This window comes from Oryctolagus cuniculus, chromosome 13 (assembly GCF_051225735.1).
Source record: "Oryctolagus cuniculus isolate XC-2025 breed Fujian yellow rabbit chromosome 13, ASM5122573v1, whole genome shotgun sequence".
Lineage (NCBI taxonomy): Eukaryota > Metazoa > Chordata > Mammalia > Lagomorpha > Leporidae > Oryctolagus > Oryctolagus cuniculus.
The window spans coordinates 18,989,161-19,127,912 of record NC_142879.1 but is presented as its reverse complement, the minus strand read 5'-3'; the positions used below and the strand labels follow the sequence as shown (position 1 = coordinate 19,127,912).

Here is a 138,752-nt window from a genome sequence, read left to right as displayed (position 1 = left end):
GGGCCCCAGGAACAGGAGGCTAAAGTCCCCGCCCCGGGGTGGGGGGCTGCGCATTCTGTCTGGTGGGTAGCATGCTCTGGGAGGGTTAGGGACGTCTTGGTCCACAGTCTCAGCTTCTGGTGTGAGATGGAGTCCCGGTCATCACTGGGTGGCACCGAGGCAGCCGGGCCAGGCCAGGAGGCAGCTGCCCCCACCTGAGAGGCCCGACTCCCACCACAGGGGTGGGGGCAGTGATGGCGGTGGGGGGTCCGCCTGCAAACAGAGAAGCAGGGCCTGGGCCTGCCGTGCACTGTACACCAGACGCCACTCTGTGGCAGGGCCGCCGGCTGCCTGTCTGCTGGCCCAATCGACTGGGAAGGCAGAATGAAATTTTAATTTCTTAAAGAAAATAAAAGAAAGGCGCATCTCTTGAATATGTCAGTTTGTGAGGCAGGAGTCAGGCGCTAGGAATTCTATGTTTATGAAGGGACCTCACAAACCTGGTGGAAATGGAATTAAAAGATAAGTTTATTTTGGTGTAAAAAAATGGAAATCCATGCATCAGAGGAGTCTTTGCAAAGTTCATGAAAAATACATATTATGAAAAAACTGCACAGAGTTCAATTTTTTTTGCACCAAAATAAACTTACCTTTTAATTCCATTTCCACCAACTTTCTGAAGTCTCTTCATATGTGTAATAGATTTAACAAACAGATTGTTTTAAAAACATAAGGGCTTTTTAGAAAATATTAGACAGGTGGCCACTGTGCTATAAGCCCGAGTCTTTAGGTGTCTTTCAAAAGATGAAAAAAATTGTTCCAACCCCTTCTCCCTTCAAAACCAACCAAACAAACCGGGAGCAAAGGAGTCATTGTGGAGGTAGCCGTCATTTTCCAAACATTTCACTGGAAAAAAATTCCCTTGAATCCAGTCATTCATTCATCCCGGGCAAATGGAAAAATTAGAAGCATGAGCAATGAAGAGAGAAGTTACCAGAACAGGGGCTGGGGTGGAAAATGTTTTGCAATGTCCTAGCTGCTGTCACCTCTGCTGTCGTACTGGGTCGTGGCTGGGGAACCCTAAGGACACCCGACACAGGCCCCCTTGACTGTGCGTGTCTAGCGCCGTGCTGTCCAGCATACCTGCCTTGCCCCGGCTCCTCTGTGGGGAGCCCTGGGCACCCCTCCCCCCAGCCAGTTTGTGAGGTGGAGCCGTGAGCCTTGTGCCATGAGATGATGCCCGTGGGAACAGGCTGAGAGCCTCGTGCCCCGGGAAGAGGTGCCGCTGCTGTGGGAGTTTCGTCTCGACACATCAGACAGAGAAATGGGCTCGGGCTGCAGACGTGGGTGGAGGGAGCGTTTCCAGAGCCTTGGGACCATAAAGCATTGGTTCATGTCCCAAAAGGAAACTGGCCATGGCCTGACCCTTGCTGGATGGAGGGAGTCAGGTCAGGCTTCCTGGAAGCAGGGGTGGCTGGCTTGGTCACAGCCCTGCCTTTTCTCCAGGGCCGTTCACTTGCAGACACACCCCTGGCTTATTTGAAAGGCAGAGAGAGAGAGAGAGAGAGAGAGAGAGAGAGAGAGAAGTCTTCCATCTCTGGCTCACTGCCGCCCTCCCCCACCCCCACCCCCACCCCCCATGCCTGCAATGGCTGGAGCTGAGCTGGACTGAAGCCAAGAGCCAAGAACCCCATCCAGGTCTCCCACGTGGGAGACAGAGACCAGGTACGTGAGCCGTTACTTGGGCTGCTCAGAGCGCACGGGAGCAGGAAGCTGTGTGGGCAGTGGAGCCAGGACTTGAACGAGGCTCTCAGATGCGGTGTCCCAGGCAGCAAGCTCCCCGCTGCTCCGCACGCCTGCCCCTGTTCTGCTAGACGGCGTGTCGTGTGGGCACCTCCGCTCTCTCAGCCTTGAAGGGTAGTCTCCAAGTCGGGGGCAGGGACGGAGGTGGGAAGGCCTCTCTCAAGAGTGGAGGAGGGGACAGGACAGAGAGGAGACAGCTCTCCCCAGGCTCAGGAACATTTCTGAACTTGTCAGCCCGCCCCCACTGACCCTGTGGGAACAGAGAACCGAAAGGCCATGGTCACGGCCCTCTGACCCCACTCCCCAGCTTCTTGTTTTCTAGATAAAGGAGCAGAGGTCTCAGCTGTGTCACGGCCAAGCCGTAGACATCTCGGTGACCGTTTGTGACACTTCCCAGCATGCATTGTCCTCCACGGTGTGGTCTGCCTTCCCTAATTCCCCCAACAGCCCTGTGAGATTGGGGTGCAGACGGGCTCCATCTTTCAAAAAAGGCTGAGTGACTCACCTCAGGCGTGGAGCTGTGGAGTGCAGGCTGGGTTTGGACTGAGCCCCACGCCCACCGGGCCCCAGAGTCTCCAGTGTTAACTCACACCCCAGCACTTCCCAGTGAGCGTGCAGGCAGGCATGCAACACGCATGAAGCTGAGCAGATGCTAGACCAGTGCATGAGAGGGGCGTGGTAGCAGTTACGGGTGAAGCTGCTGCCTGCAGCACCAGCATCCCATGTGGGCACCGGTTCGTGTCCCGGCTGCTCCACTTCAGATCCAGCTCCCTGCTAATGTGCCTGAGAGGGCAGCGGAAGATGGCCCAAGTGCTTGGGCTCCCGCACCCACACGAGAGACCTGGAGGAAAGCTCCTGCTCCTATTACGACCATTGGGGAGTGAATCAGCAGATGGAAGCCCTCACTCTTTCTCTGTGTCTTCCTCTTTCTCTCTCTCTCTGTAACTCTGCCTTTTAATTTTTTTTTTGACAGGCAGAGTGGACAGTGAGAGAGAGAGACAGAGAGAAAGGTCCTCCCCTTGCTGTTGGTTCACCCTCCAATGACCGCCACGGTCGGTGTGCTATGGCCGGCGCACCGCGCTGATCCAATGGCAGGAGCCAGGTGCTTCTCCTGGTCTCCCATGGGGTGCAGGGCCCAAGGACTTGGGCCATCCTCCACTGCACTCCCAGGCCACAGCAGAGAGCTGGCCTGGAAGAGGGGCAACCGGGACAGAATCTGGTGCCCTGACTGGGACTAGAACCCGGTGTGCCGGTGCCGCAAGGCGGAGGATTAGCCTAGTGAGCCGGGTGCCGGCCTAACTCTGCCTTTTAGATAGACTAAATATTTAAGAAAAAGTTATGAATGTGATCTTTGGGGAAAGGCTGGCAATTCCATTGTTGGAAACAGCACAGCTGTTGCTATGTTTGACAAAGACAGACATGGAGACCGTGGCTGCAAAGAGCTCATGGAAAAAAAGAGAAGTTGGGTACATGCGTTGGAAGACTGGGGCAGCACCAGCAGCTTCCTGAATAAAGGGAGCTCACTCACTTCCTTCTCTTCATCCCCATCCAACTCGGATTCCACTCTGATCCCTGGACCTCCAGCCGAACCTGCCCCCAACCCTCCCCAAACTGCAGGCCAGACCCAGCGGCTTCCAGGGGAAGGGCAGGGTGGGACAGAGCCTGGAGACAGCGCCAGGGGCCTTGCCAAGGCTGCCCTGTCTCGGAAGCCAGTGGCAGGACTGACGGAGGAGAGGACAGTCAAGCTGCCGCCGGGGTGGGGCGCCGGGCGCCCTGCGCAGCCCCTCTGTGGGCGTTTGTCCAACGAGTGCTCCTGGGACCTCTTAGAGGGCTCTGCGGGGACCACGAGGGGTCCAGCGACTCTGGGCAAGTGAAGGGTGGGATAGAAATTCTGATGGACGACTGAGGGATGGTAACCAGCTGGCTTCCTGCAGATGGCGCTCACCTGCCCATGGGATACCCAGAGGACAGGGGGCGGGCAGAAGAGCAAGTCAGTAGTAAGGTGAAGTGCCCGCCCCAAGTCCACCGTGTGCTCACGTTGTGTGTGTGTGTGTGTGTATGTGTGTGTGTGTGTGGGTGTGGGTGTAGCAGGAGAGAGATTGCCCCTCTCTGCAGCCACCAGTCCCGTTGGATTGGATTCTACCCTCATGACATCATTTAGCATTTGTTACCTCCTACAAGCTGTGTCTCCCAATGCAGTCACACCGGGAGTTAGGGATCGATCATGTGAATTCGGAGGACACAGCTGAGTTCAGAGCTCGCCCCTACTGAGCCTCAGGTTCCCCGTGTCCTGTCCTCAGCACCCCCTAGTCAGGGGCTCTGCCTCCCTCCTTCATGGTGGCTGTTCTGCGTGTTGTGCTCTTCATTTAATTTCTCCCTCTCAGAAGCTGTTTCATTAGACTTCGTGACCACCCTAAGGCAGGAGGAAGGTGTTCGTGTGCGACTCTGGTTAGCTATCGCCACATTTTTTTTTTTATTTTTTTGACAGGCAGAGTAGACAGTGAGAGAGAGAGACAGAGAGAAAGGTCTTCCTTTGCCGTTGGTTCACCCTCCAATGGCCGCCGTGGCTGGCGCGCTGGGGCAGGCGCACCGCGCTGATCTGATGGCAGGAGCCAGGAGCCAGGTGCTTCTCCTGGTCTCCCATGGGGTGCAGGGCCCAAGCACCTGGGCCATCCTCCACTGCACTCCCTGGCCACAGCAGAGAGCTGGCCTGGAAGAGGGGCAACCGGGACAGAATCCAGCGCCCCGACCGGGACTAGAACCCGGTGTGCCGGCGCCGCAAGGCGGAGGATTAGCCTAGTGAGCCGCGGCGCCGGCCAGCTATCGCCACATAACAACTGCAAGATGCTGTCTCAGCAGTGTGTGGGTCAGAAGTGGGGGAGGGCTTGGCCAGGGATTCTTCTCTTTCATCTGCATTTGCCTGAGGTCACCCCAGCGTCCGGCCAGTGACAGACTGATGGGGGCTTCACCCTGCTGTCTGGTCCCTTGGCAGGGGTGGTAGAAAGGGCGGGCTCAATGGAGACTGGTGCCCAGAGTGCCCACTCCGGCATGGCCACCTTAGCGTGGTCAGAGTTCTCACGTGGAGGCCCAGAGCCCTCCGAGTGTTTATAGACACCCGGCAGGAAGCTGCAGGCTTTCTCATTGCTGGCCTTGAACGTCCAGAACATCATGTCTGCCTCATTCCCCTCAAGGCAGCCACCAAGGTCAACCTTTTAGGATCTCCATCTTCAAACATCCACAAATCGCTGTTTGCCTGGAGGAGCCAGGGAGTAGGGCACAGAGGGAACTGTGCCTGGGTCACAGAGCTGTTAGATAATGTATTAACTTCTCGTGCTGCTGTAGCGACACACCACACATTTACAGGCTTAAACAGCACAAAAGCATTTTGTGCAGGTGGTCGGAGGTCTGAGATGGGTCTCACAGGGGAGACCAAGCTGTCAACGGAGCTGCGTCTTCTCTGGGGGCTCTAGGAGAGCCTTTGTCCATCCTCAGAGCCGTCACTCCAACCTCTGGCTTCCCTCTGACTCTGGCCCGGTCTCCTCCCGCCCCCGCAGACCCTGTGATGACTCTGGGCCCGGCAGGATCACCCAGCATAATGGCTCCATCTCAGAACCCTTCACCTACCACACTGGTGGCGTCCCCTTTGTCACAGAAGGCGGCACACGCACAGGTTCCGGGCATGGGGACGTGGTCCCTTTGAAGGACGTAGACACCGAGGCAGAGCTGGAGCGCAGGGCCCCGGCTCCCTGCCCCGGAGTGCTTTCTCCGCTAGCACAGCTTCAAAGGCACAGCGTAGGTGATCCGTCCCCAGACGCAGGGCTGTCAAGGCACCAGCAGTTACCTAGTTCACAGCTCGGCAGGTTTCTGGCTGTTTCAGGCCCAGGTGACAGACGGTACTAAGTTCACCAAAGAGCATTTGTGATGGGCTCACAAGACAGAGACCCTGTGCACTGGGTTTCCCAAAGGTGACCCCCACCTATGTATTTATCCCACCTCACTAGCTCCTTTCTGGGGAACTGATACTCCTGCTGAGAGGTGGGGCTTATGCTGGTTGGTTGACTGGGAGAAGGGGGCGGGGCTTGGGTCGCTCTGACCAATGGTGCAAGGCAGGAGTGAGACCATGTGACTTCTAGCCGCCATGTTGCAAGGGACCCCACGGCACACGGGGAGGCCCACTTGAACCAAGGCCCACCCCCCACCTCCTCCCAACAGCCAGCACCACTTGCCAGCCCTGGAAGTAGATGCTGTGGCCCCAGCCAAGGCTCCAGACACTTGGAAGATCTTGTGCCCACAGCATCCTGAGAGACCCGAGCCATGAGGACCAGCCGAGCCTCTCCCACACTTGTGACCCACAGAAGCAAGGAGACACAAGTGATTGTTTTGGTTTTAAGTCTCTGCATTTGGGGCAATTCGTTATGCAGCGTTAGCTAAGCTCGACAGACCTATTCATGAGCTTTAGCACAAGACAAAAATAGGTAGAGTTTAGAACCTTCTGGAACCTGCACGCTCTAGGTGACCAAGCAGGTACAAGTGGAGTGAACAGTGCAGCAAGTGTTGACCACGGTCAGAACACAGCAAGGCTGCCAAGAGGAAGGGTATGTCAGAGACACAGCAGCCTTGTTTGTCCAACTCTAAATTGGGGCAGTTGGTGGGTGGTAGTCCATTGTAGCTCGGAACTGGAACGGAACTTCTAGAACCCGCAGCCTGGGAACTACGGTCGTTTTGTCTGGAAATTGTCCTGCCCACCTGGGGCTTGGGGAGAGGGGCTCCCTGGAGTGACAGCTGTTGTGATGGGCAAAACATTATTACTCTATGAATGTCCAGGCTCTCCCCTCTCCTCTGCCTAGGAAAGAGGATGCTGTCTCCTATTCTTTTAAAAAAAAACTTTAAATATTTTGTTTTATTTGAAAGATAGAGAAAGACAGGGAGCTCCTATCTTCTGGTTTACTCCCCAGATGCTTGCAACGGCCAGGGCTGAGCTTGGTGGAAGCCAAGAGCCAGGAACACAACCCAGGTCGCGCATTTGGAGGCAGGGACCCAGCTTCCTGAGCCATCACCGTTGCCTCCTAGGGTGTGCTTGAGAGGAGGCTGGAATCGGGAAGGGTCAGGTATTGAACCCAGGTTCTCCAACCCGGGCACCAGGGTCCCATCCGTGGGCTTCACTGCTAGGCCACAAGGCTACTTCCTCTTCATCTTTCTGCCTCCAGGGAGCATTTGATGTTTTCTGGCCTGCGTGTCCGAGGTTTTGTGTTGCAGAAGCAAGAGGAAAGAGTGCAGAAGAGGAAGGAGAAAAAGTATGTAGACAGAGGCCAGTGCTGTGGCATAGCGGATAAAGCCGCCGCCTGCAGTGCCAGCATCCCATATGGGCACCGGTTTGAGACCCAGCTGCTCCACTTCCGATCCAGCTCTCTGCTGTGGCCTGGGAAGGCAGTAGAAGATGGCCCAAGTCCTTGGGCCCCTGCACCCACATGGGAGACCCAGAAGAAGCTCTTGGCTCCTGACTTTGGATCGGCACAGCTTTGGCCATTGTGGCCAATTGGGGAGTGAACCAGCAGGTGGAAGACCACCCCCCTCTCTCTCTGCCTCTCCTTCTCTCTCTGTGTAACTCTTTCAAGTAAATAAATAAATCTTTAAAAAGAAAGGAAGGAAGGAAGGAAGATATGCAGGCAGGCCGGAAGAGGACGGTAGGGGTAGGTGTGTGGAGGATCGGACGCGGCAGTGGGCAAGATTTCACTGTTCTGGTAGCCCCACCCTCTTTACAGAACTGGAGGAAGCACACAGAGAGCTCGGGACACTTTGCAGACAGATGGCTTCCGTGATTTTGCTGGACTGAGCTTCTTTGATGGCAATGGCTTTGAGACTGGAGCCCAGAGCCTCTGCCCTCTGCATGTTGCTCTGCAAGACCCAGTGCAGGGGACTGCAGAGTGGACAGTCGTCCTGGGCCTCTGAGACAGTCAGGTCAGCGGCTGGAAGCCAAGGAATTGTCCGTTTGTTCCAGGGCTGGAGGTCAGTGTGACTTATGACCTGGGGAATTTGGGCTGCCCCTGCCCTGCTGTGTCCAGATGCAGACAGGAGCCCCATGCCTCGGGGCTCTTAGAGACCTGTGTGTCTGTCACTGTCTGCTTCTGTGCTTGGCAGGAGAGAGCAGGGGCTGGTGGGAGAAGCGGGTTTGCTGGGCCTGGCAATGAATTTCGGAGTGAGGAGCAGAGACAGGAAGGGAGAAGCTGAGCTGAGAGAGAAGGGTGTGTAACGAGCTGCCTCAGTTTCCTGGAATTTCCCAAGGGGCTGCGAGTTCCTGGAGGCCAGGGACCGGCTCCGGCTGGTGCTCGCTCTTCAGGGTTAGCCCATTTCTGATGGTGTAATTGCTCCGTGACTCAGTTGGGGGAGGGAGGGGGCAGGGAGGCTGGGTGGTGGTCTGACTTCCTCTCTGAATTCACTGGCTGCCTGCTTAAGACATGACATTGTTCTGGCTGCAGCCCAGTTTCCTCCAGAGGCAGAGTTGGTGTGCCGGCGCCTGATGTTAGTCCCGTTTCTAGAATGCTGGAGCTGTCTCTCGAATCCTGTAGATGGAGGGTTAGGGCACCCTCACTGCCCTGCTGCACTTCTCTCCTAGCCCCCTTAGCCAAGAGCCCACAGTGAGCCCTAAGGGACGGCGCGTCCCTCCCCAGGGGTTTCCCGAGTGTTCCGCGCGTCTCCTTCCAGCAGCTGTGCGCAGGCTGTTATGTGGGAAAAAATAAAATAAAAATAAAAGTAAACAGATGCTCCTCCATTGCACAGTACTCCAGGGCTCTGCCCCAGCTCTGTGTGGGGCCTCGGTCTTCATGCCCTGTGCTGGGGCCCAGACCCTGGGTCTGGGGACCGGGAGCTGGGGGTGGGCTCAGGCCTTGGCTCCTGTTGGCATGCTCCCTTTTGAAGGGGGCCCAGATCCACCCTGGACATTTAGACTGGGCTCAGAAGAGCCCATGTGTCTCCTCAAGATCGCACTGGGATGTGCCCCCCAGGAGGAGGGCAGGAGGAGGACACAGGAGACCAGGGCTGACATGGCTTGGGGGTCCATGTCCCCTGACGAGGAGGGCACTGCGCCAGCAGGCGGGACCCCAGAAGGCCAAGCAGCCCGAGGCCCCACAGAGAACAACGGCTCCAGCAAGGGGTCTCGGAGCACACCCAGGGCCCACCCTGCCCCGCGCAAAGGGCAAGGAACACACACGGGGGTGCTGCTTCTGAGCCCTCGCAGTGAGCGGGACGGGAGCCTCGGAGCTCCGTCCACCGTGGGGCACCCGTGCACCGTGAGGAAGGCCCAGGAGGAGCTGCCAGCGTGGCTCTGTCCAGGGTGAGGAGTGAGCGGCTTGGGGAGGAGCCGCTCCAAGACGCCCTGGCAAGCCCCTGCCACATTCCAGAACACAGAGGACCACGAGCCCCAGCCCGGCCCCAGGCATCCGGGGCTGGCGACCAGCCCGGGTGCTTCCTCCCCTCCCAGTCCCTCTCTCTCCGTCCTCTTTCTGCATCCTGGGGCCAAAGGTTCAGCCGGAGCTGCCCTCTCTCTTCTCTACCGAGGAGCTGCACTGGGACTGGGGAGAGTTAGGGGAAGCGATAGGTGTCGGCCGGGGCTTGGGGGCCAGGGGTTTAGCATTGCTGGGGCTGAATGAGTTTGTCCAGGAAGGCTTAAGGGAGTCTGAGCAGGGCACTGGAGGAGCAGCAGGAAGTTTGCCCCAGGCAGCCGGGAGCCCTGTAAAGCTGGGTGAGAGGGGGAAGGTCCCCTGAAGGGCTGTTGGGGACAAGGGCGGGAGGCACAGCTCCTCCCTTAGTCTCTGAATAAAGCCAGCAGCCCTAGCGTCGCCCACAAGACCTTCTCACCACGTCGGGACAGGCTCGCACCTCCGGCTCGGGTGCCTGGCAGCCCCCGCAGCGAGCCCCTGCGCCCTCTCCTCCCGGCCCGTGGACACCCTCATCCCCTCCGCCTGTCGCTCCCGCTCCTGGGAGCAGCATGTCTTCCTCCCAGGGTCCTTCTTCCTGCAGCTGGCTAGCCTGCCTCTTCTCAGTGCGGCCACACCCCGGTCTGCATCAGCACCATGAACACCACTCCTGACCCACCTCCCCTGTCACACCAGGCACACGCAAGCCCCACCAGATCTCACACACACACACACACACACACACACACACCAAGACTGGCCAACCGCAGTCAGAGACGACCTCAGCAACGTGTCCGAGGCAGCCAGCTTCCAGTAAAGCAGACACCACACAGAGCACCTCAACCTCCCGTTGCGTCCTCTTTGGGGAGGAGGCCGGGCTGCAGCGGGCATGGCCACACAGCTCTTCCAGGAAGCACTAGTGATTTTGGATCGCGCGTGGCAAGCACCCTGTGCGAGTGCGCAAGCTCCCGGCGACTGGGATCGGTCATGTTCTCTTTCGCACTGTCAGTCAAACACCACTGCAGGCTTCATAAGTAATTACTTCTTCGTTTGGTTAATGAAATATTAATTGATCAGGCTCTTTGGAGACAATGTCAACGTTAAGACCTGGTCCCTGGCCTCAGTCTTGAACGGGCTGCAGGCAGGGGGTACTCACCGTGGAGTTCCTGCCCAGGCTACATAGCAGTAGCAAACACGAATGAACTTTCTGTGCTTAGGGGTGGAAAGGCTCCTGGCCCCTAGCCCACACCCTCGCTTTGTGACATGGAAGGCTGAGGCTTCCATGTGGAGATTAACTGTCAAGGTCACGGACGGCTTTGACCTTGGTCTTGGAGGTTTGGCGTTCCCTCCACCCTGCCACAGCCTCGTCCTCCTCCCACTGCTGTTCCCCAAGCTGTGGCCTGGTGGGAAGCTCTCAGGCGTTTGTTTCAGAACGGAGTTCAAGTCCTGATGTGGCTGCTTCATGGCCGTTCAGTCGAGAGGGTCTCGAGCGGCTCTCAAGTGACTCGCTTGTGCCAGAAACTCGGCCGGGGGTGAGGGTTCCCGGGTGCTCGGAGCCCGTGTGTGCAGGGTGCGTGGTGCTGACTCCTGCAGGCCTTGACACCTGCCCCCTTCCTCCCAGGCCTGAGGACTCGGTCTTGCTTCTCTGTCCTCCCCCTGGTGCCTTCCAGGCAGCCGATCGTCCACTCAGAAAGGCCTCACAGGGGCCCCTCCGTTCCGCCCCCCGTGTTCATTCAGGTCCTATCCCGCCTCCTCGTGTTCATTCAGGTCCTATCCCGCCTCCTCTCCAGAGCTCCCTCTGCGCTCCATGAGCTCCGAAGTGCAGGTGCACAGGAGGAGAGCAGGGTCTCCCTTCCTCCCCCATCCGCCCAGCACATCCCACTGCGCTTCAGCGACGGAGCATTTCCTCCGCTTTGCCTTCCAGGATGCAAACTTCCCCTTCTCCCTTCCTTTTCCTTCTTTTGTGTTTCCTTTTCTTTTTTCTTTTTTTTTTGACAGGCAGAGTAGACAGTGAGAGAGAGAGACAGAGAGAAAGGTCTTCCTTTGCCGTTGGTTCACCCTTCAATGGCCGCCGCGGCTGGCGCGCTGCGGCCGGTGCACCGCGGCCGGCGCACCGCGCTGATCCGATGGCAGAAGCCAGGTGCTTCTCCTGGTCTCCCATGTGGGTGCAGGGCCCAAGCACCTGGGCCATCCTCCACTGCACTCCTGGGCTACAGCAGAGAGCTGGCCTGGAAGAGGGGCAACCGGGACAGAATCCGGCGCCCCAACCGGGACTAGAACCTGGTGTGCCGGCGCCGCAAGGCGGAGGATTAGCCTGTTGAGCCGTGGCGCCGGCTCTGTGTTTCCTTTTCCCATGTGTCTATTTTTCCTTCTAGGATCCTAATTCCTCCCCCTTTTCTCCTTCCCCAGGGCTTTCATAACCACCTCCACCCTTCCTCCTGTTACCATTTTTGTCTCTTTTTAAAATAGATTTTTATTTATTTATTTCCATTTTATTTCAAAGGGAGAAAGAGAGAGCCAGAGGGAAAGAGAGATTTTCCATCCACTGGTCCGCGCCCCAAATGCCAGGCATCAGGAACTTCGCCCAGGTCCTCCACCTGAGTGATAGGGACCTGGGTACTTGAGCCTCACCAGCCTCCCAGGAGGTATGTTAGCAGGGAGCTGAGATCAGGAGCAGAGCTGGGGCTTGAACTCATGCACTCCGGTATGGGACGCGGGCATCCCAGTGTCTTAACCGCCGCAGCAAATGTCCACCCGTCTTCCATCTTTAGAGGGGCAGGTGGTTGATGTTGTCCACACACAGCCCCTCCCACAGCCGTCTCACCTGCACCCAGGCATCTCTGCCCGGCTCAGTGCTGCTCTGGGGGCCGCTGACCTCTGCCCTCCACCCCATTGTCCTGCCGCGGTCTTGGGTGGACTGGAGACCAACCGGGAGTGCTCCCACCTGCCACCTGACCCAGCTGCCTGCAGAGGCGGGAGGAAGCAGAGTTCAGGTGGCCTCTTAGCTCCTCTGACAAGTGCCCTCCCTGCTTCCCGTGGAGAGGCGCTCCAGCCCCCCTCGCCCCAGGCCCCTCTCCCTGGGCTGCGCTGGCCCCTGCCAGAAGAATTCCTGAGCAGGCCGCAGCAATCTATCTGGAAAACAAACCCGGTGCGCAGCCACCGCAGGCTGGGCCAGAGGATTCCGGGTGAATCCACAGACGCCCGGCACGGCTGGAATCTCGTAAATCAGGAAAGGGTTTGGTTGTTGTTTCAAGCCTTCATCCTTTCTGGTGCCGCTGGCTCCTTGCTCCCTCTTAGCCCTGCTGGCTCCCCTCTCTCACCCCTGGAGCTGGGGAGGAATTTCCAAGTGGGGGAGGCAGGGCTGCAAGAGAGGCAGCCGGTTGGTCTGGAGTGAACCATCCTCCTGCCTGCCGTGGCCTTGACCTTCAGCTCGTCTAGGGGACCTCGTTGGTATTCTAGTCCCTGCCAGCCGGGGGATCAGCAAGGAGACTGCGGGCAGGGAGCAGGATAAGACCCTGCCAAGCCGCTTCATTTCCATTCATCCTGTTTATGCCCCAGCAGTCCCAGACAGGGCTTACCGTGAGGGACGGGCCATAGGGACCATGGAGTCAGCTGTGTCCAGTCTTGAACCCTTCCCATCACCTTGGCTCCCCAGGCCGCCACAGTCTGCCCTTGGCCTAGCAGGACGCTCCCCAAAGCTTCCAGCATTGGCCTTGGGCAAATGACCGCAGCTCTCTGGGCCTCAGCTTCCCGTTCAGAAAGCAGAGGTAACAGCAGAACAATGTCTCCAGCATCCAGGGGGCAGGGTTCCAGGACCCCCTCAGATCCCGCAATCTGTGCAGTATTTGCAGATAAGCTGTGCACATCCACCTGCAGAGTACTTGCAGCACCGACCCCGTGTGATGCTGTGTAAATAGTGTTGTGTTGTACTGTTTAGGGAACACAGATGAGAAAAATAAGTCTGTACATGTTCAGGGCAGACAATTTTTTAAAAAAGATTTATTTGAAAGGCAGTTATATATATACAGAGAGAAATCGTCCATCCACTGGTTCACTCCCCACATGGCTGCAACAGCTGGGGCCAGGCTGAAGCCAGGAGTCAGGAGCTTCATCCTGGTCTCCCACATGCGTGCAGGGGCCCAAACATTTGAGCCATCTTCCACTGCTGCTTTCCCAGGCCATTAGCAGGGAGCTGGATCGGAAGTGGAGCAGCCGGGACATGAAGGGGTGCCTGAATGGGTAATGGCACCGCAGACAACTGATGGACCAACTGTGCCACAGCGCCGGCCCCCAGACTGAGTTTTTTTTTCCTGATTATTTTCCACTGTGGTGGGTTGGATTGGAAGCCACAGCTCCGGCAGTCCCAGAAGGGCTTACAGCAGTGCCGGTGCATAGTGAGAGTCATGTTGGTGCTTGTGTACTAAATTCCTCCCAGCTCTGACGCCACCCGGCATCACGCAGGCAACAGCTCATCTCTCAGGTGCCAGGGCCGTCCTGGGCTCTGCATCCTCTTCTGCTCCCGGACTTTCATTTGCTCAACAAACGTTTGCTAAATACGTAGCATGTGCTGAGCGCTTGGCCTTGGGTTTCCCTGTGAATAAAACAGAACGGCTCCTGTGCACACGGAATCGCAGTGAATGTAGAAATGCATTCATGATTTCTAATGTGCTGGGTGCTGTAAAGGAATAAAATATGTGGACGCTGTGTGAGAACAGGACAGACGACAGAGGAGCTACGGGGGGACCCACAGCTGGTGACTGGGGATGACCATTCCAGACATGGGACCACCTGTCTCAGAGCCCCCAGGTCGGCAGGAACATGACAGGTGGCTGGCACCGGAGGAGGTTGGGGCCCAGACAGGGGCTCTGAGGGAGGGGGCCAGGGAGGAGTGGAGGGCCAGATTTAGGGCCTGGGGCGAATTCCCAGCACAGTGTAGGGATGGAGGGCTTTGAGAAGCAGTGTGGCACAAGCCATTTGGTTGAGAGGGACTTCCCGGGCCGTCAGGGGCAGGGTGACTTGGTAAGAGAGTAGTCAGGAGCAGCTGCAGGGGTTGGGGGGAGACGCTGGTGCCTTAGAGCAGAGGTGAGGCCATGGGGTGCGGGAAGGCGGGGCAAGCTAAGATGTGCATTGGAGGTGGCGGGAAGGGCCTGGGAGCGCCACCTGCAGGAGAGCTCTCCACCGTGGAGCGTGGTGGGACAGTGACGGTGGCTGTGGGTGATGAAGCTGCGGGTGGCACCGAGGGTGGCTCTCTCCACGTTGGAGAACCCGAGTCTGTGAGGATGGACAAGGAGGAGCTGCCTTACCTCGACCTCCCAAAGCGCCCGCTTTTGAGTACGCTCCATTTGGCCTCTCACAAAGACCTGGCACACAACGGGAGACCCCTGAGGAGGGAGTCTTCAGAGCACAGGGCGGGGAGCGGCCGTTGCCCCCCTGTCCTAAATCCCACACTCCCCTTCCTAAGCCTTCAGGGTCTCTGGGTCCAGGTTACTTCCGGCTCCGCCGCTCCCTAGCCACGGGATCTTGGGTGTGCTACCTACACGACTCAGAGCCTCACTTTCTTCTGCGAAATGGGGACGGCAGGTTGGCATCCACCTGCACCCCGCAGCCTCATCATTCAGACAGCCAGGGGGCGAAGGGCACTTCCACCACCTCCTGGGGTCCCACCGTCCCCTGAGACCCCACAGCCACTCTAAGCCCTGCCTTCATCAGTCTGCTCAAGCCGTTGGGTTTTTGAATTCAAGTTCAAGGAGTGACATTTACCCATGTTAGATGCAGCCGCCTGCCAGTTTCCTTTGATTTTGATGAGGGAGGGGAGGGGTCAGGTGATGTCACAGACACAGCATGCCGGTGCCTCTGTCATTCATTTGCCTCCTGGTGGGGAGGGGGGCGGAGGCAGGGGTGGGCTTGGGGCGAGGTGGGGCCAGGGACACAGCGTGACCCTGCCTAGACCGAACGGCATTTGTCACAACCAACCTGGCCCCTTCTCCCAAGTCCAGTGCTGACTGAGCCTGAGACCCGGGACGGGAGAAGCCCATTCAAAGTCCCTTCGGGGACTGGCTAGCACCAGTCCTGTCTCTTTACCATCTGACTTCTTTCCAAACCACTGTCACATCCCCTGACCCCCAGTCACAGGAGAACGTGGCTTGCCCTGTGGCTCTGCATAGCCCTCTGCGTGCCGACTCCGGCCCTCGGCACACCCCTCCACTGCTTCTGTGCCAGGGAAACAGCCGCCCCCTTCATCCCCTCCTCTGACCTTTCCACGGTCCCTGTCCCCAGCCCAGCCACTGCGATGGCAACCTTGGACAGCACACGTGACGGAGCCGCCTTCCTGCGGGTGGCTCTCCCCAGCTCTCTGTGACCCCCCAGTTCTCCTGCCCTCCAGTACCTGCCTCTGTCCATGGCCAGAGCTTGACTTGAAGGTGACCCTGGCATTTAGCTAAGACCTGCAGGGACAGTCAAACCCAGAAGCCCCTGGGCCCATTGATTCTGAAGTCCCTGACTCAAGAGGATGGGAGTGGAGGGACACACTCGAGGCCAGGCACAACCACCGCCCACGGTGGGCACCCCCCTAGGCCTGACACTGACTGCCTTCTCCTGTGAAAGCACTCCTGGTTCACTGCGCATGGAGGGGAGATTTTTCCAGGGGATAATTTCTGAGAAAATCCAGATTTCCCTAACAAGCAGCTTTGCAGATGAGTAGGGGGGCAGCTCACAAATTAACCCTCACGGGAGCCAGCTGCCCAGCCGGGGGGGGGGTCTGGAAGGCTCCCCCTTCCTCCTGTCCCCCTGCCTCTCATCAATCTTGGTTCTTTTAGTCAGCCAGTTTTCTGATGTGGCTTGGGGAAGACTCGGGGGTGGGGGAGAGGAGGCCAAAACTGAGACAGAGGAGGAATAAAAGCCGGCCTTTGCATTTGTGCAATGGTTTATGACGGTTTATGACTTTCCAAGCACTTTTGCCTCTGTAAACCTTATGTTGTGCTATTCCGTTTTTTGTTTTAAAATGTATTGATTTGGAAGTCAGAGCTACAGAGAAGGACAAGAGAGCTCTTCCATTCGCTGGTTCACTCCCTGAATGGCCACAATGGCCGGGGCTGTGCCGGTCCCAAACCAAGAGGCAAGAGCTTCATCCTGGACTTCCACATGGGTAACAGGGGCCTAAACACTTGGGCCACCCCCCACTGCTTTTCCCAGGCCATTAGCCAAAAGCTGGATCAGAAGTGGAGCCGACGCCTGTATGTGCGACGCCACCGGCTTCACCCACTCTGCCACAGTGCCTGCCCTGTTGTTATTCTTACCTGTCAATTCACTCATCAGGCTTCAGTCCATGTGAGGGAGGTCATCTTTGGGGCGGGGCGGGGCGGGGTCTGTCCGAGGGCCCAGCCCAGCAGGTGCCTGTCCCAGAGTGGTCACGGCCAGGCTTCCCCTCTCTGAAGTGCAGTCGCCGTCTCCTTTCTCAGCTGCACTGAGCTTCCCCCAGGCCGTGTATTTCTGCCCTGGCACTGGCTGCAGGGCGTGTGTTTGCACAAGGGGGTCAGTTCCCCAGCCCCCGGCCCCGCAACAGTCCCATCTGCCCTCCGAAGCCCCTGCAGAAGGGGACTGCGTGGGGCTGCCCAGACACACATGGCCCAGGCGCCCTGGAGGCTCCGCGCCTGCGTGGCACCGAGCCTATCCTGCTGGCTCTGCAGGGCCCCGCCACGCCGCGTGCTGCCCGCCCTTCGTCCAGTCCCGCTTCCTCGTTTGCAGAACCTGATGTTGTCTGGGAGGTGGAGACCAAGGCATCCTCCAAAGCTGTTGGTTTTCCAGGCTCCCGATTGCTCCAACGATGATGTGACAGTCCTGGCCAATGACACTGGAAAATTATTAAATTTTTAAACAAGAAAGAAGGAGACAGAGCTGGCGCGTGTGTCTGGCTTCTCCCCTCCCTGCGTGTGAGATGTCTGGGAGAGGAGTGGCCACTCACCCGGTGGAGGATGCGGGCCTGGGAGCCGGAGGGCACCTTCCAGACACCCTGCAGCCCCTGACCTCCTCGTCACAAGAGGCAGACGCAGCCCCCGTGGGGCCCAGAGGTCAGGATTCTGTGACCTCCACGCTGGCCGCCCCTCTCTGATCTCCCTGGCTCCTGCCCACTTCTGGGCTCTGCTGGCCCCCGTCCGCTCCCCAGGGCGGTTACCTCTCTCATGAGTCTTCCGTCCCCTGCCAGCTCCCCACAGGAGCACCAGGCCCCCCTGGGGGACTCTCAGTAAAAGCTGTCGATCAGAGCTGACCTGCCCCGGCCTGTGTCCCCCAAGCACGGCTGTGACTCCACGGATTCTACCTCGGGCTTCTCTGTGAACCGCCCAGCCCCTGCGTGTGTCCTCCGAAGGGGACCTGCCCTGTCACCTCTTCTAAGGAGCAGGAGAGCAGGTGCAGCTCGGCTGCCTGGGGGTCCTCTTCCTCTGTCCTCCCTGAGGCTGCCGGAGGGGCGAAGGGCCTGTGCAGGGGCTTACTCGGGTGCCTCTCCCCGCTCTGGATTTACAGGGCAGACGAGGTGAGCAGGTGCCGTCTCCAGCCTTCAGGCAGATAATTCTCCAGCTTCCAGGGCACAGAGGACTCAGAGGCCCTCTTCAAGCCTTAAGATGAGACAGACGCCGGACTGCAAGACGGGCCCGGGGCTTGGTGCTGTGTGGCCTGGGGCGAGCAGGATGCTGGCCTGGGGTCTAGGGAATGTCTCCTGAAGACACTTCCCCTACTGTGGGACCAGGGCCTACAGGAAGCTGTGGTTTATCTGCTCACCAACCTGTGAGCTCCTTCGAGGCAAGAAGGGTTCAGGGTTGTTTCTACCACCTAACAGGATGCCTGGCACAAAAAGGGTGCTCAGAGCCATTTGTGGGGAGGAGGGAGCAAGGCCTTAGATGAACTTATGCAAATGAGCTGCCCCTCCCCTCTCCCTGCAGCCCAGCCCTGCTGGGTGGGTCTGAGGGTGTCACCCCCAAGTCTCCCTTAACCCGCCAGGCCCAGACGATGCCTCCTCTCACTTCCCCTTGACCTTTTGCAAACCCGAGCAGAGCCCATCACTCAGGGCCCCAGCATCGTGCTGGAGATCCCATTACCGCGTCCATTGAGCTGCACAGAGGCTCGGCCCCTCTCCCCACCAGGACATGGAGTCCTTGAGGGACAGGGTCAGAGCGTGTCCCCAAGTGCATGAGGGTCTCAGGTCCCCTGCGGCTGGAGGTGGCACAGAGCAGGGACTGAGATGCAGGCTGAGGCGACACAGCTGCTTCCTGGGGTGGGGGCGGGGAGGCAGACAGAGCCCACCGGTGACTTGAGCCCGACCACCGGCGCATGCTGCGTCTGGCCAGGCTTGTCCTGCACGAGGACACACGCAGCTCTGGGCACCAGACGTCAGGACACAGTCTCGGAGCAGGATGGAAGACGCTCAGTGCTGCTGGCCCCTCCAGCCCCGGCTCCTGCATTGCCGGAGGAGCAGCTGGACCTCAGGGATCTCCTAGGCCAGGGACCCCTGTGTGCACCCTGGGTCACTCTGGGTCCCCGGGGACCACCCTGGGGACCTGGCAGACAGTTTCAATCCCTCCATAGAGCGAGTAGAATTTTCATCCTACGGGGAGACAGAGCTGACTAAACTGAAAGATGGGCTTTCTTTGCTTTGGGCTGGAATTCTATCAACACGGTGTCCTCCGGGGACAATGAATTATTTGACAAATGCAGTTTGGCTGATAAAATCTTTCAAAATACAGAATCCTTCTTTCTGATGTTTAAAACGTTGGGAGTCACTGACCCAACTCAACCACTTCTCTCCAGAGCTGAGAAGGCAGCGGCCCCCAGGGGACACACAGCTGAGCGTGGCGCCTCCAGCCAGGACCCAGCAACCGACCCCGGCAGCGGCTCCTTCCGCGGTGCCAGGTGCCTCTGTCGGGTCTGTTACTCCTCCCGCAGGAAGGCTCCTTGAGTCGGCCAGCCCACAGCCCACTGCTCTCCTGGTGAACTTGTCTCTAGGGTGCCCCACTGGGCCCTGGCATTTATCACCATCTGTTCATGTCGACAGCTGTGTTGGGAAGTCCCGGGGAGTGGGGCAATTTTGCCATTCAATTCAGGTCTAGTATGAGCAGCATGATGGCTAAGGAAGACACCCCTCCCTTCCCCCTCCCTCCTTCCCCCCTTCCTCCCTCCTTCCTCTCTCTCCCCTCCTTCTCCCCCCCCCCCTTCCTTCTTTCCTATGCAACAGGAAGTCTGGAGGTAGGCAGGCCAGGGCAGGTGCAGCAGCTCAAGGAGGTGATGGAGGGCCAGGCTCATCTCATCTTTCTATCTCATCATCCTAGTGGCCTTTCTCCTCATGTTCCAAGACCCCTGCTGCACCTGCAGACATCAAAGTCCATGTCCAGGTGAGAGAAGGGGAAATGCGGAGGGGGAAAGAGAAAGGCCCCCTGCCGGGCTCTGCCTGGTTTATTCAGGAAGGGAAGGCCTCCCCTGGGACAGCTCCTACTCCCGTCCACCACCGCGCATCCTATGGCCACTTCTGGCTGCAAAAGACTAGGCGTTTAAGAGTTTCTCCTCCAGCCTCTGTAACTTGAAGGTGTGCAGTAGGGGATTGGATGGGTGGAGAGAGCCAACACAGAAACGCCCGCCCACCCTGCCTCCCTATTACGAGGGAAGGTGCCGCTGTGAGCCTGTCTTCCCGCCGGTTCTGTGGCTCCATGCCTGGCCTCCATCTCACTTCCAGCTCCTGCATCCCCAGGCTTTTCTGCTCAGTTATTCTGCATGCGTGCTTGTCAGTGCTACAACCAAGTGCCCGACACTGACTGGTTATGAAGGAAGAAGATATTTTGGCTCGCAGTCCAAGGTTGGTCACTCTATGTTGGTTCAGCTTCTGGTGAAGACATTCTTGCCGTTGGAGTCCTGAGGCAGCACAGGAAGTGCAGGTGTCTATGTCCCTGTGGTCTCTTACAAAGCCGCCAGGCTGACCTAATCCATTCACCTCCCGAAGAGTCCACCTTCAAAGCTATAATTGGATTGAGTTCCTACCATCTTAGTGTTGTTAACACAAGAGAGTCCTTGAGTTTGAGGGGACAAATATTCAAACCACAGCACCTGTCACTCCCAGTCTACAAAAGTCAGGGGCAAGCATTTGGTCTAGCAGTTGAGTAGGAAGGAAGCCTGCATGCCAGGTGCCTAAGGCCGGGTCCTGGCTGCACTCCCGATGCCAACCTCCCAGCAGTGCGGGCTCTGGGAGGCAGTGATGGCTCAGGTGTTGGTGCCTTGGCACCCACGTGGGAGATGTGGGTTGAGTTCAAGGCTCCCAGGTTTGGCCCAACCCAGTCCTAGCCATTGTAGGCATTTTGGCAGTGAACCAGCAGGCGGAAGTTCTCTGCTTCTCTCTCTCTCTGCCCTTTGAATGGAAAAGTTAAAAATTGAGAAAACATACCAAAAAGCCCTGTGGGAGGAGTGACCCAGGGGATTCGGTAGTGCAACCCTGGGTGATGCAATCATGGTGGTCGGTTTTTGCTGCCAGAGGCCAGCGATCCTCAGCTGTGCTTGTCCACAGAGCAGGAAGGAAACAGCTCAGAGCCTCATTGCGAGGCCCCTTCTGCCCACGGCTGAGATCCCGGGTCCCTCGGGGTCAGGGATCCCTGTCCCAAGTCCGAGCTGTTGCTGCCTGCGTGTGGACAGCCCGCGTCGTCTCTCAGACTGGGGACAGTGCACTCACCCAGAGGATGGTCATGAGGCCACGCTGGAACAATGCGCCCGGAATGGCTCTTAGTAGGAGGCAAGCAAGAGGAGGAACCGGGAGGAAGAGAGCCACGCAGCCTCCACATCTGACGACTGCACGCTTGGGCCATAATCTGACGCCATTGCTCGCGTCTCCTCCTGCGAGTGTGAAGACGTGCCTTTTCTGCCCTGCACCTCCAGTTAGGTGTCCTTCTGCACCACCCGAGCGTCCTCATGGCTTCCCGTGGCCGTCCAGTCTCCAGGCACAGCTCAGGCCCTCCTCCCGCACGCCAGGGCCAACTTCCCGTCGGCGTGCACACACCTCCCCTCGCTATGTCTGACGGTGGACTCCTCACCTGCCCCCTCCTGCGTTTCTCCCTCAGTCAGTCCGCTGTCTCGGAAAGGACGTCACGGTCCACTGGCTGCCCAAGCCGGGACCTGGAGATCCTCTGTGACCCACCCTTCCGTCCCCACATCCCACCACTGAGCTCTGGTACTTCCACCTCTGGACTTTCTCTGCTCCAACGCTGCCCTCTTGGTCTGGAAGTGGGAGGAGCCATCCCCAGGGGCTTCTGGGCTTTCTGCTGCCCTGAGAAAAGGCACAGAGGCTGCTGGGACTCTCTCCTTCTCCCTGCCTTGGTAGGATTGTCGTGTCCGCAGCCGAGACAGCTGTCTCGCAACCACGGGGGAACAAGCGAGAGAATAAATACCCAGCACTGGGGGGGGGGGGGACGTGGAGCAGAGGAGCAGGACGAGCCGCCCCGCCCCGCCCCGCCCCGCCAGCCCTGAAGATGCCGTTTTCTGACTTCCTGTGGGCAGACAACAAATGTCACTTCGGTTTGTAAGCTGCGTTGGGTGCTCTCTGACTTGAAGCTGAACGCTTTCTAGCTAATATCATTTCCTCATCAGTCTCCCTGGCCTTGTTCCCCTACTCTCGTTTCACGCATTCTTTGCACGGTGTTTGAAGCAGATGGCTCCGCTGTCTCGTTTTCTTGCTGACACGTTTCCGATGGCTTCCCGTCCTTTGGTTGAGTGTGGCTTGCACGACCAGTCTCCACGCCTTTCTTTCATTCACACTAACCGCTTGAATTCCATTCAAATGAGCTCCATTCCAAAGGAGCAGGTGTCCGGTGCCCCTTTTAGACCTGTGTCCCACAGTGTTGCTCAATGCAAAGGAGGCAACCGGCATTAATGTGCTCAATGCAAAGGAGGCAACCCGGCATTAATGCGCCAGGAGACTCAGGCATCGCAAGAGCGCCAGGCTCCGTCAGGTCCTTTCTCTGGGCTGTCACTGACTGTCTCGTGGAGTCTCATTTGTAGGCTGGCCACAGGGCACTGACACATCTCTGTCTGACACTGAAGTGACGCCCTTATTGATCCACATCTCTGCACTGGCTGTGAGTCTAGAAGGGAGAATTCCGCACTGTCCGTGGGACACTTGGCTGCAGTACAGCCCCTGGTGATAGTTCTGTGACTCATCCTCACGCTCGTGCTAACCCAGAGCTCCCGCACCAGGGTGCCTGGAGGCAGAGGGGCTTCCAGAGTCAGCCATAGGCTGGTCACATCAGCCGCTCCCCAAAGCTCATTAAGCTCATGAGGTTGAATCCAGATAACCTGTCCAGGCTCCACTCCTTAAAGTTCCCCTAACTTCACACCCCACTGTATAAGGATAAAGTGTGTGTGTGTGTGTGTGTGTGCGTGTGCGTGTGTTTGGGGGGTGTTGCAGAGCAGAGAGAGCAGCGAGGCTGCAGCTGGCTCCTGCCCCCACAGCCACTGCAGTACAATGAGTACAGAGACGGCGCTGGACGGGAACCCGGCAACTCTGTGCCTCGCTAAACGTGGGCAAAGACCAGCCGGGGAAGCCGAGGGGCAAAGTGTCACCGTATGCATTCTCTGTGCCGCAAAAGCAGCAGCGCCCGGATGCTGCCGTCCACTGCTCAGTTCCCTAAGACGCGCTCAGACAGTGGGAGACCTGGTCTGCGAAGGAGAAGGGAAATGTGCAGACGTGGCAGAGCCGGCAAGGCCCGCTATGAGCAGAAACAGAGACCTAGATCCCTCCCGAGGCGAGACAAAAAGAAACTCCAGGACCCCAGTGCACCCAAGAGGCCTCCTTCAGCCCTTTTCTTGCTCTGTCTGGACATTGCCCAAAATTCAAAGGAGGACATCCCGGCCTGTCTGTCCATCCGCAGTGCTGCAAAGAAAGCGCAAGCGATGTGGGCACAAGCAGCCTTGGGGGGGTGGGTGGGGAAGGGGCTGCTGAGCTGAGGGGACAATGGGAACACCGCATTGCTGCACACCGAGCCACAGGAAAACCTGATGCAGCAAACAAGGGGGTCATGCAGGCGGGAAAGAGCAAGAACGAGAAGGAAGAGGAGGAAGATGATGACGAGGAGGAGGAAGATGAAGACGATTGTGAATGAGTCGGTTCAGCAGTGTTTTGTTGTCTATAAAGCATTCACTCCCCATATTCAACTCACTCCTTTTGAAGAAAAAATGTGGAAGGTTTGCTGTTTTTTTTTTTTTTTTTTTTTTTTTTACAGAGTGGACAGTGAGAGAGAGAGACAGAGAGAAAGGTCTTCCTTTTGCCGTTGGTTCACCCCCCAAATGACTGCTACGGCTGGCGCGCTGCACTGATCCAAAGTCAGGAGCCAGGTGCTTCCTCCTGGTCTCCCACGGGGTGCAGGGCCCAAGCACTTGAGCCATCCTCCACTGCACTCCCTGGCCACAGCAGAGAGCTGGCCTGGAAGGGGGCAACCGGGACAGAATCCGGCGCCCCAACCGGGACTAGAACCCGGTGTGCCGGCGCCGCTAGGTGGAGGATTAGCCTAGTGAGCCGCAGTGCCAGCAGATTTGCTTTTAAACTATACAATGTCTTTTTTTTTTTTTTTTGCATAGTTCACGTGCTACCATGTGCGTCTTTAGCTAGCCCTGTCCTGGCGGGATTTTCAGGAGCCACTGGCTTGCCTGGCACAGTGCGGGGCTGTAAACAGTGGCAGCGACATGAAGGCAGGCTTGGGTTGGTGCACAGCACAGCCAGGTGGATATGGGGACGGGCGCTTCTCCATTTTCTGCTGTCTCTGATGCCGCTTATATGAAATATTGTTGTGCTGTTAACTGAATACCACTGCGTAATTGAAAAAAAAACTTGTAGCTGTTTTGTTGGCAGTCTGAATGCTTCTAAGTAAATACAAGGTTTTTATTTTAAAAAGTGTGTGTGTGTGTGTGTGCGCGCGGGGGACACGGCTGCACCCGCTGACTTGCGAAGCCTCATTCTGTGCCACTCTGCTCTGCGTCTCTCAGCACCAGTGGCGTCAACCTCCTCGTTTTCCCATGAACCATAAACTCTTGCTTTAGGGTTCAGACACGCTCCTTGCTCTGCTGAGCATTGCCCTGCTAGCTGTCACCAGGGGACGCTCGGCTCCCTTTCAGCCTCAGGTCAAGTATCTCCTCCTAGAGCAGACGTCCCTGACTTTGAATGTCACCTTCCAGAACATTCACACCTTTTTTAAGGTTTATTTATTTATTTATTTGAAAGGCAGAGGTAGAGAGAGAGGGAGAGACAGAGCGATCTTTCATCTGCTGCATCATTCTCCAAATGGCCATAATGACTGGGGCTGGGCCAGGCCAAAGCCAGGAGCCAGGAGCTTCTTGCAGGCCTCCCACGAGGGTGCAGGGGCCCGAGCACTTGGGCCATCTTCTGCAGCTTTCCCAGGTGCGTTAGCAGGGAGCTGGATCTGAAGAGGAGCAGCAGGGACTTGAACCAGTGTCCGTGTGGGATGCCGGCACTGCAGGCGGCGGCTCAGCCAGTCCCAGCACCCCTCATTGTTAAGTCAGGAGCTTCCACTTGCCTTACACAGCCTCTTCACACCCCCTCCCCACCCTGGTTCACTGCGCTCCCTGGGGGCACATTTCACTTCCCCACCAGACTTGACACCCGTCCCGTTACCATGGTTGCACATGGACTCACCTGCCACTCATGTCTGATGTGGCTCCTTGAAGTCACTGTAGCCCCCGAGAAGAGTGCGTGGCCAGCAGCAGGCTCTCCATGCACTGTAGATGAGTACGTCCATGGCAAGAGGAGCACGGGCACTCCGGAAGTGGGGAGTGGGGAGCGGGACGGGCAGCAGGGTTAGACTGAGCTGCTTGGCCGGTACAATGTGGGCAAACGGTGCCCTGGCTCATCTGTTTTGGGGCAGTGGACAGAGAGTGTGGTGTTTCTGTGTCCCAACGAGGATTTGCATATTTCTGTTTTACTGGAAAAACAGAAGCTACCCCAGTGGAGGGAGGTGGGGAAGGCAGAGGGCCTCGGCTCTAGAGCCTCATCCGCAAGCCACAGGGCTATTTGCAGAACTCCCCGTGGGTCTGGGCCACGTTCAGGGAGTTCCCAAGCCAAGGCTGGCTGCAGAGCTCAATCGCCCGTGTAAGACGTGAGACGAAGCTGGATTTTGCTCCCCGAGAAGAAAGCAGAAGCGAGGGAAGGGGATTCACTGAATGAGACCGAGGGTCTGGGCTCAAGCTCAGAAAGCCAAGTGTAGGTTTACAAAATGGAAACAGCAGTCTCTTGTTGAATGCCATTGGCACTGTTAGGATGTCCATCTTCTCCTTCATTCGATCTTCCTCCTCCCAGGTCCCCATCTGGATGGAGGTGGCTGGGACAGGGCAGTCACCAGGAATGTCCCAACGACCCTGCTCTGAATGAATGACTCAGCCAACGCAGGGCTGTCCCCTGGGAGCTGTGGCAAACCTGGTGTGCACGGCCTGCTTTGTGTGAGTCAAGTCGTGATGATGGCTCAGGTCGGCATGGACACATCTTGTGTAGGAAGCGTGTGCTCTCATTGTGTAGCTGACGGATGTGTGTGTGTGCATGTGCACGTGTGTGCACACACACACTCACGAACCCTTCTCATACAATGATGGACGACCTATCGACAGGGTCCTGGTGGTGTCCTTGTGGTGTCCTTGCTGGGGGTGCTGTAAACGGTCACGTGACCAGACTTCCCTTCCTCACGTAGGGACGCTGAGCCCCCTCCTGCCTTCCCAGGGTCTGGCCAGCTCTCTCCCTCTGAGCCTAGCCAGGAAACTGCCCAGCCCACCCCACCTTCCCTCTCCTGCGCCTGCCTATTCCCCCGTCTTCCTCCTCCAGCCCCAAGAAGAGCCAAGGCCCTTAACCAAGAACAGGAAAACAAAAAAATCAGGTCACCAGATGTGTTCCATCCCCTCCCCTCCCTCCGCAGCCGCCCTCCCCAGAAGCTGATGAGTTCTGAGCGTATAGACGGCGAGTACCTGGCTTCCCCCCAGGCCCGCCGAGGCGGAGCCTCGGTGCCACACCGGCCTCCCACATGGCCCACCGCAACTCTCGCTCTGTGGCCTGGCCCATCTGCTCTGTCTAGACGGCTCCAGGAGACCCTGCGTGGTTTTTCCTACCCTGAATGAGAAGCGATTCAGGGGCCCCCGACTGCCCTGCCAGGTCTCCCTCTCTCTCTGTGTGTGGACACCGCCTGTCTGGGGATGGGAGGACGCTGGGGTCTGGGGTCCGCGTCCCTCGTAAGATGCCGGAGGGCCATGGGCGGCCCTGCCTCTGCTCCTGCACTGCGTCCCGCAATGCATGTCGGGTGCCCGGGGACAAGCAGCATCTGGGATTCTCATTGGAAACTGTTTACAGTGGACGTGCATGGCAGGCTCAGTGCCCACAGCAGCCTGCCTCCTGCCAGGGACCTTCAGGAACACTCTCTCCAAGCCAGCGTGGCCTGCTCTGGGCACAAGCCCCCTCTCATTCCCTGCACCCTCCCCAGCCACGTGGATGTGACTCACGCAGGCTCTCTGAGCCCCTGCCAAGTGTGGCCAGAGCACTGCCCGGATGAAGCCGAGATGGGTCAGCTCAGGAGCAGGGGACAGGCCAGGGTCCCTCCCTGCTGGACTCCTGGGGCCCCTGCACCCTCCTCCCCAGGTCGCCGGCCACCTAGCCCAGAGGCAGCGGCACAGCCCTACCGCCGGGCAGAAAGGGGCTCTGCCTGCCCGCGCTGCTCCCCCCTCCCAGAGCACGGCACGCCACGCCGCTCCTGGCTTCCTAGGGAGCTCAGCCCACCAGGCAGTGCTTACTTCTCTTACTTCCAAGAAGAAACTCGGGCTCTGAAGCCTAAGTGAGGCAGAGCCCACAGGATTCTGAAGCTCCCTGTGGCGCTGCAGTAGTGGGGCCCACTGCCGTGCGTTTGCCCAAACCCACACACTGAGCCCCAGTGGCAACACCGGACGTCGGTAAGAGCGATGTGTCCAACAGTTGGCTCACGGCTGGCACGAGGGGGTCTCTCTGGCGGGGGGAGTCTGTGTGGGTTGGGATCAAGGACATTCAGGGACCTCTCTAACTTTCCACTCACTTCTGCTGTGACCCTCAAACTGCTCTAAAAATGAAGTCGACTGAAGCATTTTTTATAGATTTATTTATTTGACAGGTAGAGTTACAGACACAGAGAGAAAGGTCTTCCTTCTGTTGGTTCACCCCCTAAATGGCCGCTACGGCTGGCGTGCTGCTCCGATCCGAAGCCAGGAGCCAGGTGCTTCTCCTGGTTTCCCATGCGGGTGCAGGGGCCCAAGCACTTGGGCCATCTTCCACTGCACTCCCGGGCCACAGCAGAGAGCTGGCCTGGAAGAGGGGCAACCGGGACAGAATCCGGCACCCATATGGGATGCTGGCGCCGCAGGCAGAGAATTAACCAAGTGAGCCACCGCGCTGGGCCCTAAACATTTTAAATTATGAAAAACTTGTGACTTCGTTCTGGTCACACAGGAAGCAATTAACCTGGGATTTGGCCACAGGGCAGGCTGCTCTTGGGACCCTTGCTCCTCCCACTCAGGTGCCAGGCCCCGGGATGGGAGAGCCACCCCACCCTCACCCCACCCCTGCCAGTTTCTCTGCGCCTCCCACGTGTCTGTCACCTCCTGCAAGGGCCTCGAGCCTTGCCATAGCTGACTCTGTACCCTAGCATGCGGCACAGGGGCCGACAGGCGGTGGGTTTTGAATAATGCCTGTGGAGGAAATGCGTGCGTAAGTGGGGGCATGGGTGGAGAGGGAGAGAAGAGAAGGGAAGCTGGGGCAGGAAGGGAGGAAGAGAAGAAGGAGAGATGACAAGTCTGTAGCCCTTAGCCTGCGGATGGCTCTCTCCGTCCCTACTCCACAAAAACAAGCGTGTTCTTTGGGCAGAATGGAAAGGAGAAAAGTCGGAGTGGAAAAACCTTTGGTTTGGCAGCTCCACTGCCTGCCCTTACGGGGAGTGAGCCGCTCAGGCCCAGGCTGCGTGGCGGGCGGGCAGTGCCAGCAGTTGCCCCGGGGGACGGGGGGCCCGCACCTGAGTGGCAGGAACTCGGAGCCCAGGAAGACAGCGCTGGGGTGCATCTTCAGGGGCTGAACCCCGCACCCTTCTCCGCCTGTCTGCGCAGTGCTCAGGCGTTGGGAGGGGCCTGTCCTGGAGGCGTGCCAAGGAGCAGGCAGGCCCTCTGGGAGGCCAGGGGTGCGTCTGTGTTGCGTTCCAGCACCTACCTCTGTGCCTGATGCATGGAAGGTGCCCAAGAAACCTCGCCCAGAAAACCAAAAAGCACCTGTAGCTCTTGTTACTCATTGGCAACAGGTTGACCCGAGCCCCAGCCCCTGCTCTCAGATTGGCCCCAGCCTGATGGTGGAGACAGAACAGATACAGAGCACACCAGGTACAAATGAAGATGATAGAAACCGAGGGCCCCACCTGGGGCGGCACAGCGGGCGGAGCCAGGCCAGGTTCTTCAAAGGAGCGGGTGAGAATTATCTGGGCTAAAAGTAGAGCGCAGGATGGGGGTCCAGGTGGGGAGGGTCGGCTGGGATTCGAGCAGGGAGCGAGGACAGAAGGACGCTCACCCTGGGCTCTGCAGGCAGTGGCTGCCTCGCGCTGGAGCTTAGCCCGGCTCGCTGGTACCCAGGGCAGCCTGGGAAACAGCCCGCGATGGTGGATGACAGCGTGACCTCAGCGTCCTCCTTCTCAGCCTTGGCTGTGCGTGTGGATTATCAGAGGGTGGGGAGGCCCCGGTCTGGGAGAGGGCAGCGACTAAATGGAAAAGCGCAGGGAAGACGGTGGGGCCGGGGAAACCAGCAGAGGCGGGAGAGGGGGAGGCAGGGAGCAGAGGGGCAGTGCCGGTGCCCACAGTCTCTGCTCTGCTTTGTTTTGCCAGAGACGAGGCAGCTGGAGCAGCTGCCTGGAGGAAGAGTCAGGAGCCCTGGAGAATGGTTTGCTGGGTGCACTGCACAGGGGTCAGCAAACACCTGTCTGGGTGTCAGCCTGCTGGAGCTGGGCTGGCCGCACCTGGACATGTGACCCTGCTGGGACAGACCTGGGGGGGGGGGGGAAGAAGCAAAAAGCTGTTTTATTTGCATTACACCTCCTTGGTGGAGGATGCTTCTTATGCAAAATCAGTTCTCTCCTTCCTTATTTACAACTCCATGATCTGCCTCCCTTGCAGATAGGAGGAGCCCTGTGGTGGCCCTGGCCAAGGAGGCATCTGTAGAAGCTTCTGGAAGGGGAAGGGAAAGCCCAGATTTCCCGATATAGACGCAGCTCTTGCTTCTTGCGATTTTCCCTTTTCTTCTTGGTGTGTGACTGGGAAGCAATCTCGGGCTGAAAACCAGGCACGAAGCACGAGCAGCAGAAGGCTTCCGGAGCCTGCCCTGCGCAGCCCAGCTTCCTGCCGAGGGAGGGAAGAGGGAGCCCCAGGAACACGGCCCCGTCGCCGGCCAAGGGCACGCTGTCTGGTCCCGCGGCCCCATCAAGGCAGGGTCTACGTGGGACACGGGGATGGCTCAGCCACAGCAGCAGAAATGAGGTGGAGGCCGAGGCGTCATCTCCAGCGTGGCCGCTCCGCTGCCTGGCATCCGGGCGAGCAGGTTCCCCATCCTGCAGCCTCTGCGCCGAGGCAGGACCACCGCAGCACAGCTTTCAGAGGGGGGCTTGGAAGGCTCAGGTGAGCGTTCTGGGCCTGGACTGCAGGCAGATGAGGAAGAGATGGAGGGATCCCGTCCCCACCCCCCAGGCTATAACCCGTCCCTGTTTTCATTTTCTCTGGGGTTGGAGGAAAGAGAAGGGGCAGCAGCAATGCCAGACTTCCTGGCGGTCCCCAGACTGGTGTTGTGCCCTGCTCAGGTTCTGGCTCCCAACACCCCCACCCCACTCCCCTACCTACATGCACACGTACACACGCCACACAAACATGTGTGCACACACCCGTAAGCACACATACCCTGGACACTTGCCCATTGATTTTTTTTTTAAGATGTGTTTATTTGAGAGGCAGAGTGAGAGAAAGAGAGAGAGAGAGAGAGAGAGAGAGAGAGGTCTTCCATTGACTGGTTCACTCCCCCAATGGCCACAATGGGCAGAGCTGGGCTGATCTGAAGCCAGGAGCCAGGAGCTTCTTCTGGTCTCCTAAGCACTTGGGCCGTCCTCCACTGCTTTCCCAGGCCATAGAAGAGAGAGCTATGTGGAGCAGCCAGGACTTGAACTGGCGCCCCAATGGGATGCCGGCACTGCAGGTGGAGCCTTCACCTACTACACCACAGCGCCAGCCCCTTGTCCACTGATTTCTACCTCAACCCCTGTCATTTCCCAAATCTTCTCTCTCCTGGGAGACCTCAGAGATGGTTGGGCTTGGTTGGGAGACTTGAGTTCTGTTCCCACTCCAGAGACCGTGACCTTGGAACAGGCCATGCCTACCCCACACCTCTGTGTCTCCTCGTGTGGAAAAGCACAGCACTGCTTTTACCCGTGGTTCCCGGACACGGTTGGTAAAGATGTCGCTGGGCCAGGGTGAAGTGGCCCCCATGGCCCCCGTTTCCTTGGTGTCCCTCCCGCACTGAGCGCGTTCACGGATCAGCCCCCCTCACCCCGGAGACTGCTCCAGAAGTTAGACGACGGTGACCACCTTCACCGGGCTGGCCGACGGCCGAGGCTCAGGCACCATGCCTGAGGGGCTTCAGAGCCCCCACTAAATCACTGCCCACGTGGTGAGAGGGAACCGAGGAGAGAGGGAAGTGTGTGTGTCCGGCACTGGCTGTCGCAGATGTTTGGGAGACAGAACCAGTGTATAGAACATTTTCTCTCTCTCTCTCTCTCTCTCTGTTTCTGCCTTTTGAATAAAATGAAAATAAATGAAAATCCATTTTAAGGGTACTTTCCTGAAACGATGACAGAAGATTTTAGTTGTTCAGCTGGCAAAATAAAATTTATTCGCAGCCTGTTGCATTTTCCATTATTTCCCCAACAACTTAATTCCCAAACTATGAAATTGAAAGTCAGGGACCTTTAGGCTGTAAGGTCTTCCAAGTCCTTTCTGGCTTGTCACCCCCAGGTGCCGTGACTCAGGGCACACGTTCTTGGCAACATCCTCCCAGATGTTGGGCCCAGGTCTGCCTTGCAGAAGGAGAGCTGTCACTCAGAGAGGGCCTGCTGGTGACGCAGCCATAAAAGACTGCAAATATCTTGGGACAGGCATTTGGTGGAGAGACTACGACTGCCCTGGGAAGGCCCACAGCTCGTAGGAGAGTGCCTGGGTTTGAGTCTTGGCTCTGCTTCCCACCCCAGCTTCCTGCCAATGTGCAGTCGGGAGGCAGCAGGTGGTGGCTCAAGTCCTTGAGTCCCTGACATCCATGTGGGAAAAGTTGGAGGGAGTTCCAGCCTCCTGGCTTTGACCTGTTGCAACCCTAGCTGTTGTGGGTATTTGGGGAATGAGCCAGAAGATGGATGATCAATCTCTCACTCTCTCTCTCTCTCTCTTCCTCTCTCTCTCTTCCTCTCTCTCTTTCTCCCTCCCTCTCTCTCTTGCTCTGCCTTTCAAGTAGATGAAAATAAACATAGTAAACATTTTTTAAAAGAAGATTCCAGCTAGGACACCTGTGTTTCTTCTCGGAGTACTTGGGTTTGATATCCGGTTTCAGCTCCTGACTCCGACTCCCTGCTGATGTAGACCCAGGGAGGCAGGGACTCAAGTAGCTGGGTCCCTGCTGCCCACGTGGAAGACCCAGATGGAGTTCCTGGCTTGTAGTTTCAGTGTCACCCAGCCTGGGCTGTTGCGGGCAGCTACGGAGTGAGCCCGGGGATGGGAGCTTGCGCTCTCTCTCTCTCTCTCTCTCTCTTTCTCTGTCTGCCTTTCAAATAAATAGATAAAAATACAAAGTCTAATGAAGTGGAAATCTTATTTTGGAAAAAAAGGCTTAGAGTTAATATTTGTGGAAAGGGGGGAGAATCCCTTTTCCGTGTTTCTGTGTCACAACACAGGAACAACAGGCGGACGAGGGCTGCCAATCTGGCAGGCGTGGCAGGACTTGGAAGGAAAAGAACCGAAATGCGCAGGAGGACACTGGCTTCTAGTTGTTCAAACAGACGTGGCCCTGGAAGCTGGTGTAGCGAGGAAGACACGCAGCTGTTGAATAGATTGTGTGACGGCCCAGGAATGCAATTCCAAGTCTTTGATAGCCTCATGATTAGCAATAAGAACACAAATAGGGAAAGAGGAGGAGGAGTCTGGTTCCTTGGCTTGTGGCTTGAACCGGTGAAGGAATCAGCTCCTCAAAATAGTGCTATCTGGTGACAGGGTTTTAAGAAATGTTGATGTTGGCAACGTGGATTGCTCTATTTAGAACATGTTTTTCAGCTACGGTGGTCCGTTAGAACACCAAGAACAGTCAGCATCAAAGGAAAAACCCAGCTATAAAAAACAATCGGGTTAGAGCCTGCGTGAAATCCACAGCCCCGCAGCGTGAATTCAGGGGGATTTGTGCATCCTGAGCTTTTCGTGGGCTGGAGGCTTGAGGAGGGCGGCTGGCCCTGAGCAGAAGCTCTGGTTTCCATAACCCGTGATCCCCGACCCCCGCTGTGCGTCAGCCTCTCCCTCCTTCCCTTCAGCTTACAAGCTGGTGTTGTGGGGACCCACGTGCTCAGACACCCCCATCCTAAACACAGCGTCCCTCTGAGCCGGTGCCCTTCCTGCTGTGACCCACGCCCCACCCTGGTAGAAGGGCCACGTGAGCCACAGGACGCTGTGTGGAGCCTGTCTCAGATGCACGGCCAGCCGTCGCGCCAGCATAGTTACGTCCCATGCAATCCACAGAACACGCTGATACCAAAAAAATGTATTCGCCGTTCATCTGAAGTTCACTTTCAGATGAGTTCAAACGTCCTGCGCCCCCCGCGGGCGTGGCTTTGGCTTGCTGGATCTGGCAGCCCTGCTCCTTCCTCCTCCTCACTTTCTGCTCTGCCCGATTCTGGCTTTCACAACCTCCCCTCCGCCGATTCCGCTCTCCCGCATTGCCCAGGACCTCGCGAGGGTCCAGTCCAAAGGGCCTGTTTGTAGATGGGGCAGCAGGGGCCAGGACCTGCGCTGGCGCCCCAGTCACGTGAGGCTGTCTTCACCCTCGTCTCCCGTGGCGCTCACACTGCTACTCCCCCCTCTAACAACTCCGTCCCCACTTGCCGAGCTGGCCCCCACTCCCCTCCCCCGCTAAGCCACGCCTCCTGTGTCTGCTGCCCACCCCCCAGGGCCTGCCCAGCCCCTATGGCCTCCTCACCCATTGCACTGGCCACAGCGCCCCACAGCGCCCTTGCTCAGCGGTCAGAGGAGAGAGCAGGTGGCAAAGGGGTCCGCGCTCCGGGTGCTCCAGGACCGCCTGTGAATGATGGAAGCCGCATGGAGTCAGGCCCCGCCCCGCCCCCCCAGCCTCTTCTCTGAGTCCCCTTAGCACGCATTCACTTCACAATAGGTGCACTGACGTTTTTGCCTCTTCTTCTATGTTTTTTTTGTAGAGATTTATTTATTTATTTAAAAGAGTTACACACACACACACACACACACACACACATGGGGGGGGGGCTCTTCCATCCACTGGTTCACTCCCAATTGGCCGCAATGGCTGGAGCTGCACCAATCTGAAGTCAGGAGCCAAGAGCTTCTTCCAGGTCTCCCACGCAGGTGCAGGGGCCCAAGCACTCGGGCCTTCTTCCACGGCTTTCCCAGGCCACAGCTGGGAGCTGGATCAGAAGTGGAGCAGCCGGGATTTGAACCAGAGCTCATATGGGATGCCGGCTCTGCAGGCGGCAGCTTTACCTGCTACGCCACAGCCTTTGCCATCTTTTAATGGTCGTTATTTCCACACATACCCTCTGAGTGGGAGCTCTCTGAGCCCTCCTCCGTCGGGCTGTGCCCAGCTGGATGGCAGGGACTGACCTGCCCCACAGGGACATGTGGCTGTAAGGACTGATGAGCTGGACACCATCGTCTCAACTGTTGTGGAAAAGGCATCAATGAATTCAGGATCCTTTAGTAATAAAAAGCCCGAGCAGTTCAGTATAGAAGGAGAGAAACTCCTCACATAACAAAGGGCCTTCAGGAAAACCCACATCTGACATCCCAACCAGTGGGGGAGGTCAGAAACGGTCCCACTGGAATCTGACGCGAGGCCAGGACGCGCGCTCCGGCTGCTTCTCTTCACCCAGCACTAGAAGCGCCAGCGAGAGCAGGCAGACTAGAAAAAGAAATGAAAGCTTCCAAACTGGACAGAAAGTAATAAAATGACCCCTGTTCACAGAGGACATGGTCCTACTGCTGAAAACCCCAAAGATCACACACACACACACACACACACACTCACACGCACACACAGACACACACACGTATACACACAGACACCCTTACACAGACAGATACACAGACATACATATACACAGACACACACACATACATACACACAGAGACACACACAGACACAAACATACACACATAGACACACATATACACACACAGACACCCATACACAGACACATATACACACAGATACACACAGACACATACAGACATATGCTCACATGCCCACACAGACACACACACACACACATAGACACATATACACATGCACACATACAAACAGATACACATACACACATGTATATACAGACACACACATATGCACACAGAGACATACATACACACACATACAGAGAGACACACTAATACACATACACACACGCACGCGGAGATATACACACATACACAGACACACACACATGCATACACACAGATACACATGCATGAGCTTGTATATAAACACATACACACAGAGACACACAGAGACACACACACCAAGCTATCAAAACTAGTAAATGAATTCAATAACGTTGCAGGATATGAAATCAACAGCAAAAAGCAGTGGCATTTTAATACACAGACAAGGGACAGACACGACCCAGCAGTCTTGCTCCAACACAGACCTGGAAGAAACGTAGTCTGTGCCTCTCAAAGACAATAACCACGCCCCCATGGTCACCACAGCCTCACGCGCAACAGGGAAATGACCTGAGTGTCCTTGGACCAGGGAACAGTACAGAATATTCCTCAGCCTACAGAAGAAGAGCCTGCCCTTTGCCACAACGCAGATGAGCCTGGGGGTGTTATACAAGTGAAGGGAGCTGCAGACAGAAATAGAAACACTGCACACTCTCTCTTCAAAAAGTTCACAGAAATGGGTATGATGAAGAATACGCATGCCCCCAAACAAGGCTACCTTCTAATCCCCTGTTCCATGACCCCGCTGGAGTATCTGCTCCAATGAGGTACCAGGGATGAGCCTGCTGTTGGGAACCGTTCTCTGTGGAAGGGGCAGGCAGCATCCTGCCAATGACAGAAATTGGGATTTTTGCTCTCCAAATGACACTGTTACAAAAATAAAAAGGCAATCCACAAACTGGGAGGAAATATTTGCAAAACGGACATTGAAAAAAGATTTGTATCTAAAAAACATAAAGAACTCAATGAGAAGACAAGGAATTCAATTAAAAGATAGGCAAAGATTCTTCTAAACATTTGAGAATTTAGTCATTTTTAATTTATTTGAGAGTCCGAGAGACACAAAGAGAAAGAGAGTGAGAGCGCGAGCTTCCATATGCTGGTTTACTCTCCAAATGCCTGAAACAGCCAGGGTTGAGCCAATCTAAAGCCAAGAGCCTGGAACTCCTAGGGCTCCCATGTCAGTGGCAGGGACTCAGCACTTGAACTATCAGCTCTTGAAGATGGGCAGACTGGCGGAGAGAAGTTCACCAAGGAAAATCTACAGCCGGCAAGAAAGTGCCCGAGAAGACGCTCGGGCAGACGCAGCTGAAACCACGAAGGGACGCCAGCGCAACCTTCTAGAACAGACCAAGCTGAGAAGCCGCACCGCACAGCAACGTCTTCTAGTCTGTGTCGAGAACGGGAGGAGAGGCGCCAACAGCTCCAAACAGAAAGCAAAGGTAAAGAAACAGGAAGGGTGCCCGCTCGGCCCCGCTGGTTCATGCCGTGTCGACGTGTTGAAATGCTGCACGCACCCGTGAGGACGTGCAGGTGTGACGTTGTCGGGCATCGCCTAAACACTCCATTACAATACGGCGCCTGGCGGATGTTCGAGGGGCGTGTCTGCGGCTGCCAGGTTAAGCTAGGTAAGATCAGACCACCGGCAGGGATTTTAGGTCCGCTTTAGTTCTGGACACGTGGACAGTGCGTGATCCCCATACTTTACTTAAGGTGTCCCTGTGCGTGCTCCACCCATGCCTGCTCCCTTTTCTCTGATTGGCTCCCCTACTGCGCATGTCCTTCGTAAGCTTTATAAGCCTGCACACTTCCTCAATAAATCGGTTCCTGCTTCGACAGAACTCTGGGTGCTTGTGGTGTGTTCATCACCCGTCGACCTTAACCTTCCCGTTCACCTTGTTGGGGAGTGTCTGTACTGGTCCCTGCTGGTCAGGGGCCAGCCTCGGTCTTGAGACCCCGACATGACGTGTTCATCAGACTTTTTTAAAGAAAATAAATAAAGAGACCGACACTATCAAGCATTGTTAAGGGCGCTGTAAGCAGCTGGAACTTTCACACACGGTGAGCCGGGTTTATAGAAGGATTTAATTTAAGCATGAGGGAGAGGAGAGAAAGCAAATTTCAAGATAGCACTTTGGAAAATTGTCAGCTGCTTCAATAGTTACACATAGACCAGCCACTGCAACTCTCAGTATCGACCCAAGGGAAATGTGAACAGGCATCCACACAAGCACTTGAACCTGGATATTTATAGCAGCTTTACTTGTGAGAGCCCTGTGGTTGGCTGGAAAAAAAGCACAACCATCCCCCCTATCCCTTGCCCACCCCCACCCGCCCTGCCCCGCAAGGAAGTCCACATGCTAATCCTTGGAGTGTGAGAACGTTGCCTTATACAACAAAGGGACTATGTAGACATGAATTAAGACATTTGCAAGGGAGGCTACCCAGGTGCTGTGCAGGGAGGGGTAGGAGGAGCCAGCCTCAGAGGGTGCACTGGAGGCAAACCATTGCTTTGAGGCTGCCACAAGCCAAACACTGCTGGCAGCTTCTAGAGGCTGGGAGAGGCAAGGGGCAGAGTCTAGATTCTCCCCTGGAGCCTTCGGAAGGGGCCAGTCCTGCCAGGGTTGGGACGTCCTCCGTCTGATACTCATTTGGTGCTTTGGAGCCCCAGGGAAAGCGCACGTTCATGTTATCTGAGGCCAGCGGTGATGCTTGGTGCTGCGTGTTCATTGAAGCAGCAACAGGGAAACCGATACAAACCTCAACTCGAAAAGTGCTCAAGCACCCACCAAGAAGTGAGTGGCTGAACAAATCACAGTGCCTCCAGATAAAGGCACACAAGGTGACCACAGAGGAACGGACACTGGGCTGTGAAGGGATCCCAGAACCATAACGTTGAGTGAAAGCCACGGAGCATAAAGGAGCAACTACCGGATGATTATTTTTATGGAAACCCTGGCGGGTGTCTTTTAGAGTACTGTGGCAGAAAGCAGGTGGGTAGAGGCCTGGAGGTGGGGCTGGGTGTGGCGTTCACCGACATCTACCACTGCACACATCAGCCACCTGCAGGGCCTATGGGCCTGGTGCAGCTGCTTCAAGGAGGCCCCCGGGGTGGCCAGGGCTGCAGACTTGTCTCAAGGCTTGGCCGGCAAAGGGTGAGCCTCCAAGGCCCCGTGGTTGTCGGTAGGTTCCCCACAGGTCAGCTGGGGGCCCAGAGCTTCTGATTCTTCCTGGCTGTGGGCAGGAGCCCCGCCCCCAGCTCTGTGCCACGTGGATGGCTCCCACAACCATGGCATGAATCATCAGAGCCAGCCAGGACCAGGGTCTACTCACAAGCAGAAATGACCGACCGTGGGGCACAAGCACACGAGTGATTTCCATCATCTGTGTGGGATTCTGTTGGCTCCAAGCAAGTCGCAGGTCCCATCCGCATACAGGGGGCCCACGAGGACGTAGGGACCAGCAGGGGCCATGGCACATGAGGCTGGTACAGGTGTGTCCCTATACTCGGTGGTGCTGATGGGTATGGGTGTAGCCGTGTGCACAGACTCTTCAAACAGTACATGTTGAAAACGGACAGCCTTGGTACCACAGTGACACCTCAATAAAGACGTAAAAAGCTAACAAAAAACTCAACCAGAAAAGCAAAGACCCAAATCCAGTCAAGACAGAGGAAAGGGGCCTGGCCTTAATAGATGTGACAACTTGGCCTAAATGACCATAATTAAGAGCGTGACACCACATCGGGACAGGCGGAGTGGTGGGGCACATTAAAGAACCCTGCGGCAGGGCCGGCGCTGTGGCATGGCAGGTTAAGCTGCCACCTGCAACGCCTGCCTACCATGGCAGAGCGCCAGTTCACGCCCTCGGTGCTTCGTTTCCGACCCAGCTCCCTGCTAATGCACCTGGGAAAAACAGCAGAGGACGGCCCAGGTGTTTGGGCCCCTGCCACCCACGTGGGAGACCTGGGAGAAGATCCTGGCTCTTTGCTTTAGCCTTGTCCAGCCCCTGCTGTTGCAGCCATCTGGGGAGTGAACCAGTGGATGGAAGATAACTGTGTGTGTGTCCCTCTCTTTATAACTCTGATCTTCAAATAAATAATTCAGTCTTTAAAAAAATAAATAAAAACCCAGCAACAGACCCACACATGTGAGGAAGCGCAATGGACAGCCGCGGGATTCCTGATCAGCAGAGCCACTCAGGTGTCCCCATGGAAAACACAAAATCAGACAACTTCTCCCTCCGACGGGCACAAAATGAACCTCCAGTGAGCAGACAGGGAAAGGTTTCATGAGCAGACTTCAGAGCTTCACAGAGAAAATACATAAGCATCTTTTGCCTTCATGTAGGGAAGACATTTTTGAACAACACATAAAAGGTATGAGCCATAAAATAAAAGGGCCAGCAACTTGCCAGGGAATCGCCATCTGCTCACTGAAAACCTCTATTAAATGAAAAGCTAGGGGAGGGGAGAAATGATAAATGAAGGATTTGTTTCCACCTTACCTAAAACGCTCCACAGAACTGGGGAGAAAAGTAGAAACCCAATAGGAAAATATGCACATGATAGAAACAGTAGTGTCCCAGAGAGAAAATCCCAAACTCTGTATATTTGTGAAAAGAGTCGCAATTTTACCCATAAGCAGAGACATGTGAATTAGAAAGCGATTGAGCATTCGCACGCCCTCTCACTGGACGCATTGAAATGTTGACCGCACCAGCCACTGGCGAGGAGGTGGGAAAATGTGAATTCCTTCACGCCCAGGTGGAGTCCAACTGGTAAAAGCCACTCTGGAAGAACAATTTGGCAACAGCTAGCAAAGCTGAAGGCACGCATGGCTAATGTTTCTGCTAGATACATGCCAGGGTCCTAGAGACACACGGTTGCAACAAGAAGCAAAATATGTTTATTTTAGCAGTGCTTATAATACTAAAAATGGTAAAAAACCAAATTGTTCACCAAGAAAAAAGCAGACAGACTGCGATATATTCATCCAGTAGGACACCACACAGCAATTTGAAGGCGTGGACTAAAACCGCACATTGCAATATGGGCAAGTCTCAAAAGCATGAGGGAGAGGAGAGAAAGCAAATTTCAAGATAGCACAATGAACGGAATAATTATATTAATGTAAAAGCATGCAAAGCAATGCTCAAGGCTGTAATGCAAACGTAAGTAGCCACACTGTGTTTACACAATGGCTGTGACTTTCCTCTGAAAGACATTGGAAATGATGTTAAATCAGGGAAAAGTTAATCGTGGGATTCAACTGCATCAGGCAAGCTTTGTTTATTGTATGTGATGCAGCTTGGGGTTTGATTCGGACTAGAATTTGCCTGAGTCCAGTTCCTGGTTGCACAGCTTAGAAGCAGCGTGACCTTGGGCGAGTGACTCAGCGTCCCCCAGCTCCTCATCTACGCATTAGGGGTTAGAGCCACGCCGCTTTCCAGTCTGAGACGGGGTCTGCAGCCACGGCCAGCACCTGCTAAGTCCCAGGAGCATCACTGATTGCTCCTTTAAAAACATCCACCTGCGTGCATCAGCCATTTTCCACTACCGCACTGCAATGCCAAGGCTGAGTACCAAGCCCAGAGGTGTGCTCGGCTCGGAGCTGCGGAGACTGGAAGTCCAAGCAGCCGGGCCCCAGGGCCTGCAGTTTTGAAGCTCCTACGAATCCTGCTTCCCAGGGGTTGTGCCGTGGGTGTGCAGATGCTTCCCAGTGTGCTGGGCACCAGCTGGCCACCTGCCAAGGTGGGCAGGGAAAGTTTCGTACCATCCTCGCCACTCCTCTGTAAGTCCGAGATTTCCTTAAACAATTTGTAAGTTGTTTCGGGAAAGATCTTCCATGTGCTGGTTCACTAGCTTCTTCTAGGTCTCCCACATGGGTAGAGGGGCCGAAGCACTCAAGTCATCTTCCACTGCTTTCCCAGGTTCATTCGCAGGGAGCTGGATTGGATCAGATGCACCAGACAAGACCAACGCTGCCCCCTGACAGCCCCAGTCCAGCGAGATCCTGCCTGTCCCTGCCCTGGAGGCCACAGCAGCCTAATGAGGGCAGGGACGAGGGAGAGACACACAGGTGGGAAACGGAGACCGAGCCAATCACCACACTCCTTCCACTCTGCAGCTGCAAGCTGGAGCAGACAGGGCTGTGGGAGGGCAGAGGTTTCAATACCACAGGAAGCTTGGAGTTTTGACCCAGTGGGAAGGAAATCCTTAATGAACCAGGAGAGGGAGGGGTCAGCCACAGGACCAAAGGTGCGGAGTGCCCAGGTGGGGATGGAGCCAGGCCACACCAAGCGGGAGGACTTGCTTTGCAGGAGCAGGGCCTGCAGCCGGGACGGGGGTGTGAACGCCAAGCGTCCCAGCTGCCTGCGTCCTCTCGTCCACTCGGCTCTGTGTGGTTTGCCTCTGGCCACGTTTGCTTGCTTGGGGATGGGGCAGAAGGGGCAGAGAGCTGGACCAGCCTAAAGTTAGGGTTTGCTGGGCAAGTCTGTTGGGGGAAGACAGACACGCATAAGGGGCCCTTATCCTGAAGGACCCTGGACTCTAACCTGGTTAGGGAGGCAGTGAAGGCAGGAAGGGGATGGGACGTGACGAGTTCAGGGCCAACGTGGTAAAGGTCCTGATGAGTGAAGAATTATGGGAGCCGCTGTGACCAGAAGCAGCCGTCACAGGCAGCCAGAACGTGCAATCGACCAGTCTCCTAACCCCGCTCAGTGCGCTCAGCAAACCACTAGAGCCACGCCCCCAGGCCTCAGGCTTCAGCCGGGTCCCACCGTCCTGTGGACTGCTGCTCTGGGGCTTGGGTGCTGTTGACAAACTCAGAGTTCTCAGACCTCCAGAGGCCGGGACGGATGCGGGGTGGGGTGGGGGATGTTCTCTCTCCCTAGTGTCCGTGACGGAGTTTTGGGAGACGCGAAGTATTCCGACTCCCTGAGGTGGGGTCCAGGAAATCGTGAGGAGTCTCACCGCCACAGACACTGCAGCAGGCCACGGACCATCCTTACAGCTCGAAGCTGTCGTTGTTGTCTTACAGATTTATTTATTTGAAATTGCGAGTCACAGAGAGAGAGACAGAGAGAGGTCTTCCAGTCGCCAGTTCACTCTCCAGATGGCCACATCGGCCAGAGCTGGAATAAGCCGGAACCAGGAGCTTCTCCCAGGTCTCCCACATGGGTGGCAGGGGTCCCAATACTCAGGGTATCTTTGCAGCTTTCCCCAAGCCATTATCAGGAAGCTGGATAGGAAGCACAGCAACTGGGACTTGAACCTGCGCCCATGTGGGTTGTCAGCATTGCACGCAGCGGCTTGACCTGCTGCACCACAGTGCCAGCCCCCTCGAATTTATTGCTTTGACTACAGAAGCCGAAGTAATTATGAGGGTGCTTCAAACATTTCATGAAAAATGAAATTTAAAATATAGGTTGATTTTGGTGCAAAACATTTTTGGAATCCATGCGTAGTTCTTTTCACAGCATGCATGTTCCATGCAGTTTTTGAAGAGCTTCTTACCCCCTGTGATCTGGACCGGTCCGGGCCAGGTGGAACCTGCTGACCTGTGGGTGGTGCTGCTGCGGCCGAGGGCACGCAGTGGGCAGCCTTTGTTCTCTCCCAGCTCCATCTCTCAGACCGAATCCCCCCAGCTAAACCTCCCTGGGGGATGCGGCCTTGGCTCTAACAGGAGTGGTTTTCACAGAGACAGATTTATTCCCCGACTCTAATTAGAGAGGGGCCGCGCAGCAGTGAGCGGAAGCCCACCCATGCTGGCTCACAAGAACTGCTTGTGCGCTTTCCCAGAACTCTGAGAGCGGGTTGTTACAGGCATACCTCATTTGAAAGTAAATTATGTGGACTTGCCATTACATCACATTAAAAGCAAAGGTAATAAATAGTCACAGCTCCCAGGTGTTAATCACTGGTCTGTCTGTAGTGAGTACCCTCCCGGGGTTAGGTTCCCCCACTGTCTCTACAGGGTGGAAACATTATAGAAGGGAGTGCATCCCTTCCCACAGGGTCTTCACTGCGGTCATTCAAAAAGGCCATGGAAATCAGCGGGCACTAACACCGGTACCCCAAGCCCCACCTCCCAGAGAGCTGGTTGAGAAACAGGTGGCAGCACACCGCTAGGTTGTTCCGGCCCCCCGGGGGTCTGCGTCGTCCCCCTCCCCCTCTGCCTGGACTCACTTGTAGGGCACCTTGGCCAGAGGGTCTCGTTCAGACGGCCATGCAAGGGATCTGGCAGGGGCTGGTGGAGGGGGGCTGTTTTCCCAACTCTGTCTGGCTTCCTTTTGCCCGGGAACAAAACTGGTTCTGAGCTCCGCAGCCCGTCGGTAAGTAAATAGGGCTCTGTGATGTGAGTTCCAGCGGAAATAGGAAAACTTACGGGTCTGGCTTGCATACAGAGAACGCTTGGAGACTCAGGTGCTCCTTCCTCCCTTCCTGCCGCAACAGGACCTGGTGTGTTCGCTGCCCTCCCGCCTCCCCTGGAGAGCAGTCAGCACCTGCTGCTTCCTTGGCTCTGATGGGGGTTAAGCTTGCTGCCTCTGGACGCTGCTTGCCGGTGGAGCCCTGTGTTTCTCTGTGCACAGGGGACACTGGCTGGCCTCCACAAGCCTCGTCTCAGGGCCCGTGTCCGGGGAACCCCTGTTTTGAGTTGGAATAACCCCCAGACCTGATTGCATTCAAAGCTGTATCATTTCATGGAGAGCAGAGCCTGGCAGGTTTAGGAAATTAGCGGGATTTCTGATCCTTCCCGAAAATAGGCAATGCTCTTCCCTATCCCAAAGCCTGACAGCGGATCAACCACACTGAAGATACACAGCACCTGGGCCCGGGACGCTGCAGAAATGGCTGTTTGCTGGTTTCCCTTTTCTCGCGCGTAGGTGCTAGGAGGTAGTCTTTCTTGAACCTGTATGTGTGCGGGGATCTGGGGACCCGGTTATATGTTTGTCAGGGGTGGGGACCGTGTGAGTGTTGTCTTGTAGATGCCTGTGCGCTTGAATGTGTGTGGAGTTAGACGTGGGCGTTCCTCTGTGCCTTTGTGTGCACGGATGCAATCGTGTGTGTGCACCAGGAAGCCTTATGACTTTTGCAAATCGAATGGAAATGTTTGGAGAACGTCACCAGCTTCTAAAAATAGAGGAAGTGAAATATTTCAAAGGAAGAATTTAAAAAAGAAACAACACCACCCAGACCTTTTCCTTTTCTGAGATTCTCTGTCCTTCCAAGCCGTTTGTGGCGTGGAAAAATATCAAGTGTGTGTTTTTCTGTCATGCTAAGGACTCTTGGCTGCATCCAGAGACAGGGCTCTGTCCCCCAGGGTAAGCCGAGGGGGAGGGCAGGCGGCGAGGGGAGGGCGAGGGTCCTGAACGGGGTGGGCTTGGGTCCTCGTCTCCCTTGTTTTCTTGAGCTGCTGCCGTCTGCCTCTGGAATGATTGGCGCACGGCCTGCTGTTCAAGCAGACGGCGCTCATCCCCAGCTGTGGCTGCACTGGCACGGAGGCCGGGGCCACACCCTCCTCCCTTCTGAGAACAGAGGACAGGAAGAAGACCTGAGCTCCTGTCACAGCGGAGTGGGAAGCTGAGGCTGGAAACAGGGGGAGTGCCTACTTCCTTCTGCACCGCGAAGCCTCTTCCAGGTGAGCCTCCTCCTACAGTTGTGTGCAGAAAATTATTATCCTTGTTTTGCAGGTGGGGAAAATGAGAAACAGCGTGTTGGAGACACCCAGGTCACACAGCTAGGAACTGCTGGCTGCAGGAGTCACACCCAGGAGCCCATGCTGTTACCCCGGAGGCTGCCGCAGTGCTGCCGGCTCCGTTTCAGGGCTCTCTGTGTCACTTTGGGGACATCTTATTACTCACATGCAGAGGATTAGGGCTGACATGGGTGAACACCAAGGGTTCCTGTCTACCAGGAGTACTTCCATATGTGTGTGTCCATTCGCGAACACCCACAATTGGAAGGATCTCGCCACCTGTCCTCATGGGTTTGGGGTTAGGAAATTTCTAGCAGGAAGGAAGCGAACGTTCCTCGGACCCCCAGTGTGCGACAGCCGCTCCTCCCCGACACAATCACCAGCAGTTCCCAAGCGTGACGTCTTGGCACAGGCGCAAGCCCTTGCTCTGCTGTGTCCCCTAGGGCTGTACGTCAGAGCCCCTCGACCCTGGGTTTGCCTCCTCGGACAGTGTTGTGTGGGCCCAAGGCAGCGCAGGGAGAGCAAATGTGTGGCCTGGCTCCCCGGCCCAGGTGGCTGCTCCTAGGGCTGGGAGCTGGGCACCGTTGGAAGGAGGAGGCAGGGAGCAGCAGGTGGAGAGGTGGGGGGGTCGCGATGTAGAGAGGAGTGGAAGACCGTGGCAGCCATGTGCCGGATGAGGTTATAGGGGGCAGAGCCCAGGAGTGAAGAGAGGAAAAGCAGACATTCACAGAGAAGTGAGGGCACCCTGAGATCCAGAGGAAGTGGCTGAGCCACCCCCCACCCCACCCAAGGCGTGCTTGCCTGGAGGCCAACTTTGAATACCACGATTTTCTAATTAACATTTCTTTCTATTATGCTGGAATTCAAAGTCAAGGTTATCTCATAGCACATCTTGTGTTGATTTGTGTCCTAAGATGCCGTTTGAGTGGGAGAAAAATGAGCAATGGCAGACAGACTTCACATCACATGAGCCTGTAGGCAGTGACTACATCCCGTATGCATTAATAGTTACAACCGAAAAAGGTTTCCGCTTGCCTTACTGCCCCCCAGCCTCGCTCGAGGCATTACTCAGATCTGGTGTGTCCTTTATGTGACTGCCATCCGTCACGTGTGTGGCAGTGAGGAATGAATGGACGCTCTAATCTTCCTATCTCTCCAGGGTGGGCAGTCTCGTGTGCCCTGTCACAGATCATCAACTGACAGCCAGAAATGTTGTGCTCCCTAGTCACGATCACACAGCCAGGACATGCTAGGGACACGCCACAAACAGAAATCATGACATCATGTTGCGGCAGTTCAGTGGACCGGACATCCCAACTGCTCGCACGACGAAGTGGCTACAAACTGCACACAACATAACTGCTGTTTCAACGCTGGGCTGCTACTAAGTAACCCAGCAAAGGCCAGGGACACCTGTGCTGTGAATGGTGTGCACAAGTTGGAGGTGAGGGTTGATCAGAGAACAAATGCAGATACAGGAGACCGAGCCCTGGGCCGCCAGCCGGGCTGGGAGTCAAAGGCAAGACTCTGAGCAGAAGCCAAGAACCTCCTTGAGGTGACCGAGGTCCCTGACCAGGGCTGACCCTAACTTTTCAGCAAAAACAAATGCAAGTTATCATCGGGGAAGACTCTTCATGTCAGCTCCCCCAGGATTTTCAGAGATTAAAAGCAACCAAATATGAGCCTAAAATCGGAGATGACTGGGGCTGGGGCTGTGGTGTAGTGGGTAAAGCCGCCACCTGCAGTGCCGGCATCCCATATGGGTGCCGGTTCGAGTCCCAGCTGTTCCACTTCTCATCCAGCTCTCTGCTATGGCCAGGGAAAGCAGCAGAAGATGGCCCAGGTCCTTGGCCCCTGCACCCGCATGGGAGACCAGGAAGAAGCTTCTAGCTCCTGACTTCAGGCCGGCCCAGCTCCGGCCATTGCAGCCATGTGAGGAGTGAACCAATGGGTGGAAGACACCTCTCTCTCTCTCTCTCTCTCTCTCTCTCTCTCTCTCTCTCCAGCTCTGCATTTCAAATAAATAAATCTTTTTAAAAAAAAAAAATGGAATAAGCATCTAATCAGAATCCCAGAAGGAGAGAAGAGGGCGAATGGAAGAGAGACAATGTTACAGGAGAATTTTCCAGATTGAGCGGAGACTTGAATCCACAGATAAAGGACGCAGCACACACATATCAAGTTGAATAAACACAAGCAGTGCACCGCTGGGCACATTCCAGGAACACTGACGACCAGAGTTAGGAGCGGAACCCTCACCCGCGAAGTCTGACATTGAGACTTCCCAGTAGCGAGAGAGGAGGCAGAAAGCAGGGCAATCAGATCTAGAAACAGCTCTGTCCCAGAAGCCGTTCCTCCCGAAACAGAGCAGAATGCAGACGCGCGAGAGCACTGAGAGCAAGGCCGTGGGCCGTGGATAATGGAGTTAAAAGACAAGTTGGTTTTGGCATAAAAATGTTACATCCGCGCATACCAAGGGTCTTCCAGAAAGTTCACAAAATGTGAGTTAGGAAAAACATGCAACTAATTCAGCTTTTTGCGCCAAAATAGACTCAACCTTTCGATTCCATGTTCTATGAACATCGAGTAGTACCTTCATTTTTTTTTTTAAATATTTATTTATTTGGGCCTGGCATCATGGTGTTGCGGGTACGGCACTGCCTGTGACACGGTGTCCCATACGGTGCTGGCTGGAGTCCTTTCTGCTCTACTTCCAATCCAGCTCCCTGCTGATGGCCTGAGGAAGCAGCGGAAGATGGCCCAATGGGCCCCTGGCACGGACGTGGGAGACCTGGAAGAAGATCCTGGCTCTTTTCCCTCTTTCTGTCACTCTGCCTTCCAAATAAATAAATAGATAGATAAATGTTTTAAAATAAATAAAACAATTTATTTAGTTATTTGAAAGGCAGAGTGACAGGGAGAGAGAGATCTTCCATCCGCTGGTTTACTCCCCAAATGGTGACAATGGCTGGGTTTGTATTAGCCTGAAGCTAGGAGCCTGGAACTCCACAGGGGTCTCCCACGTGGGTGCAGGGGCCCAAGCACTTGGGCCATCTTCCGCTGCTTTCCCAGGCCATAGCAGAGAGCTGGATCAGAAGTGGAGCAGCCGGGACTCGAACCCATACTCCGTCAAAGGATGCCCGTGTCGCAGGCAGCAGCTCAGCCTGCTGCACCGAAGTGCTGGCCTCTTGAAGTACATTCATCCTCCTCCCACCTTCCTCCACTGCTCTCAGAAAGTTCCAGTCTGACAACAATTCCCTTCCAGAAAATTCTTCCTGGTCCTCTGTTTCTCCCTGTCTCAACCATTCCTTCCTAGAGCACAGACTGCCTGTGAGACAGGCCACCAGCACAGCTCGCACCAGCACAGTGAGGGAGCCCCAGAGCCGAAATCCCGGATGTTTTCCTTCAGGGGAGGTCCTGAACCCCCCACGCCCCACCTGGCTGCAGTCTGCAGCCCAGGGGGAGGGGGGAGCAGGCTCGTGCATGCCCCGGGGGCTCCCAAACCCAAGGTGCCTCCTCTCTTCTTGGGGTGAACAGCGCCTCCAGGCAGGGCTTTGTCAGCTTAGCATCCCCTGCGGGCCTGGGACTTGCTGCATGGTGCTTTGTTTTCCCAGGGTCGGAAATTACTTTGTAGTTCTCTTGGCTGCATTCCCCTGGCTCAGTTCCGAAACAGCTTTCACTCAAGGTTTCCTCTCCCCTGAAATCCACTCGACTCTGAGCGAGGACACCGAGGACACCGGACCTCAGCTTCGAATCCCCCCACCTCCCAGCCCCCAGCCCTATTCCCCTGCCCTGAACAATGACAGAGCTTAACACTTGTTGGTGCAGCCGCCTCTCTGCGGCTAACGTTTGAAGTCCTTTGCTGCTTCTCTCTGGCGACTGGCATTTCCTGGAAGATCTTCTCTGCCCCTCCTCCGCAAAGGTGGCAGAAACAGGAACAAGAAAACCCAGAGTCACAGGTGGAGAGGCTGCAGAGCTGGGGAAGGAGCCGGGTCAGCCATCAAGGTGCTCAGGGCACCTGGGGAGCCGGTGGGAGGAGGGCCTGGTCCCTCCGGCATCCATAGCTCAGCCTCGCCAGGTGCCCCCTGCTCTGGGCTGGCCCCTACCTCTACGCTGCCCCCACCCCAGCTCTCCTGGGTCCTGTTCTTTTTTCTGAGCCCTGGACAAGTAAGGGCTTTGCTCCTGGGACAAGATGCTGGCTGTAGAACCTCTCTTCCTGCCTTAATCAAGCTGTCTTGGGCTGGGGCCCTGCAGTCCTACCCTTTAGCTGCTACAACAAAGAAGCCTTAAGACATACAGGGCTCCAGAACCACAGAGCTGGGTCTTCCTGGTGGGCAAGCAGCTCTCCTCCGAGAAGGGGGCGAGACCCAGGACTTTGCACCGGGGGCTCCACCGTCCTCTGACCCCCGGCGGTGGAGCAGAAAATCACCAAGGACTGTGTGTGGGAGACCTCGGGGGCCACCCTCCTCATGTTCCACAGGCTGGCACCCAGTCCCTGGCCACGAGGAGTCGCCGTGTGCCCAGGAGAGGGGACTCAGTCTCTGCCCGCTCTCTCACCCGCCTATTTCACCTGCTTGGTGCCGCTCAGCCGCTGCGCTCCGATCTGCCTGCAGGGTTGGGCATCCCGCCCTTGTCCGCCGTGGAGTGGCTCCCTAGGGCACTCCGGTGAGATGCAAGGTGAGGCTCCCTGGGTGGGGGTGGCAGGTGCAGAGTGGGCACGGTGACAGGCATGCCACTTTGGGCCATGCCGCTCCACAGCATTATTTATGCTATTGAAGGTTTATTTCCCTGAGGGCTGCTGTGGGGCCGGCCATTGCTTTTCCGCCCCTCCCTTCCCACCAAGCCCTGGACCCGCTCCCGCGTCCCACTTCACAGTGTCTACACTCCCAGCTCCTCTCAGGGGATTTGCAGGGAGAAGGCACAGGTCACAAAGGGCCTGCGAAGGCACCTCGTGGCCCAGGCCACAGGCAGAGGAGGTGGCATGGGCGGCCAGATGTGGCTGCGACAGGGAAGTGCCTGCTGACCTGCAGGGGGCACCAGGCCCCTCGGGGTCAGGCTGCAGGTGAGCGGGGCAGCCAGGAGGCATGCAGGTCTTATTGCCTTGGCAAGGGAGTTACCCTGCCAGCCCCCTCCCAGCATGGCTGCAGCACAGAGCCCTGGGCTGACGGTGCTTGTGCCGCTCACCCCTATGGAGACACCACCCTTAGTACTGACCTGTCCTCATTATACCCAGTGTCCACGCCCCTTCCTCGTGGCTAACAAGGGCTAGTGGTGCAGACCCCTGCTGTGCCTCTCTAAGGCAGCAGAGTCCCCCAGCAAACCCCACCTTGAGGGGCAGGCAGGAGTGACAGGGTGTGAACCTCAAGTCTCTAAGCCTGACAGGGGGAGGGGAGACAAATGCCCCAGGAAAAGACGGGGTCGTTGGTGTTCATGAGAAACGCCTGAAAGATGGTCAACAGCACAGATTCCTGGACCCCAACACACAGCCACCGAAGGTGACTCTGCAGGGGTGGAGTCCCCGTGGCCACGGCAGCCGTGCCAGAGGTGTTCCAGATGCCCACAGAAGTTTGGCTGAGAGGTGAGCGTTTCGTCCAGCTGTTAGGATGCCGGGGCAGAACCCGCATCTCACGTCGGATGCCTGGGTCCCACACCGGCTCTGGCTCCGTGTTCCAGCTTCCTGCTAATGAGCGCCCTGGGAGGCAGTGGTGATGGCCCACAACCTCGACGTCCCGGTTCAGCCCAGGGCCAACCCAGCCCCAGCTGTTGCAAGCATTTAGGGAATGAATGAGCGGCTGGGATCTTCTCTCTCTCCATCTCTTCATTTCTCTTTCTCTGTCTGCCTCTCCAACAAACAAATAAAAATTTAAAGAAAAACTTTAGCTCGGGGCTTAAGTTCTCTGCATTCTTAGGAGCCGAGATGCTCCAGGGAGTCCGAGATATGGTACCTCCATGGAGACGAGAGTAGGAATGACAGCTGCAGTGACATCGCTCCTGTGTGGCAGGTGTGTTTATTTGTAAGTGCTTTACGTGGCTTACTTACTTCCTGCTCTCAGAAACCTTATGAATTAGGTACTACTGTGTCTCCATTGTACAGATTAGAAGACTGAGTCACAAAGAGGTTTTCCCCACGAGTGCATAGCTAGCCAGTGGCAAAGCCTAAACCTGAAGTCTTTCTCGCCGGCTTCAGGTCTTAGCCACTCGGCATCCCACTGCCCGCTCCCCTTTCCTGAGAGGTGTGGGGTGGGAGGGGCAGGAGAGCTGAGAGGGGGCTGAGGGGATCACTTGCAAAGTTCGCTGTGCTGCTGTGAGCCGGATGCCACCAGCCCCTGAGGCTTCACGCAGAGCTGTGGCCGTGGTTCCTGCTCACCGCCAGTCCCTGCTCTGCTCGCACCTTCTTCCTGGCAGGAAGCAGGGATAAAGACGTTGGGGGTGTTCCCCACAGAGCCTTGTCTCCTGTCTGTTTCTACTCGGAGACGAGACGCCTCCTCTAAATAATGCACGTGTGGTTTGCAGGAAGCGGGAGCCGCTACCCTCCCACTCAAGGGTAGAATAGGGGTGGCACAGCACGGGGAGAGGCCCCCCGGGGCTGCTGGGGAGGAAGTGGGGGCTCCCCGGGAGCCAGCCCACAGAGGAGCCGCTCCCAGGGCTCGATTTGCATATCCTGGGCTCAGGCCAAGCCGCCCTCTGCAGTCCTGTGTCTGAGGCCGCAGGGGTGAGGTAGGGGGGCGGCTTCCTGTTGTTGCCTCTCCCTGCCCGGCTCTGCCGAGAGCCCAGCACCCTGAGGCTACATCACCAACCAACAAGAAGTGCCTGGGCCTCGCACACTAATTGGCTCCATCTGCGGCTCCGGGACTTAATAGTGAGTCCATCACGACCCCTTCTGTCCTCAGACAGGGATGTGCACGGACTTGGAGCGGAAGCCTGGGAGCGCTCAGGGGACAGGCGGCCGCAGGCACGGGCAGCCCTGGGCCACCCTCTGAAGCAGCCAGGTCAGCAGGTCCTGCCGGGGCCGCAGAGGTCAGGGAGGCAGAGGTGTCCCATGAATTTCCCCAGTGGAAAACCAGGTGTCAGGACACGGGGTGGAAAAGTTAATGGATCTCCCAGACCCTGGCTGCCTTCTCTTTCTTGATTTCAGACACCTCCCAAATGACTTGTGCAGCCCTCAGCTGAGCCTGGATGGACGAAGCGAGTTTGGAGCGGTCAGCGCTGGCCACGGGACTCAGAGCCCCAGGGACCCCAGGCTGGCTTCTTTGCAGAATGACCCGGTGGAGACTGGGCCTCGCCTGCTTCCCGTTCCAGCAGGGGTCACAGTAGGCGCTGGCGTCGGTCCGGGCCTTGCACAGGCTGAGCTGCTGTGCAACTGTGACCCCAGGCCTGGTTCCACCTTGCTCTTGGGGCCCAGCCCCTTGAACCGTGAGGACCCCAGCCTCTGAGCAGCCCTACAGCCGCTCTCTTGGAATCCGTCTCTGGTGGTGTCTATGCACCTCCTGCCCCAGGGAGGGGACAGCAGATCTACGCCAGGCGGCCGTGGTAGCCATCCTGCACTGACCTTGCCCCCCACCCAACACACTTTTTCTGCCAAAGCCAGGCTCCAGCACCCCCTGGTAACACAAAACTCCACATGGCCACAGCCAGCGCATCGGGCCTAGCACGGGAGCGGGCACCTGGCTGCCCCCCAGGACCCGAGCCCGGCCAGTGGCTAAAGCCTTTGATGGACTGGACTGCCACCATTTCTAAACACATCCCCACGCTGGGTGCCCGCCCGCCCAGCTGTCCTAAGGCTTCCTGGACTATCACCTGCCGTAACCCCCTACACTACTGCTGGGGTCTGCCCACCAGCCTGGATCCCCCAGCCCCGCCGCTGAGCCCCTGGCAGCTCTGCGCCATGTCAGGGGCAGAGCCCTGCCCTCTCCTGCCACCCTGCCCCCTCCTGCCACCCTGCCCCGTCCCGTTTCCCCAGGCTGTGCCCCTCCCAGAGCAGGAAGGGCAAAGATGCTCCTACGGTTTCCCTGCCTCTTCCCTCCTGGCCTCCGGGAAATTGGCATTTTTTCCACCTGTTTTACAAAGAAGGCAGCTTTGAGGAGCAGAGAAGGGGCAGGGCTCTTGTCCGGCTCTTCCTCCGAAGCCATGGAACACCCCTTGACCGGCTGAGAGGGGTCCCAGATGGAACCAGGACCCCCGGCCGCATCTCACCTCTGCACAGCAGCGCACGTGACCTGAGGTTGCCTGGGGGCAGTCCCCATGCTTGCTCAGTGGCCGACTCTCCTCTCACACCCTCGCTCCATGCCCAGCATGTGACTCTGTCCCAGCCCCAGTGAGCTCAAAGCCACTTCCGGAGTCCCCTTGAGTGTATCTCTGGGACACTCTGAGCCTGCACAGTGGACCTCAGGCATGGGGGTCCTAAACCTTGCAATGCAGTCAGCTGCAAGCTTGCTAAAAATAGATGTTTGGGGCTGGCACTGTGGCACAGTGGGCTAAGCCGCTGCCTGCGATACCCGCATCTCATATGGGCACAGGTTCGAGTCCTGGCTGCTCCACTTCTGATCCAGCTCCCTGCTAATGCTCTTGGGGAAGCAGTGGAAGATGGCCTGAGTACTTGAGTTCCTGCACCCACATGGGAGACCAGGAGGATGAAGTTCCTGGCCCCGCCCATTGGGCCTTTTGAGAAAGGAACCAGTGGAGAGAAGATTCTCTCTCTCTCTCTCCCTCCCTCCCTCCCCTCTCTCCTCTCTTTCTCTCTCCTCTCTCCTCTCTTTCTCTCTCCTCTTTCTCTCTCCTCTCTCTCCTCTCTCTCTCTCCTCTCTCTCCTCTCTCTCCTCTCTCCTCTCTCTCCTCTTTCTCTCTCCTCTCTTTCTCTCTCCTCTCTCTCTCCCCCTCTCCTCTCTCTCTTTCCTCTCTCTCTCTCCCCACCTCCCCCCTCTCTCCCCCCTCTCTCTCTCCTCTCTCTCTCCTCTCTCTCTCCTCTCTTTCTCCCTCTCTCTCTCTCCTCTCTCTCCCCCTCTCTCTCTACTCTCTCTTTCCTCTCTCTCTCTCTTTCCTCTCTCCCTCTCTTTCTCTCTCTCTCCCCCCCCCCTCTCTCTCTTTCTCTCTCTCTCTCTGTTACTGCCTTGCAAATAAACAAATCTTTAAAGATACAGACGCCAGGACCCCGTCCTAGTCTGTGTGAGAATCCCCTGGGTGGGGGCCTGAGACTCTGCGATGATAACCGCCAGTCCAAGGGTCTTCACGTGTGGTTCCTGGAGCAGCCGCGTCAGCCACACCTGAGGACCAATCAGACGCCCGCAGGCAGGGACTCCGCCGTGGGCTCTGCGGCTGGGCTCTACCCCTCCGGGCGATGCTGAGAACCACTGCCCGAGCCGACCCCGAGCAGAATCTGGCTTGGGAGCCATTGATCCAGAGGGCCTGCAGGATCAAGTCCAAGTGCGGCCCCTTGGGCCCGTCTGGCACAGGCCAAGTGGTCGGGCGCAAACACTGGGACATCTCTGGTCCCGCCTGGGCCCCCGGCCTGTTGACGGAAAAGGCTGGGAGAGACAGCTTCCCCGGGCTGTTGACTTACCTGGCAGCAGCTCCAGCCGGCCAGCGGACAGCCAGCCAGGCAAAGGCCCTGTGAAAGGCTCTATTCAAAGCTGTTTTTTTCCTTTCCCCTGCACCTGGACCTGTGACCAGAGCCGTTGGCCGCTGCAGCTGTGGCCCCAGGAATGGCACCAGGCAAGAGCAGATCAGTGGTCACCTGCTGGGGAGCTGGGCCCCAGGAGCGAGCCGGCCAGAGGGGATGCCGTCGGAAACAGGCCCGGTCCCTGGGAGTGGGATGGGCAGCCTGCTCTGTGTCCCCAGCACAGAGCTGACATTTAGAAGGTTCCAGAATGGCAGGCTGTGCTGAATGCTACCAGATGGGACCTCTGGGGAGCCCTCAGCCTAAGAGGGACACATGGACAGGCCGGCCACCCACAGTCAATCCCACAGCAAGGCTGCAAGCAAGATGGGAACCCACGTCGTCAGAGCCCGACCTTCCCGGCGGAGCTGGGCGTCTCTGCAGTTGCAGGCACGGCGGGGGCTTGGGTCTGCCTTGTCCTGCGAGGCCCACATCCCAGGACCGAAAGAGGGCTCTGTATTCCACTGGCCTCTGCCCAGAGGGGTGACGCAGCCGTGCGCCCCGTCCGGGGGCTAGCCCTCCCAGTCACCGTCATGGCGAGTGCCAGCTCGGTTTCTGGTTCCATCGACAGCGCGCATTTTGGATATTCTGGCCTCTGAGTCATTCGGGAACCAGGAACCAACCCTCTGGTATTTTACGAAAGGCTTGGACTGTGAAATTTGGACCCAGTGGGGCCTGAGTCCCACTTTCTCTCTCCACTCAGAACAGCACTGTGGCCAGCAAATCGCGTCCCCCAGGAAGACGCACTGAGGCTGCAGCCCCCGGCGAGTGTGACCTTGTTTGGCATTGGAGGTGATGAAATCAAGCTGAAGTCATATTGGATGAGGGTAGGCCCCCAGTCCAGCCACCGGCTTCATCATGAGAGACAGGAGGGCAGGAGAGGGAGACTCAGGGGTGTACAAAGGAGGCTGTTGGAGGACAGAGGCGGAGACGCCCAGGGAGCCCACAGGAGCCTGGAGTCTTCCTTGGAGCCACAGGGCAGGTGTGGCCACACTTGACCTCTGACCTCCAGACTCAGAGAACACACTTCCTGGAGTTCTGAGCCATGTGCTTCACTCCAGCCGCCTGTAGGAACAAATGCCACCAAGCCCAGAGCCCAGCCCGAGCCTCCCTGTGTGGCCCAGTTCCCATCAGCAGCCCATGTGCTGCCGCTGGTCTCACCTTTATCTGATTCTCCACAAAATAAAGTGAGGTTTGACGTGTGGACCGGCATTTGGTGATTACGGGTCACCGAGGATACTCAAGCGTTCGTGGATCCCAGAGCTGTAAGTCCTCTCAGCCCATTTTACAGATGCAGACACTGAGACCCATACGGAGTTCTAGACTCCTGACCTCAGCCTGACCTAGCCCCAGCTGTCGTGGGCATTTGGTTGGTAGAAGATCTCTCTCTCTCTCTCTCTTTCTCTCTTTCAAGTGAAAAAATAAATAAATAAACTTTAAAATAAGCAGCGATGCAGACAGCATTCTAAAGATGACAGCCGGCCTGTGTGCTGGGGAAGCTCAGCCCCAGCTCCCCGGGCACAGGGTCCCCCCAGGCTTGGCCTCCCAGGGGACTCCGTCCCAGCCCTTTCTCCAGGGAAAAACAAAAGGACGAACAACTGCCCGCTGGTCCTGGCGTTCTCAGAACCGTGGGAGCTGGGAGCGGCTGCCACTTTTCAAAGTAGTCAAACCACAGACTTTTAACGCAAGGGGAGGGAGGGAAGGAGGGCTGGGGTCACCGAGGGGTTAAAGAAACAAAGCAGTCATTATCAAGTCCCCTGGGCAGCCTTGGTGGCTTCACCCTCCCCATCGTCACCCCATCACCCAGGTCTCCTCTGCGACCCACTCTCAGCAGAGGGGGAGCACAGCCTCTCGTCCTCCCTGCCTGGGTCTCTGGCCAGGTGCTCCTCCAGGCGCCTGTGCGCCTGCTATTGGTATCAGAGCCCAAGGCTGGAGAGCCAAGCAGGGTGTTGGAGCGGCCGTTCCCTGGCCTGAGTCCTGGAAAGCCACTAAGCTCTCCGGGCTGCAGATCCTGCCCTGCGAAGTGAGGGCAAGCAGTGGCAAGAACCCCCTGATGTGATGCGGGCAGGAGATGCTCACTCAGGCTCCCGGATGAGGAGAGACGAGCAGACAGGGCCTTGTGCACGGGGAGCCTCCAGGTCACCTATGCCCCAGGCCGTCCCCAGGGGCTGCTCAGTGCGGCTACTTCTGTAGATGGGCCTCAAGGCGGGGATGCCAGGGCCTCGGCAGGGATGACAGGTGCCCAGGGCAAGTGACAGCTTGGGGGGACTGTCAGTTACAATCAGCACGCTCTCCAGCTGCCATCAGAGCTGCTGCCCGGGGAACGAGGTCTCGCGGGCTCAGTCGTCCTGTCTGTGCAGAGAGATTCGTGACTGGGGCTGGTTTTCGGGGACGAGCTATGGCCACTTTATGAACTGGGGGCTGGAAGCCCTGCGTTTTGTTTGGCATCCGCCACTTACTGCGTACTGGAGCAAATCGCTCGCACTCTCTGGGCCTCCGTTTCTGCGTCTGATCGTTATAATCTTTTTTTACTGAGCCCGTGGCGTGGGGAAGAGCTGGATGTTTAAAAGGCGTTCTCCCAAATATCTGCCATATATCTGCCGTCTGCCTCCCAGGCATGCCGGAAAGATCAGATTTCAAAAATGCACGACCTCAAAACGCTAACAAATTCAGCAATTGCCCTCCTTCCCTGCCCATGTACCCTAAAGGACTGAAAATAGGGACCCCAAAAAATATCTGTTCCGGGATCCCCATAGCAAACATGAAACAACTCAGCGTCCATCAGCATGAACAGCAGAAGTGGTTTATAAACACACACACACACACACACACACACGAGGCAGCATTCCTTAGCCATAAAAAGCAGTACTGGTGCGTGCTCCCACTCGGACGGACCTGGAAGACGACGCCAGGACGCCGGGTGAGAAGCTAGACACAGAATCACAGAATCGTAGAATGCAGCCTTTCTTTCCCATGAAATACTCAGAATCGGCAAATCCACAGACAGACGGATCAGGGGTGGTCAGAAATGTGGGCCAGCTCTCTGCTGTGGCCCGGGAGGGCAGTGGAGGATGGCCCAAGTGCTTGGGCCCTGCACCCCATGGGAGACCAGGAGACGCACCTGGCTCCTGCCATCGGATCAGCGCGGTGTGCCGGCCGCAGCACGCCAGCCACGGTGGCCATTGGAGGGTGAACCGACGGCAAAAGGAAGACCTTTCTCTCTGTCTCTCTCTAACTGTCCACTCTGCCTGTTGAATGAAAGAAAGAAAGAAAGAAAGAAAGAAAGAAAGAAAGAAAGAAATGTGGGGCACCTAGGGAATGTATCGTGGGTACTGGGTGGTCTAGGGGGAAAAGAACTTGAACTAGAGAGCTGATGGCTGCAATGAATTGCATGCAGTAAAATGGCCGATCGTGTATCGTGCGAGCTGCATCTCAGTGAGGCACATGCCTCAGCCGGCCTGGGCCAGCCTGGGCCAGCCTTGGCCAGCCTTGGCCAGCCTTGGCCAGCCTCGGCCAGCCTCGGCGCGGGTGTGCCTGGCCACCCTCGGGGCTGGGCGGGGACCGCAGCCGCCTCGGGTTCTTGGGAAGCATATTGCAGCCGTACTTGGCCACACATTATTGACTCCAGCCTCTCGGGCCAGTGTTGTTGCCGACTGTGCAGCCTACGCACACAGTGTTGCGCCCACAGGCTGGGGGGCTCCTGGAGCACACAGCTCCCCCGTGCAGCCCCGCTCTGTCCTCGGTCCTGAGCTCCTCCAGGATCAGGGAATTGTCAGTGGAGGCAGTGGGCACTGAGCCTCTTCCCACAGCAGCCCGGCTCCAGAGACAAGAGGGGTAATGGGGGCACCCGCCGGGACATGGGGGGCTGCAACCTCAGTGCAGTGCCCAGCCCAGCTAATCAGTGGCCCCACAACCCCCCTGACACCTGCCGAGCCGTGCTGCCCTTCAGGGGGTCCCTGGAGCTGGGCGCCAGAGCCTGGCAGGGAGGAGGGGTGGTCAGGGTGCCCCGGAGGGGGTACCCAGGCCTCCTCCACTGACTGCAGTAGGTGTTGTCCTTTGGGTGGGGGTGCCAGCAGGGCTGCGTGGAGAGGGTAGCGTGGCGCTGCTCCTGAGTGAGCCAGGAAAAGCCATTTTCTTAGGCTCTGGCAGAGGAGCAGTCAGAGGCTCCTATATCCAGCCCCCTGCCCCCAAGGACACAGGGGTCTGGCAGGCCTCCAGACCAGCTGTCTTCCTGCCCCTGAGGGCACAGAGCCTGTCAACCCCAGAGGAGTGGGACCAGAAGGCCCCTCTGAAACACAAGGCTTGAAACAGAAGTGAGTTCTTGCCTCTGGCCTCCCTGGCCTGGGCTGCACGTGCACAGCCAGGATCCCTGCCTGCGCCACTCAAGGTCCCCTCGACCTGCCGGCCAAGCTCTCTCTACGCCCGGATGCCACCGGCCTGGGGTAACGGCTGCTCGCTGTCGCCTTGCATTTCCCCAGGCCTGAGAGGTTCTGGCTGGCAGCCGGGGACTCCATGGCTGCCGTGGGCTTGGTCCCCACCAGGGCCCAGGGAAGAGACTGCACAGGGTTTGGCAGGAAGGGAGCAGGATGCGGCACACACCTGTCCACCCTCCGCCGGGTGCCCACACACACTCTCACTCCCCTCAGCGGGGGTGCCGGGGATGCTCACCAGAGATGGTGACCGGCACAGCGCTTGGCCGCCAGCAGTGGGTGTGACGTCCACTGAGGGAGGGAGGGAGGGAGATGCGGGGGAGGGGGAGGGGGAGGATGAGGAGAGAAAGAAAGGGAAAGCAAAGAGGGAGGGAGGGAAGGAGGGAGGGAGCAGACAGAACTTGAGGTTTCTTTATCAACAGCAGCAGGGCCCCTCTTCCCACCCCTCCCACTGTGCCGAATTGGACGAGGACCTGCCTGGGGAGTGGGGGACGCTCATCAAAGCATGGGCCTGAGCCCCAGTTCCTGGGACTTGGGTAAAAGGTGAACCTCACGTCCCTGCCGCCTACCTGGCCCGTGCTGCGAACCCAGGTCTCGCCAGATGTCGGCGAGAACTGCGTCCAGCTACGACCCTGAAGTTCTTCCTTTGCTCCCCATGATAGCGCTTGTTCACGGCAAATCCCGCTGCTTGACGAAGCCAGCTCCTCTCCTCCAACAACCCCATGGGGGCCCGCTGAAGGCCAAGGCCCCCCCCCCCGGTCAAGTGTGCGGGCCCTTCCCTGACAGAACACCTGGAGCTGGCAGCTCAGCGCCGCGTAGCCAGCCTCTCCCGCACACCCGCAGATTGCCAGGCAGCTGTGTGAGTGCAAGGCAGGGCCAGGTGCAGGAGGAGCCGGGCGAGGCTACAGAAACGGAAGGAGGACGACCCCTTCTCCTCTGTCTTCCGCAGGCTTGGTTTCCACGGAAGCCTGGTGTCGGAGGAAGGACAGCATGGGTGAGAGAGGCCTGCTGGGGAGCCGGGGGCACCCTGCAGCGGCAGCTCCGGGATGGAGACCCCAAGGGCAGATCTTGTGGAGTGGGGCTCCCGAGAGCTGCCCCCAGGGGAGCACAGCTGCTTCCTGTAGGCAGGTGGGGGCTGCACTACAGGCCTGGGCCCTGAGGGCCTCTGAGGCTGCCCTTGGCCACCACCCCGTGAGCAGCAATGGAGATGGGGCGGGGGAAGAGTTGGCGGGGCCTGGGAGAAGCCCAGGACAAGCTCCCGGGGCGGGGGGTGTGCCTGAAAGACTCGCTGAGGATGAGGACTCTGGGTGGCCTCGGGCAGGGGGTGCCACCCACAGAACCCTGACTTCGTCCCCAGCTTACCCCACCCATCCACTTACCCACACTGTGTGCCAGACGCTGGGCTGAAGCATATTCACCATTTGTCTTCAAATTCAACACATTTTTTTTCAAGATTTACCTATTTATTTGAAAGGCAGAGTTACAGAGAGAAAGAGGCAGAGAGAGAGAGGTCTTCCATCCACTGGTTCACTCCCCAGATGGTCACAATGGCCAGAGCTGAGTCCATCTGAAGCCAGGAACCAGGAGCTTCTTCCAGGTCTCCCACATGGGTGCAGGGCCCGAGGACTTGGGCCATCTTCTACTGCTTTCCCAGGCCATAGCAGAGAGCTGGATGGGAAGTGGAGCAGCCGGGACTAGAACCAGAGCCCATATAGGATGCCCGCACTGCAGGCAGCAGCTTTACCCAGTACGTCACGGTGCCAGCCCCTCCAACACATTTTTCAAAAGGTCTTTATTTTGAATTTCTGTTAATTCCATTGAAAGGCAGAAAGACAAACAAACAGATAGAAAGAGCTCCCATGTGCTGGTTCAGTTCCCAAATACCCGCAACAGCTGGGCCTGGCCCAGGCTGAAGCTGAGAGCTGGGAATCCAATCCAGGTCTCCCGTGTGGGAGAGACCCAACTCCTGGAGCCATCAGTGCTGTTTCCGGGGTGAGAATTAGCAGGAAGCTTGAATCAGGAGCGAAGCAGCCTGAGATGGGACGTGGGCGTCTCAACCAGCATCTAACCGCTGGGGCGAACGCCCAGCTCTGAATTTGTATTAAAATCCCAGCTCACAGCTTTGAACTTGATTTATGTCATAGGCTAAATGTACACAGTTCTAACTGTGTTTCAGGGTTCTGTGAAGATTAAATGGACCTGGCCTTGAGCTTTTAAAAATATTATTTCCCTTCTGCTTTCCTCTTCTAGTTCCCCAGAAAGAATCCCCCCCAACTTGGGGTGGGCACTGTGGTACGGGGGTTCAGCAGCTGCTGGGGACGGGGCATCCCATATCAGAAGTGGTTTGGGCCTCAGCTGCTCCTGTTGCTCTGTTTCCAATCCAGCTTCCTGCTAATGCACCGGGAGGCAGCAGGTGAGCTGAGACCCGGATGGAGTTAGGGCCTCCTGGCTGCGCCTGGCCCAGTCCCCACTGTTGCAGCCACTTGGGGACTGAACCACAGATGGATGATTCTCTCTCTCTCTCTTTATCCACCTTCTCTGTCACTTTGCCTTTTAAATAAGCAAATAAAGAAATGCTTCTTTTAAAAAAAAAGGTTTTATTTATTTGAGAGGCAGATTTACAGATGAGGTGGGGGAAGAGAGGGAGAGAGAGAAAAAGAGAGAGAGCGCTTCCTATCCACTGGTTCACTCCCCAAATGGCCGCAATGGCCAGAGTTGGGCTGATCCAAAGTCAGGAGCCAGGAGCTTCCTCCAGGTCTTTCACGGAGATGCAGGGGCCCAAGGACCCAGGCCATCTTGTGCTGCTTTCCCAGGCCATAGCAGAGAGCCGGATCAGAAGAGGAGCAGCCAGGACACCACAGGGGGAGGCTTAGCCTACCAAGCCACAGTGCTGGCCCCAACAAATGTTTCTTAAAGACCCATCGGCTCTCCTTCATCCCCTGAATAATCAATAAGTATTTATTTATTCATTCAAAAGAGTTCCTCTGTATGACTCCAGCACCATATCCCAGTTAGCCCCTTGCAACAGAACACATTTGCTCCGGGAAGACACTGGCTTGTGGCAGTTGATGACATGAGGAGATGGGGAACGGAGGGCAGTGGACTAAAGAGGAGGGCAGGTGCAGAAGAAGGGTATCCGTGGAGGGGGGAGCTCGAGGCCCTCCTGGGAGGCTGGCTGCTGGCAGGGAGAAAGCAAACTCCCCCACAAAGATGTGTTCCTCAGCCACGAGATGGAGGAAGTGAAGAGGTGGGAGGTGGGGGAAGGAGCGCATCTCAGTATCTTGATTGCAGATCAAAACAATTTCTATTCTTGCAAATTCCCTTAGAAATACAGCCTCTCAGGGACTGGGAAAGGAATTTATTCCTTCACCAACCCCTCCAGGCAGGCTGGCTGGGAGCCAGCTGACAGTTTCCCAGTAAGAAAGTTGTGGAAGAAGCCACAGTGCCTACCACGTGGCTGCTGCCACCGGTGGGGAGAAGGGGTGGGGTGACCCCTGAATGCCAAGGGCCAGCCTTCCCGGCTCTTCCTTACGGCACTGAGGAGCTGAGCTGCCAGGGTGGACGCCCAAGATGGTGGCACTCCAGTTGGGCTGACTGGGGGCTCACAGAGCCTCCCAAGATGCCTGGTGTGTCCGGAGCGCCAAGGTGATTCAAGGAGCTTCGGGGAGTAGATTCCAACAAAATAAACGTGAATGTTTGTGCAGTAAGATGTGAAATCGGCATTTTTTTTTTTAAGATCGAATGTGTGCTCCTGGCGTGGGTGGGCTGCTTGGGGTTGCCCCCTTGATCTCTGCAAACGCACCAGCAGCTCCCTCTCCCTCTCTGCCTGATTCATCAGCAAGACTTTGTCCATCACTCCTTTTGGAGCTCAGTGCTTCAGTGCAGGGCTGTCACAGAGGCCCCTGTGCCCACCTCCTCATGGCCTCACGACCCTGGCTGGGCACTGAAACCATCCACCTGTCGCTCATCATGGGGCGGGGCCCATCTGCAGAGACTCTGCCCATCAGGAACCGCCTGGAGCCCAGCCCCTCTGGCCAGCTAACACCCGCCCCACCCCCGACACCAGTTCTGTTTTTCCCTGCAAACCTCAGCTGCCCTGCCCAAGCTGCCACCATCCACGTTCCTGCTAAGAACCCTCCCTCTGATCTCCCCAAAGACTGAGGGGACGTGGGGTGCCCCTGGGGACCCCACCAGCCAGTTCAGCACCAACACTACAGGTACACACTTTGTAAGCAACCGCCAGATGCCAGACGCCATGCTAGGTACGAACAAGCAACGTCTTACAACCAGCCAGCGGGTGGGGATGAGCCGTCCCCATTCTGCCCATAAGGAATCCGAAGAAAGTAAGGAAAAGACTCTGGATTTCTGAGGTCTGAAGCCATCTGTCTGAGTCAAAACCCAGTCCCTTTCCCAAGCCCCATCCCCTCCTTCTTAAAGGCATTTTCCTTTTTTAAATGTTTTTATTATGGGATGCTGCTCTCCACAGGAACCAGAGAGAAGCAGACAATAGAAGGAACCAGAATTTAAGAAGTTTTGCACATTACCATGGGCGGTTATTCCTGGTCTTTACTGAACTCAGACGGAACTGGAGCCAAGAACGTACACCTTCAGGTGGGCCCGTGAGACCTGCCACTGGCTCTACCCTGGAGGCATCCTCCCGGCACGTCCGAGGTGGAGCCAACTTCTCCCCTCAGCCGAGCGAATTCAGAATGGTGCTACTCACTCCCTAAATGGCCGCAACAGCTGGGACAGAACCAGGCCACAGTCAGGAGCCTGGAACTCCATGGGTTGCAGGGGTCCAAGCGCTTGGGCCACCTTCCGCTGCTTTCCCTGGCGCATTAGCAGGAAGCTGGATCGGAAATGGAGCAGGCGGGACTCAAATCAATGCCCATACAGTATGCTGGCATCGCAGGAGGAGGTTAAACCTGCTTTGCCACGAAACCAGCCTACTCTTTGAGGAGTTTGTTATTCCAGCCACTGGAAGCCCCACCTCTACCTTTGGCGGGCTACTTTCTTTCCCATCAGCTTAAGTTACCAGAGTGGTTACACCACCCTTGAGTGCAAACCACTTGGTCACTTGATGTTTAGAAATGGCCTCGCGCAGGCCAACCGCTCCATGCATTGTGTTACTGGAGGCACAAGGACAAGGCTGCCCCCTGCGGGGACTTGCAGTCTGATAAGATCACCAAGGACATTGCTGGTCTTGGAGGGCCACCGCGACAGGCTCCCTGTTGGGACCGCTGCTTCTCTCTGCGTCCCCCACAGCCCACGGGTGGGGTTTCGGTCCTAATCTTACAGGTGAGGATGCTGAAACCCCTGGTGCTCCAGCAGTCAGCCCAAAGCCTTCAAGGCAGTGATGGAACCAGAGTGTGACCGTGTGCCCGTTCCAGACGCCGAGTTTGCCTTCACACTGGAGATTCCACGCCGCATAGTAGTTAGGAACTCAGAATTTAGAAGCAGACAGACTTAAGTAGAGAATGCGAGCTCTGCCACTTAATTGCTATGTAATCTTGAACAATTAATTAACCTTTCTGAACTCCAGTTCCTTCATGTGCAAAAATAAGGCATGATAATACCTATCTCTTAGGGTTGTGATGAGAATCTTAGAAATAGCAGGTGGTGTTTTAGGACTGATAGACAGGCCTGGTCTCACTGGCAGTCGTGTAATTTCCTTGGCAGCAACCTGGGAACTGTCTCATTTTGGTTCGCTCCAATAGCCCCCAGCACCGCCTGAGGGACACCATCGGATGGGAGCAAAGGTGAGGGCCATCACTAAGCCAACCCCTCAGGCTGCAGGGCTCCTCCGCCTCCTTCCTCCTTTAGGTATCTCTCCCGGAACAAACCCCTCTTCCCGACTCAAACACACTCTGAGTCTCCAGCAGGAACCCGTCAAGGCAGTGGGAGCGAGCCTGCAGTGACCACACCCAGAAGAGCCACTCGCCGCGAAAGGGACAAGACTGCTCTGGGTCTTGCTCTTGAACCCATCACGAGAACTTGAGGTCTTCCTCCTACCGCCCTTGAAGGAACCACGTCTTCCTCCAGCCCCAGCATCTCCGTGGCTCTTGTCCTCCTGGAAGGATGCTAGAATTCCTAACGAGCCCTCGGTGCCAGGGGAGAAGAGAAAAACATCCCTGTTGGAAGCTACGGGACACTTTTCTTGGGTGCCAGTGTAGCCAAGACTTTCCATCAAAGCATCAGCCTGGTTAAAGATCCCTCTGGCATCCAGACCTTTCAGGACGGGCCAGCAGCAGGGCCTGGGTGCGGAACCAGCATCGTCTTTCTACTGACTTTGTGTCCAACTCAAGAGTTGTGATTGGGCGCGTGTCCAGTCTGACCCCTCATTCCCGGGTTGTCTGGGACCAGGGGCTGTGTCCTAGCAACCGGGGCTGCCAGGGCCTGCCTGGGGCGGGAGGAGGAAGGCGTTGGTGGCCACAGGAGCGTCACTGTGTCTCTACTGGCGGGAATCTGGGTCAGAAGCCGCTCCATTCCTCCCAGACAGGGTGGGTCCAATGTCAGAGGCAATCAGCTTTGCTCCGTGGCTGTGGTTTAACCTGAACTTTTCTGGACAGGGAGGAAATAGCAGTGGCCTGAACCCCAGGAATGTCCAGTTGGCCTCAAGGTCTCAGGGATTTTCTGGCCTGGCTGGTGGTGGTTCTCGCACGCAGCATTGAGCACTGAAGACAGACAGACTCCACAGGGAGCTGAAAATATGTCTCATTTCATGACCTTTTGCTGATTGTCCACTAAGTGCCGGGCAGGGTGGGCACAGCTGGGCTACGGATAGAAAAGAACAGCACCACTTCTCACCTACCTTGCTTGCACTCTAGTTACCGGGCAACACTGACGCGACACCCACCAGAAAGCACCGATGTCCCAAACACACCCCCTGCACCTGCGGACCCTCCCCTGCCAGGAGCTAAGTCCCCAGGCCTGTGCTGGAACCAGGTGACAGAGCAGCAGAGTCTACGGAGAGAAAAGGGAACCAGAGGGCAGAAAAAGCAATTTCTGCAAGTAATGACTCGCTGGTCTCTGCCTCCATCCCAGTCCCAGGTCCCTTCCCCCCTTCCCTCCGCCCAGACCCACCCTTGCTGCAGGACAGGTGACCAGAGCCCTAGGGCGGAGATGGCGGGCAGGCCATACGGAGCCACTGCCGTTTTGGGTGGAGCCTGGTGGAAAGGATCCCAGTGCATATGTGGTCTCCAGACTCCATCAGTAAATACAGCCACAGTCAGCAGGCAAAGACTTAAACACAAGCATCTGTCCTCCATGGGCGGCCCAGCCCCGGCTGTCCGCGCCCTTCTGAGCAGCGTCTCCCCAGCCCCGTTGCCAGCGTCCTCCACTGAAAAGTGACTGCTTTGTGGACTCACAAAACAATCAGGAAGCTAACTGTGTGTGATTCTCAGCCACCTGCAGACCAAGGCCATCCTCTGAGATTGGAGTTTGTGGTAGACACACCTGCTCTGTGACGAGCCTTGGTCCCTGCTGCTCAGGGATGTGCATGGCGCATACATAGCAGGTGCTCCCATTTATAAAGGAAATGGAGGCCGGCGCCGCGGCTCAATAGGCTAATCCTCCACCTTGCGGCACCAGCACACCGGGTTCTAGTCCCGGTCAGGGCACCAGATTCTGTCCCGGTTGCCCCTCTTCCAGGCCAGCTCTCTGCTGTGGCCCGGGAGTGCAGTGGAGGATGGCCCAAGTGCTTGGGCCCTGCACCCCATGGGAGACCAGGAGAAGTACCTGGCTCCTGCCATCGGATCAGCGCAGTGCGCCGGCCGCGGCAGCCATTGGAGGGTGAACCAACGGCAAAAGGAAGACCTTTCTCTCTGTCTCTGTCTCTCACTGTCCACCCTACCTGTCAAAAAAAAAAAAAAAAAAAAAAAGGAAATGGAATCGGTGTGCTAAGAAGGAGTGCCCATGTCACCGGTTCGAGATCCGGCTGCTCCACTTCTGATCCAGCTCTCTGCTATGGCCTGGGAAAGCAGCAGAAGATGGCCCAAGTGCTTGGGCCCCTGCACCCGCGTGAGAGACCCAGAGGAAGCTCCTGGCTCCTGGCTTCGAATCGGTGCAGCTCTGGCCGTTGCGGCCAATTGGGAGAGTGAACCAGCAGATGGAAGACCTCTCTCTCTCTCTCTCTCTCTCTTTCTGTAACTCTGACTTTCAAATAAATCTTTAAAAAAAGAAGAAGAAGGAGTGCCCACGAGTCCTGCCCTTCTCCTCCCCAGCTCTCGAGTTACTTGCACTCCAGTGTAGGTCCAGTGTAGCCAGCAGCACTAGCAGTGGGTTCTTCAAGTTTGAATCACCCAAGGGTTTCCCAGTGGGCATTAAAATAGGAGGGCTTCCGGGCCTAGGCAGGAGCCAGTCCCTGGATGACAGCACGCTCAGGGCACATGGGTTCATCTAAGCTACCAGATTCTACGTGAGCCAAACCCAGGGGTCCTCACGTGTTTCCCTCAGGCCCCAGACTCCGCTCAGATTCACACATCAGCTGTCTGCATGCACCTCACTGGGATGCCCCCACCCTGGGCACCAGGCATCACTCACATGGCACAGCCAAAGCACGCTTCCTGCCCCCCCCACCTCTGTCCGCCCGGAAATGCTCCATCAGCTGACCATCGGCTCAAAGCAAGATCATGGAAGGCCGGCGCCGTGGCTCACTAGGCTAATCCTCTGCCTTGCAGCGCCAGCACACCAGATTCTGTCCCGGTTGCTCCTCTTCCAATCCAGCTCTCTGCTGTGGTCCTGGAGTGCAGTGGAGGATGGCCCAAGTGCTTGGGCCCTGCACCCCATGGGAGACCAGGAGAAGCACCTGGCTCCTGGCTTCAGATCAGCGCGGTGCGCCGGTTGCAGCGGCCATTGGGGGGTGAACCAACAGCAAAGGAAGACCTTTCTCTCTGTCTCTCTCTCTCTCACTGTCCACTCTGCCTATCAAAAAAAAAAAGATCCCGGAGTCATTCCTGAGTTGTCCTAACTGCCAGATCCGATCTGTCCACACAACTTGCTGGTTCTCTCTACAGCAGCCTGTGGTGGGAGTTTGGCCTCGAGGTTAAGATGCCAGTAGCGAGACCTGCATCCAACGTCAGCGTGCCTTTGAACCTGATGCCAGGTTCCTGCTGATACAGACCTTGGACAGCAATGGGATGGCTCGAGTGACCAGGGCCTTGCCACCCGCGTGGTAGACCTGGGGTGAGATTCTGTCTCCTGACTTCCAGCTGGCTCAGCCCAGGCCACTGGGGGCATTTAGGGAGTGAAACAATGGATGGGAGTGCGCTCTCTCGCTCTCTCTCTCCATCTGTCTCTCTGCCTCTCAAGTAAATACAACTTTTTAAAAGTCCCAATTAAAAATAGTAAGTATGCTGGCCGGCGCCGTGGCTCAATAGGCTAATCCTCCACCTTGCGGTGCCGGCACACTGGGTTCTAGTCCCGGTCGGGGCGCCGGATTCTGTCCTGGTTGCCCCTCTTCCAGGCCAGCTCTCTGCTGTGGCCAGGGAGTGCAGTGGAGGATGGCCCAAGTGCTTGGGCCCTGCACCCCATGGGAGACAAGGATAAGTACCTGGCTCCTGCCATCGGATCAGCACGGTGCGCCAGCCGCAGCGCGTTGGCCGCGGCGGCCATTGGAGGGTGAACCAACGGCAAAGGAAGACCTTTCTCTCTGTCTCTCTCTCTCTCACTGTCCACTCTGCCTGTCACACACACACACAAAAAAAAATAGTAAGTATGCTAGCCCCTCTTCCACTACACTCATCTAATCTGCCATTCTGTCTCCTCGAGGTTGGGCTGGGGCCTCATTTCCTCAGACAATGACCCCTCCCATGTGCTCTAAAAAATGTCAGACAGGGGCCGGCGCTGTGGCATGGTAGGTTACTCCTGCAACGCCAGAATCCCACACAGGCACCGGGTCAAGCGCCGGCTGCTCCGCTTCCGATCCGGCTCCCCGCTGATGCACCTGGGAAGGCAAGGGAGGATGGCCCGAGTGCTTGAGCCCTTGCACCCATATGGGAGACCTGGAAGCAGCTCCTGGCTCCTGGCTCCTGGCTCCTGGCTCCTGGCTTTGGCTCCTGGCTCCTGGCTCCTGGCTCCTGGCTCCTGGCTCCTGGCTTTGGCCTGTCCCAGCCTTTGAGGAGTGAACCAGTAGGTGGAAGATTTTTGTCTCCCTCTCTGTCCCTGTGCCTTTCAAATAAATAAAATGAATCTTTATATATAAGTATACATATATATATATATATGTATGCATGCATATACCAGATCCCATTGCTTCCCCCTCTTAAAACGTGCTGTTCTTAAACTTTCAAAAATCAAAACCAACAAAGCCCCTTCTCGGTCTAGCTTCTGCCGCCTTCCTAGACCTCGTCTTTCCCAGACTCTACATCTGTATAATGGGCACCGCTGTGGTCATGGTTGCCTCACAGGGGACCTCAGCTGCGTGCTAGCCTAGCTCGGGTCTTCCCACAGTCCTCCCCACTGCGGCAGGTGCTGTGAAATGAGGTTCCTTGCTTTTGCGTGTGTCCCAGTGTCAGGGAAGGAGCCAGGGCAGTCGGGGGTCCCAGCTGGAGTCAGCCCCTGCCCTGCGCGAGGCACGCGCGTCGCCGCCGGTCTGAGACCTGCCTGTAGGGGGCGCTGGAGCCAGGAGGGGCCACAGCTGCCCGCGGGCCGCTCGGGGCCCGCTCGGGGGTTAAAGACACCTCTCCTCAAACCCGGGCCCTCCCCTGCTCACATCTGCCTTTGTGGCTTTAATGAGAAACCCAGGCACTTTGGCGTCCAGGGCGCGCGCTAACTCCCTGGAAGATTGGCGAGTGGAAAGAAGGTGGTTTTCCAGCGGGCCGGGGGCGGATTCGGGTCTCCGCGCGCCCTGGCGAGCTCCGCCCCTGCCGCCCGCCAGGGAGCCGGCCCGCTCCGCAACCCCTCTCTCCAGGCTCCTGGTTAGGAATTTGGGGGCGGGCCCTGGCCTGGCACGGCCGCGCACTCTCAGCAGAGCTCACTTTGCTCTCCTCGCGCCCACGTTCTGCAGCCCAAGGAGGCCGGACCGAGGGACGTGGGCACTCTTCCTCCGCTCAGCTCGAGGTAAGTGCAGGCATCTTACTTCGGGTTTGTCCCTTGTCGGTCCATAAAGGAAGTCGAAGACATGACCTGGGAGAGGGCAGGGGTGGGCCATCCTCCTTCCCCCCAAGTCTGGGCTGCTCCCGAGGGATGCTGCCCAGGGCAAGAGGTCCAGTTGCGGGACATCTCCGTTGCGGTCCTCGGGGGGGCCTCCAGTTCTCAGGCACAAAAAAATGTAAAAGTTCAAATAATGTGGGGATCCCCATAACCTCAACCCTGTGAGATCTGGGGCACTTTGGGGGTGGCCCGAGCCCTGGGTGTCCTAAATGCTGCTTTGTATAGCATGCATGAGGTGCTGAGTGCAAGGGAGCGGTTAAGAGTCGGATGAAGCATCGGCTGTGTCCAGGGGGCTGTGCGTCCCGTTGGGGTCCCCTCCAGGTTAGGGGACAGCTCCCCGTTTGAAGGAGGAGACCTTTCTCTAGGGCAGACGAGTGAGAGGACAGCAGCAGGTTCTGAGTTAGGTGCCCCCCGCCCACCCCGCCCCAGCTCCTGGTGTGTCAGTCCCCGAGCTTTCTACCTTAGCAAGGCTGAGCACAGGTGGACCCGTGGCATTGTGGGAAGCAAGGTAAGAGTATCCAACCCCGAAGCTACGTGGCTCACAGAGGCAGTGGGATCGGGGGGAGGCGTAAGCTCCCCTACCAAACCCTCTCAGCAGCCCTGGCTCTAAGCAGAGGCCAGAGCGGGTGGGACACACAGACCCTGGAAAGCTGGGTTTCAAGGGGACTGTGGCTCTTGGCTGCCAAGGTGCCCAGTCTGGAAAAGGAGAAACAGAGACAGAGGCTCACTGTGCCAGCCTCTAGGCCACCACCTTGGTCCTGCAGCAGCCCAGGGCTGTGCATGGAAAAATGCACAGTTGGCAGCAGGCTGCTCCATCCGTCTTCTTGCCTGGCCACAGCCAGGGAGCAGCCAGCGTGCCCAGGCAGTGGGCAGTCGAGTCTGCCTCTCAGAACACTGGGGCTCTTTGTCTGAGGCCTGGGCTGCCTGAGGATGAGCCAGAATGCCTGCTAGCTCTTCTGCAGCCCAGTGGCTCGTGGCAGGCCCAGGGGACTGCCTGGAGGAGCCAGTGGCCAGCAGTTTGAGCATGGCCACCAAGGCCCTTCCCATCAGTTCTGAGGCTGGCTTTTATTATCCTTTCTGTCCCCTGTCCACGGTCGCCGGCCCAGCAAGGCCCAACAGCAATGCAGCGGCTAAGTGGGACTCTTCCAGACCCAGGACAGCCCTGGGAGTTCTCTGTCCGAGGGTGACTCTCTGGAAGGTGCCCACAGAGGCTGTGCAGTGCCCTGGAGGGAGGTAATAGGGGCAGGCTCCCCAGACCTGAAGGCACACTACTGCACCCCTCCCTCCATACCTTCAACTTCCCTCCCAGGGGCCCCCAGCCCCCGCGCTGCCCTCTCAGCCTGCCCCGGCCTCATCACAGTGGCCCGGCACGCTCCAAGGTGGGTGTCAGAACCCCATCCAAAGCCGCGTTCCCTTGGGCAAACGTGAGAACCTCCAGTGTCCCCTCCATCTGTCGGTGTTTCTCAGTCACTGCTCTTGGCCCCGTGTCCCCAGGGTGCTAACACTTCACTGGGCTCCAGGGAAGACAGGGAGGCAGACCAGCTCGGCCTCCCCACACTGTGCCGCACCCCATGTCCCCCGGCTGGAGGGGATCTGTGCCCGTCTCCAGATGAGTCCCACATGGGGCTCCTCCAGGCCCAGCCAAGCTGCATGCATGACCACAGACTGCTAACCAGAGGGTTTTCTCACCCAGCCGAATGCCACCAACAGTGGCACTTTGGAGGAAAGCCCAGGCCCCGTGGTGGCCGCTGAGGGGCCACACCCCTCCCCAGACGCCCAGGGCCAGAAAACCCCAGCCTGCCTAAGAGCCCCAAAGAGCTTCCCAAGTGGCTCAGATTTTCCCCTTTGATGCTCAAGCTGCTTCTAGAAGTTTCTCCGGGACAGGAAGAGCCAGAGGGCTTTGTCCTTGGACTGTTGGAAAATAGTGTTTCCCTGGAGAGTCCAAACTGGATGTGAATCCAGGCCCAAGGAGCCCATGACTCCCACCCCTACACCTCTACACACACACACACACACACACACACACACACACACGACGGCTGTGGGGTTTCCAGCTACCTCGGCAGAACCTGCCTGGGGCTAAGGCTGCCGTGGACCTACCCCTCTAAATGCAGTAACTCCATTCTGTTCCTCCTTGACCAGGGGACCAGGGGAGATGCATGGAGCTCTCCGCCCGCCCCCGTGGCCGCGGTCCAGCCGGACCATGTGTGCAGAGCCGGCCACGGGCTGTGTGCACCGAGCAAGGGCGAGCGAAGCTCCTGCGCCCAGGCGTCTGATGCCGAAGCAGGCGCTGCCCAGCTCTGTGCCACGGCCTCCTGAGGCTCACTCATGCCCGCTCCCTCTCCTCTCTCCCTCCCTGCACAGAGACACGATGCAGTGGGCCTCCCTCCTGCTGCTCGCGGGGCTCTGCTCCCTGTCCCGGGCCCAGTATGACGAAGACCCGCACTGGTGGTTCCACTACCTCCGCAGCCAGCAGTCCACCTACTACGACCCATATGACCCTTACCCGAACGAGCCCTACGAGCCATACCCCTACGGGGTGGAAGAGGGCCCGGCCTATGCCTACGGCTCCCCGTCCCCGCCGGAGCCCCGCGACTGCCCCCAGGAGTGCGACTGCCCCCCCAACTTCCCCACCGCCATGTACTGTGACAACCGCAACCTCAAGTACCTGCCCTTCGTGCCGTCCCGCATGAAGTACGTCTACTTCCAGAACAACCAGATCACCGCCATCCAGGAGGGCGTCTTCGACAACGCCACCGGGCTGCTCTGGGTCGCCCTGCACGGCAACCAGATCACCAGCGACAAGGTGGGCCGCAGGGTCTTCTCCAAGCTCAGGCACCTGGAGAGGCTGTACCTGGACCACAACAACCTGACCCGGATGCCGGGCCCGCTGCCCCGCTCGCTGCGGGAGCTCCACCTGGACCACAACCAGATCTCGCGCGTGCCCAACAACGCCCTGGAGGGGCTGGAGAACCTCACGGCCCTGTACCTGCAGCACAACGAGATCCAGGAGGTGGGCAGCTCCATGAGGGGCCTCCGCTCGCTCATCCTGCTGGACCTGAGCTACAACCACCTGCGCCGGGTGCCCGACGGGCTGCCCTCGGCCCTCGAACAGCTCTACCTGGAGCACAACAACGTCTACACCGTCCCCGACAGCTACTTCCGGGGGTCGCCCAAGCTGCTATACGTGCGGCTGTCCCACAACAGCCTCACCAACAGCGGCCTGGCCTCCAACACCTTCAACTCCAGCAGCCTGTTGGAGCTCGACCTCTCCTACAACCAGCTACAAAAGATCCCCCCAGTCAGCACCAACCTGGAGAACCTCTACCTGCAAGGCAACAGGATCAATGGTGAGAGTTCGGCCCCGGGGGCACCCGGCAGCCGTGGCTGCGTCACTGGAGTGGCTCTGCTCCAAGTGCTCGCGGCCGTGCCGGCAAAACACCAGCAGGGGAGCCACACGGCCGGAGACCCAGCAGCCTGCACAACCAGCCTCGGCCCTGACCACAGGGTGCAGGGTAGCGAGCACCTGCACTGGCCAGTGGTGCTGGGAGAAGTCAGCGGGGTGCGGGTGGGGGCCCGAGACTTCCCCGGGAGGGGCAAGCTCCCACCCGGGTCTTGGGAGAGAAGTGGGCATGGATGGCGGCCTGCAGGACAGAGCCACCGATGGTCACTTACCAGGTCAACTGCCAAGGGCTGCATGTGCCTTGCTAATCTTCTCTGTATCGTTCCAATTTTAGTGTAAGTGCTGCCGAAGCGAGCACTGCGCAAGTGCCTGAGAAGGAGCAGTGGTGTGTGGAGGGGCAGAGAGAGACGAGTTTGGAGAGGTTTGGGAGGGAGGGGACGGTCCCCCGGGATGAAGAGTCTCAGTTCAACTTCTAGGTCCCTCGTGGGAGGTGTCCGTCCTTAGACACCAGCCTGTAAGAGAATGAGCCTCGGTGGCCGCGTGACCCGCCCCAGCCCCCGCAGCCTGGCCGCGTGCTCTGCTGTTTATCTGCCTTTGGAGCGTAGGAGCTGGTGAGCAGGACTGCACCACCTCTCGGAGCGGAAGGCGGCACCAGTCTTCCCCTGGAGTCCAAGGGGCCCCTGGTGGCAGGGCAGAGGTCCTGCCCCAGGCTAGTGGGAGCCTGGGGTGGCCGCTGGGCAGGGGCGGGGAGAGATCACTGGGCTTCTTGTTGCAGGAGGGCCCCACCCTCACCCCTGCAGACGCCTAGAGGCGCCCGAAGGGTACTGCAAAGCCCATTTCAGCAGCCCTGGCCCTTAGCACAGGCGGGCAGGTCCCGAGCCAGAGCCAGCGTTCCTCCGCCTGCCCGCCTCTCTCAGCTCCTCTCCCGGGGAAGGGGCTTCGGTAATGGCGCAGGTGGAGCACTTTGAAGTGAGCGAGAGGTCCTGAGCGCCCCCCCCCCCCCAGGGAACAGCCCAGGCATTTAGGGAGATGCTAAGGAGCTGGCCGGCCCCCTGAGGAAGGTGGCCCAGCCCTGGAGGTGGCTGTTGGGCAGGCGGGGCATCCTCTGGGGACAATGGCTCTGCTCGCAGGGTCTGAGGGCTGCTCACCGTCTCCCCTGCCACCGAGCGCTCGCTCCCCTGCCGCCCACCCTCACTGCCCAGTCCAGGAGGGAGGCTGCGTGGAAGCACCCCCCCGCCCCGTGCTGTGCTCCGTCCACGTCTGACCCGCATGGCCCCAGCAGACAGAGGAAGCGGGCACGGGAGGAGACACTACGGGAGCGTCTGTCACCTCCCTGCCTTCACGCAGAGCCATGTCTGCCGCTCACAGACCAGGTGGCAAAGAAATAATGCCCCTTTAGTGGTGTCCGGGGTGGGGGCTAGAAAGCTCTCCATTCGACCAGGCAAGAACTCCCCAGTGCCGTGGGCGGCCCGCGCCTGTGGCCTTGGCTGGATGGCTCTCGGCTCTCTCCAGCCTCAGGCAGCAAACAGCTGTGCTTGCTAGCGACCTGCTGGGCCGAGTACGGTTTCTGTTGTTGTGTTGTTGCTGTTGTTTGCATTGCAAAGGTGGGGAAATTGAGGCACAGAGAAGGGAAAGGCAGAGGAGGACGGGGACTCCAGGGACTCCGGGGCCTGCAGGGTTTGAGGCCTGGTCCCCTCCTGGCAGCCGCTCCCCAGCTGCCGCCATCAGCAGCCCTCTCAGATTTTCCAGTTACTAACAGGCTGGGAATGTCATTCGGAAGCTTTGGGACCCAGCGGGGTGGGTCGGCCAGGACACAGGAAAGACCGCGTCAGTGTTTGATCTGGGCTGCAGTCTGTCCTCCCGTGGCTCCGGGCAGAAGCCCTGCCCTGTTCATGGGCCGGCGCAGGACACGGGCAGGGGGGCTGGCAGTGCCCGTGGGTGGTGGGAATTGTTCTACCCGGGGTGCCTGGCTCCCCACACGCTCAGTGGGAGGGGAGATGGGAGCCTCGTGTTTGTGTCCAGGCAGCTGGGAGCCAGGGATTTTGCAGACTGTGTGAGGCCTGCAGGCTGCGGGGGGAGCTCTCCCTGAGCCCTTAGCTCAGTCCCCTAGGGCTGGAAGGGACGCTGGGCTGAGCCGCTTTGCTTCCCCCCAGGTCCCATATGCTGGGGACAGAGACTCAGCCCCTGGCCAGGGCCCTGACCCCCGCCCGCCTACTCAGAGGCCCTCAAATCTCTTCTCGGGGACATGGCTGAGCCATCTGTGTGCCCGCTCCGGAGGGGGCCGCTCCGCAGTCCCCCCTGGCCCGGTGGTTTTAGCCTCACATCTGCAGCACAAGTCATTTGCTGCAGCCTCACGCCGGCTCGACTCGCTCCATTCTTCTCTCTTACCTGAGACTTCAATAGCAGCACGTACAGATGGCCACTCAGCCACTGTCCGTGCGCCCAGGACGATGCTGACCCAGAACACTTCCGGCAGCCGCTCTCTGATGCCTGCACACCCACGGACTCGCCCAGCAGGAGCCCCCCCCCCCCCGCCCGCCGTCATACAGAGCTCTGCTGCCCCCCCCACCTGGCTCCAGGATGCACACAGCTCCTGACCCCCTTTGCAAGCTGAGGGACACCTCTGAGGGAACCACAGCCCAGGTGCCCCTGCTGGGGCGCCCGAGCCTGATCCTGCCCTCTGCTGTGTGCTGGGCGGCGAGGTGTCGGGCACTTCAGGTGCAGCCGTGATGCCGCGGTCCCTGCGTCTGAGCTCCATGTCTTTCGTCTCACGTGACTGAGTAGACCGGAGACAGAGGCAGGTGACTTGTCCCGGACAGGCAGAGGGAGAAGTGGTCCAGCAGAGGACAAGCAGGGGAGAGGTGGCAAAAGGGTTCACGTTCAAAACCAAACAGCCCTGCCTGCCCAGGGGGGCTGTGTGCTGTAGGGGCGACACTTCCAAAAGGGGTCTTCTTTTGAGATTGGAGAGAGAAGCAGCCCGTGATGGAGTCACGTGCGGGAGGCAGAGGGATGGCACTGAGGGGTTGGGTTCCCTCTCACCTCGGAGCCCTGCACGCGCTCCCCTGGCAGCCCCGGGCCTGGAACACTTGTCTCTCGGCCCAGGCGTCCTCCCTTTAACCTCCTGCCACTTCTCTCTCTGCAGAGTGGCAGGAGATGTTCCCGATTTAAACCTCTCCGTTTCCAGCCTTCCTGCTCATAGCAATTCAGCAAAGCCCTCCCTCTCCAAAAGCAATCAAGCCTTGCAAGTGGCTCTGCCTGGTCCCTTGCTGCCCTCTGCTTCCCTCTGCTGCCCACGGGCAGGACAAAAAAAAATATATCAAGTCCTGGCGAGAAGGACACCCAAGGACATTCCAGGGTCTGCAAAGTACTGGTGGGGGAGGGACGGAGGGCGGGGTTAGGAGGCGGGGCTGTAGGCCCAGCCCCCTTCTCCGTCCCCTGGCTGGACTGGGATCCTGCACCATGTCCACCCCAAGGCTGCAAGGCCCTCCCCTTGCTCGGAAGCCTTCGTGGAGGCGGCTGTCACGCCGAGGCTGAGTGCCCCCGCCCTCTGTGCCCACAGAGTTCTCCATCAGCAGCTTCTGCTCCGTGGTGGACGTCATGAACTTCTCCAAGCTGCAGGTGCTGCGCCTGGACGGCAACCAGCTGAAGCGCAGTGCCATGCCGGCCGACGCACCCCTCTGCCTGCGCCTGGCCAGCCTCATCGAGATCTGAGCAGCCCCGGCCCCGCCCCACCGCATCCGGCTTGATGGTTTGGTTTGGCTTTTGCTGGGAGGGCTGGGACAGACCCTGCGACAGGAGTCCACAGCTCCCTCTCGTCTCCTCCCTGGAGGCAGGGCTGGGTGGGATCGGGGAACCACCTGGGCAGGGGACGGCAATGGTGGCACAGGGACTAATCCCCGGAAGCCCAAACCCCAGAAACCCTACTGTCTCTCCCCGCGGAGCTGAGCGCGGCGCATGCGCAGTTGCAGGGCAGTGGGCGCCTCACCGCCGTCTCCTGAGCCCTGAGCTGGCTGCGCGGTTGCGCTGGGCTCCTATTCGTTGCTCCTCGCAGGATACCTCGTGCCCACCCAGCCTTGCTGCACCGCCCCCGCGGGGCCCCTGGGTGCCTGCCCAGCGACCTGTGGAGAGCAGCCACACTGGTGTTTGAGGGGGTCAGGGGTAGCGAGAGTCACCTGCGTTCCTCCAGCTCACCTGTTGAGAGCCCCCAGGCTGGAGTTCCAGCGTCCAGCCAGAGGAGACAGCCAGCCCTGGGCTTGGATGAGTGGGTGGGGGTGCATGTCAGCAGCTGGCCAGCTCTCCAGGGAAGAGGCCAGCCCGAGCTCGGGGCAGGTGCACCCCGGAAAGAGCCCCAACAGCTTCCTCCTTGCCCAGCACTCTCTCCCGTCCCAACAGCACCTGTCTGAGATTTCTCCAAAGCATGGGAAAGACAGTTTGTCCCCTTGTCTTCCCCAGGCCCGATGGGAGAGGCAGACTCAGCCAGCCCTGGGCTTGCCTGCTGGCCGCAGGGCGGTCTGCGTGAACGGACCAGCTCTGAGGCAGCAGCTCCAGCTGGAGATGCTCACGGGGTCCGGGAAGGCGCAGACCCGCCCGTGCTGGCCGGGACCCTCTGAGCTACGCCTTCGGCATTGAAGACGCCTGCTGCATTACAGCTTGGCGGGGGGCAGTGACTTCTTCCCGCTTCTGAAACGTCCCGCTGCCCGGGGCCTAACCCCCCTGCTGCTGGGGGCACCACTGGGTTGTGGCCAGCCAGGGAGCTGGGGCCAAGCACTGGCTGGCCAAGGCCCTGCCCAGACGCCATCCACCCTGACACTATGCATGCTTCCGGCACCAGGGAGAGGGGGAGGAATCCTCGGACTGTGCTCTCGGCCCCAGACCCGAAATCCACAAAAGCCAAACCAGCTCGTTCCAGCGGAGGCGCCCTGGCTGGAGGGCCATGGCCGCCCCCTGCCCAGGGCCCTCAGAGAGCCCTCTGCCTGTATAAACGATTCCTGGCTACAGGGGAAGCTCGTGTGGTGGCCAGCCTGACAATAAAGTTACCTTACTGCTGCACCTGCAAGACTGGGTCCCTGAGGGCAGGAGGAAGGCTGAGGGCAGCTTCTGGGGTCGTGCAGGCCCTAGGCTGTCACAGCCCTCACTTTCTCTGGGATGGTTTTTTTAAAAACTCTGGTCAGCAGACTTTGTGTTCTGGAAGTTCTTCTGGAAGTCCAACTTCAATCCTTCTATCTACTCATTCCTCCTCCATTTGTTGCCCGAGGGGAAAAGAACAACGCAGCTTTTTCACGATCCTAACATCCTACCTCTCCCTCCCTCCTCGTCCACCCTGTAATTCTGGCTGGGACTGGTCCACGGTGGTGTTGGCTTAACCACTTCTGCCCTCTAGCGGCCACTGTGCGCAACAGCAGGGAGTCCCGCTTAGCTAAGCCGGTCCTGGAAGGGGTACACGCAGCGGCTTCTCCGTACACACTTTCTGCAAGTCCTTAGGTGTCAGATGCTATGAAGTTTGCTTAGCAGGCTCCACAGGACCCAGGGGACAATCCTCTGTTTCCTGATAGGGAACTCAGCTGAGCAGGGACACGGGCCAGTTCTGCAGGAAGCAGCCCCGGGTGGAGGCCAAGTGGGCGCATTGACTCTCACTCTCCGGAGAAGAGGCAGGCCGGAGCGGGAGTGTGCGCCGTGGTGCCAGGAAGTCAGCTCTGACCACAGTCCTCACTGGGATCCCGAGGCCCCAGGACACACAGACGCCACGGGGAAGAGGCGGAGACGGGAGGCTGGGGAGGGCACTGTCCACCTGCAGTGACCGTGACCGTGACCAACCAGACGGAGCAGGGGGAAGGGTGGGAGCCAGGCCCACCCAGCCTCACCCTCACGCCCCAGCCAGTGCTGCACGAGCAGGAAGCTAGAACGCACCGCCCTCAGACACCCACCATGTCTCCCTAAGTTCCATCTGATTGGCACTTGCTGTGCGCGAGGGGCTTCCCTTACAGTGCTTGGTTTAGGAGCCCTCACCCCTCTGTCTGCACAGGGGACTGTCACCGTCACCATTTTTTAAATTTTATTTGTTTGAAAGGCAGAGCTACAATGAGAGGGTGAGAGAGAGAGAGAGAGAGAGAGAGGTCTTCCATCTGCTGGTTCACTCCCCAAATGGTAGCAGTGGCTGGGGCTGTGCCATGCCAAAGCCGGGAGCTTCATCAGGGTCTCCCATGTGGCTGCAGGGGCCAAGCACTTGGGCCACCCTCTGCTACTTTCCCAGGTGCATTAGCAGGTACCTGGATCAGAAGCAGAGCAGCGGGGACTTGAATCAGGGCCCACATGGGATGCCGGCGCTGCAGGTGGCTTAGCCCCTTACACCACAGCGCTGGCCCTACTTCCACCACTTTACAGATGGAGACCCTGAGGCACCTGGAGGCTGAGGTCACCCAGGAAAGGCAGTGCTGAGGACAGAGTGACCGCCGCCAGCTGTCTCTCCAGCCCGTGACTTTGCTCTGTGTTTCCACTGTCCACTGTCTGGGGTTCCTGGGTATACACGGGCAGCGAGGGTGCACCTTCTTACTTTTTGGGATGGTCCTATAACCATTCATGTCCCATATGGAATTCCGGGGGCCAGCATGGTGGTACAGTGGCTTACGCTGCCTCTCAAGATGCTGACATCCCATATCCTGGCTCCTCTGCCTCCCATCCTGCTCCCTGCTAATGCACCTGGGAAAGCAGAGGGAAATGGCCCAAGCGCTTGGACCTCTGCACCTACATGGGAGACCCGGATGGAGCTCCAGACTCCTGGCTTCTGCCTGGCCCAGCCTCAGCCATTGTGGTCATTTGGGGCGTGAACCAGCTGATGCAAGATCTCTCTCTCTCTCTCTCTCTATCTCTCGCTTGCTCGCTCTCTCTCTCTCTCTCTCTCCCTGCTTTCAGATAAATACATAAATCTTTATAAACAATCGAATGTGTTCTTCATCACTAAATGTTTCTGTGCCTGGTGAGAGGGAGAGGGGCAGGGGCACAGGGAGCCTGGCCTGGGTCCCCTGCACCGTGGGCAGGAGCAGCAGGATTTAGAGGAAGCCGTCCGGGCAGAGGAAGGAAGCTTAGGTGTGGGGAGCAGCTCGGACTAGACTAAGTTACTGGAATTAAGACTTATTCTATGCATCTGCTCTCCTACAATATGGCGCTGGGAGAGGAGAAAACAGCTTCTACCCAGCTGCCTCCAGTTCAACCAATAAACTGTAGGACTTGCTCCTGATTGGAGAGCAGCGTACTCGGCGTGTGGGCAGCCGAGTTAGGATTGGTGGAGGAGGACTATAAAGGAGGAGAGAGACGGCATGCACCAGGAACATCTATGGGGAACACCTATCTGAAGGAACACCTGTGCAGCCCCCGAGAAGAGCCGGCTGGCGGTGTGCCGCTCCCCTGCGGAAGTGGGGAATGTGGCCAGGGGGAACTGCCCTTCCACGGAGGTGGAAGGGATAGTAGCCAACCCGGGAAGAACCAGCAGAAAACCCGGGGAGGGCCGAGCAGACGAAAGAACAGCGCAGGGTCCTGTGTTGCTCCTCCACGAAGAGGGGGAGCGACACTTAGGGACCACTCTACAGGTGAAATGTCTGGATGCAGAGGAAGGAGAGCTCCAAAGGACGAGGCCAATGCAGTGGGTGGGGGTCAAACTGCGTACTAACCTTGTCCTCTCATTCAAGACGCAGTACCAAGCAGCTCCATCAAAACCAAGTCCAAGGGCCTGCGCTAGAAACAATCTCGCAATTCTGACTTCCAGCCACGAGGGGGCAGCATCTCACCGTACACCGCCAAAGCCTTTTCTACCGTCTGTTAGGCTTCAGTTCCGTTCTGCTCCAATCAGCCCCCAGCCCTGCTGGACCCAGGCACCGGGAGGCCTGGGGGGATCCAGGGTCTTTGCCTATGTGTGCCGCGGCCGCTGTGGCAGTCTGGTGAAGCCCATGGACCCTCCTCAGGTTTCTGAAGGCGTGAAGTAAGATGCACAGTTACCAACATATAAAACTCACAGATTTTCTTTTTTTTAAGATTTATTTATTTTCTTGGAAGTCAGAGTTACACAGAGAGGGAAGGAGACCGGGGTGGGGGGTCTTCCATCCGCTGGTGCACTCCCCAATTGGCTGCATTGGCCGGAGCTGCACCGATCTGAAGCCAGGAGCCAGGAGCTTCTTCCAGGTCTCCCATGTGGGTGCCAGGGTGCAAGGGCTTGGGCCATCTTCTGCTGCTTTCCCAGGCCACAGCAGAGAGCTGGATCAGAAGTGGAGCAGCCAGGACTCGAACTGGCACCCATATGGGATGCTGGCACTGCAGACCAGGGCTTTATCTGTTATGCCACAGCATTGGCCCCAAAATTCATAGATTTTTGATAGTCATTTATATGTTTCTTTTTTTTTTTAACAGGCAGAGTGGACAGTGAGAGAGAGAGACAGAGAGAAAGGTCTTCCTTTGCCGTTGGTTCACCCTCCAATGGCCACCGCGGCCGGCGCGCTGTGGCCGGCACACCGCGCTGATCCGATGGCAGGAGCCAGGAGACAGGTGCTTTTCCTGGTCTCCCATGGGGTGCAGGGCCCAAGCACCTGGGCCATCCTCCACTGCACTCCCTGGCCACAGCAGGGAGCTGGCCTGGAAGAGGGGCAACCGGGACAGAATCCGATGCCCCGACCAGGACTAGAACCCGGTGTGCCGGCGCCGCTAGGCGGAGGATTAGCCTAGTGAGCCACGGCGCCGGCCTATATGTTTCTTTATTAATGTAAAAAAAAAAAAAAAAAAAAAAAAAAAACAAGAGGTAGCAACATGTCTGCTCGGGTGCTGTCATTCCAAGCACGGGCACAGGCTTTTGGCCTTGGTGCTTGACTCCAGCTAAGACGCCCACGTCCACACTGGCGCTCTGCATCTGATTCGCATGTCGGGCTCTGACCCCAGCTCCCTGCTAGGGCAGTTCCTGGGAGGCAGCGGCGATGGTGCAAGCGACTGGGTTCCTGTGCTCAGGTGGGAGGAGACCTGGGTTCATTTCCTGGGTCCCAGCTTTGACAAGCCCAGCCCTGGCCCGTGTGGGCATTTAGGGCGTCAATCAGCAGATGGGAGCGTGTTCTCTCTCTCTCTCTCTCTCTCTCTGATAAACTAATTTAAAAAGGAAAACCAGGAAGAAGAATGAGGAGGGCTGGGGTGGCCGGAAGTCGGGAGCAGCCCGAGCATGCTCCCCGGAGCCCAGGAAGCACTCCCTGGTGCCCGTCCTGCCACTCACTCCAGCGAGCAGGGCGGCGCAGGAGACCCAGCGCCCCGTGGATCTTCTCAAACTCTGAGGAGCCCCGCGCCGTCGCAGATGGACGGCGGTGGGTGGGCGGGACTCCCAGCAGCTAGGAGGGGAGCCGGCCAAGCCTCTGGAGGGCCTGGACGCCAGGATCTGCCCAAGTGGAGCAAACACATTGCTCTGTCCTGTAGCAGCCCGAGTCGCAGAGCCGCGCTGCTTCCTGGAAACGCGTCCGCGCCCCGGCACAGAGCCCACGCGTGGCGCAGAGACACTGACACGAGAGACTGAGGCCGAGGTCGCCTGGGTGTGTGGCCCAGTGAGCAGAGGAGGGCAGGGGGTGCAGAGAGCCAGGGCCGGACACAAGGACGCACAGACCCCCCCCACCCCAGCCCCACCCCGGGCTCCAGCTGGGACTGCAGACACCAAGGACAGACAAGCTGGTTCCACCTCCAGGTCTGGGTCGCCAGCTACGCTCAAGGCGGGAAGAACGGAATTGCACTTGACCCAGTGGAGGAAGTGACAACAGCAAGCAGGGAGATGGTCACAAGGCTCTGCCCCAGTGAGCAGGTGGTCGTCCTGGGTCCTCGGGAAACCCAGCGGAAGCACGGGGCTTGCCTGCTGCCCTCACAGTCCCCACACCCCTCCACAGGGCCCCTCCCAGGCCTGCACTGGAGCTTGTAGGACAGCGGCCATGCTGTGGGTGCCAGGCCTTGCTGGCAGGCCTGGGGGTAGCGCTGACTCAGATGGTAGGGCCAGCCGTGGGAGTCTGCACAATAAAGGGGGGGCAGCTAGTCCGAGGAAGGTGCCCCCAAACCCTGGTCCCAAGATAGAACCAGAAGTCCAAGAGTCGCGATGTCGGGACACCAGCCACTCGGAGCCCAGCAGGGAGGGTGGGGTCAGCAGGGGGGCCCAGCCCAGCCCTTCCGACTCCGCCCCCGGCACACGGCAGTGGTATTCCCTGGTGCATGCGCACGTGTGGAGGTGCCCGAGCCACAGGCATCCCCCAAGGAGGACAAGGGTCTCTCGTTGGCTTCAATGATCGTTATTTCCTCAACTGAAAATTATTAATGCATTTCAGTAAAAACCTATGCTTTCATGGGACATGAAACAGACTGTTTCTAAATGTTCACGTCCCAGGATGTCCAAGATCAGCGATCAGCCAGGGGGTGCGGGGTCGGAGCAGCAGACGGAAGGCGGGGTGGAGTCAGCCGGACGCTTAGGCGGAGCAGAGCGAGAAGTCTTGGGAGGAACGCGTGTGGAGGGCAGCTCCCAGACCCGGAGGCGGGACCAGCGCGTTCACTGCAATGCAGCCACGTCCGCACCAAAACTAAACCCTGGGTTCTTCTCTCACAGTTCTGGAGGCCGGAAGTCCACAATCAGAACGCCAGCAGGGCCATGCTCCTTCTGAAGGCGCCGGGAGGAGCCTCCCTGGCCTTTCAGGTGCTGGTGGCTCCGGGTCCCTGTCTGCCGGCGGCATCACTTCCTCCTCTGCCCCCTGCACTCTCTGCACAGCCACCTCCTCTGTCTCTCCGTGCCCTCTTGTTCCCTTCTTTCTTTTTAAAAGACTTATTTATTTGCAAGGCAGAATTACAGGATTGGTTGGAGAGACAGAGAGAGAGAATCTTCCATCTACTGGTTCACTTCCCCAAATGGCCTCAAAGGCCAGCGCTAGGTTAGGCTGAAGCCAGGAGCGTGGAACTCCATCTGGGTCTCCCACGTGGTGGCAGGGAGCCATCTTCTGCTGCTCTCCCAAGCACACCAACAGGGAGCTGGATCTGAAGTGGAGCAGCCAGGACTCAAACCAGCACCGTTATGGGGTGCCAGCAACAAAGGCGGTGACTTGACCCACTGTGCCATGGTGTCAGAGATTACACAGAGAGAGTAGGAAAGGCAGAGAGTGAGAGAGAGATCTTCCATCCACTGGTTCACTCCCCAAATAACCATAACAGCTGGAGCTGTGCTGATCTGAAGCCAGGAGCCGGGAGCTTCTTCTGGGTCTCCCATGTGGGTGCAGGGGCCCAAGGACTGGGGCCATCCTCCACTGCTTTCCCAGGCCACAGCAGAGAGCTGGATCAGAAGTGGAGCAGCCGAGACTCGAACCAGCACCCATATGGGATGGCCTTACCAGCTACGCCACAGCAGCGGCCCCCTTTGATTCCTGGAGCTCCGATCTTTCATTCTGACCACTGTGCGTTGACGTCCGCGTTCCCCCTTGGGAGGACTTTCAGGCTGTGCTGTAGGAACACTCTGTGACCCTCCTCTGACTCCTCTTTTGCACTTGAGGCTCTCCAGGCTCTCTCCAGGGCGCACACACACCAGGGCGTCTCAGCAGGGGGACCCCCTCTGGCCGCCAGCGGCACCACCCCCACCTCCAGGACCCAGTGCTCCCTGGAGGACAGAATCCCCACCAGTCCGGGATCCTGGCGCACACACCCGGAATGCCCAGCTGCCATCCGAGCCACTCGCTTCCACCCGGTGCTGTCGGCCGCAGCACAACGGGGTGTGCAGAGTCCACTCACCCAAGGGTACCAGAGCACCCCACTTCCCCCCATTTCCCAGTGCCACACAGGGCTCAGACTTTAGCACTCTGGTCACCTGATGGATGTGGTCGATCTGAATTGGCACGTTTCATCTTTTGTTTTCGACACGAAAACAGTCATGTTGATCCATTCCCCGTAGAAGGGAACCTGAGACCCTGCTGGCAACCCCCCCCCGAAAAAAAAAAACACGGAGAGAGCTAACTGTCTGCTGGCCCAGCCCTGGGGATCTGGAGCTGGAATCTGCCCACCGAGTACCCCCACCTCTGCCAATCCCAGACTGGCTCCCTCCTGCGAGGAACAGGTGGGGTATAACAGGGACACAGGCCATTCTTCCCAAACGGGTGAGCACCCTGCGTCTTTCCTAGTTTACTGGGCCTTGGGGGCAGATGCAGAGATTAGAAGGGCTACACAGGCCGGCGCCGCGGCTCACTAGGCTAATCCTCCACCTTGCGGCGCCGGCACACCGGATTCTAGTCCCGGTCGGGGCACCAGATTCTGTCCCGGTTGCCCCTCTTCCAGGCCAGCTCTCTGCTGTGGCCAGGGAGTGCAGTAGAGGATGGCCCAAGTGCTTGGGCCCTGCACCCCATGGGAGACCAGGAGAAGCACCTGGCTCCTGCCATAGGATCAACGCAGTGCACCGGTCGCAGTGCTGCAGCCGCGGCGGCCATTGGAGGGTGAACCAACAGCAAAAGGAAGACCTTTCTCTCTGTTTCTCTCTCACTGTCCACTCTGCCTGTCAAAAAAAAAAAAAAAAAAAGAAGAAGAAGAAGGGCTACACTAGAGGGCTTCTTCCTCTTGGGGAAAGGGGAAAAAAGATGGTTTTCCCCTTCCAGCAGGGGAGTGGCCAGAGCAGCGGCACCCACCGTGTCCCACGCATGGCCCACCCCCGCGCAGCTGCTGCAGCTGCAATGGCTGTGCGGGTGCCTGGCAGCAGTGGGCAGGCACAGGTGAGAAATCACCAGGAGCAGGCCCCTACATGCCCACAGGTGAGAGGCAGCATCACAGGTGAGCAGGATGGAAGGCCCAGAGAACGCGCCGGCCCCTCCTCAGGACACAAGGCAGCAGGCCCGGCTTGGGAACAGCGCCAAAGGTAGAGGCAGAGGTGGTTTGCAAGACCCCCTGCTCTGCCAGTGCCGGAAAGAGACAGGCAGTGGCCAGAGGGTTTGCTGGCCAGGCTGCGGCAGGTGCATCTGTCGGCTGTCACGCCACCACACTTCCCCTTCACTGTACATTGCAATAGGGTAGCTTGGGAAGCCGTCATTCCTTAAAACCCAGCCAGGGTCACACATCAGTGTTTCATGCGTTAGCTGAGCGACCTGGTGAGATCGTAAATTCTTCAAAGGGGGGGACCGTGTCACATGATTGCTGTCAGTACTCCCAGCAACAGCTGGAGCCACAAGGTTTTAATAACACCTGCAGGGTCATGTTCTCTTGGACCCAACGAAAAGAGTTGCCTGAAATGGATTCAATACCCATTAACCCACAGGCAGGCACCTTTGCTTTATCAAAACACATGAATACTTTCAATGCTATGACCTCAGTGGGTTTTCGTTTGTTTGTTTACTGAGAATATCGAGGAAGGAGCCAGTCCTGCGGCGCAGCAGGTTGAAGCCATAGCTCGTGATGCCGGCATCCCATATCGGAGCGCCGGTTCAAGTCCCAGCTGCTCTGCTTCCAATACAACGCCTTGCTAAATGGCCCCTGGGAAGGCAGCAGACAATGGTCCATGTGTCTGGGCCCCTCCTGCCCATATGGGAGACCCAGATGGAGTTTCTGGCTCCTGGCTTCGGTCCGGCCCAGACCTGACTGTTACAGCCATTTGGGACAGGAGACAGAAGATATTCTCTCCTTCCCCTCCTGCCGCCTTTCAAATAAATAAGTAAATCTTTAAAAGATAAGAAAGTATCCATAGGCCAGTGCTGCGGCTCACTTGGCTAATCCTCTGCCTGCGGCGCCGGCACACCGGATTCTAGTCCCGGTTGGGGCACCGGATTCTGTCCCGGTTGCTCCTCTTCCAGTCCAGCTCTCTGCTGTGGCCCGGGAAGGCAGCGGAGGATGGCCCAAGTGCTTGGGCTCTGCACCTGCATGGGAGACCAGGAGGAAGCACCTGGCTCCTGGCTTCAGATCAGTACAGCGCACCGGCCATAGCAGCCATTAGAGGAGTGAACCAATGGAAAAAGGAAGACCTTTCTCTCATATCTCTCTCTCTCTCACTGTCTAACTCTGCCTGTCAAAAAAAAAAAAAAGTATCCATGCAGTAAGGAGATGAGTAGGATTCAGCCCACTTAACAGACAGGGTAACTGAGACCTAGCCTTTTTAACTGACTTGCCCCTAGAGACACAGACTCAATACTGAAATCCATGTCTGCAGGCTTCCCCTTGAGGCTCACTCCAAGGCTGAGTGCCCCTGCCCCCCGGCCCCGGAAGTGGCTCAGACACATCAGCAGAGGCCCACACTGACACCCACGGAGCCCCTGGGTGTGTGTGTGTGTGTGTGTGTGTGTGCAGGGTCACCAGGGTTCAGGAGGCTGGAAGGGCCCCGGGCCAGGGGATGCAGAAGGGGGAGTCTCCCGCTGACAAGAAGGGATTGGGAGGTGGGTGGGGAAAGCTACAAGCACACCTAGGTGTCAGCCCAGGCCTATGGCGGGGACAGGCCTGTGGCCCAGCAGGGGTGGACCCCTGTATTCCATCCTGCGGTGCTGTCTTCCAACCCAGTTCTCTTCCAATCACCCGGGAGGCCACAGATGATGACCCAAGCAGGGGGGGCCCTGCCATCCATGTGGGAGATCTGGATGGAGTTCCTGGCTCCCGGCTTTGGCCTGACCCAGTCCTGGCTGTTGTGGGCATTTGGAAGTGAACCAGGGGATGGGAGCGCTCGCTCTCTCTCTCTCTCTCTCCCTCCCTCCCTCCCTCCTTCTCTCCGCCATCCCCTCTCTGCCACGCTACCTTTCAGATAAATAAATACAACTTTTAAAACGTAGGTATTTGGGAAGTCAAGTAGGACACTCCAGGAGCCCACGACAAAGGTTGAACCCTATTAAAATGGGAACGATGCTGAGCCCCAGGGGCTACTGTCCGAAAGCTTTGGAGGGAGGAACTGGAAGAAAAGTCGGAGGAGCCGAGGAATCCTGAGTAGCTGAGATCTCTCCCGGGGGCGAGCTGCACGCAGGGTCAGTCCCAGGGCTTTATCTGCGCTCTGCACTACTTTTCTAGACGGCATCGAAGTCCCTGGAACCAGGGCTCCCCCCAGCCCCTGATGAAGACGCCTTTGTTATTGCTACCTCAAGTGACGTCACCAGAGTGCTAGGAGGCAGGCACTGCTTCATCACTAGGGGTTTTCACAGGAGGGCGCTGGGGCTCAGAGGGGTTAACTGCCCGACGCACCACGGCCTGGGGTCCAGCCCCGGCCACCAGGCTCGCAGGCGGTCACCTCCACTCCGTGCGCGGCAGTCTCTGCTCGGGTGTGCGGGGTCAGGGACGCGGTGAGTCGGGAGCCTGCCTTTTACAGAGGTCGCTGGCTTCGGGCTCTGCCGCACGAAGTCGCAGAGGCGCTAGGGGAAGAAGCGCCCAGGGCGCAGAGACTGGAGAGGGTCCCGGCGGGGGCTGCCGGTTCAGAGCCCGGAGTCCCCAGGCGGCTCCGCCACGGCCGGGTAGCGACCCCGAGGTGCCCAGGCAGCAGGTGGGAGCCCAGCAGCCGCCCCGCCTCGGCCGGCGCCTGCGCCCGCCCCACGGCCCCCGCGCGCCGCTGCTCCCGGAAACCCCCGGGGCACCTCCTGCCCTGCGACACGCTCCCCCTCTTTTTTTAATTCTCCTTCGTCAAAAGCGGCCTTGCCAGGAGGATCTATGATTGGCCCGCTCGGCCCCCAGGACAGCCAATCAGCAGCTTGTTGCCGGGGAGCAGCGCGGCCGCCGTGGCCAGGAGGGCGGAGCGAACTCGCCTGCACTTGCCCGGGCGCCGGGAGGTCGCGGCCGGCTGCTGGCTGGGAGCTGGGCGACGTGGGCGGACGTGTGGGTGCGCCTCGGGGAGGGCGGGAGCCCGACACCTGCCTGCCTTCGCGTCCGCCCGAGCCAGCTCCTCCCCGCGGCCGGGTCGTCTCCCTGGCCGCCACCGTGCGGGGCTGGGTGGCGCTGCCCCCGCTGGACGGTTCGGGAAGTCCAGGCGGAAGCGTGCCCGGCGCCGTGAGCCCCGGCGGGGTCCGCTTGGGCCGGTTCTTGGGGGTGGAAAGAGCACAGCAAGCGGGAGACCCCAGGGATCGGGGGTGGGGGTGGGAGGGGTCGGCGCTGAGCTGGGGGCTCAGCCTGGTGGAGGCGGAAGAGGGAGGCAGCGGGGAACGGGGTCGCCCGAACCGGACCCCGTGGTTCTCGTGGGCGCAGGGCTCGGTTACACAGGGAGGAAGTTGGGCGCGCAAACTTGCCCCGCGCAGAATTCCCCTCTGGCCTGGTCCCCAAACCCGGGGTGTCTGTCGCGGTGTCCTGGGCCGCCTACCTCAGTGCCCAGTAGTGGCAGGAATATTAGTAGTGAGTGACATTTGCTGTTGCCTTCTGGGACTCGGGCACGGGACCCCCTTCACCCTCATGTTAAAGGCGAGACCGCTGAGAGCTGGCAAGGACACAGCTGGTGCAGCCGGATTCGCACCCCGGGTTCTGGCTACCTGGGGACCCCGTTTGCCTGTTCTCCCAGGTGCGGGCCTCCTTTAGCTCTCAGAGGGGCTGGGAGGTTGCCTTCTGAGACAGGGCAGGCCCCTCGACTGCGACCTTGGCCGGGCGGTGGGGGCGGGGCTGCTGGAGACCACCAGATGAACCAGCAAATGTCTGTGACAATACAGGAAAGCGGAGCCAGAGTGCCCCCCCCACCCGCCCCCAGACTTCTACCCGGTCCTTGGGGGGCTGGAGCCAGTCTGGAGCAACCCTGCTTGCCAGCAGACAGGTGAAGGGGCGACCACCCCCTAACCTCACATGCTGGCTATTCAGTTCCAAAATGGATCTGGCTCAGGGCAGACCCCAGTTTGAAGCCGGCAGTGGTGGGCAAGGCGCTCTGGTCTCAGACTGCGAGGGGTGGTCACTGCTCTTTCTCACTTCCTCTTCCTTTCCCCTCCTCTAACCCATCCCGCACCCACACCAGGCCTCCAGCTCCCGGGGCGCACCATCTGCCTGGCCTCCCCTTTCCCCAGAGACCCGGCTCCTTTTATTGAGACCTTTAAATAATTAAATGCCCATGAGCCTCCCCCCCCTCCCCTGATGGGTCCCCAGCCCTGGCCCGGGGAGGCATTGAAAGGCCAGGAGCTGGGCTGCAGGGCTGCCAGCCCCACTGCCTCCATTAAGCGCCTTTCTTGTCCTGCCCAGCTGCCGGTGGGCAGGCGCAATGGCCCCTGGGCGGGCTAGGCTTAGACTGGAGAAGAAAACAAACAAAACAGGAGGACTGTAAGGGGCTGGTGGGGGTGGGGAGGAAGTAAGGCTGTGGATGTCAGCTCTTCAGGCTGGGGGTGGGTGTACATCAGATGCATCTCCCACTGGGAAAGGGACTGAGGGTGACCAAGGGGACCTTGCCAGCTCCCGCTCCGTGTGGAGGAGCTGGGGCCACGCCCTCTGACCTGGGGGGGGGGTAGTTGCTTGGCAAGTGGGGTCTGGAGGGGTGGTGACAGAGGGTGAGGTTGTCAGCCACCTGAGTGGCTTGGGGCTTAGACAGCCTCACATGCAAATTATCCCGGTGAGTCCCTGCACGTTTGGTCCAGACACAAAGAAGCGGCTTCTCTCACCCTGGCCTCCATCCCCTGCCCCCCCCCAGCAGTCCCCTCCCCAGCTAACCAGACAAAAGGCCCGAGCCCAGCGGTGCGTGAAGGAGTGAATGGGCAGGACCCTCCCTGGTGACGTCCCACCAGGCAGATGGCAACAGTTGCCCGCACCAGTTGCAAGCCTCCTTTCATCCTACTCCCAGCCATAAAGGAGAGCCCAGCGGCCCCTCCCAGCCGGCCCAAAGATGGCATGGGGGAGGGGTGGGCTGTTGGGGAGCAGGAGGTGAGAGGGGAGCTGACGCTGGAGGTTTGGCTGGGGAACAAAAAGTCTGTTGAAAGTGGCGGAGCTGGGGCCAGCCGGCCCATCTGTCCTCCCTCCCGGGGCAGCTCTAGCTCAGCACGAGCCGCAGCTTCTGGGCAGCTCCTTGCAGAGCCTGGGCCCCCCAGGGAAGGGAGATGGCAAAATTTGGGGCAGCAAAGCTGAGCCATGGCTTTGAGGCTTTTGCTAGGCAAAAACAAAACAAACCACCTCCACCAAGCGTTGTTTCTCTTCTGAAGAAGTGTTCAGTGGAAAACCCAAGTGCAGGGGGCGGGGCAGCTCGGCAGTGAGGCGGTGAAATGGAGTTGTTCCAGAATGGGATCCTGTCAAAGTCTACCCTGGGGCTGGGTGACCAAAGGCGGGCTGGGGTGGGGGGGCTCGGGCTGCCAGGCTCAGCTCTCCATCTGCTTGCCCTGTCATTCTGGGCAGACCTTTCTAGACTCTGAGAGCCTGTTTTCTCTCTGCAGACTGGGGGTCAGCACACCCCCACCCCCACCTCCCAGCAAGCCGGTCTGGGATCCAGGGCGCTGTGAGCAGGAGAGCTTGTGCCCAAAAACAGCTTCACTGTCTGCTCCCCGCACCCACACCTGCCTCCCAGGGGCCGGGGTGGCCATGGGCTTTCACAGCTATTATCTCGAGGGGGAACTGAGAGCAGAGCAAAGATCTTTTTGTACACAGTGGGGCAGAGGTTGGGCCTCCCCTCCTCCCCAGCCTCCTGATCCTCGGGTTTTGGTCCTCGCTCCCTACCAACATCAGTCCAGCCTGAGTAAGGAGGATTAGGGAAACTCTGGTTAAGTGCAAAGAGACGTCAATACATTTAGAACAAAAGGGAAGCATTCCCTATGTCTTAAAACCCCCTAAGGAGCAGAGAAGGCATGGTTCCGAGGCCACAGCCTGCATCCTCTGGGCTGGTCTCCCCCACCCCATTCTCTTTCTGCAGAAGGGCTGAGCTGGTTAGTGATGCTGGGTGGGGGCAGAGTGGCTGCCCAGGGAACAGTGCCCAGAGTGCTGCTAGTTGGCTTCAGGCCCTGCTCTTCCATCTGCCCACCTGGCCTCCTGGTGTTTGCATTGGCCAAGGTGCAGGTGCTCAGGGCTGGTTTGGGTTTCTTCTCTCTGGCATAAGAGAGTAACACATGTCGGCTACCGAGGCATTTCTCAAAACAGCTCTTTCCCAACCCTTGCTCAAGCCAGCCTCACCCATCTTTGATAGTTGCCATTAGTCTAGAGCCATCCAAGCACTTGCTGATGTATAATGCATTGTTCTGGATAATTCAATTTGTTTGCATGTATTCCCATGGAGTAGGCGTCCGAGGTACGGTGCTTTCAGCTATACATATCTGGTCACCTCCTCTGGACTGGCAACACCTGAGGACCAACCCCCGTGTTCTCTCGTGCTTTGTGCAAGAACCTGTCTGTGTACTGTGTACCTAAGACGGCTCTTACTCAGGGACACCCGCTGCCTGCCTGCCGGACGGACGGAAGGCTGAAGACTCAAAACTGTGAAGCCATCTTTCAGGCTGCCATTTGCAGCCAGGGCTATACTAGACCCCAGACACAGCCCCTGGCCTCCAAGGCCCGCCTTGAGCCACATGGACCTCCCCTCCCCCTGTTCAGACAGCCCTGTCGTCTTAGCCCGTCTCATCCCGGGACACAGTCTCTGCTCTGTAACCCCCCCCCCCCACCTCGGGAGGTGCCACCAGAGAAGGCAGTTTATGACACAGAGACTGTTTTCCTTTTGTGAAAATGAGAGAAGCCGCTGAGACCCACGCCTCTGCCCTGCACCGGCTCCGGTGAGACAGGAAGTGGGTCAGGAAGAACACAAGGAGTTCCTGTGTTTTGCACCAAGTCCGCAGCTGAAATTCCTGGTGAGGGTGAGGCAATCCCTCTGGCTGGTCGGTCTGTGTTGGACTGGGGTTCGTCCCACAGGAAGGAGGCAAAGGGCAAAGAAGGGAGTGAGTGCTGACATGTCCGGACAAGGCCGCCTGGGCTCCTCACACCCTCCTCTTGCTGCAGCGTTCCCAGGCGCTGGGGTCGATGCAGACCTGGTGGTGGGTGTTGAGCAAGAGCAGAGGTGAGCTCTCGGACCTTATGGTCAAGTGGCAGTGTGGTGCATCAGCCAAAAAGAAACCCATGGGACGCACAGGCACCTCCCTCACTCCGCCATCGGACTCCGGAGGGGGGAAGGGCGCGGTGGCTTTTAAAAAGTCGCTTAAGATGAAGACACAAGGTAATAAAGACTTCACAGAGGACAGGCAGGCTGAGCTCGGGCAGCTGGAGAGCAGAGGGTGACCCTGTACTATCTGAGGTCCTTGGCAGGGGGGAACCCGCACTTGAGGCCTTGACACCCCCATTTTCACCCTGCAAAGGAAATTGGTGTTTGGAGTTTCTGGACATTTCCCTGACAAAATGACCCCCTCCTGGCTGACCCAGCAGAAGCCCCTGCCCTGCCCAGTCCGCCTTCTTCCCCCTGGGGCTGGCGTCACTGTTTACTGGGAAGGCAGGTGTCAGGAGCCAGCTGCTGCTTGTGGTCGGTTCTCCCCAGATACAGGAGCCGGCCTCGCCCACACGGCTGCCATTGGCTAACAGGAAGCCAAAACAGACTGCCCCTCCCGCCCGCAGCACCCCAGCCAGCAAACAAAGAGGGTACAGGAAACACCTGGAGGAGCAGGCAGCTGGCACGGGAAGGCTGTGCCCGAGAAGAAAGGCTTGGTGGGGGGTGTTTGGACCCGGAGGGGTTGGGGGAGGGGCTAGGCGCTTTACCGCACTTCTGTGGGCACCACCAGCAGCTGAGAACTTACAGCTGAGTTGCTCCAACGCAGGACTGCCCCCATCCCCCACGCCCACGCCCAGTAAACGGACCCCCCTCCCCCATCCTACGCCAGCTGCCCCAGAGCCAGCCAAGCACAGTCACACGCAAAGCCCTCGCGGAGGGTTTCGGTCGCCCTGCCGGGGTTTCTGAAGCTCTCTGGGTCAAGTAAAATATGTCTGCACTGTTCATTATCTCAGCGCATCAGCATCCACCTGGCAACGTGCTGGCTGCTGGATACGCGGCCTTCGTGCAGGGCCTGCGTGAGCAGCCCGGCTCAGCTGCCCCGGCTCCTTTGTCCCCTTCTAGGACACCCCCAAACAGGGCACTTTGCCCCCCCCCCCATGCTGAGTGGGAGGATGGCAGGGCAGTGAGGAGGGGGCACCTGCCCCACGGCCACGGTCAGCGCACCCCACGGCTTTGTATTCAGCAGCCAGTGCACTGAGCCCTGCTCCACCCCAAGTGCCGGCCAGGCAGGCAGGGGCACACTTGGGAAGGGAAGACAGTGGTTCCTGTCCTGGAGAGAGCCACCAGCCATCAACCCAAAGCCGCTTGGAAGAGGCTCTTGTTTACTGTCAAAGTGTGAGTGGTAAGAAACCACGTGTGTACATCATTCAGGCGAGCTGGAGTAAGAAATATGTTCCAAAGTTTCAGCCACAGGAGGGGAGCCTTTAGGAAGGAAATTCAAACATCCATGGAAAACAGAATTAAAAGGGAAGTTCGTTTTGGTGCAAAATCCTTTTTGAAATCCGTGCATGTAAGAGGACTTTAAAAAGTTCGTGAAAATGTGTTTTATGAATAAAACATGTGAATTTCAAGCATGTCTTGCGCCAAAATAAACTTGCCATTTGAAAAATATTTATTTATTTGAAAGAAAGAGAGGGAGAGAGAGAGAGAGCAAGAGAGATCTGGAGAGATCTGTCCACTGGTTCACTACCCCAGTGTCTACAACAGCCGGGCTGGACCAGGTGGAAGCCAGGAGCCTGGAACTCCATCTGGGTCTCACACATGGGTGACAGGGACCCAAGTTCTCGGATCACCTTCTGTTGTCTTCCCAGGTGCATTAGCAGGGAGCTGGATCGGAAGCAAAGCAGCCAGGACTCTGCTCCGTTATGGGAAGCTGGTGTTGCAGGCAGTGTGTGTGTGTGTGTGCGTGTGTGTGTGTGTGTGTGAGAGAGAGAGAGAGAGAGAGAGAGAGAGATTTTCCATCTGTTGGTTCACTCCCCAAATGGTTGCCTGGAGCTCCATATGGGCCTCCCATGTGAGAGGCAGGGACTCAAGCACTTGGGCCATCTTCCACTGCCTTCCTAAAGCCATTAGCAGGGAGCTGGATTGGAAGTGAAGCAGCTGGGGCCCAAACCAGCGCCCATATGGGATGCCAGTGTTGCAGGCGGTGGCTTTACCCATTACGCCACAATGCTGACCCCAACTTATCTTTTAATTATATTTTTACAGAATCTTTTTGAGCTCCCCTTGAATATAAAGGACAAATGAGACAATTCGGGGAAGGCACCCTCAAGAGAGGCCGGTGAGTGCGGAAAGCCCGGATTCTAGGAACAGTCACGCTTGGGACTTAGGTCCCTCGCACCCTTGTCCTTTCTGGCTGCTGTGCCATGCTTTGTCTGAGTCTGTGGTCACTGGCCCACTGTGCTCATGGAAATGAACTTAGAGATTCTGTGTGCAAGACGCCCACGCAGCGCCAGGCAGTGGTGGGTGTTCAGCACACAGTAGGCCCTCAGGTCCTGGAAGAAAGTCGTTACTAGGGACTCAGGACAGTAGAGAAAGGCAACAGGGAGGGAAGGGCTTGATGAGCACGGAGGTTGTGGTTGTCCCAGAATGCTGGCCCCAGGCAGGGAGGCCAAGAAGAGGTGGCTGCGATATTTCAGCTGTGATAGCGGCAAGATCTGCACCCTGGTGGGTCCAGAAAATGGAATAAAATCAAAGATTTTCTTCCCCATCCCATCTGGAAAAGGAAGTGGAATGGTGACATGACTTGGCACAAGTGACCCATCTTATGGACGAGAGAACTGAGGCTAGGGGTGGGCACTAGTCCAGGGTGTCAAAGACAGCTATTACTGGTTTCTGTCGGCTCTGAGGCTGGACCCCGCCTCCCAGCGCCAATGCCCAGTGCTGTTTCCAGTGCCCTGCAGCCAGCCTCCGAGTGGACACCAGTGAGGAGGAAGCGGTGGAGGCTTGGCATTCAGCGACCTCCCAGCTCCATGGTCAGGGCCCTTCTGGGCGACAGCGCGGCCTCTCGCCTGGTAAACCCGCTTAGGGAGTCAGCTGACAACTAGACTCTCACATTGTGATTTAAACTGTGTATGAGGCCGGCGCTGTGGCACAGCGGGTTAACGCTCTGGCCTGAAGCCCTGGCATTCCATATGGGCACCAGTTCGAGTCCCAGCCGCTCCACTTCTGATCCAGCTCTCTGCTATGGCCTGGGAAAGCAGTAGAAGATGGCCCAAGCCCTTGGGCCTCTGCACCCACGTGGGAGACCTGGAATAAGCTCCTGGCTCCTGGCTTCAGATTGGCACAGCTCCAGCTGTTGTCAACATTTGGGGAGTGAACCAGCAGATGGAAGACCTCTCTCTCACTCTGCCTCTCCTTCTCTGTATAATTCTGAATTTCAAGTAAAATAAAATAAATCTTTAAGAATAAATAAATAAAGAACAGTGTCCCCCTGGTCGGAGTGGCGTTGACATGTCAGCGGCAGGTGCTCTAGGTCCCAAGAGCCCACGGGACTAACAATGCTGACTTTTCTGGAGCAGCAGTCACAGGATCCCAGGGAGTCCCAGCGGCTCTGAGCTGGAGCCCCCCGTGTACCTGGAGTGGGCTCGACTTTCGCTCTCCTGTCTCGGATCTGAATCCTCTCATCTACCAGCCTCTGTTCTTGGCAACTTTTGAAATCCATTTGTACAGCCAGCATTCGTTCACGTCGGCTGGGTGCCCCACATGGCTCAGGCCAGGCCCTGGCCTGCATCCTAGCTGTACACCCAGGCTTGCGGGGATGAGAACAGAGCATCACGTGTGTGTCCTGGTCGTGAAGTGGGGAGGTCTTGGGAAAACTGCCTGGGGTGGAGTGAGCCAGGCTAAGCTGGTGGGTGGAAGGGGACAGGGCGTTCCTGGGGCAGAGGCCTGGAGGAGACAGTCCCAGGCACAGTGACCGCACCTGTGGAAGGTGGGGAGAGTCGCTTCTTGCCTAATCCTCCAGGTAAACGGGAAGCCCCTGGTGTACCTTCAGTTCCAAAAGGAGCCTCCCTCAGTGTCACGGCCGTGGATCCCCAGTGCCGAGCCTCGCTTCCGGCAGGGGAATGGGATCAGAAACCCGTATCCCCATTGCCAGCTCATCCCAGGTCGTGAAGTGGGGCCTGTTCAGATAGGCACTGTAAAGCAAACAGAAGTTGGATACTTTTTCAAAATTGATCTCCATCTTTTGAATGTAGGGAGATGGCATAGTCCCAAGAAGGCTCAGGCTCTCTCGCCGAGCTTACCCCAGCCCCTCCCCTCGGCCCTCTCCCCTCGCTCCTGCCACACCCAGCAGTGCCCCCCAGAGTTCCACGGTGCTGCCGAACACAGCAGCTGCCTACTTCCGATGTGCAGCGGGCAGCCCGGCCGGCTCACCGGACAAGGATGGAATTGAGCCCAGCCCTTGTTTGTGGGCATGGGAATGGGGAGTGGCAGAGCCCAGCCCCTGTGGGGAACAAAACAACCGGGGGCTGCCGGGCGCGGAGGAGAGCCCTGGCTGCACACCCAGGGCACGCCCATTGGTGCGCGGTCCTTGTCCAGCGCCCGGGTCGCCTCTTAGGGAGCTCAGCCTTTGTTTTTGCCAGCTCTGCAGAGGCAAAGCCAGAGCGCCTGGGCTCGCCTTCCACAGATGCCCACTTCTCTCCCTTTGAGTCCCCAGATGGGCAGAGGGCAGGCAAGCTAAGCTGCCATTGGGGAACGCCTTCCCCCACCCACCGAGTGTGTAAATGAGCACGTAGCCTAGCTGGGCAGTCATCCACAGAGCAGTCACCGCTGCCTGGTAGCCCAGGGCAGGTGCTGAGCAAGTCGTCGGAATTTCCCCAAGAACGACCCAGGGCCTCAGCCCGGGGTCTGCTCACCTGACAACCGACCACTCAGCTGGTGCCTGCAGAGGGTCTGCTGTGGGCCACAAGTGGCCCGAGGAGGGCTTGTGGGTTGTGAAGATTTTAAACCAAGGATGGAGACTAGGGCGGAGGCCCTAGGCTGCTTGTGGAGTGACAGTCGCAGCCCTTCTGGGAGGTCCTAGTAGGTACTCTGCCTTGAGCAAAGGTCCCTTCCTGTTGCCAGCGTGCCAGAGTATCCGTCCTCATCCCTGGACCAACTCAGCCCCAAAGACAGGAGATTAAGCCGTGTGTGGCCCAGCTCCCATTCACTGGGTACTGAAATGTGCCGGGGCCATTCTAAGTCATTCGTGGATCTCATGCAATTTTCACTGACAACACTTAGAAATGGGGGCCAGCCCCATTTCCACTTTACACTTGGGGAAACGGAGGCCTGCCCTGTAGGGGACTTGTCCCAGGCTGTGCGGCTGGTGAGCGGAGAGTGACCAGCCAGCCAGCCAGCCCCAGAGCCTCCGGCAACTCTACCTCGCTGTGCCGGGAACTGAAACCTTAGCAGGCAGGCATCTGACCCGTGATGGTGTTCAGTTGCCCTCCTGTGAATGCCAGGAAAATGGGGATGATCGAGAATCCAAAACAGAGGAAGAGAACGGGGGTCATTGAATCTGACGGCCTACGTTCTGAGACAGGAAGCCCTGAGGGGCTTGTCCAGACGCACCCAGGGCACTGAGAAGCAGCCTGGAACTCTGGCTTGCACCATTCTTGGTGGGGCCGGGGAAGCTGGCCCTGACCTCGGAGCCAGGATGCTGGGTCCTCACCAAAGGCTCTGGGGGGCGGACACCGGGCCGTGGAAGTGGGTTTCTTCCCCCTGAAAGCTTGGTGGTTGCCGCCTCAAGGACTCTCCCACCCAGAAGTCCTTATCAGGAGCCAGGATGGGCCCTTAATCTGCAGCTCCCAGGGCCTTGTCTATACTCTCTGGGGAGGTACATTATCGCCCCCCAACAGCTGACCAAGCACAGTCGGCCCGGCTGGCACTGTTTACCAAGCGGGGAAGCCGGTAGCAGCATGGACCAACCAAGGCCTGATCCCTGAGGCAGGAAGGCCGCCAACACATGCTGCAGCAGTCCCACGCCAGGCCCCTGGACCCCCAGCTGGCCACGGGGACTCTCCAGCCCTGCTGAAATGGGTCGGGTCTAAAATAAATAACCCCTTACTGGATCACAAGCCCCTCTGCTGTGAATCGAGGCCAGGAGCCCAGAGCACCCCCAAGGCGGGTGCGTCTTTCTGTGGTTCCCTTGGCTTGAAGACAGGGAGAGATGTGCAAGGCGTCTCCACAGCCTGGCCACGGCAGCGGCCCAGTCTCGGGCTCTCCCTCACACAGTGAAAGATCCCTCAGGCGTGAGATCTACAGGAAGCAAGACAGATGCTGGCTTCGTAACGAATGTTCAAGAAGAGACTCACATCAGGATGGTCAAAAACTCCTCAACCCTAAGCCCGACCTAACATCCCAAACGCTGATCCTCTTAACTGGATGGCCAAGACATTGGCATTGGAAGCCAGAAATGAAGATGGGACTGTTCTACCTGACAAGTGGGTCCCAGTAACCCAGTGTGTTGGGGACACGGCTGTCCAGCTCCCCAGCCCTCCTTGCACAGAATAAACATCCCACACTCAGGCTCCTGGGTCTCCACCCCACCAGGCACCCCTAGGAGCCTCCGCATGCTGGCTTATGAAATTGTGTAGGTGTGACGGGGAGAATGGCACACCACTGCTCCCGAGTCAGTGTGCTGAAAACTTAGTTAAAGTACAGTCCACCTACGGCCAAGAAGAGATCTCCTTGTTCTTGTTCCCATCTGAGCTTGGGTCAAAGCCTCTTGGAAAGAAGCGGAAGGCAGGGCTGAGCAAGACCACTTTCGTTCCCTCACAGGGTCCTGTGAGTGCAGCCAAAGGGAGTGCACACTGGTCACAAGCCCGTGGCTCTCACACCAGGACTTTCTGGGAGAGGTGGCTGCTCTTCCGCTAACTTAACGGCATTGGCATTCAGCCACACATTCGGCTTCAATGCCTACATTCTGGGGCCGAACTGCTCTTGTCTATGGCAGGTAGCAAATGGCAAGAGAGCGTTCATTAGGAATTGCAAAGGATCCTGCCCCGGACTGGGAAGGGGTTCATTATCCTCTGCTAGTCACCCCAGACTGGCTTACTCTTTTTTAGTATATTCAGCACCCAGCACTTTCTGACAAAACGTGCCTGCTGGCTGGCTGGGTGCATGGATGGGCGGGTGGACGAGTGGGTAGGTGATAGGTGGGTGGGTGGGTGGGTGGATGAGTGAGTGGGTAGATGGAAGGGTGGGTGGGTTGATGGATGAGTAAAACTATGGACTAGTGAGCACAGGATGCAGAAGCTGGAGACCTGGCTAAACTAGGAATGCTTAGACTAGAGAACTCTGCTGCTTGTAGCAATCTCATGAGACCATCAGAACACACATCAGAGGGAAGGCGCTGCACCCCAGGGTAGAGGGGACGCCTGGGAACTGCAGCCACACACAGATCTCTTTTGCACCAGCTGTGTGCTCGAGGTTGTCTGAGTGCAGCTGAAGAGAAACACTGTGAGCCGCCAAGGATGTGGATCCGAGAGGGAAATGCAAATTCTCAGTGTGGGCATTTACCTTCTCCACACCACACAACTTCATGTGCTACATTTTTATTAAAGTAACAAAAACAAAGTGTACATTTGTCCATAAAGCTGTCCGTTCTTCCATATAAAACGCTATGATACAATTAGGAACCTTTGTCTTTTCCATCAGAATAGCTTACAAATGCACTTCTATTATTCATTTTTACGTAATGGGAGAGACAGGCCTGCTCAACAGTCCAGCTCCGGGGTTTTGTTGTTTTTAAAGTGAACGTCAGAGAAGAGAGAGAAGACGAAGCGCCAGACCACAGGGCTGCTTCTAGAAAGGCAGGGAGCGCACCGCAGACGAGATGCACACCGCCATCTGCGGGGATTCACAGCTTGGTTCGACCCACAGGCCAGGTCTGTGGGCCCACAGTGGACTTTGGAGCAATAAAGGCTGGACGCAGGGTCTGGGGAGGCAGCGTGGACGCTGGAGGTGACCAGGAGGCAGAACTCGTGGGCAAGGGTAGGGAGAGTGTTTGGTAAATAGCACCTCTGAGTCAAAATCGGGTGGCTGAGAGATCTGGGGAAGGGGACGGGCTGCGGGGTGGGAACCTGGGGGTTGAGGAAGTGTTTTGTGGGGGAAGATTCTGCCCGAAGCAGCAACAGCAGGGGCGCAGCCAGGTCGACCAGGTGCTCCAGCCCCGACCTTCCCAAGATGATTCAGCCTGGGAAACGCAAAGCCTTCCGAGGACACCTCACCAAAGTCACTAAGAAACTGAAGGGGACTTCTTCCAGGGCAGGTTTGTCTCCAACCCAGAACGGTCAATATTGCACAGAGACAGCGACCTCTCCCGCAGGTGCTCTGAGCACGGGGGGAAAACAGCGCCAAGGCCTGGCTTCTAGTGTCAGCCCCCCGAGGATGCCAAGGCGTCCTGCAGAACAGAGGTGCCCTCCCACTCAGCCGCGGAACGCCGCGAGGCCGACCAGCCGGCCACTAGCCCGGGAGAGTGGGAAGCTGGAGCCGGGCATGTATTGCACAGTGACTGAGAACGCTCGTCCTGGAAGAGCAGGTGGCTCGGTGACCCTATGCGCAGGGCAGACAAGGGGGCCGGAGAGGAGTGTTGTGCTTTTGAAAAGAAGGCAGTAATGAAGGACCTGGAACTCCCTGGAGCTTTTGAGCCACCTCTCGAAGGAATTATGGTAGCAGCATCGGGGCTCTCGCGTGGTTCCAAAAAAAAAAAAGGGTTTTGGCCAAAAGACATCCTTAGTGGATACTCTTTGGGTCCCAAGATTCCATTGCAAGTCGGCCCCCAAAACACCTGCCACACGCACACACAAAGCAGCACAGAGCAAAGCAAAAGTTTTGTGCAGAGTTCCCTTCCACCCCCACCCCCTGGGACTTCCAATCCCCGCCTTACCCCTGGGGTGGGGGCTGTGGGGGTAGGGGGCAACTTCTACAGGCCCCTGAGGGTAGAATCTGAAACAGGAAGAGCTGCTAAGCCAGGAGAGGCCTTTTCACTCCCTGCCTAGAATCTCAACAGGAAAGTAAGAAGATCAGGCTACAGAGGATTGTTTAAGTCCAGGCTTGAATGCCCCTGAGTGAGAGCGGGGCCGGGGATGCAGGTGTCCTGGCGGGGAACGGGGAGGCTTGAACTTCACCCCTGTTCTCCCCCAGGGCAGACCCCAGCCCCCCACTTGTTCACAGTAGCTAACCTTGTTTGGGGTGCCAGCCTAACCTCCCCTCCCCCCACGGGCAGACACTGGCTCACAGACTCTGCAAAGGCACCTGGGGAGGCCGCTTCTAAGCAGCTCCCTTTAAGGATTTTTTTCTTAAAAAAATCTTTTGGTTGTTTTTTTTTCCTCCTCTTTTCTTAAAAAAAATAATATATATATAAATAGCTCTTCATGTAGAAACACAGTTCCCCAGGCTGAGGTATGCGGCGGCCGTGGTCACGGCAGGACGAGCACAGCCGCGTGCCGGGCCGGCGGCAGGGGCGACGTCTAGCTGGACACGGCCATCACGTAGTTCTTCGAGGGGCTGCTTCTGCCCAGCATCACCTGGTTCTTGCAGGTGAGAAGCCCACAGGAGGCAGCCACCGGGGCCTCCTCGTACAGGACGCAGATGGAGCCGTCCTCGCCGATGCGGTAGGACACCTCAAAGGGGTCCACCCACAGGGTCAGCTCGCTGGGCAGCAGCCGGTGCAGCTGGGGCTGGCTCAGTCCGGTCTGGCTGGCCACCTTGCTGATGATCGGGTCCATCTTGTGGTTGATGCGGATGCAGCGGTAGCCGGAGCCCTTGGACGGCTTTTCAGGAAACCAGTGGTGTCTGTAGTGCTCTGCGGAGACAGGACCGGGCTCAGGTTAGAGCTGCAGGGACATCGACCAGGGTGGAGGAGAGGAGGAGGGGAAGGGGCCCAGGGACCGCAAGCAGGACCCTCCAGAAACGGAGGCCCCTCCCTCTGCCAGGACAGGGGAGTGTGCCTGTGGCAGGGGGCGCCAGAGCGCTGGGGCTCTGTCCAGGGCCACAGCCAGTTTAAGGAGGGAGGGACGGGTGTGACTAGGGCTGGCATGTCCAGGCAGGGGCTCCAGAGGCTCAAGGCCAAGGAAGCTGCCAGCATTCTTGGGTCCAGAGAAAGTCATTGGGCCTCCCCTCTGGCCTAGTGGCCCCTTTGCTTCCTTTAGAAGAGACAGGGACAGTTAGCCCGGGGACAAGGAAGTGGAGATGGATTGTTTTGATGGACTGTGTTGTTCCTGGGCAGGCAGGATCTGTACCGCCCTCCAGCCCCAGCCTAGCGGGCGGCAAGGGAGCTGGGTCTCCTGCCCAGCCGGCAGCTAATCCTGTTCTCAAGTGCCCCTCACCCCCCAGGCCCGGCCACAGAGCGGAGGTCCTGGCTCCCGGCTCTCTCTACACCACAGTAGGTGGCAGATGGCTGAGACGGACCAAAGAGAAGACAAAGGGAGACCAGATCCCAACTTCCAGCGAGGCAACAACGGGAGAAGCCCCGAGGACTCCTTCTTCTCCACCACGGACCCCCCGTTTGACTGGCGGGGCTTCAGGTCTCAGGCGTTCCGCGACGGAGACGCGCCCCTACTCAGACTCACGGGTACCCCCTCTGCCCGCGCGCAAGCTGATCAGCTCCACGGTGTGAAGGGGCGCGCCCTGCCGGAAGACACGACACGGGGAGTCGGGGGAGGGCAACCGGGACCCCGAGAGCAGCGGGTGGTCGCCCCGGTGTGTGTGGTGGGGGGGGCGCCAGTACACTGGGCAGCGCTCACCTGTTAGTGCTTCCTGGAGCGCCCCGCTGAAAACCTTAAGCCTCTGCTCGCTCACGCAGCCCCGCGTCCTCAGGAGGCTGGAGAGGAAGCCCACAGCGGCGGCGATCTCCGGGACCATGTCGCTTCTCTGCCCGTGGCTCATGTCGTGCGCGGCGCCAGGAGCAGGGAGAGGTCTCCGCGGGACGTGCCGGGGAGCCAGCTTCGCCGTCTGGTCGCCGCTCGCACTCTGCGCGGACTTCCCCCGGGCCGCGAATTTCTTAGGGTTCCCGGGGGCGGGGCAATCGGGGGCGGCGCCCATTGGCGGCGGACGGGGGACGGGGGTGGGGTCCGTCGTGGCACCGCTCCGCCCCCGCCTCCGCCCCCTCGTCTGCGCTGAGGTCATCGCCCGCTGACGTCAGTGCTGGGAACCTGCGCCCGGCTCCGGAGCTGCGGCGAGCGGAGGAGCGAGCGAGGGCCGAGGAGGGAGGGGGCGCGAGCTCTCGGGGAAGGGAGGTGGCTCCCCGGGTGCTGCCCGCCGGACGTGTCCGGTCCTCGGCTCTCCGCCAGTCCGAGGCTTGGCTGGGTTTTAAGGCCCCCTCCTCCAGGAAGCCTTGGCGAGTGCCACGCCGCCCAAGCGGCCCTGCTGGGACTCCAGACGCGCTGTCCCGGCTCCGCGGCTGGGCTGCTTTTCCTCTCCGGTCGGAGTGGGGCTGAGCCACCTCTCTGCTCTGCCACCTGCCCCCAGCAAGGTCTGCGCCTCGTCCAGTCCCGCTTTCCCCGCGGGGGCCCGGAGTGGGCGGGCCGCGGGGCCTCTTTTGTGCCCCCGGGTTGTTTTCTCTCGTTCTGACTTTGCTCTCAGTGCCAGGCGTGTGGAGTGCGTGGTCCGCCCGCAGCTGTCCCTCGCGGGGGCCCTTGTGGGCCCTTGACAACCTCAGGCTCCGTCTCCCACAGCCGGTGAATGGGCTGAAGGCAGGAAGGTCCCCAACCTGGCACAGCCTGGCGCAGAGGCCGGCGCACGGCAAGGCGCCGTAACTTGTCCGAGGAACCAGGCCACTCACTCCAAGCCTTTCTCCCGCCCTTCTCCGACCCCGTGCCCTGCGGGCTGCGCTGGCTGCAGACCGTGCCGCCCGCTCCCGCTTGGTGCCCCCGCACCCCTACGCCTGTCTCCCTCTCTTTCCCCGGAGGGAGCCTGTTGACTTCTCACAGCGCACTCCTACACGGGCAGGGTCGTCCAGCCGCCACCACGCGGGCAGCCTGGGCCCCTGCCCCCTGCCAAGCCAGCTCCCTTTCTGGTCCTGGTTTCTCGTAGAAACCCTCATTCCCTGCCTTTTGCCCACAACACTCAGACGCTCCTGCGCTTTGCTGCTCATCAAGGACCCCCCTTCCTGAAGGGCCGGGTCGGCTTGCTGAGACCACTCTGGGACACTCCCTCCCGCATCTGTCTCCTGTACTGCTCTGCCTTTCATAATTTAGCCCATGTACCTCCACTGCCCATGCCAGGGTCACCTCTGCAGCCCAGGATCCGCACCTCTGCTCTGTCACTTGGTCCCCATTCCAGGTGTGCCCGAACATGCCTGGCCCTGCTGTCCTGTGGCTCCTGTCCTTGTCTCCTGGATCACTCACTGCCTCCTTCCCACTCCTTTTTTGTATTTAAAGATTTTATTTTTTTTATTTGAGAGTTAGAGTTACAGACAATGAGAAGAAGAGACAGGGAGAAAGGTCTTCCATTGGTTCATTTCCCAAATGGCCGCAAAGGCCAGAGCTGCGCTGATCCTAAGCCAGGAGCCAGGCGCCTCTCCCTGGTCTCCCACATGGCTGCAGAGGCCCAAGTACTTGGGCCATCCTCCACTGCTTTCCCAGGCCATAGCAGAGAGCTGAATCAGAAGTGGAGAGAAGCTGGGATGTGAACCGGTGCCCGCATGGGATGCCGGCACTGCAGACAGAGGATTAACCTGCTGCGCCATGGCACCGGCCCCCCCACTCTTCTTAATCCTTCCTCCACACTCCCAAAGACACTTATTTTATTTATTTATTTTTTAAGATTTATTTATTTGTTTAAAAGACAGAGTTACAGCCGGCCGGTGCCGCGGCTCAATAGGCTAATCCTCCACCTTGCAGCGCTGGCACACGGGGTTCTAGTCCCGGTCGGGGCGCCAGATGCTGTCCCGGTTGCCCCTCTTCCAGGCCAGCTCTCTGCTGTGGCCCGGGAGTGCAGTGGAGGATGGCTCATGTGCTTGGGCCCTGCACCCCATGGGAGACCAGGAGAAGCACCTGGCTCCTGGCTTCGGATCAGCGCGGTGCGCTGGCCGCAGCGCACTGGCTGCGGTGGCCATTGGAGAGTGAACCAACGGCAAAGGAAGACCTTTCTCTCTGTTACTCTCTCTCACTGTCCACTCTGCCTGTAAAAAAAAAAAAAAAAAAAAAGACAGAGTTACAGAGATAGGTAGAGACAGAGAGGTCTTTCATCTGCTAGTTCACACAAATGGTTGCAATGGCTGGAGCTGAGCCAATCCGAAGTCAGGAGCCAGGAGCTTCTTCTGAGTCTCCCAGAAAGGTGCAGGTCTCCCTAGCACTTGGGCCATCCTTGTTGCTTTCCCAGGCGCATTAACAGGGAGCTGGAAGTGGAGCAACCGGGACACAAACAGGTGCCCATGTGGTATGCCGGGGGCACTGCAGGCAGTGGCTTTACTCACTACATCACAATGCTGGCCCTGAAGTTACTTTTTAAAAAGTTATTTATTTATTTGACAAGAAGTGATGGGGGTGGGGAGGGGAAGGAGAAAGAGAGACAGATCTTCCATCTGCTGGTTCATTCCCCAAATGGCCACGATGGCTGGGGCTGGGTCAGGCTGAAGCCAGGAGCCTGGAACACTGGATCCATCCAGGTCTCCCACATGGGTGGCAGAGGCCCAAGGACTTGGGGCCATCTTCCACTACCTTCCCAGGTGCACTAGCAGGGACTGGATCAGAAGCAGCTGGGACTCAGACCTGCACTGCTACGTGGGAGGCTTGCGCTGCAAGCAGTGGCTTAAGCTGCTGCGCCACGATGCCAGCCCCCTGAGGGCACATCTTAAGCTTGGAAACCGCGGCTTCACTCCTCTCTGTGCTGAGCCCCTGTCACCCGCCCCAGCCGCAGGCACTTGGGATCTGTAGTGTTGTCAGTGGGGTTTCGAGCTGCCATCTCGTCTCAGCTGCTGTGTGCGTCTACCTGGGGCGGGTTACTGGGATCCTCTGTCCCACGATTCCGGGCCCATCCAGACTTCAAATGTTCTGCTCCGCCTTTTCCTGTAACTAATTGAAACGCCCTGGAATTCTAGTATTTGGCATTAAATACGTCTCTTCGATGCCCTCTTCACCGGCCTCTCCCAGAAGCTGGGTCAGGCCAGGTGAGACCATTTCCTCTGCTCATTGATGGGGTAAAATGTTTGTTGCAGGAAGCAGGGCTGACCCTGGGAAGAAGATAAACTGGAAATGCATCAAACCAAAAAGACCAGGTGTCACCAAGGCCGGAAGTGGCCAAGGTTAACCACCCAGGAAGTCAAGGAAACAGGTCAAGCCCAGGGTTATTCAGCACCTACATTGGAAAGCACACACCATCTGCCCGGGTGTGTCTGTAACAAGTGTCTGGTGTTCTGGGCCTTATCTGCAGCCAGATTTGATGGAAAATATCCTTGGACACACCATCACCTGTGTTTTACCCTACGAAATGGAATTCTGTCCCAAGTTAGGTTTTTGTGTCCATCTCGTGGCAGCACCAAGTTCCTAATAGCGCCGTGGCTGAGAGAGCCACAGGACCTGTGCCGCTGTGCTGTGGCCCCTGGTGCACACGTCTCACAGAGCCACCACGCTGGACGATGGTGCAGTGAGTGGGAGGAGACAGTGCAGATGGTGGGCAAGGAGCAGGAAGGTCAGCCCTGGTCTCCCCCGTGGCCCGACTGTCTCCGTCTTGGCATTGTGATTCATGTCTGAGCTTTGCACAGGGCACGGCAGTCGGTGAGAATCGGGAGAGGGGCACTGCTCCTTCTCTTCTGTTGATGCACAGGGAGGAGGAGGCTTCACTTCTTCTGGACTCAAAGCTCCCAAGCCACCACACCGCGCCATTGTACCTGCTCAGGACTGAGGTTCTTGAATCAATTTTTTTCCTTTTTTTTTTTTTTTGACAGGTACAGTTAATGAGAGAGAGAGACAGAGAGAAAGGTCTTCCTTCCATTGGTTCACCCCCAAAATGGCCACCATGGCCGGCGTGCTGCACCAATCCAAAGCCAGGAGCCAGGTGCTTCTCCTGGTCTCCCATGGGGTGCAGGGCCCAAGGACTTGGGCCATCCTCCACTGCCTTCCCGGACCACAGCAGAAAGCTGGACTGGAAGAGGAGCAACCAGGACAGAATCCGGTGCTCCAACTGGGACTAGAACCCGGGGTGCCGGTGCCACAGACAGAGGATTAGCCAAGTGAGCCATGACGCCGGTCATTGAATCAATTTTTTTAAAGATTTATTTGTTTTATTTGAAGGGCAGAGGTACAGAGAGAGACAGAGACAGAGACCTTCCATCCACTGGTTCCCTCTCCAAACGCCCATAACAGCCAAGGCTTGGCCAGGCGCATGCCAGGAGCCCAGAATTCAATCCAGATCTTCCATGTAGGTGACAGGGACCCAATCCCGAGGCATCATCTGCTGACCCTTGGTGAGCACTAACAGGAAGCTGGATGGGAAGTGGAGCCAAGACTCAAATCAGGCACGCTGATGCGGGATGTGGTGTGATTAAACACTGCACGAAATGCCCAGACCTCGGGTTAATGTCTTACAAGGCCAATGCATTATAGCAGTTCCCATTATATTTGAGATTTCCTGAAATGACTCTTAAATTTCTGGGGCCGGGGCCGGAATCCTTACAAAGCCCCGAAGTTGTCATTCCCACCTCCTTTCTCCCTTCGCCCCTGGCCTGGGACCCCCCTCCTGCCCGTCCTTGCAGTAGCCCAGGTGCAGTCTGAGGGTCAGGGTCAGGAGAGCAGCTCGCTCTCTCCCTGCCCCCTCTTCTTCCTCCCTGTCCTCCTCCTCTACTTCCCTGTCTTTCTGCTCAGTCATCTCTCCCCTCCTCCACCCCAACCACCTCAACTTGAGCTTTGAACATCAAATGCTGACATGCTGTGCTGGCCTGAAGACTGGACAGTGTGCCTGCACATGTGTGCCTGTGTGTGTGTGTATGCACGTGTGAGTGTGTACATGTGCATGTGGGTGCCTGCGTGTGCACATTTATGTGTGTGCCTGTATGTGTGTGCCTGTATGTGTGTGAATGTACACGTGCCTGTGTGCATGTGTGCACGTGTGTGCGTGTATGTGCACGTATGTGCGCGTGTAATATGTGTGGATGTACACATGCGTATGTGTTAATGTACACGTGCATGTGTGTGCATGTACTATGTGTGAGTGTGCATGTGCATGTGTGTGCATGTGTGTGTGCATGTGCTGTGTGCATGTGTGTGCGTGTGTGTGTGGTGTGTATCAGTGTGGGCACAGTGGGCAATGTGTGTATTTGAGTGAATACGTGAACTTAAATGTGCACAAGGGTACTTCAAAAAGCAAATGGGAAAATGGAACTAAAAGGTAAGTTTAGGGTGCTGGCATTCCGGTGCAGTGGGTTAAGCTGATGTTTGCCACGCCAGCAGCCCGTACCAGAGTGACAGTTCCAGTCCCAGCTGCTCTGCTTTTGATCCAACTCCCCACTAACATGCCCAGGAGACCGGCGGAAGGCCCAGGTGATTGGGCCCTGCACCCATGTGGGAGATGTGAATGGATTCCAGGCTTCTGGCTTCAGCCTGGCCCAGCCCCGGCCATAGTGGTCATTGGGGAATAAACCAGCAGATAGAAAATCTCTCTGTCTCTCCCTCTCTCCATGTCACTCTGCCTTTTAAGTAAATAAATAAATCTTTTTTAAAAGAAATAAGTAGGGGCTGATGCTGTGGCGTAGGTTAGGCCTCTGCTTGCAGTGCCAGCATCCCTTATGGGCACCAGTTCCAGTCCTGGCTGCTCCACTTCCGATCCAGCTCTCTGCTGTGGCCTGGGAAAGCAGTGGAAGATGGTCCAGGTCCTAGGACACCTGTACCCGCATGGGAGACCCTGAGGAAGCTCCTGCCTCCTGGCTTTGGATTGGCCCAGCTCCTGCCATTTAGGGAGTGAACCAGAGGATGGAAGACCCCTCTCTTATTTTCTCTCCTTCTCTCTGTCTATAGTTCTGCCTCTCAAATAAATAAACAAAGCTTTTTAAAAGATGCGTAGAGGTGAGTTGAGGGGGGAGTGTTTGGCTTCGTGGTTAAGACTTTGCTTGGGATGCTGTTTTCTGGGAGTGCCTGGCCGGAGTTCCAGCTCCTCCCCTTCCCACACAGTTTCCCGCCAGTGTGCACCCTGGGAGCAGCAGTCGACGGCTCAAATAGTTGGGTCCCTGCCACCCATGTGAACACCGTGACTGAGTTCCTGGCTCCTGGCTTTGACCTTGACCAGTCCCAGTTACTAGGAGCTTTTGAGAGTGACCCAGTGGATAAGAGTTCCTTCTTTCTCTCTCTCTCTCTCTCTCCCACTCAAATAATAATAATAAAGCAGTATATGTTTTGGAGTCCATGCATAGGTTTCTGTGAACTTTCTCAAGGTCCCTCATGTGCGTGTGCTCCCAGGGAGGGGACCCCGAGTTACCATGCACCTGTCTAGAGGAGCGATGTGCTGGGAACGGTGGTGTGTGGGCGGCCGGATGTTTTGGTGGAGCGTGTCTGGGCGTGCCTGGCACAGCTGCTCCCTTGATCTTCCCTCCTTCAGACCTCACCAGTGAGAGCCTGGCTGTGCTGTCCAGAGCTGATAAGCAGCTTCACGTGGGGAGGACCAGATGCCGCGTCCTCACTTCCTAATCAGGGTGGAAATACTGCAAAGCGTGTTCAGGCTCTGCAGGCGGCTCGGCCAGGGCTCTGTCGTCTGCACCCGCGGCTCCAGGCCAGCCGGTCGTGAGGGTCAGAAACAGGAAGCAAGAGCACAAGGAAAAACACTGTATTATTATTGTAAAGATTTGTTTTTTATTTTATTTGAAAAGCAGACTTACAGAGAAGCAGAGGCAGAGAGAGAGAGAGAAAGAGAGAAGTCTTCCATCTGCTGGTTCACTCTCCAGATGGCCACAATGGCCGGAGCTGGGCTGATCCGAAGCCAGGAGCCAGGAGCTTCTTCCAGGTCTCCCACATGAACGCAGGGACCCAAGGACCTGGGCCATCCTCCACTGCTTTCCCAGGCCATATCGGATAACTGGATCGGAAGTGGAGCAGCCGGGACCGGTGCCCACATGGGATGGCAGCACTGCAGGCAGTGGCTTTACCCGCTACACCACAGCAATGGCCCCCAACACTGTCTTTAAAACCTGCCAACCAGGAGGACAGGAAGGAGGGGATTTTTAAGATGTCTGTCTTTCGACCCGGCCCCGCCCCGCCCCAAGTGAACCAAGAACAAGGACAGAAATAGGTAAGGCCAAGACCGTTCTGGTGGGGGGAAGTGGAAAAGCAGCCATTGCGTGAATGGGAGGCTTGGTACAGCTCAGCCAAGCAGAGGGTTTTCCAAGCCTGCAGGTCACCGCGAGTCTCATGGCCCCAAGGACCGTTGTGGAGAGTCAGCCGAAGGCTGGAGGAAAGTGTGAGGGCTGAAAGTCAGCCAGTGCCACCACCTGCTCTCAGGAGAGAAGAGGAAGGCCCTGCAGTGCAGGTGCTTGATGCCAGCAACAGAAGAGCTTCCTGCCGGCTGCTGGAAGTGACGGTGGCCGTGGCACATGGCAGGGTAAGGGGCGCAAGCTCCTCCCCCCAAGGCAGCATCGAACCTGAGCACCCGGGCCTCACGACTGCCCATGGGATGTCCAGGTGCAGACTCACCTGCTGCAGGCACCGTGGGCACCGCCCAGACATCAGTGGCTGAAGTCATCAGGGTTCTCCGGGCCCTGGGGTCAACCACAGGCGACATGAGGGCTGGGAGGGTCTCGGGTCCCACAGTGCAGCCCTGGACTCCTCCTCAGTTCCTGCCTGAATCCCATCTACGTAGCTCAAACTGGAACTGTGCAAGGTTTTAATGGAATTAAAAGGTAAGTGGATTTTGGTGCAAAATGTTTTGAATTCATGCTTATTTTTTATCATAGTATGCATTTTTGACAAGCTTTTTGAAGTACCCTCATGTATTGTTTGGTTTGCACAGCATTTAAGCATTTTATTTTATTTTTTTAAGATTTATTTTTTATTTATTTGAAAGGCAGAGTTACAGAGAGAGGTAGAGACAGAGAGAGAGGTCTTCCATCTGCTGGTTCACTCCCCAGATGGCCACAACAGCCGGAGCTGCGCTGATCCAAAGTCAGGAGCCAGGAGCTTCCTCCTGGTCTCCCATGTGGGTGCAGGGGCCCAAGGACTTGGGGCATCTTTACTGCTTTCCCAGGCCATAGCAGAGAGCTGAATAGGAAGTGGAGCAGCCAGGACTAGAACCGGTGCCCATATGGGATGCCGGCGCTTCAAGCCAGGGCTTTAACCTGCTGTGCCACAGCGCCGGCCCAGCATTTTAAAAATCAGTTGTTGGGGTGGGCCTTGTGCTGCAGCGAGCTAAGTTGCTTCCTCTTGGGGTGCTCACCTCCCCGATCAGAGTGCCTGGTTGAGTTTTGGCTACTTCACTTCTGATCCGGCTTCCTGCTAATGCGCATCGTGGGAGGCAGCCAATGGTGGTTCAAGCCCTTGAGTCCCTGCCACCCACGTGGGAGGTCCAGACAAAAATCCTGGCTCCCGGCTTCAGCGCCCCGGTCCCGGCTGTTGCAGGCATTTGGAGAGTAAACCAGCAGGTGGAAGATCTCTCTCTCTCTCTCTCTCTCTCTCTCTCTCTTGCTCTACTTTTCAAATAAATAAAATATGCACTATAAAAAATGTTTAAAGAAAATGCAGGAGTCTGTATTTTAAAAAATAGTTGTCAATAATTACTTATTGCTTTATATTTTTAGAAATCTAAAATGTCTACAACAGCAGGGGCCAGGCCAGGGCTAAAGCCAAAGCCAGGCGTCAGGATTTCGATCCAGATCTCCCACGGGGGTGGCAGGAACCCAGCTACCCAGGTCCTCACCTGCTGCCTCCCAGGGTGTGCATCACAGCAGCAGGCATGAAGAGAGGAGCGCAGAGCCTAGAACCCTGACCTGGCCCGGAGGCATCCCAGCGGCGCCTTAGCCACCATTGCAGATGCTCGTGCTGTGGAAAAACACACGCATTTCAGACGCATGTATTTCAAACCATCTTACATCAACAAACCCCAGTTCTGGTTACTGCCGGCTGCCAGAAGCAGGGCTTTCAGAAATCATCCACGCATGACGTTTAATTTTTAGATGAAGAAAGGAGGCCACGAGAGGTGCTGGCAACCCCACGGCAGATGGAAGAGGCCAGACCGCCCACCTGGTCTGGGGCTTGTCCCTGGGCTGGACGCTGGCTGCATTCACTGAAATTGGCTCACTCGATGTTTTGCTTACTCAAGGACTCTGGGCACACAGTGGTGAGCTCCGCAGCTGGTCTGAGCATTGGCAGCGTCCACCCAGAGGTGGTCCCCGGGCCGGAGGGTAGGGGATGGTCACTTGGGAAGGTGGGGCAGGTGGACTAAAAGCTCAGGGGCAGACGGAGCTCAGGTGCTTGTACTGATGCCGACATCTCCACGGTGGGCAGCAGGGATCTGGGCAGAGAGAGACGGTGGGCCTCGCAGGAGCAAGACAGTCAGTTGGTGAGGAGTGACCGGGAGGGCAGAGTGACTTCAGAGAGGGGAGGGGACAGTGGTCAGGCAGAGCAAGAAGAGCCGTCCTGCCACCTGGACCTGAGGGGTACAGACTGTTGGCAGAGTGGCTCCAGGGCCAGTGTTGCGGCGCTGTGGGTTAAGCCACCACCTGTGATGTCGGCATCCCACATCCCAGTGCTGCTTGGAATCCTGGCTGCTCCACTTCTGATCCAGCTCCCTGCAAATGGCCTGGGAAAGCAACAGAGGATGGCCCAAGTGCCGGGGTCCCTGCATGGGAGACTCAGATGCAGTTCCAGAGACCTGCTTTCAACTGGGTCCAGCTGCAGGCCATTGAGGCCACCTGGGGAGTGAACCAGGCAATGGAAGATTCTCTCTCTCTCTCTCTCTCTCTCTCTCTCTCTCTGTTTTTCCTGCCAAATAAAAAATAAATAAGTAAAGCTTAGCAGCCCAGGCTCCGTGTGAGGTGGCCGCAGGCACAGGCAGTCAATGCCAGCCGGCCGAGGAACTACTCAGAGGAGCAGAGAGCAGAGGGCGCTGGAGCCGGGGGAGGGGGGAGGTGCCCAGTGGTTCAGAAGGGAGGCTGTGGGCTTCGGGAGGGCAGGGAGCAGGACTCGCCGTGGGGAGGGGAGCGTGTGCCCCTGGGACAGCGGCCTGCGTCTGCAGAGGGAGGGAGGTGTGGTTCCAGACTGGCCCTGGAGCTCCCGGAAGGAGGCTGGGCAGCGGAGACAAGGGACGGAGCATTGGTCGGGCCAGGGACCTCCATATCGGGGCCCTGGCTTTGGGCTCCCCAAACCCACCTCTTTATCCCCTCCCTGTCACTCACTGTCGGCCGCCGGCAGGGGTGGCTGTGAGGTGTCCTGGGGTCCTCAAGCCTGCAAGGTGGCCGATGTCTGGCAGGCCCCCCCGCAGGGCTGGACTCCCTGTGCCTGGGCAGGGCAACGTTCCGTGTTTCTTCCCGTCCTCGGCCAGCCTGGCCCTGGGGAGGGTGCAGGCAGAGGAAGGAAGGATGGCTGAGGGTGGATGAAAGAGAGCAAGAGAGAGAGGAGGGAGGCGCTGGGGGAGGGGCAAGAGGGATGGACAGATGGCTAGACCAGGGTTCGGCTGGAAAGGTCTGGGGCGCTGTGTTCTTGCTCTGTGACCGCCCAGGCGCGTCCCAGGAGCAAAAGGATCGGAGCGATCTGCTGGGAGTTGTTCCCTGGGGGCCCCGGGACTGTGACCTCCCACACCTGCCTCGGCCGAAAGTGCCGGAAACTCCACAGGGGAACACATGGACTTGGGGACAGCAGCAGATCTGAGGCTGAATTTATTGCCCCCTTCCCAAAAGTAGAGGACAGACACATTGTAAACCTGCTCCTCACCCCCGGGGGCCCAGGGCAAGCCCACGTCGGCTCCAGACAGAAAACAAGCGAAGAGGCCCTGGGCCCGTCCGGGCTCCCCAGATGTCGCTCTGGCAGAGCCATAATGGGGCCGGGCGCCTGCGGCGGGGAGAGGAAGCTGGCGTCACAGCTGTGAGAGCCGAGGCCCCGGGGGGCGAGGGCTGAGGTGTGGAGGAAGACAGATCAGAAAGGGGACAGGAAGAAGAGGCACCACAGTGTCCCCCGCTGGCGTGGCCCTGCGTCCCAGGTATTGCTCTATTGCACCTCGCACCCAGGTCCATGCGGAGCCAGGGGTTCGGTTCCTATTGTCCAGATCCAGAAGCCAGAGAGAAGGCTGGACTAGGAGGAAGCTCCCTGAGCCTCCGTTTGCAAATCCGGGACAAGAGCATGCTGGGCCCAGAGAGCAACTCTGTCTCTTCCTTCATCTGTCGTGTCTGGTCTACTCCGACGGCTCCCGGGCTCCACTGGAGTATGCCGTCACTCCCATCAAGGGACAAATCTCTTGATTGGGTGATGGATCCTGATATCCGCTTAAGGGCCCAGTCCTGCCAATCATCCTTTTACTGGGGTAAAGGTTTATTTACTTAAGACATAGAGTGACAGAGAGAGACAAAGAGAGAGGTCTTCCATCTGCTGGTTTCAGTCTCCAAATGGCCACAACAACTAGGACGGGGCCAGGCCAAAGCCAGGAACTCCATCCAGGTCTCCCATGAGGCTGGCAGGGACCTAAGCACTCGTACCATCTTCTGCTGGTTTCCCAGGAGCATTAGCAGGTAGGCAGATTGGACGCAAGCAGCTGGAACGCGAACCGTTCCTCCAATATAGAATGCCAGCGTCGCATGCAGAGGCTTAACCTTCTGTGCCACCATGCTGGCCCCAATCAGCCTTTTGGAAAGTCTTCTACTTGGCATCATCTGAGCCACCACCGTTAGATGCTCTGGACGGCACCAGCCGTGGCCTCTGCCGGCAGTGCTGCCTGTCACGCCCGTTCCGTAGCCCGTTCCCATCCTCTGCCGGCACAGCTCCTTCTACCTCATCTCTCTCCCGCCCGGAAACCCTGATGAGTCCCTTCAAAGGAAGGGTGAACGTGCAGTTCTTAGCCTGGCCTCCAGCCCTTCCCAGTGTGGCCCAGCCTCTGATCCCGCTAACCCATTCTCGGTTTGTCAGCTTCACACTTGGCGAGTTGATACCCTTGTGCCTTTACTCACGGTGTTGGTGGGGCCTGGAATTCTCTCTGTCCACTCCTTCACCTGTCGAAAGCCTACGGATCCTTCAACGCTTGGCTTCCACACTGCCTCCTGTGTGAAGCCCGCCTGGATTCACCACCAACCCCAGCCCCTCTGTGCCCAGGACCGTTTGTGTGTAACTCTGCCGGCTCGTTCCTGGCATTACGATTTGTCGTGTGGGCCCGAGAGGTTATGTTTCCTTAAAGGCAGAGACCAGGTTCTCTATCTGCACGTCGGTGCCTGGCACACACTGTGGCCCCCAGCACACAGTAGGTACTCGGGGAGCCTTTACCAAACCTGGCTGAATTAATTAGCTGCAGGTAGTGACACATAAAGAGAGAAAACATCATTCTCCTGTATTGTTTAAGGGACAAGGAAGGCCCGGGGGTTGGTGGACATGTCAGTCTCTAAAAGGGGCCATGGGTGGTAGACAGGGAGTAGGGTGGGCCTCCCCCACTCTCTCCACTAAGAATAAGGCTGGAGGGGTGTCTGCCCGGAGCCTGAGACTGAGTGGTCTGAGTTCCTTGTCCCTTCCATCTCGTTCCAGTGGTGGCCCACTGCTACGGCTCAAAGCTAAGCTTCTGAACTGACTTGTAGCTAGTTTATCCCAGTGTGCTGGGCATACATGCCTGGGAGCCGGTGCAATCCTAGCTATGCCATCTTGAGCAAGTTATGAAAGCTCTCTGTGCCTTGGTTTCCTTATCTGCAAAATGAAGCCCAGAGCGGCTCGCCCCTCACCAAGTTGCTGGGAGGGTTAAATGGGTATACAGTAGTCCCAACACTGCCTAGCACATAACAGCAGTCAGTATGCATTAACTATTTTTTTTTGACAGACAGAGTGGACAGTGAGAGAGAGACAGAGAGAAAGGTCTTCCTTTGCTGTTGGTTCACCCTCTAATGGCCGCCGCGGTCGGTGCGCTGTGGCGGGATCACCGCACTGATCCGATGGCAGGAGCCAGGTGCTTATCCTGGTCTCCCACGCAGTGCAGGGCCCAAGCACTTGGGCCATCCTCCACTGCACTCCCTGGCCACAGCAGAGAGCTGGCCTGGAAGAGGGGCAACTGGGACAGAACCCGGTGCCCCGACCGGGACTAGAACCCGGTGTGCCGGCGCCGCAATGCGGAGGATTAGCCTATTGAGCCGCGGCGCCGGCCAGCATTAACTATTATTTTAAAAAAGATTATTTTAAAGGCAGAGTGACAGAGAAAGTTACAGAGAAAGAGACAGAGATCTTCCATCCACTGGTTCACTCTCCAAATGGCCACAGCATCTAGAGCTGGGTCAATCAGAATCCAGGAGCCAGGAGCTTCTTCTAGGTCTCCCAAGTGGGTGCAGGGACCCAGTCATTTGGACCATCTTGCATTGCTTTCCCAAGTACATTAGCAGGAAGCTGGATTGGAAGTGGAGCAGCTGGGACTCAAACTGGCGCCCATATGGGATGCTGGCATCACAGGCAGCAGCTTAATCCACTATGCTACAACACCAGCCCCATGCGTTACCTATTAATATCTATAATTTATCCTTTGTTCATTTCCCAGAAGAACCCGAGATAGCTTAAAATATTAAACTCCATCCGAAAGAGGACAATTATACGTATGCTTCTGTTATGTTAGAGACAAGGAACTACTTAGCAGTGGGAAAGACATTTGTGTATTGGTCTGAAGTTGCTATTTCATTGACTCCTAAATTCATCTCTGAGCTTCCAAGAAGTCAAGGCAAAAAGGGAAATACATTCATCATGAGGTTCTTATTTTGAAATAGAAGAAAGCATTCAAGTCAGTCTGTTAAAATAGCCCCCACGTACTGATCCATACATTCCTCGAGGGGGAATTTATGGTGGGACTCTCATATTGGAATACTGACTTCACAGCAGGAAAACCTGACCAAGAGTGTGAAGTTACTCTAGCTGGCACTTAGCGTCGTCCATGCACGCTCAGGCTGAGCCTTAATGCAAGCCCACGGTGGCAACAGCAGTCAGGGTGAGGCTCACCACCACCACCTCCACGTTTCTTTCTACCCCGGCTCAGGGCTTCCTTCCCTCTGCTGGGGCTTGGGAGCTCCCTTGAGGTCAAAGTTTGAGCCCTGCTGAATCTGAGGACAGTCAGGTGGCTCCGGTGCCAGCAGGAGGAGCCCACAGCGGCAGCAAGGGAGGGGGTGTGTCTAAGTGGGTTTTGAGAAGACTGAGCCCCCAAATTTGGAGAACGATGACCTCAGTGGGAATGGGTACGTGCCCAGAAAGAGGACTCCCTGCACTGCCATCCCCGTTCCAGCTTCCGGAATCAAAGAGGGCTCTGCGGCGCCTAAGCAGAGGTCCGGGAAGCCTGCCTCCACCGCCACACCACCCCTGCCATGTCAGTCGGCTCAGCGGCATCGGGGAGGGTCCGAAGGAGCAGACCTGCTCTGCGGAAGAAAACAGGGGAGGAGTAAAACCCAGAGAGAGAAGAGAGCGCTGAGACCTCGCAGCGCCATTTAGGCGGCAGGGGTGGGGGCTGCAGCCGGCATTAGGGAGGAAGGCGAGGGAACTGTTAAGAACACAGACGCCCAGCACTCCACTTGCAAGCTCTTTGCTGTACTAACCCTCTCCGGGGACCCAACCCTTCAGCAGAATCCTTGATGCACGTGCAGACCCCGTAAGGGGTGCTTCTGTAGGGAGAGGGAAAGCGCTGGGATCCACCGCGCGCAGCACGGCGCACGTGGTCTGCGAGCCCCTGCAAAACTGAACTGTCTTGAGAAAAAGAGCTCAGAGCCAGAGGTGCAGATGAAAGGAAGCCTCCCCCACCCTCCACCCCCTCTCAGCATGGTCTGAGAAGAGCACAGGGCTCCCGTTGAACTTAGCGCGAAGCCTGGAGCCAGTCTTGCCCAGCAGCTGACACAGGTTACTCATTGGTGCCATCAGGTGTCGTCCAGAGTCCCTGCTCGCCACTTGGCCTCTCCCTGGCAGGGCTGTCCCGTGGGGCTCCTGAAGCCAGGAGTGGGGAGGAAGGCTGGGCGAGCGAGCCCCCAGAGAGTTCTCTCGTCTGGCCTGGGCGGATGACTCACTGCCCTTTAAATATGGGTCATAAATCAATCGCTTGATCTCTGGATCTGAACACCTTTTGTCCGGGTCCTAGAGAGATCAAAGTAGGGAGACTGGGTCCCCACGGTCAGGGTGGAAGGTGGGAGCGCCTCTGGTTTGGGGGGGTGCTTGGAGTTCCCAAGCACAGCACACAGAGGTCCCGGAGGCAAAGCTGCCCGCAAACAGAGCACCCTGGGCAGGGGTGCGCTGTGCAAACACAGCTGGCAGTTAACCCCAGGCGCCACAGCTGGAGCAGGAAATGGCCTGCTGGGGCTGGGAGATCTGAGCCCAAGCATTCCCACGGCAGCTGGCCTGCTCACCTGTCGGGGAGCCTGCTCACCTGTGGGCTCGCGCCTTGTGGCAGTTCTGGTCCCCTCCTGGGCTGTAACTGGCAGGGTTATCTCAGGCCTGCTCACCACCGGCTTAACTAACAGAGCCCCAAACAAACAGCCCCCCCAGCCCTGGGAGCCGGAGACAAACACCAGATGACTGTGTTTACAAAGCTTCAGCCAGCCGGCAGGTCAAAGGGCAGCCCGGAGCAGCTGGGCCAGGCCCCAGAGAGGCAGGTTGGGGGCTGGAGGGGGGGGGCTCCGCCCCAGCAGGGGCACCACGTGACCACCTGGGGCCTGAAGGGCGCTTGGCAGCCCAGGAAGCCTTTAGCCGACAGGGAGCGAGGAGCCGCGCACAGAGGCCCCAGGCTCTGTGTTTTATGGAGAAGGAAGTTGAGGTCACAGGGGAACTTACGGGCCACGCTGAGGGGGCCTGCACTTGCGGCGCCCACGCGCTGTCCGTTCTGGTCCCCTCCCCTCCCCTCCCCTCCCCCCCACCCCCGCTAGGGAAATCTGGGGCTGTCCCAGGGCCGCCGTGAAAGGCCAGCTGGTCATGTGCATTTCAGGCTCGCTCGGCGCGCGTCCTCCAAGGCCGGCTCAGGCCTGTCCGGGCAGGCCCGCCCGTCGCCGCCCCGGCCGGAGCCTGCGCCCATATAAGGGCAGCGCTTCCCGGCGGCCCGGCCGTGACGCGCCGCGGTCCACGTCAGCGGTCGGCGGGCGGGCGGTCGCCCGCTCCAAAACCAGTGACGCGAGCGGGACGGAGGCGGCCGCGCCCGCCGGGTTAACTCCTGCGCGGCCGGCGCGCGAGCTAGCCAGCGCCGGTCTACCGGGTGCGTCCGGTCCGTGGTGGGCAGAGGGATCGGGGGCTTGGGCTCCTCTTTGGGGGTCTGGGGGAGGCCCCGGCGGCGCCTCTGTCTCGCTCGGGGCAAGGCTGATGCCGGAGCGAGGCTTCCCTCTGGGGCCCAGGGACTCCCAACTTCGCTCCCCGCCCCCCCCCCCCCCCCCCGCAAAGCGGAGGCTTTGTCCTCAGGGACAGGCCGGCCCTGGGACCCCGGGGGTCTTCTGCAGCGGCTGAGAGGGCCGGCTTCCCCCAACCCAGCCAGGGGCCACGTAGGGGACCGACTGGAGGAGAAGCCCAAATAAGGAGGTGCGGCGGAGCAGAGCCTGCTTGTGGGCCCGCCTCTCCTGAAAGTGTGTGTGTGTGTGTAGTGTATGCACACATGCCTGCACATATGTGTGCACGCATCTGTTCATGTGTACATGTACAGTATGTGCATGTACATGCCGGTGTCTGTGTGCATGCATTGTGTGGCTCATACATGTATGTTTGTATGTGCAGCATGTGCCCGTGGCATATGTGTGCGTGTATGTACGTGCATGTATGTGTACCCATAACTAGTGTGCATGTATGTAGCTCTTTTGTATGCATATATGTAGTAGTCTGTTGCACACATGTGTGTTTATGTGTACGTATGTGCACACATGTATGTATGTATCGTGTATGTGTGGATAGTGTGTATGCCTGTTGCGCATGTGTAAATGTGGGTGTGGCACTGTGTGGTGGGGGGGGAGGAGATGAGCACCTGAGTAGTGAAGGATTGTAAGACCCCTGAGACCCCCGAGACAGGGATGCAGTGCAGAGGGTGTGAGATAAACAGGATGCAATGGGAGGGTCAGACCCCTACCCAGGGTTCAGCGGTGATGGGCTGGGGGCCTGGGGAGCTGGGCTGCCTTGTTTGAGAGAGCTGCTCAGGCTGCCGGGCAAGTCCCAAGGCCTCCTAGGCCACCCCTTTACACGCACAGTGTCCTCCCCTCCCCCCTCCCCTGTCCCAGACCCACTTCCCCCCTGTACTTCCCCTGAGCCCTGTCTCTAGCTGGGAGAGAGTGGGCGGGGTGGAGACCTCCCCACCCCCAAACTTGGGGTCCAGTGATGGAGCGGGAGTGGGGGGAGCGAGCTGGGGGAGCGGGATTGGCAGAGGATGGGGCAAGTCTGCAGGGTCCGGTCCCTGAGCCCAGCCTGGTTGGTGAAGATGGCTTCCAGCCTGGGAACGGAAAAGGCTGCAGGAGTGGGGTGGGGCCTCTCTCCGCAGGAGCTGGGGCCTGGGGCTGGAGGGCGCAGTGTCCTGTCCTGCCAGTGCTGCCTGAGCTTATGCGTGTGGACTTTGGGACCAAGGCGCGGCCACTCGCTGTGAGGTCTTGCGCAAGTCCTTATCCTCTCTGAACTTCCCTCTGCCCCCCTGCCACCACCTCTCCTCGGTGGCCAGCCTGGCCCGGGAGAAGGAGCAGTGCTATGGAAACACAGGTGTGCATACCTGCCCCCCACCCCCTCCCCCGTGTCACTTAGCCCTCTGAGCTGTGGAAATCCTTGTCAGAGGACAACACTTCCCTATGGTGTCCCTCACCCTGAGGGTCCAGAGATCTGAGTTGGTGAGTGTGTGGGGAGGGGGGCTCCTGCCTCTGAGGCCTCCCCTGGGGAGCTCCAGCCCCCCCACCGGCCTCTTCCTGGGTGCCCGGGGAGGGGGGAGAAGCAAACACTGCCTGAGAGTGAAGTCCCACTTCCGCTAGTGGAGCCTACGCTAGCCCTGCCCACCCCCACCCCCCCCCCCAGGCAACCCACTTCCTCCTCTGCTGCTCACGGAAACAAAGAACAGCTGTCCTGGCCGGGATTGGCCCAAACACCAGAGGCTCGGCCTCACCCCCCACCTCTGTCCGCAGTGAGCCCCTCACCTACACCGCTCCCGTGGCAGCCCACAGGCCCACACCTGCCCCCTGTGGGCGTGGGCTCCACCATCCACTGGGCCACACCGGCTCACGCACCTCTGTCCCGGTGCTCGGCCCCTGGCCCCTGTACACACACTGCTCGCCACCAGGACTGTCCCTGTGTGGCCTCGTACAGCCCTGAGGAGACAGCCTGGGAGAAAACAAGGCCTCACGGGCGGCCAACTGTAGCCCAAGTTCATGGCCACTCAGGAACCCCTCTGAGCCTGCTTTTTTTTTTTTTTATTTGTAAATGAATGACAGCCAACTCTGCTCCCAGAGCAGCTGTCACATCGAACAGGTTATAAATGGGGCCTCCGTGGTGCTCCTAGTGTGATTTGTTTTAAGTGCAAAGGGAGGACAGTTTCTTTACATTAAAGATTTGTTTGAAAAGCAGAGTGACAGAGAGACAGAAGAGAAGGAGATCTTGCACCTACTGGTTTCAGTCCCCAAATAGCCCCAAGGCTGGAGCTGGGCCAGGCCAAGGCCAGGGGCCTTGAACTCTGTCCAGCTCTCTCAGGTGGGTGGCAGGGACCCAGGCGCTTGGGTTATTATCCACCAGTGCCTTAGCAGGGAGCTGGATCAGAGGCAGAGCATCCGGGACTCGAATCAGCACCCAGATATGGGTGTTGTGATTTCTCCGGCCACCCCTCAGCCCCAGGTCCCCACCAGCCACCCTCCCTGTGAGTGACCCTGTGTTCCTGGAAGCCCACAGAAAGACTGGCCTCCTTGGGCCACTGAGCCAGCCCCAGCCTTACTCAACTTACATAGGAGCGGGCACCTATCACTTGGGGGTGTGGGAAACACCCACGGTGCTGTCCAGGGTTTGTGTCCTTGTCCCATCTGCTCTGCCTCTCCTAGGGGTGTGAGAGAGAAGCTTTCTCCTCTGACACTGATCCACAGCCCCCGTGCACCTCTGTGTCCTCTCGTGCACTGAATGGACGCGTGAGTTTGGGGCAGGGCTCGCGCAGACGCTTTCATGGGACAAAACCTTTGTACCACGCGGGACTTGGGGGACAGATGGCTCTCTGGCTCTGAAGCAGCTTTTCTGTTGTTCCCCTTTCATGAATCAAGCTAATTTTGGATTCACTGGGATCCAGTAATGAACTTGGGAAGGCAGCTGCCTGTGGGAGGAGCCGGGAGAACTGGGCAGGGCCAAGCCCCCAGGAGCCTCTTAGAGAACATTTGGCGCAAGCAGCAGGCGGAAGGGTTCTTAACAGCCTTGACCTCCAGCCCAGGTGACCTGCAGGTGTGGCCTGGGACAAGCTCACCCTGCAGCTTCCAGTCGGAAGACATTACTGTGGGGCTGCTCACTATGGCCAGGGCCCCTCCTGCCACACAGGGCTCCTTCCCGTGAGCTGAGCGCTCAGCAGGGGGTCCACTGGACGTCCCTGCTGCTTGGGTTCAAATCTTAGCTTGAAGCAGTCACCGCCTGCTGTCTGTGACTTTGTCCTCTTCCTTAACATGGACATTAGAGTGGTGTCACATGGCATTGTTTTTATTTTAAAGATGTATTTATTTATTTGAAAGTCAGAGTTACAGAGAGGCAGAGAGAAAGAGAGGTCTTCCGTTACACTGGTTCACTCCCCAAAGGGCTGCAACGGCCAGAGCTGGGCCAATCCGAAGCCAGCAACCAGGAGCTTCTTCTGGGTCTCCCATGTGGGTGCAGGGGCCCAAGGACTTGGGTCATTCTCCACTGCTTTCCCAGGCCATAGCAGAGAGCTGGATTGGCAGTGAAGCAGCCGGGTCTCGAACCAGTGCCCACATGAGATGCCGGCGTCGCAGGTGGAAGCTTAGCCCGCTACACCACAGCGCCGGCCCCCTCCCTGATTCTGACACCTTTGATTCAGACCAGCACGCATGCACATGGCCCTCGCCCGCGTACACACAGCGTGGATGCAGATGACATTCATTCCTACATACCACGTGATGTGTGGATAGCACAGTGCAGGGCACGGCTGGGTCTCCGGCCTGTGAACCCAGACTCAGCCAGCGGAGAAGGCTGTCCCAGCTTCGTGCCATGAAGACTGCGTGCTAACTGAAGCGGGGGGGGGGGGGGGGGGGCGGAGAGTCGTTCCCGGGAGTTAGAGGGCCCAATAGCCTTTGCACTGTCAGAAGCCTGCCTGGCCAGGTGCTCCTGACTTGGTCCATTCATCCCCTCCCCTGCCCAGCAGTTAGGATACAACACTGGTTACTCCCAGAACTTCACGTTCACTGTGTTCATTCACCTTCACAACCGTGCCTACTGCCCTACGGAGACTTCATCAAAGCAGTGGCCTGCCTCCCTGCCCAGCGGGCCCTAGACGGGGTGGGTGTCCCGGCCGTCCTTGCCCTGGGCCACTCCAGGGAGGCAGCGGCAAGGTGGCTCCATGGGGGAGGGGCTCAGGGCCGAGTAAGAGCAGATGACCTCATCACAGGCTGAGTCAACGGGTTATTTGGAGCAGCCACCACGGGGACAGCGCTGGCCGTGTCAGACCTGGCTCATCCTCAGCTCTGCAGACAATTCCCCGTGATCTCTGACCTCCCCGAGCAGGGGGGAGTGGATGACACGCTTGCTAGAGCGAAAATGCGCAGGGTCAGGTGCACTCTCAGCCTAAAACAAGAAATTCCCCCCCGAGGGGGCAGCTCTGGCCTGGAAGTCCTGGGGCACCTGCGCTGGCTGTGGGCCTGGGGGGACGTGAAGTAGCCGACTGGGCTCCTGGCCGGGGTTCATGATCCTGTGCTCACACGGCAGGGGCACAGGGCCTGGCGCCGGCAGGCAGGAGCCCCACGGATGCCCTGGCTCGGTCCCCTCCGTAATGAAAGCTGCAAGCTTGGGTGGCCTGTGACGTTCTCTGTCCCAAGCGACTCCAACTCCTCCCTCCTTTTGTCATTTGCTTTCAATGTATTAACCTCATATGCATCCTTTTCAAGCCTTTTTATTCAATTTCATTCAACCTTCTCGGAGCAACTGGTTAGTACAGGCAGGACGCTGAGTTGGTGTAAGAAAATCAGTGGTGGGTCGGCGCTGTGGCACAGTGGGTTAAAGCCCTGGCCTGAAGCACCACCGGCATCCCATATGGGCGCAGGTTCGAGTCTCGGCTGCTCCTCTTCCGATCCAGCTCTCTGCTGTGGCCTTGGATAGCAGTGGAAGATGCCCCAAGTCCTTGGGCCCCTGCACCCGCGTGGGAGACCCAGAAGAAGGTCCTGGCTCTTGGCTTTGGATTGGTGCAGCTCCTGCCATTGCGGCCAATTGGGGAGTGAACCAGCGGATGGAAAACCTCTCTGGTCTCTGCCTCTCTCTGTAACTCTGTCTTTCAACTAGATAAAATAAATCTTTAAAAAAAAATCAGTAGTGAGGCCTGCATTGTGACGTAGAGGGTTAAGCTGCCACCTGCAATGCCGGCACCCCATATGGGCACCGGTTCGAGACCCAGCTGCTCCACTTCCGATCCAGCTCCCTGCTAATGCACCTGGGAAAGCAGCCCAAGTGCTTGAACCCCTGCCATCTATATAGGAGACCTGGAAGAAGCTCCTGGTGTCTGGCTTTGGCCTAACCTAGCCCTGGCCATTGAGGCTGTTTGGTGGCATGAACCAGTGGATGGAAGACCTCTCTCTCTCTCTCTCTCTCTCTGTCTTTCAAATAGACTTTAAAAAAAATCAGTGGTGTCCAAGAGAGCTGATCTCAGCCTGCTTCCTGCCTAGGATGCGATGACAGGCAGCGAGACGGGGGAAGCCCCCTGGGGAAGGGACAGAGGAAAGATTCCAGTGGGCAGAGCAAGTCTCCCTGAACAGACAAAAAAGGTCACTCTGTTCCAGGAAGCATGGAGCATTGCATAGGGGAGCAGCCTCCAAGTAGTCATTTCTCATACACCAACCCTGTGCAAGATAAGTTATGCATACCATCGCATTTCATTCTTGAAACAGCCATTTGGATAAGTAGCCCATTTTACAGATGAACAAACTAAGGTTCAGGGCCATGCTCAGAGCCATGCCATGGGGTAGAGCTGTCTCAGCCACAAGTGTGTCTGACCCCAGGGCCTATGCTCTTTTAACCAACTGATACACGAAGGGCTGAGGCATCGAATCTTGCTTAGGGTCCAGCCCTGCTGGCCTATCTGGACCCTCCTGGGCCCTCCCCTGGCCTGCAGGAGAGCTGCCCACGAGAGGCCTTGGGGGGCTGATTCCATCCAGCTTTCATGGCCCAGATGCTGTGCTCACCCTTCTTGTGGCCGTCAATGTTTAATGGCAGCAGGGGCCTTATCTTGGTTACCCAAGGCGGCTCAATTACCCCGGCTCGCTCGGGGACCTGGGGCCTGGGGAAGGCGGCAGATGGCAGACCCAGCAGAGTTGCGGAGAGAGGAGGGGTCATGGGCATGGAGAGGCGAGAGCGTGGGGAGAAGCGGAGTGGCCGCGCTCTGCTCCCCCGCCCCTCATAGGCACTCCCGAGCTGCCCCCGGCACACACTCCCTGGCCCCCCCAGGAGGACCCCAGGAGGACAGGGGGGTGGGGGAGGGGTTTCTGTGGGGCTTCTGAGTCCACTCTGGTGTCCCCTACGCGTCAGCAGCTCGGCTCCTATTTCAGGAGGAAACACAGGCTTATCTGTCCCGGTGGCCTGGAGGGGGCAGGGGCGCGGCGCAGGGGTCACACTTACCCTAGCCTTGGCACAAGCCCACTACGGCTCTGTGAGCTGGGGGGCCCCGGCCCTGGGGCCTGGCTCTTGAGTACCCCAGGGGGAGGGACGGGTTCCTGGGGCTCCCGCAGGGCCCAGGGGATGCCTGGAGCGCAGAGTCAACTTCTATTTGGGGAGCCGAACGTCACAGTCCAGCAGCAGGCGCAGAAGCCACTTGTGTGTGATCTGAGAGACCAGCGTGGTGACCTGGCCTCCCAGGAGACGGCGCACAGTGGACATGCTGCCTTCTCCAGTCTCCCCAAGTCTCCCCCCCACCCCATGTCCTTGCCCTCCTGCCTTCCCCCTGTCGAGGAGCACCCAGGCCCAGGTGTCGGAGGGTGGGGGCTTAGGACAGATAGCCAGGGCCCCCACCAGAACCGAGGGCCCAGAGCGGTCCTGGGCCTGGGGGTGGGAGAGGGCAGGGAGGCCCAGTGGGTGGGAGTGGGTCACCTGCCCCAGGGGGCTCCCTGCCTGGTGGGAGTGAGCGTAAAGGGCAGGATCCTTTCCTGGGGAGACTCTGCAGTGGGGGCAGTGCCGCCGCAGGTGCAGGTGATTCCACAGGGAAGTCTCTCCCAGCTCAGCGGGGAGAGGGCTGGCTTGGCGGACCCCGAACGGCCAGCGCGTTGCACAGATGGTCAGCTCCTGGGCTGGGGTTTGGAAGGCTGAGATTCCAGAGACTGGGAGATTCTGGAGGCTGTTCCTGGGACTCCGAGAGCCTGGAGACACACCTGGTCTCTCTGCTCCAAAAGCCCTCACCTGTCACTCATTGGGGTGTCCATAGCAACAAAGGTCCGCCTCCTGATCTCTTCCTTTCCTCCTTAACGTACCTGCTTGGTCTCCCATCATAGCCTTCACCCCTAAAGTAGCACAGCCCCTGTCGTGTTAGTGACGTGAATAACAGCAAGCTGACATGTTAGCAACATGTGTAACAGCAGCCTGATGTGTGAGTGACAAGTGTAACAGCCCCTGATATGTCAGTGACGTGTGTAACAGAGGCCTCGACATATTAGTGACATGTGTAACTGTCCTTGAGGTGTTAGTAACATGTGTAACAGCAACCTGACATGTTAGGAACATGTGTAACAGCAGCCTGTCATGTTAGTGATGTGTGTAACAGCCCCTGGCGTGTTAGTGATGTAACAGCCCCTGACATGTGAGTGAGTGATGTAACAGCCTCTGTTGTGTTAGTGACATGTTAGTGACATGTGTAACAGCCCTGACGTGTGAGTGACATGTGTAGCGGCCCTGATGTGTGAGTGATATGTGTAGCGGCCCTGACATGTGAGTGACCTGTGTAACGGCCCTGACGTGTAGGTGACATGTGTAACGGCCCTGATGTGTGAGTGACATGTGTAGCAGCCCTGACATGTGAATGACCTGTGTAACGGCCCTGACGTGTAGGTGACATGTGTAACGGCCCTGATGTGTGGCATGTGTAGCGGCTCTGACATGTGAGTGACCTGTGTAACGGCCCTGACATGTAGGTGACATGTGTAATGGCCCTGATGTGTGACATGTGTAGTGGCCCTGACATGTGAGTGAGTGATGTGAGTAACAGCCTCTGTTGTGTTAGTGGCATGTTAGTGATGTGTATAACAGCCCTGATATGTGAGTGACGTGTGTAACGGCCCTGACATGTGAGTGACAACAGCCCTGACGTGTGAGTGACAACAGCCCTGACGTGTGAGTGACTGTGTAATGCCCCTGACCTGTGGATGATGTGTGTGTGAGTGACGTGTGTAGCGGCCCTGATGTGTGGGTGACCTGTGTAACGGCCCTGATGTGTGAGTGACATGTGTAGCGGCCCTGACGTGTGAGTGACATGTGTAGCGGCCCTGACGTGTGGGTGACGTGTGTAACAGCAGCGCTGATGGTCCAGGCGTGGTGCTGGTGCTCAGGGTGGTGCAGACCGCCCGATGCAGTCAGCTCCGTCCGCCATTCTTGCTGGAGACAGCCGGAGGACATGGGCAGCTGAGCTCCCCGTCGGGGTGCGTGGCCGCACAGTCCTCGAGCCACAGTTCGCCCTGAGTGAGAGGCCCTAGCACACCCAGGGGCCCAGCCCTGAGCACACCCGTGTCCCACGTGCACCTGCGGCACCTGCGCACCAGGCTGGACTGTTGGGAAAGGCAGTCCGTCCGTGGGGCTGGGGCTGCAAGGAGCTCCCTGGGTATGGAGGACGGGGCAGGGTGGGGGGAGAGGGAGGAGGAGGGTGGGTAGAAGGGGCCTGCAGGGTGGGGGCGAGGGAAGGAGTCTGGGGTGGGGGACAGTGCTGCTGCTCTTCCCTGCGGCAGTGCAGCCCTGCTCTGTGTGGAGCGCTCCACCTGGCAGGCCAGCAGGCAGGGGGGCACAGGAAGACGCCAGCCTCCTACACAGCAGACAGGAGACGCCATCACCGTGCAGGTGGAATTCTTAGATCTGGCTCCGCCTGGGGCCTCTGGCAGTTGCCTGAGAGCAGGGGCAATGTCCCTTCGAAGGTGGTGACTTTCTCTCCCCCTGTGCGGCCCTTCCCTCACCTCCCTGCACTGACTGTGCACCAGGCTTCGTCCCAGGCTTTGGGGATACAGCAGTGAGCAGAACGGGGGCGGGCCTTCCAGTGTGTGTGTGAGTGTGTGAGCATGCATGCGTGTGCCCTGCCCTAGGCGACAGGAACAGGTGGAATGTACACACACCATGTGCTGGGGGAGCGGGGGAGGCTGTGACGGCCAGGATCCCTGCCCTGGGCGGGTCACCATCTCCGGATGGCTCTCATTTTAGGATATCTAAGAGTCCCCGGGGGGAGGTGCAGAATGCAGACGCCCAGGTGGCCTCAGAGAGTCGGGGGCCAGTGGGGGGCAGGCCTGGGGTCAGGCCAGAGATGCAAGGTCTCAGATACAATCTGAAGAATGTCACTTTGCGGCAAGGCAGGTCCAAGGAGAGCGGCGCTGATCTCCCCGAGGAAGGCCCGGACAAAGGGCACTCCCTACGGGCAGCGTCTGCAGCTGCAGGTGTGGGGCCTTTACCTGCCACTCCCTTGCCAGGGAATAGGGCGGGTTCCAGTTCCCAGCCAAACTCGGCCCGGACGGGCAGCAGCTGGGTTGGGCTGGGAGGAGAGGGAAATCCAGTCTGAGGCAGGAGCACGTTTTGGGGCTCTGTCTTGAGTCAGTTCTGACCGGCCAGGGGGAGTGGAGAGAGGCCAGCCCAGCCCAGCCCAGCCCAGCTCAGCCATCTGGGACGCTGCTTCCCACTCCAGGGTTTCCCTGCTGTCTAAGCCCTCAAGTTCATGGTCTCAGGCACCGAGTGGGCAGGCTCCGCGGTCTGATCTGTTTGTTCTGCAGTCTTTGCTGAGTACTCACTCGAGCCTCGTGCTGTTCTCCAGGTGCCACACAGCAGTGAGTGGGGCAGGCAAAAGGCCCTGCTCTTCCCGGGCTGCCGTTCCTCTGGGGGAGACAGACGGTGCACAGGGGGACACAGAGGGGCCAGTGCTGTGGTGTAGCGGGTAAAGCTGCTACCTGCAGTGCCGGCATCCCATACGGGTGCTAGTTTGGGTCCTGGCTGCTCCTCTTCCGATCCAGCTCTCTGCTGTGACCTGGGAAAGCAATGGAAGATGGCCCAAGTCCTTAGGCCCCTGCACCCACGTGCAAGACCCACAAGAAGCTCCTGGCTCCTGGCTTCAGATCAGCACAGCTCCAGCTACTGTGGTCAATTAGGGAGTGAACCAGCAGATGGAATACCTCTCTCTCTCTCTCTCTCTCTCTGCTTCTCCTTCTCTCTCTTTGTAACTCTGACTTCCAAATAAGTAAATAAATCTTTAAAAAAGACATCGGGGACAGGTGTCTATGAGTGATGGAAGACGAGGTGAACAGCCAGAACAGGGGAGGGAGCTGGCGGGGCTCAGAGCAAGCTCAATGCTGGAAGTTTCCTTGGGTGGGGTGGGGGTGGGGTCTCGTGGTGAAGGTAAGGTTGGCTGAGGATTCTGAGGAGGTGGGATTCTGGGCACGGTGCCGTGCGTGGCTGGGCTGCAGAGCCAGGGGCCAGTGGGAGGAAGCAGGGTCCGGGCAGGCTGTGGTGAGGACGTGGCTTTGACTCCCAGTGAGGAAGAGGAGGAGGAGGAGGAGCAGACTGGTGGGAGCTGTGGAAATTCATTAGTGGGAGGTGGGGGTGTGGGCTCACAGCAGCCGGAACCCAAGGGGCCAGCGGACTGCTGGACCTGCCCAAGACACAAGGTAAATGGTGAGGGGAACAATGCATGCAAGGCACCCAGGGGAGCCCTGCACGCGTGGGACCACCAATGTCGCACAGTAATCTTGTGAGTGACTCTGTGACGTCCCGTGTCACAGGTCAGGCCACTGACACATGAGGGTCACAGAGCTGGCACGGGAGGCCAATCTTCCACCGAAAGCCAGACACGGTAAAACCTTCATTCATTCACTTCTCACTCATTCGAGACCCAGCTGCCTTGCACTTCAGCGCTGGACCGGGTGGGGAGTGGGGGGTGGGCTGGGAGAGGGGGCCTGTGCCGGAAGGGCCCACGCTTTGCTGACGCAGCAGGTGAGCCGGGCACGCGGGGTCCTAGTCCTCAGAGGCACTGGCCCGGCCCAAGCCAGGAGGAACGAGATGCGGGCGAGGGAGGAGGCCGGGGAAGCGACTCATGGGCCGGGGCGGAAGTGAACAGGGCTTCAGGAATGCCTGGAAAGGCTCCCCAGGGCCAGGGCACTGCCACCAGGGGCGGGGGATCGCCTGTGTGGCTCCCCAACGCCTTGCAGCACAGGGCCGGTGGGGGTCAGCCAACACCGGGACAGGCTACTCACGTCTCCAGGAGACAGTGCTGTGCCCGCGCGTGCTGGCACCCCGTGTGCCCGTCTGTAAGCATCCCCCCGCAGGGCCCGAAGGCACCCCCCTGCCCACCCACCCTGGCCAGCCTTGCCCAGCCACCAGGCTCGGTCCCAGCAAGGCCCCCCCTTCACTGACAGCAGCATGGCTGGGCTGGGGCCACGTGCAACCCCCACCGCCTCCTGACTCCCCTCAGGCGGCAGCAGGGCAGGGAGAACACGCAGAGACCCAGGGATCCAAGCTGCGGGGCGTGGAGGGGGTCACTGGGAGTGGGGAGAGGGTGATGACCCTGAGATCCTTGGGTCAGATGAATGCAGGGAAAGAGACGGAGACCAACAGAACACATAACATGTGTGCGTGCGTGCCTGTATGTGCATATGTGTGATGTACACGTATGTGTGCATGCGTGTACATTTATATGCTGCACACGTGTACATGTCCATATGTATGTGTGTATGTGTGTATACATATGTGTGTGTATGTATACACATGTATATATGTGTGCATATATGTGAGTGTATTGGTGAGTGTATACATATATATGTATATATGAGGGTACTTCAGAAACTTTGTGGCAAAACAGAATCAAAAGATGTTTGTTTTGATGCAAATAATATTAAAATCCAACCTGTGGGGTCTTGACAAAGTTCACAGAAAATTCGTATTATGAAAATACGCATGATTTCCATGTTTGCAGCAAATAAGCTTAAATTTCATTTCCCTCAAATGTCTATAGGTCTAAGATACACACACGCGCACACACACACACACACACAAAGACGGACATAGGAAACAGACAGAGGGAGGCAGACGCAGGCAGACAGTGAGAGACGGTGGGCTCCAACCAGGAACGTTTTCAAGACCCTCCCGCAAGGCAGCCCCGTGTGACCACACAGGATTCCCGGGATGCACAGCACAGTCCCCCCCAGCTCCCCCTGCAGGCCCCCAGCTCAGGGACGTCTGTACCATCGTCTCCCCTTTCTCGTTAGCCCAGATAAAGACAAAACCAAAACCAAAAATAAAGCAAAAGAGAAGCACCAGGACAGAAAACAGGGCAAACCCAGGCCAACAAGGGCAAGCAGGGGGCTGGGCCTTCCCCAAGGGCTCACCGATGCCCCGCCTTCCCGCCAGCCCTTGCCCCCGACCCGCCCCCACCCCAGTGAGTCAGGGCACAGGCCGCCGGCTGTGGTGCTGTGGCTTCGGCACTGCCACCCTCCCCCACTCCACGTACTAGGACTTGCACCACTGACCAGGCCCTCAGCCAGGCACCTGTGTTAGTCTGGCTGCCCTTCTTAGCTACCCAAGTAGCCTGGGCCAGCCGGGACCTCACCACCCTGGGGACAGCTGAGTCCCGTTCTCCGTGTGACTCTGTGTGATGGGCTGTGCTGCCGTGTGACCTCACTTTCCCCATCTGTAAAGTGAGCATTGCTCCACTCGCCCCGTGGGGCTGCTGAGTGCAGGGACGCAGCTGAGCCGTGCAGGGACTTTGCAAACGGCAGCGCGGCGCGAGGAAGCCCCAGCTGCCCACCTGCTCTCGGCCGACGCTGCCGCCACTGCCCCCACCCACGTCTCCAGGCTCCTCTGGGGCAGCTCAGGCCTCAGCCTTCAGATCCCCGGCAAGAAGCCAGCTACGTTCTGCCCAGACCCCGGCTTGGCTGGGGATCAGGGACACCGATCTGAGGGCGCAGCCACCTGCCGGAGCCTCGCCATGGCCTTGGCTGTGGTGGTGCCCTTTCTCTCCAGCACTTGATTGATAAAGCCTTGTCCCCAGCCCCTCCTGGTCACACCATGGCCATGCAGGTCAGGCCTCTGACCTGGAGGCTCACACGGGTGATCGCGGCACAGGCGTCTCTGACGGAGGCCGCCCCGGTGTCAGATCGCACTCACCTCTCAGCTGCGAATCTCTCCACGGCCGTATGACGGGGCTGCACCAGCTGACAGGCGAGGAACCTGGGGTTCCCCGAGGCCAAGCAATGCAGCCGAGGCCACACACAGTGGGGAGAGGCAGGTCAGGGTGGCCCCCTGGTCAGGGTCTGGGCAGGCGGTCTTGGTGGAAAACATGTGGTCGAGGGCAGGGCGGTGCAGCAAGCTCCAAACCTACGTGCAGAACCCGAGCAGGCCTCCGGCAAGTCCCGCAGAGCACAGTCTCAAGTTAAGAATGTCGCTCAGGCCGGCGCCGCAGCTCACTAGGCTAATCCTCCGCCTTGCGGCGCCAGCACACCAGGTTCTCGTCCCGGTCGGGGTGCCGGATTCTGTCCCGGTTGCCCCTCTTCCAGGCCAGCTCTCTGCTGTGGCCAGGGAGTGCAGTGGAGGATGGCCCAAGTGCTTGGGCCCTGCACCCCATGGGAGACCAGGAGAAGCACCTGGCTCCTGCCATTGGATCAGCACGGTGCGCTGGCCGCAGCGCGCTGGCCGTGGCGCACTGGCCGCGGCAGCCATTGGAGGGTGAACCAACGGCAAAAGAAAGACCTTTCTCTCTCTCTCACTGTCCACTCTGCCTGTCAAAAAAAAAAAAAAAAAAAAAAGAATGTCGCTCAATAGAGGTCGGCGTTGCGGCCCAGCGGCTTGGGCTGCCTGTGACGCCAGCGTCTCATGTGAGCGTCAGCTCAAGTCCTGGCTGCTCCTCCTCCTATCCAGCTCCTTGCTTCTGCACCTGGGAAAGCAGTGGAAGATGGCCCAAGTGCTTGGGCCCCTGCCGCCCAGATGGAGTTCTAGGCTCCTGGTTTTGGCCTCGCCTAGCCCCAGTCAACGTTGCCATTTACGGGTCAACCTGCAGATGAAAGATCTCTCTCTGTCCCTCCCTGTCTCTGGAACTCTGCCTTTCAAATAAATAAGCCATCATCCACTGCTTTCCTGGGCACATTAGCAGAGAGCTGGATTGGAAGTGGAGCAGCCAGGACTCGAACAGGTGCTCTTACGGGATATTGGCTCTGCGGGCTACAGATTAGCCCAGTGAGCCACAACGCCAGCCCCTCCTTGAGTGTTTAGAAGGCCACTCATGTGCCTTCTGCAGAGGCAGGGGAGTCACCCGCACAACCCTGGACAGCACTGTTCACTTGGCTCTGCCGTGTGACCTGGTCGGGGCACCCGCGTCAGCGTGGCAGCTTCTCCCAACCATGCTCTTTCTGTGGTCATCCCCACCCTGCAGATGAAGCCGCTGAGGTCGGGGTAACCTGCTGGGAACCAGAGGAGCTGAAACTCCCCAGGACGAGTCCGGAGCCCAGAGCGTGGAGGAGTCCTCGGAGCACGGCTGGCTCCCTTCAGGCTGATTCCTCCATCTGGGGCCTTCCCAGGAGGTCATAGCCGGCCCCGGCCCATCCCCTGCCCTCACTGTGGATCGTCACGGGCATGTCCTCTGCCCACCCACCTGCTGTGTGCAGGGTTGGTGTGAGCCACGCCTCCAGGTGGCCATCAACTCAGGTGGAAAAATAAATCAGAAGCAAGACCTGTGAGACCCAGAGAGCCCCTGAGGCCTTCTCCAAGGCTCATGGGGAAGTTGTAGGGGGAGGGAAAGGAGCCGGTGAAGGTCAGAACTTGCAATGTGCTGTCACAAGTCCTGGCTGCGTGTCCTGGGTTCAATTACTGAACTTCTCTGAACCTCACTTTCTTTTTTTTTTATTTTAGAAAAAGATTTATTTATTTATTTCAAAGGCAGAGTGACAAAGAGAGAGGGAGAGAACGGCCGGGACTGGGCCAGGCTGAAGCCAAGAGCCCAGGACTCCATCCGGGTCTCCCTTGTGGGTGGCAGGGACCCAAGGACTCGGGCCATCTTCTACTGCTGCCCAGGTGCATTAGCAGGGAGCTGGATGGGAAGTGGAACAGCCGGGATTCAAACCCAGTACTCTCCTAAGGGATACTGGTGTCACAGGCCATGGCTTAGCCTGCTGCATCACCACGCCAACCCCTTGGGCTTCATTTTCTGACCGAGCTCACAGAATAAAGGCTTGTGAAATCGTGGCAGGGTGTATAGAGCATTGAGGCCCACCGTTGAGTCATCACAGCTCCATGTCACCTGCCTGGCCCGCTGGCCCGGGGAGGGCGGGGGTCCCGGGGGGGGGGGGTGGGCTGTGGTCCTCAGACTCAGGGTGAGCCTCACCTCGCTTGCAGATCCGTCTCCCCTGGAGCAGAGTGGGGGGGCCTCCTCAGACCTTGTCACTCTGGGGCCATCGTCACTATGGAAATGGGGATGGGGCGGGGAAAGCGGAGGAGCTGGGCAGGGGGAGGGGCCTCTGCCGGCCCCTTGTCCTCCCCTGGGCCAGCCTGAGGGGTCCTGGAGGAACTCCGCAGTTTCCTTAGGGTGCGGCAGGCACGGTCCCTTGGGCGCGGAGCTGCAGGCAGAGGCCAGGCTGCCTCCTGCCCCCACCTGGCGGGGGGTGGGGGCAGGTGAAGGAGCCGGGCTGCTTAATGGGATTGAGCAACCCTCACCTCCAGCAGCTTTTGTTTTGTTTTGCCTCTTCCCCAACAGACTGAGGGCTGTTTTACAACCTCCAGGCCTTTATCTTCTACCCTGAGCCCCTCCCTGATCTGGGGAGCAGGAGCCTGGGGAGGGGCACCCGCGGGGAAGCGGGGAGGGGCACCCGCGGGGAAGCGGGGAGAGGTCTCCAGGCTGGAGCAGCTCCAGGGGTCGTCAAGTGTGGAAGCCACCAAAGGAAGTGGGTCCTCCCAATGGCGACTCCCACGGGGCTGAGCCCAGGGCAGGGGTCCCGACTCCTGCAGTGCTCACTCCAGACACAGGGCCACTCTGCCTGACACTGCCTGCAGCCCACAGGAGACACCCCACCCCGTGCTGGGCACAAAGCCCAGAGGCACACCCGGGCCTTCCCCTGTCCACAGCCAGTGGCAGTCAAACACACCCAAGAAGTCAGACGGGTGAGAAATGGTGACTGGCCTTAAATAAACACAGTCAGCTTGTCAGACTTCTGGGGACCCAGGATCTGGGCGTGAGACACACCTGGCCTGGAGCAATACCTGCTGGCCACACACCTGCCCAGCTCCCAGCTCCCAGCTCCCAGCACCAGCGCAAGCACGGAGATGGAGGCCTGGCTCCCCCTGCTGGTGGTCTTGGGAACGGATGCCTCTGAGCTCGGTCCTGATGGGTCACAGGACGGACGGTGATAGTTCGCATCTCTCACCTCCGTTTCCTCCAGGGGACACAGAGATTTACTTTGTTCATTCTCCCAAAGGCAGGATTCATCTCACCGTTGCATAGAGGGCACATGAGCTTAAGTACATCTCCCGGTTACACAGCAAGCTGGCAGCACGGTAGAGCCGGCCTCCACCATTGAAGAATCAGTGAGGAGGCAGAGGTGCCCTCGGACACCCCTAGGCCCGCTGGACCCCCAGGGAGACCCTGCCTGGGTCTTTTGTCTCCCTCCTAACTCCTCATCACATCCCCTGGTTAGTGCTAACAGTGGGCTGGCGTGGTGAGCACTCAGCTAAAGGAACCGCCGCTGGCCTACGACACAAACTCAGAGACGCGGGGCAAGATGGGCAGCCACCCTGGGGGACGAGTGCCCAGCGGGCTGGGGTTCAGATTTGGGAATCAGGGTCTGGGAGGAGGGTTTTCAACAGCCCTTGGTGGGAGAGGTCACCGCCAAGTCATCCCCTCTTCGACCAGCAGGGGGCGGCGCTGAGCATCCAAGTGGACCAAAGCCTTGGCCAAGCTGGGCGGCCCCAGATGGCTGCTCCTGCACAGGAGTGTCCTGGGCCTCCCTCCCTCCACGCCCAGCACCTCCAGGGGTCCTGGGCCACTTGCTGGTCCTGCCAGCAGGGGTCTGCTGTCTTCTAGCAGCCATGCCTGTTTTTCCTGGGCCAGGCCACCCTGTCGCCCTTCTCCTGGGCAACACTGGGACTCGGGAAGCGAGGTCTCTGCAACCTGCACGACTTCCTGCAGCTGACAAAGGACGTCTGGTCAGAGCAGTCGGCCAGGGCCCCGTTCCCCGGCTCCTCCCTGGGCCGGGCTATGCCCCCAAGGCCTGGTCGCATCCTGCACTGACTCACTGTCACCTCTCCAGCCTCTCCAGTCTTCCCAGCTGACTTGGTGGTAACTTCCGGACTCAGAGGCCCGCGGCGCCCTGGGCCAGGGTAGGGCCCAGTGCTTCCCTGGGTGGTGAGTTCCCAGAGCACCCACACATGGCTGTTACAGCCCAGGGAGCTGGAAACGCAATCCCAGTTCAACCAGTTGGAGCTGGGGCTGGGCCAGGGCCAGAGCCAGGAGCTGGAACCCGATCTCTCACACTGAGCGTGCTGGAGGCTGCTAGTGGTTTCCCACTAACTTCTTTCTAGAGTTTAAACCGGAAACCTGGCTGCCCAGAAGGAAAACTACATTACCCAGACTCCTGTGCGGCCAGGTGCGGTCATGTGACCGGGTTCTGGCCAATGAGCAGTAAGCGGGTGTTAGGTGGCTGCTTTGCGGCCTGGTAGGCGGGTGCTGCCTTGAACCCTGAGGACCAGGGCTGCCCACTAACGGCGGGACTGGCACCTCTGTGGGTTTTCCGGCACTTGTCGTTTTTGCCCCCTCCTGAGAGGCGCGCTGTAGGCCGCGTTGTGCTGGGTTTTCGGGCCGGTCTCCGTGCTCCTGCGGGGAGGCCATGCTTGGAGCCCTGACGGGGCTGGTGGCGGAGCGGGAGCTTGCCTAGGGCCGCTCTGCAAACCCATTCCTTCCTAGGAGGGCGCTGGGGCAGCGTGCGGGCGGCAGCCCGAGGCCTGCGAGGCTGGAGGTGACATCCCCCAGGATTCAGGGGGCTCTGGCATCCGCCACGGGACTCCGCCTTAGCGCTGCGTGGCTCTCAGTCCGAGCCTACAGGACTGTGAGATCCTGCTGTAAACCCGAGAGCCCGCGTTCTCTGGGCACAGGCTGCACTGGGGCCACAGCGGCGGGCGGACAGCGCAGGGAGAGGCTTTTCACAGATTCATTCCTTTATTTGAAAGGAAGAGTTGGTGCGGGGAGAGATCTTCCGTCTTCTGGGTTCACTCTCTCAAATGGCCACGACGGAGCTGGGCTGGTCCAGAGCCAGGAGCTTCTTCCGGGTCTCCCACGTGGGTGCAGGGGCCCAAGGACTTGGGCCATCTTCCACTGCTTTCCCAGGTGCATTAGCAGGG

At 58.1% G+C, this 138,752-nt stretch overlaps 2 protein-coding genes, 3 long non-coding RNA genes and 1 pseudogene across 23 annotated transcripts; 3 read left to right on the top strand and 3 right to left on the bottom strand.

The window, feature by feature from the left end:
- Window positions 1-43,910: 43,910 nt before the first annotated feature.
- LOC149122500 (uncharacterized) lies at window positions 43,911-46,493 on the top strand. Its single transcript, XR_016218833.1, has 3 exons — window positions 43,911-44,072; window positions 44,214-44,389; window positions 46,266-46,493. It is a non-coding gene; the product is annotated as an uncharacterized LOC149122500 (long non-coding RNA).
- Window positions 46,494-69,281: 22,788 nt separating this feature from the next.
- FMOD (fibromodulin) lies at window positions 69,282-78,131 on the top strand. 2 transcript variants are annotated; one of them, XM_051821140.3, is made up of 4 exons: window positions 69,282-69,586; window positions 72,044-73,029; window positions 76,642-76,830; window positions 77,535-78,131. In XM_051821140.3, the coding sequence occupies exons 2-3, from the start codon at window positions 72,051-72,053 to the stop codon at window positions 76,791-76,793; spliced, it is 1,131 nt and encodes a 376-aa protein (XP_051677100.1). In that variant the 5' UTR covers window positions 69,282-69,586; window positions 72,044-72,050; the 3' UTR covers window positions 76,794-76,830; window positions 77,535-78,131. The 2 variants fall into 2 exon arrangements, with proteins under 2 accessions (XP_051677100.1, XP_069911218.1); XM_070055117.2 differs by having other exon boundaries at window positions 69,322-69,586; window positions 76,642-78,131.
- Window positions 73,374-73,440, bottom strand: LOC127483617 (U6 spliceosomal RNA; annotated as a pseudogene).
- A 22,364-nt stretch (window positions 78,132-100,495) lies between the features above and the next one.
- Window positions 100,496-103,933, bottom strand: BTG2 (BTG anti-proliferation factor 2). Its single transcript, XM_002717583.6, has 2 exons — window positions 103,704-103,933; window positions 100,496-102,763 (listed from the first exon to the last, which is right to left on the bottom strand). The coding sequence occupies exons 1-2, from the start codon at window positions 103,843-103,845 to the stop codon at window positions 102,429-102,431; spliced, it is 477 nt and encodes a 158-aa protein (XP_002717629.5). The 5' UTR covers window positions 103,846-103,933; the 3' UTR covers window positions 100,496-102,428.
- Window positions 103,934-110,715: 6,782 nt separating this feature from the next.
- Window positions 110,716-127,025, bottom strand: LOC103351000 (uncharacterized). Of its 18 annotated transcripts, none has more exons than XR_016218820.1 (6): window positions 119,446-119,588; window positions 114,272-114,424; window positions 113,118-113,858; window positions 112,795-112,916; window positions 111,576-111,753; window positions 110,716-111,073 (listed from the first exon to the last, which is right to left on the bottom strand). It is a non-coding gene; the product is annotated as an uncharacterized LOC103351000 (long non-coding RNA). The 18 variants fall into 18 exon arrangements; XR_016218821.1 differs by having other exon boundaries at window positions 113,192-113,858; XR_016218824.1 differs by lacking the exons at window positions 113,118-113,858; window positions 119,446-119,588 and adding an exon at window positions 126,825-126,913.
- On the top strand, window positions 111,646-112,760 carry LOC138844923 (uncharacterized). Its single transcript, XR_011381352.1, has 2 exons — window positions 111,646-111,781; window positions 112,676-112,760. It is a non-coding gene; the product is annotated as an uncharacterized LOC138844923 (long non-coding RNA).
- Window positions 127,026-138,752: the final 11,727 nt, after the last annotated feature.

Coding starts and splice junctions, on each gene's coding strand:
- BTG2 (XM_002717583.6), bottom strand. CDS start 103,845: ATGAGCCACGGGCAGAGAAGCGACATGGTCCCGGAGATCGCCGCCGCT. Junction 102,764..103,703: donor GCTCCAGGAAGCACTAACAG/GTGAGCGCTGCC, acceptor CTGTCTCCGCAG/AGCACTACAGACACCACTGG.
- FMOD (XM_051821140.3), top strand. CDS start 72,051: ATGCAGTGGGCCTCCCTCCTGCTGCTCGCGGGGCTCTGCTCCCTGTCC. Junction 73,030..76,641: donor GCAAGGCAACAGGATCAATG/GTGAGAGTTCGG, acceptor CTGTGCCCACAG/AGTTCTCCATCAGCAGCTTC.